A 117,055-nucleotide genomic window follows, 5' to 3' on the forward strand; every position below is an offset into this window, starting at 1 on the left:
AAACTTAAGATTCTGTGTGTAATCCTTGGGTGACAAATTTCCCATTTAAATGGACATTTGTCTTCCTAATTCTATGATACATGGAACAATCTTCCTATAGGTAAAATTCAACAGCATTATATATCTCTATTTCTATCTCTATATCCATGTGTATATATATATATATATATATATATATATATATATATATATATGTTTATGGGATAGTTGGAATCAATGAAGGTTAATAGACTATCAAACTATGAGCAACCATCAAAATCAACACTAAAGCCTTGGAAGAGATGAGATCAGTATCAGTATCTGTAGGGCAGGTTGACCTCACAGTTCAGGCCTGGAGGAGCAAGGATCCCAGCAGAGATGCTTGTCTGCATCCTTTGACCCAAACAGCGTGTTCAGTGGGCAGAGTCTCTTTCTCTGCCAGGCTGGAGTTTTTTAAAAATCTATTTTACTCATATAGCCAAGGGAAAAGGAATAAGACATTGAACTTGTGCTTTTTAAATTTCACTGTCTTAAAGGTACAGACTATTACAATCCATATGAAACATGATATTTCTCTTGGTGTCTCTAAGTGCCATACTCCACAACATACCTTCTGCGGAATCAGATATATCCCTGAAGGTGCAGCCTTTAACCCTGCAAGGGCTTCACTGGTGGCTCAGCAGTAAAGAATCCGTCTGCAATTTAGGAGACCTGGATTTGATCCCTGGGTTGGGAAGATCCCCTGGAGAAGGGAATGGCAACCCACTCAAGTATTCTTGCCTGGAGAATTCCATGGACAGAGAGCCTGGTGGGCTACAGCCCATGGTGTCGCAAAGAGTCGGACACAACTGAGCGACTTTCGCTTCACTTGAGTAGTAACTTAAAGGACAGTTGCTGGTCGAGTGCACCCCCAATATGGGGCACACATCCCAGCGCCAATAAGAGCCAGGTAAGAAATATAAGCGTGTGAGACTAGCTCACTCAAGTCCACAAAGAAATGTTGTCTCCCAAATGTCTTGACCTTCCCAGACTACCTTTAGTCTCCCCACTTTAGAATGAGACATTCTAGAGTGAGTTTGAATAAACTCTGGGAGTTGGTGATGGACAGGGAGGCCTGATGTGCTGCAGTCCATGGGGTCATAAAGAGTTGGACACGGCTGAGTGACTGAACTGAACTGAACTGAGAATGAGACAGGAGTGCAAATTATTATACTCTTCTTTAATCTAGCCTAAGGAAAGCAATTCCAGCGGAGCTGTTTCAAATCCTGAAAGATGATGCTGTGAAAGTGCTGCACTCAATATGCCAGCAAATTTGGAAAACTCAGCAGTGGCCATAGGACTGGAAAAAGTCAGTTTTCATTACAATCCCAAAGAAAGGCAATGCCAAAGAATGCTCAAACTACTGTGCAATTGCATTCATCTCACGCGCTAGTAAAGTAATGCTCAAAATTCTCCAAGCCAGGCTTCAGCAATACGTGAACCGTGGATGCCCTGATGTCCAAGCTGGTTTTAGAAAAGGCAGAGGAACCAGAAATCAAATTGCCAACATCCGCTGGATCATCGAAAAAGCAAGAGAGTTCCAGAAAAACATCTATTTCTGCTTTAGTGACTATGCCAAAGCCTTTGACTGTGTGGATCACAATAAACTGGAAAATTCTGAAAGAGATGGGAATACCAGACCACCTGACCTGCCTCTTGAGATACCTCTATGCAGGTCAGGAAGCAACAGTTAGAACTGGACATGGAAAAACAGACTGGTTCCAAATAGGAAAAGGAGTACGTGAAGGCTGTATATTGTCACCCTGCTTATTTAACTTCTATGCAGAGTACATCATGAGAAACGCTGGACTGGAAGAAACACAAGCTGGAATCAAGATTGCTGGGAGAAATATCAATAACCTCAGATATGCAGATGACACCACCCTCATGGCAGAAAGTGAAGAAGAACTAAAAAGCCTCTTGATGAAAGTAAAACAGGAGAGTGAAAAAGTTGGCTTAAAGCTCAGCATTCAGAAAACGAAGATCGTGGCATCTGGTCCCATCACTTCATGGGAAATAGATGGGGAAACAGTGGAAACAGTGTCAGACTTTATTTTGGGGGGCTCCAAAATCACTGCAAATGATGACTGCAGCCATGAAATTAAAAGACGCTTACTCCTTGGAAGAAAAGTTATGACCAACCTAGATAGCATATTCAAAAGCAGAGACATTACTTTGCCGACTAAGGCCCATCTAGTCAAGGCTATGGTTTTTCCAGTAGCCATGAATGGATGTGAGAGTTGGACTGTGAAGAAGGCTGAGCGCCAAAGAATTGATGGGTTTGAACTGTGGTGTTTGAGAAGACTCTTGAGAGTCCCTTGGACTGCAAGGAGATCCAACCAGTCCATTCTGAAGGAGATCAACCATGGGATTTCTTTGGGAGGAATGATGTTAAAGCTGAAACTCCAGTACTTTGGCCACCTCATGTGAAGAGTTGACTCATTGGAAAAGACTCTGATGCTGGGAGGGATTGGGGGCAGGACGAGGAGAAGGGGACGACCCAGGATGAGATGGCTGGATGGCATCATGGACTCGATTGACGTGAGCCTGAGTGAACTCTGGGAGTTGGTGATGAACAGGGAGGCCTGGTGTGCTGCGATTCATGGGGTCACAAAGAGTCGGACACGACTGAGCGACTGAATGGAACTGAAGGAAAGCACCAGCACCAGTGTGACAACAAATGGCACCTGGCCCAGCCTCTCTGGAGCAGAAGAGTCTCGGCACTCCTGACCTACGTGACCAGGGCAGCCCCTGCTGAGCTTCTGCTGAATGGTTTTCTAAGCTGAACCATCTGACTCAAATTCCATGCTCACTGAAAAGCTGATGAGATGAGGTGGGTTGTTATAGACGATGACTGGGGAAGGTGGGGTAGGCGCTGGAATAGAGGTTCAAATCCTTAGGCACCTGGAGTGGGAAGGATCGGAAAGGACTGGGGATGGTGTTAATATTTGCAGGTGGGCAGTCAAAGTTCATGAGCCCTGGGTGGGGTCCACAGAAAGGAGAGAATACTCACATGGATGAGGTGGGATCAAAATCAGCAGGGGTTGTGGGGGCATACCAAAGTGGGGTTGGAAGTGGTCCAACTAAGGGGAGGAGTGTTTTAGCACAGATATTATTTAGAATTATCATGCACGATGATAAAAAAAAAGCGGATGGCTTTTAATTTTGTTATACTTTTAAAATTCTCCACAGACAATGGCATCTATTGTCTGCTTAGGACAGGTGCCTCCCATTGCTCCCTTTCCCCACCCCAGCCCCACCCCACACTCACTACTGAGAAATAAAGACATTAGATTCAGAGATTTGCCACCACGGACAATGCATTATTATTATTATTATTATTATTATTATTATTATTATTATTTTTACGAAGCATCTCTTCAAGGACTGTGGGAAACAGGTGGGATGGCAGCCAATCCTTGACCTCCTGTTAGACTCCAAGATTTTGTTGTTAAATAGTGAAATGGAAGGCCTCTTTTGTTTCACTTCCAATGCCAAGATGCTCAAGATTTATCTTTGTTTATATCCCACCTCCCGAAATATACAAGCAATGCTATTAAGGAAAACCACTGGGCCAGCACTAGCAACAAAGCTTCTCTCTGTTCCTCCTAAGGAGAATCTTACTGATCACCAGTGTGTGTGTATGTGTGTGTGTGCACGCGTTAGTCACTCAGGTGTGTCTGACTCTTTGTGACCCCGTGGACTGTAGCCTGCCAGGCTCCTCTGTACGGGGAATTATCCAGGCAAGAATACTGGAGTGAGTTGCCATTTCCTTTTCCAGGGGATCTTCCTGACCCAGGGATTGAACCCAGATATCCTGCATTGCATGCAGAATTTTTATCATCTGAGCCACCAGGGAAGTCCAAAGGTACTGCCCTATTTCACAAGAAGCCAAGAATCTGGGCTCAGAGAAGCCTCCCTGACTTTGTCTCATAGGCAGAGACTTCCTGACAAAGGGGGACGCTCAGGTGTTTCTCCTGGAGTCTGTTCTTCACTCAGAGACACACACTGTGGAGAATCTGGAAAGCTGAATTTCCTTCTCTGTTGTACATCTCTCTGATGCTCATCAGTGAGGTGGCTACTGTATAATCCTCCCTTCTTCTCTCCAGGCACTGCTACAAATCCCTGCAGAAAATACTAGCTACAATAGCAGTGATGATGAGGGTGATGATGACAAACACGACCTGGAGCATGTGATGAGGAAAGAGGGAGAAAGCAGGGGGCAAAGGATTCTCTCTAGCAGACCTGATCACTGCTGGTAAGATGGGACTCTGGTTTCAGACCCAACATCACTTAAACATTCATCAGGCAGCAGGTAGGGGAAAGTGGTACTTCAGAAGTACATAGGAAAAAGGCTGCCAGAAATTTGGAATGAAATTCAGCAAGACATGCGTCAGCTTCTCCTTAAAGAAGGGCTTAAAGGAACCAAAACAAAGTAGTAGAAATTGGAAGCAGTCAAAACTGGAAGTCATGTTTTAACTGAATGTGGTTTTGTAGAAATGTACATTTCTTGTAGCTACCTCTTTGGATGTTTTAAGAAGCAGAATTTAAGCTTTAAAAAACAGAAACAGCCAATAAACAGATGGAAACAGTACTGCCTTCAGGAAAATGCAAATCAAAACTTCAATGAGATACCATTCCGTACCTACTAGAATGGCTCAAATAGATGATAACAAGTGTTAGGGAGAACATGGAAAAAATGGAACCCTCTGACATGGCTAGTGGGGGCATAAAATGAGGCAGCCACTTTGGAAAACATTCTGGCAGTTCCTCAGAAGTTTAAATGTGAGTCACCATATGATCCAAAAATCCCACTGCTCTGTATATACCCAAGAGAAACAAAAGCATATATACATGAAAATTTGCACATGAATGTTCACAGCAATATTATTATAATATCTGCAAAGTAAAAATAATTCAAATTTCCATCACCTGATGAACAGATGAACAAAATGTGTCCATATAATGGAATATTCTTTGGTCATAAAAAGAAATAAAATTCTGATATATGCCACAATATTGATGAACCTTCAAAACATTATGCCAGGTGAAAGTATTATTTTTTAAAAAACCACATATTATATTACTCCATTTATATGAACTGTCCAGAATGGGCACGTATATAGATTCAGAAAGTAGTCTAGTGGTTGCCTGGGGCTGGTTGGGGGAATAGGGAGGGTCTGCTCTAAAATTGTGGTGATGTTTGCGCAACTCTATGAATATAGTAAAAAAAAAATCACTGATCACTGAATTTTACACTTTAGATGGGTGAATTGTGTGGTATATAAATCATATCTCAATAAAGCTGTTAAACAACCAAATCAGTGAAATGAAGAACAAACGTGAGAAACTGTCTCAGAATGTAGAGGACAGTAACAGAAGTGACAAAATGAAAGACAAAGAGGCAACAAAGAGCTAGCAGGCAGCTAACTGGAATTTCTGGAGATCCAAAGGCCAGGGGAACGAGTCACAAGTGAAGGTATAAGATAATCTCCCCCTTGAGCGATCTCCAGATTGCTCAGACACATAGATACCTAGGCATAGCTGAACCCTACAAATGGGCAATATGCATATTAAAAAGTAACTTCAGTTTCACTGTTAATAAAAACATTGTTTGTTTAATTGGCAATGATTAAAAAAAAAAACATGCCAGCTGTTAGCAAGGCCCTGATGAAACTGGAGTCCTCCTATAGCACTGATGTGAACATGAACTGGTAGAGCCTTTTGGAGGACAGTGTGAAAACACGTCAAGATAACTACTCAAGTTTTTTTGTCAAGGGATGTTAGCATTTATCAAACAACATGCATTCTAATGTTTTAAAAATTAAAACTATACATAAATATATATACAGACACTTCCCAGGTAGTGCCAGTGGTTAAGAACCCGCCTGCCAATGCAGGAGACGCGAGAGATGCAGATTTGATCCCTGGGTCAGGAAGATCCCCTGGAGGAGGGCATGGCAACCCGCCCCAGTATTCTTGCCTGGAGAATCCCATGGACAGTGGAGCCTGTTTGGCTACAGTCCATGGGGTCGCAAAGAGTCAGACACGACTAAAGCAACTTAGCACACAAACACATACGCAGGATGTACCGTACAGCCTGGTGACTGTAACTAATGTTACATATTTGAAAGCTGCTAAGAGTAGACCTTAGGCATTCTCACCACACACACACACACACACACACACACACACACAGAGTAGGGATGTAACTATGTGAGATGATGGGTGTGTAAATAACCTTAATCTTAGTAATCACACAGGTAGAATGTATATGAATATCAAATCCTCACATTGTACACTTTCAGTGTACAAATATAAGTAATTATATTTGTCAATTATTCCCTAATAAAGATAAAAATACATATACACATCCACATCCACAGAGAAGACAGAGAATGAGAAGCATTTTCATTACATCTTAAACACTGACAGTGACTTTTATTGTCTTTATACTTATTTAAATATATGGAATTTAGAAAGACAGCAATGACGATCCTATATACAAGGCAGCAAAAGAGACACAGATGTAAAGAACAGACTTTTGGATGATGTGGGAGAAGGCGAGAGTGGGACGATATAAGAAAATAGCATTGAAACATGTATATTACCATATGTAAAATAAATGACCAACAGAGCCAGTACTCTGGGACAACCCAGAGGGGTGGGGTGGGGAGGGAGGTGGCGGGGGTGGTTCAGGATGGGGGGTTTGGGAGCACCCATGGCTGATTCATGTCAATGCATGGCAAAACCCACCACAATATTGTAACGTAGTTATCCTCCAATTACTGCTGGGCATACACACCGAGGAAACCAGAATTGAAAGAGACACATGTACCCCAATGTTCATCGCAGCACTGTTTATAATAGCCAGGACATGGAAACAACCTAGATGTCCATCAGCAGATGAATGGATAAGAAAGCTGTGGTACATATACACAATGGAGTATTACTCAGCCGTTAAAAAGAATTCATTTGAATCAGTTCTGATGAGATGGATGAAACTGGAGCCAATTATACAGAGTGAAGTAAGCCAGAAAGAAAAACACCAATACAGTATACTAACACATATATATGGAATTTAGGAAGATGGCAATGACGACCCTGTATGCAAGACAGGAAAAAGGACACAGATGTGTATAATGGACTTTTGGACTCAGAGGGAGAGGGAGAGGGTGGGATGATTTGGGAGAATGGCATTCTAACATGTATACTATCATGTAAGAACTGAATCACCAGTCTATGTCTGACGCAGGGTGCAGCATGCTTGGGGCTGGTGCATGGGGATGACCCAGAAAGATGTTGTGGGGAGGGAGGTGGGAGGGGGGTTCATGTTTGGGAACGCATGTAAGAATTAAAGATTTTAAAATTAAAAAAAAAAAACTTGCATAGACATCTCTAATGGTAAAAATAACAATAAAAGAAATGTTTAAAAACTCCACTGTTGACTCTCACCTCAGAGTAGAGTCCAACCCCTCAGCCAGTGCCTGAGGCCCTGCCCCTTTGGCCCTTTTTCCCTTCCTCCAGCCTTACCCCGCAGCCATACACCGCTCCGGGTACTTCCCTAAATGGGTTTCCTGTTGTAGCAGCTCTCTGCTCTTTCATCAGCCAGAACATCTTCCTCTCGCGCCCCGACTCTGCTCCTTGTCTGCTGGTCTCTCCTGGGTCACCTCTCCTGGGAAGCCACCCTGGCCACCCAAGCAGAGCTCACATTTCCGGCTCTCACCCTACCCTATGTGTGCACTATTTTTATGCCTCCAATGACATTGCTGTGATGTTTACACTTCTCTCTCCTGAGTCATTTGAGGATTAGGTAGGTTGTTAATCATCCTGTTTACTCAGCATTCATCCAGCACAGTCCTGGATAAATGTTTATGGAGTGAAGTGGGGAACGAATGAATGTGAGCTCTGGACTCTCACACCAGCGGAACATCTGCCCTTAGCACCTAGTAGCTCCAACCTGCCCCGGACTGACAGAGCCCACCGTCTTCTCCCTGGGGTATCTCGCCTTCCTCATTAGCAACCCTCACTCTTTCTGTCCACCCCTCATCTCTGTGACTGGAGCCTCCATCTCTGCAGGGACAGGGGTCAGGACCATGGGCATCTTTTTTCTCCCATAGGAACTCGTCGGGTGCCATCAATCTTACCACCTGGCTGGCTCTTACCTTGTTTTCCCTCCTGCCGTCCTTCACTGTCACTCTCCCTTGGATGTCTGTCCCAGCCTCCCCATCCTTATCCCAATAGAAAGCTCCCCAGTGACTTCTATTTCCTCCAGTGTAAAGTCAAACCTCTTTCCAGGGATCCAGCCCTGATCCAGCCCTGGTCTCTCTCCCCAGCTTCACCTCTCCTCCATCCCTCCTCTTTTATCCTTTTTAGGAGCAACCTGATGAGTTCTTTCTTGCTTCTGTGCCTCTTGCATGCTGTTTGTTTCATCTAGAAAATATTTAAACCCTTTTGCTTCCCTAACTCATTCATGAAGCCTTAAAAGACACTTCCTCCAGGAAGCCTTCCCTAACTCCCTAAGGCCCACTTAGGCCCCTCCAAGGTAAAGTCTCATGCTTCCCAAACTTTCAATTCAACATACCCCTTCTTGTGTCATATTTAATTGTTTACCTAATTGTTCTCTCTCAACAGACTGTAAGTTGAATATGAAACAAGAATGGCTTGTTTAACATTCTGAACATGAACATTCCTCCAATATCCAGTAAAAAATTAAGTCCTGGGACTTCCCTGATGGTTCAGTGGTTAAGACTTCACCTTCCAGTGCAGGGGCGCGAGTTTGATCCCTTGTCAGCAGCAGCAGCATACCCCAAAAAACAAACATAAAACAGAAGCAATATTATAGCAAATTCAATAAAGATTTTAAAAATGAACCACAACCTGGATGTCTATCAGCAGATGAATGGATATGTATGCATAATGGAATATTACTCAGGTATAAAAAGGAATGCATTTGAACCAGGTCTAATGAGATGGATGAAACTGGAGCCTATTATTTAGAGTGAAATAAGTCAGAAAGAGAAAGACAAATACTGTATATTAATTCATACGTAAATTAAGTTCTCAATAGCTGGTTAGCGTTCAATAAGCAAATACATGAATGAATGTTTGCTTTTCTTTTTGCTGTTGCAGATGCTGATTCAATCTTTGGAACCAGACAAGACATCTAGTTCTTCATTTTCTGGAGCCCAGGAATCGGGGAGCACCACTGCAGTGGTGCTGCCCTCTACCCTGGCAGCGGAAGGCCCCAGAGCAGGCTCCTGGAGGCCAGGCAGTTGTGCTGGGCCTTTCCGGGGTGCTTTTCTGCTGGCTGCCTTTCTAAGTATTCACAAACAACTTCCCCATCAGTCACGAGTTTTTCCAAGACTTATAGGAACGTACCCTGAAGAGTAAGGGAAGTTCTCTGCATGTTTTTACATGCTACCTTTAAGATATTTTCAGAGTCCTTGAGTTTAAGGTCTCAGGACTGAAACTTTGGGTGATATCAAGTTCCCTGTCGAGATGCTGCTGGGCTGAGCTCAGGATGGCTATCTGCCTGTGCGCCCTCCCCATGCCCCCTGCAAGTGAGGACAGAAAAAGAATGTTGTTTGGGTTGGGCAGGCAGTCATGCAGAGTGGGGGCTGTGAAATGTGCAGTTGGCTGAGTCAAGTTCAGAGGAATCCAGCACCCCTGGGGTGGTTGGGAGGTGGAAGGTGGCTGAATGAGCCGGGTTGGTGGGATGGATTGGAGTACTGATCAGTTCCTTTTAGTCTCTCCTCCCTTCTTCCCCCTCCCCATCAGGGCTGTGAGTATTTCCTGTCTCACTGACTTTGGACTTGGTCATGTGATATGTGTTGGCCACTGGAATGTGAATAGATATGATAAGAACAGAAGCTTTAAATATGCTCCTGTGGTTCTTCCCTCTTACAGTCTTTTCACTCACAAGAAGGATATGCCTCAGGTCACCCTTGCTCCTTCAGCCTGATTCCCCAAACATACATTTTGGAACAGTTTTGTTTGAGATGGTTATTCATTATATGAGCAGAGATGTGTATGACTGGGGGGTTCAGGGAGCAATTTGGGCTGGAAATCTACACTGGCGGGGTCAGCAGATACATAGCATGCAAGCCTTGAAATGAGCTCACTGAGGTGTGGGTATAGACGGAAAAAAAAGTTCACTGAGTGCGTCCTGGTTTCTTGCAATGTTTAGAATTCAGAGAGATGAGATGGAGTCAGCAAGGATATGGAGATAGGACAGAAAGACAGGCAAACAACCATGCCAGCAAGGAGTCCTGGGGACCAAGTGGAGAGTGGGCCTGGAGCTGGAGAAACTAATCAAATGTGTCCGAAGTGAAATGACAGGCGGAACTGACCAGTGGGTTCAGTGACAGTGATGTCATCAGTGTCCTTGATAAGAATATATTTGGGGGAGTCATGGGATCAAAAGATCAACGAAAGAGATTCAGAAGAGAATAATGACAGATATTTGCAAATACACACAATTCTTATGTAAACTTTGCTCAGAAATGAAGGAGAGAAATAGGACCATAACCAAAGGGGGAAGAAGCGTCAAGAGAGATTGTTTAAAACTACAGGATGAAAAAGAATAAGTTTGAATGCTGGTAGGAACGATCCAAGAGAGAAGAAATGGATGATGCGGCAAAGATGGAAGAGCGGTGACGCAACTCATCCTTTGTAGCCAGGAGAAGGTTGGGTGTGTGAGCCGTCCTGCGTGGAGGTGGGGCCTACAGTGGTGGGAGCTTACAGGCATTCTCCTCCATTGCATCAACTTTCTCAGTGAAACAGGAAGCCAGGTCACCAACAGAGTGAGCACGTGGGAGGCCGAGAAGAAAGTACGGCAGAGTCTTCTAGGAGAGTGGAAGAAGGAATGAACCAAAGGTTTGCAGCTAGTATGCTGGCCAGTAGCAACTCTTGTGAGCCTTCTTACCCATTGCTTTACTAGCCCCTTTACCTTATGGCCTCATTAGTCTTATTACCTACTATCCTTATTAAGCCTCGTGACAGCCCTGTGAAGTAGGTCCTATTGTTCACCTCGTTTACAGATAAGACTATTGAAGTACAGAGTAGTCAAGAAACTTGTCCAAACGCATACAGCTAGAAAGTGGTTGGGCCAGGATTCAAACACAAGCAGTCGGGCTCTGGGCCCAGGTACTTAATCATTAAGTTAGTCCAGCCCAGTTGAACATATGAAAGCTTGTTATGGAACTGAGCTAAATGGAATAAGGATTGAAATATGTTTGTGGTGCACCCACTGTGTGTACTAGGTGCCTTCACAGCTCTGTGCAGTCATGGTTATTATCAACCCATTTTACTGCTAAGGATACTGAGGCCCAGAGAGATTCAGTTGCTTATTAAAAGCTATAGCGCTAAAAAGTGGAAAAACTGAGTTTTGAACCCTTATCAGTCTGATTCCCAAACCCAGAGCCTGTACACAAGGTCAAAGAACCGTTGTAACACCTAAGTGGGTCTACTTAGCTAACGTTGACTTAAATACATCAGAATCCTCCTGACATCAGGTTGAGATGACTTGGAACCTTTACCCAGAGCAGGTGGAGAATTTACTATGTGGGCCTTATAGCAGGAAGAACTCAAAGAGGGTGCCTTTGGGGGAGTGCTGATTGTCTTACTGATCATTTTTGGAAGTGCAGTCTGTTCAGTGAGAAAGGAGGCTTAGAGGTATATGGCCAGAGTCTTCGAATTTTAATCAAACCTATAAGGTTTATAGCCCAACAGCACTTACTCTACTTATATAAGCACTTCTAAAACCTATTCTCTGAAGAAAGAGCTTCAGAGCTCAATGTATCATCTACACTGAACAGCCACCCACTTCCTCAAATGCAAGGAAGCAGACAGTTAAAAAAAAAAAAAAGCCAAGAGGCAGCCGTTGTTTATCACGACCTCGCCTCAGTGAGGCCTGAGATTCTTTTGAACAGGAGCTTTGCTTCCCATGACGCAGAGCGAAGTGTCAACTGGGATATTTCTGGTAATACTGAAAGCCAGAGAAGCAGGGTGTACACTTCACAAGACACCAGCCCCCCGAGGGACCGTGGGAGGGCTTGGGTGCCACCCCCCGTGACAGATGGATGGACCTTTCATCTGAGAAAGGAGAAGATACTTGGGCAGATCAACCTCAAACCCAAGATTGCTTGTGAAGCAATCGTAAAGGGGAAAACACACACACACATACACACACACACACACAAGCTTGAGAGGCAAGAAGACCAAAAAGCCAAGAAGGGCGCGAATTGTGGCAGACTCCCCGCTTCAGCAGCGACTCACCCAGACCAGAAGCAAAATGTCCCTGAAGTTGCCGAGAAACTGGGATTTCAACCTGCGAGGGGAGGCTGGCAAAATAGGTATGGTCAACGTCTTTTTGCTGCTTTTGTGGTTCTTACACTTGAGTTCCCACCATTTGCATGTTGGTCTGCAGGGAGCATAGTCTGCTTAAAAATGGATCTCTGGGCAAAGCTGGGTGTGGGGTGAAATTTGCATTCAGATTGATATATTGGCTCAAAGTCCCCAAGCACCAGGGAAAGGCTTCTTCTTTTTTTTTTTTTTTTTTGGTTTGTTTGGAGGTGGTGGGAATGGAGCTTCTTGGCATGTGGGATCTGGGGTACTTGGCGTGGACTAAGGCTACCGATCTCACAAAACATGGTGAGTTTTTCTCTGTTTATCTTGGAAGGATAATTTCCCTCCTGTTTGGACACATCCATGTATGGGTGGATTTTGACAGAGTCTTGGAAGTGCTTGATCTGTTCTGTTTTGTGAGCCCACTGGGTCGCCAGACTTTCGTGGACTTGGGCTGAAATGGTGTTACTTGTAGTAAAAAGTAAACAGTGTGGACAAAACAGGAACATACAGGCATTTCAAGGTAAAGACACTTTTAATTAAAAAGGACAGAATGGAAGGGAAATCTAGATGAGTTGAAATAGATGCATTCTAGATAAATTAAAGTAAGGGACTCTGGTATGCTTTCTGAGATACTCTGGCCTTTAATTCTGGCCTCTTCTCATTAACAATATTGGTGATATATTGATTTTTTAAAATAAATTGTTATTGAAATACAGGTGATTTATAATGTTGTGTTAGTTTCAAGTGTACAGCAAAATGATTTGGGGGTGTGTATGTGTGTATGCGTGTATTTTTTTTATATCATCTTCCACTATAGGTTATGATAAGGTATTGAGTATACATTTATATCATTTTTTTAGATTCCACATATAACCAATATCATACGATATCTGTCTTCCTTTGGCTTACTTTACTTAGTATGATTATCTCTAGGTCTACCATGTGATCCTTTGATTTTAATCTGTTCCATAATTGTTATCATCAGTTTCTTTATATGGGTTTGTTCTACAATTAAATTGATCATAGTAATTCACCATAGAGCAATTGGGTTGGAAATGATTCCCTGTGTTTTACCCCTATACATGTATAGTGAGATAACGTCCTTGCTACTAGGCATAGACAAGTGTTAAGGTGTTTCTAATGACTTAGGAATGTTCAGTTTGAAACAGGTCTAACTTGAACTTCTAATGATGGTTAATGTGCTACTAAAACAAAGGGTTTGTTGCAAAAAGTAACATATCTGAGTGTTAATGTTACAGGTCTAAGAAAAGATTTGAAAAAAAAACTGAGAGTAATCAGAGAAGCCATTTATCTCGGTAACCAGAGAGGATGAGTGGTCTCTAATCAAGCTGGGAACTATTGCAGGTTGGTTCAGAGAATAAGGAGAGATTTTATATAATCAGAGATTTTTCTCCTAACTACTGTTGATAGCAAGGTACTTGGCTAATGCTCATGCTATTGTATGTCATAAAAATTTGCTTTTAGAAGTAAAATTTCTATAGTTCTGTTCCTTTGAAAGTGTCTTGCTTTTATTTGTGTGGGGTCATTCTACCCTCTCCTCATCTGTGTTTCAGTCTTATTCTCCTTCTGTTTAAAAAATGAGAAATGAGACAATTAATGGTTAAATGATTAATTGATTAAATAATTAAGGGTTTTTTTCAGCATATAGGACATTACCACATTACAGTGCAGGTCTACATACTCTTAGACTTGGGATTAGGTTGCGTAGATTTCATGTGATATCAACCAATGTTTTTTAAACCATGGTCCAGTTAGCCTGTGTCAGAAGTCACCACAAGTGTTAGGTAAAAATACAGATTCCTGAGCATCATCCTGACTTATAAAATCAGAATCTTTGAAGGGATACCCAAGCATCTGCAATTTAATAAGCCCCCAGCCCTCCATCTCACCTCATCAAAAAATCCTGCTGTAGAGGCTGTGGTGTAAGTCAGTGGACTTGGGAAATTGCCATTCATCTTATACAGCATGGTGCTTGGTCCCAGTGGGCACACAGCAAATATTTGTCGACTGAATGAATGATTTAGTATAAGCAGATGATATTGTTTAGTACTATTTAATGAAAATATCAGGCTTCCCTGGTGGATCAGTGGTAAAGAATCCACCTGCCAAATAAGAGATGAGGGTTCAATCCCTGGGTCAGGAAGATCACCTGGAGCAGAAAATGGCAACCCACTCCAGTATCCTTGCCTGGGAAATCCCATAGACAGAGGAACCTGGTGGGTTATAGTCCATGGGGTTGCAAAAAAGTTGGAAATGACTTAGCAACTAAACAACAGTAATAACGAAAAAATCATAATCACAAGATGAAATGCAGAGGAGCCCTTGTCATTATCTATGCCATTTACAAGTTTGTCATCCCAAGGATTGGACTGCAGCCAGAATACTTTTCATGAATATCACATTGGTGAGAATTCAAATCACAAACTGAGCCCTCCGAGGGAGGAGAGTCACTGACTCAGCCACGGGACCTCCGGTTCCCTCTCCAGCATCCTGGGTCCAGGTGTGACTGTAGGAACTGGCTTAAGAATAACCAATGAAGCTCATATCTATTAAGACATGAGCTGAGAGTCATGTCTGGGTGTCAGTGACCTGTAGTTTCTCCAGCCTGGGCTAGTCAGGAGTAGATCAGTTTCTCAAGCTGAACACTACAAATTTTGGGGCTGGTTGACTGTTGTGATGGGGGTTATCCTCTGCATTATAGCAATGGTCCTCAACCTTTTTGGCACCAGGAACTGGTTACATGGGAGAGAGTTTTCCATGGGCTGAGTTGGGGATGGCTTTGGGATGGCTCAAGTGGGTTACATATATTGTCCCCTTTATTTCTATTATTATTACACTGTGATAATGCAGTAATGTGAGCAGTGGGGAGTGGCTATAAACACAGATGAAGCTTCACTCACTCGCTCACCTCCTGATGTGTGACTGGGTTCTTAACCGACTGGTTAAGCCTGGGGGTTGGGGACTGGTATGCTGTCCAGTATGATGACCAATACTGGTCCATGGCCTGGGGTTTGGGGACCCCTGCATTCTAGGATGTTAGTAGCATCCTCGGCCTCTATCCAGTAGATGGTGGTAGCACTTCCCTACCACCACTAGTGTGACAACCATACATATCCCCAGACATTACTAGATGTCTTGGGAAGAGACAGCTCTCCTAGTTGAAAATCACTGAAGCAGATTATCATCAAGAAGGTGTGGTTATCAGGCCCCTTGGATCTGGAATTCAACTACCACCTCATGATTCATTGTCAAGGCACTTTCAAGAGGCTCTTAGTAAGTTATAACTTTGGGGATGGACAGTACCCTAGAAGGATACCAGGTTCAGCACTTGTTTAGGGAAATAGCAAGACACTGATGTGGCCCAGGAAAGGGCCCAGTATCTTTTTGCTGAGTGGCACTTCCAGTTCCCCTAAATCTTATCTTGAGAGTGCTGAGCTGAGGCTTGAATGAAAGTGAAAATTTCCAATGTGAGGGGCAACTCTGTACTTCCATCTCAGAGACTGAGGAGACCCCAGTGAATGGGAGGTGGATGAAAGACCACACCATGGGTCTGGATGTACGGGAGAACCTGACCCAGGCCACCCTGAATCTGATCTATTGGTCTTGGGAGCGAACAGGGGTTTGAGGTAAGGGAAATGCTGAGCCAATGACTTGACTTGAGACGGAGCCAAGAGCACATTTCTTCCTTTGATCCTTTGTCATCTTCAGTTTTAGTCCAACACTTAAAATTGAGACAGCTTTCCGTTGCTTTCTTGCAGTGTTTTATCTTATTCTTTGCAAATATGTTCTATCACTTATTTGTCTTTCTAACAGAATTGTAAGCCCTGAAGGGTGGTTTTAGAATGCAGTGTCCTTTCTTGCACTCTGTCCAAGGGTCTGGCACATCCAACGGATGGAATGTAGGTGCTCTATTGAGAAGGTATTGACCATCGAGGGAAAGCCCCTTCTGCCCTGCGGCTGGAAAGTGCTTAGTTAAAGATGGCTGGGTGAATTTCAGGACTACACTGTATCCATCCAGTTGCAGGCACATCTTACTTTTTTCTCAGGTACCCTAAGCCGAACTAGGGGAGAATGGGCCTTAGAGAGTATATGACTCTGAGATACATTTTTTAAAAGAAGTGACTATGGAGGGCTACTGTTTTCAACTTTCTTTTGTGTGTGGACATATAGTTTTAAAATTTTTATTGGAATATAGTTGCTTTACAATGCTGTGTTACCTTCTATTGTACACCAAAGTGAATGAGCTATACTTTTAAAACAAATTTATTTTTATTTATCTTTTGACTGTGGTAGTATGTGGGATCTTAGTTCCTTCACCTAGGGATCAAAACTGAAGCCCCTTCAGTGGAGAATCTTAACCACTGGGCTGAGAGGAAAGTCGACTCAACTTTTTTTTCTTGCTGAAATTTAATGTTGAGAAAAACTTATTCAGAAACAAAAAGTCATTGTTTTACTCTCCCAAGTAGTAAAGTGAATAATGACAGTAGAGGAGGGTTTTTTCCCCACTTGATAAATCATTATTTTTCTGATATGGAATCTAGTTTTGTCCTTTATAAAATTAGCATAAGGAGAATAAAAATATTTGTTACTTAAGGCCCTGGAACTAGATCAATTTCCAGTGTAAGTTATTATTCTTGTTTAAAGAAGTTAGATTTGAAAGTATAGTTTTAGATAGATAGATGCATAGATAGATAGATTGACAGAGAGAACTGAATATATAAATAAGTCCAAGAATCCATAAAAATGCTTTAAAAAATGAACAAGCAACATGAATAGGCATTTTCCAGAATAGGAATAATGATTCCAATAAATACATAGAAATATGGTTAATCACAGTAATTAGGAAATGTAAATTAAAAGTACAGTGATATACCTAATCTCACCCACCAAAATGGTTAAAATTAAAAAGTCTGACAATACCAAGTATTGTTGAGGACGTGGAGCAATAGGAACTCTCAGACACTAATAACAACTTTCGAAAACAATTTGACATCCCTGGTGGCTCAGAGGTTAAAGCGTCTGCCTCCAATGCGGGAGACCCGGGTTCAGGCCCTGGGTTGGGAAGATCCCTTGGAGAAGGAAATGGCAACCCACCCCAGTATTCTTGTTTGGAGAATCCCATAGACTGAGGAACCTGGTGGGCTGCAGTCCATGGGGTCACAAAGAGTTGGACACGATTGAGTGACTTTACTTACTTTTTACTTACTTACTTAGTGAAACTGATGATATACAAACTCTATGAAGTAGTCATTTCCCTCTGGAGAGTGCCCCCTGGAGAAAATATTGTGTGTATGAACAAGAAGAGAGGTATAGCTGTTCCATAGTGGTATTTCTTGAAATAACAAGGGACAGGAAACAACCAAAGTGCCCATCAATAAAAGAAAAGAAAAATAAACTTTGGTATCTTTATAAAATGAAAATAAATTTATAATAATTTTATAAAATGTAATACTATCCAAGAGCAAAAAACGAATTGTGATGTATTTCAATGAGACTGAATGGCAAAAACTGAATATTAGACAGAAAAAGGAAGTCACAAAATCAGAATGGGGATTCATTTATAAGAAACTTAAAAATTATGTACATCTATGTATGTATATGGCAAAACTATAAGGGAAACAGAGAAACCAAGTAACATAAAGCTCTGGGTGGTTGTTACTTCCGGAGGGAAAAGAGCAGGAAATGCATCTGGAAACTCCAAAGGTACCTAGATGGCTCACTGGTAAAGATCCTGCCTGCTAGTGCAGGAGATGTGAGTTAGATCCCTGGGTGAGAAGAATCCCTGGAGTAGGAAATGGCAACCCCTCCCACTATTCCTGCCTGGGTGATCCCATGGACAGAGGAGCCGGTGTGGAGTCAGACATACTTAGCGACTCAGCAACAACAAAGGCACCTAACTAATCTTAATCGGTAGGCACTCAAGATGGCATTTTATTAATGTGTATAAAATGAACAAAGAAAGAGAGGTGTAAATAAACCCTTGAAAATCTGGAAGGAGGTATACAATTTGTTTATACAGTTGACCCTTGAACAAGGTGGGGGTTAGGGGCACAGGGCCCTCCCTCCCCATTCTGGGCAGTCAGAAATCTGGGTACTGTTATCTCTGCCTCCAGAACAAAGGAATTGATAAATGACTCACCCAAGGAGGCAGGATATTGAAACCAGAAAAGAATCTCCAATTGGACACAAATTTTTTGCTACACTTAGTTAATTTAAAGATCTACAAAGTGAAAACACAGAAACTATATTTATCAAAAAAAAATCACCTATAATTGGACATGCCAAGTTCAAACCCATGTTGTTCAAGGGTCAACCATAGTAGCTAATTATGGGGGAAGGATTTATGGGTGAGGTATATCCACACATATATGTATTACTACGTTATAGGTATTTGCCAGAGTTTCTATAGTGAACAGATATTATTAATAACAACATCATTAAGACTGTGTGGGTGCTCAGTTGTATCTGACTCTTTGCAACCCCATGGAATGCGGGCCTTCAAGCCCCTCTGTCCGTGGGATTTCTCAGTCAGGAATATTAGAGTAGGTTGCCGTTTCTTCCTCCAAGGGATCTTTTCCACCCAGGGATCGAACCCATGTCTCCTGGTGCTCCTGAATTAGCAGGCGGATTCGTAACCACTGAACCACCCAAAACAAATTCCAGTGCTTGGCCAGGCGGGTTGACATGAGGTCTGGCAGGTGGCACAGGCTCTCTGGTGATTTAGAGCCAGCTGCAAAGCCCTCCTCCAGCTGCAGAGGTTGCAACCAGCCAGGACTTACTTATACATGGCCATCTGCAGACTTCCTGGGCCTCTAGCCCTGGGATACAGGGTTTTCTCGGAGCTACATGGTCCCTCTGTGACCAGGCCAGCCTGGTTGAGCTCCCCAGGTTGGAACAACCAAGATCATGTAGCCTGTGGTGACTGGTCTATGTTTGTGGCATTCGGCTCTGGTGAAGGCTTTCTTTATAATTCACTGCCAAACTTCCAAAGTGCTCATCCAGACCAGCCTGGGGTCTGGCCCAAATGTATGGGACTATATGCTGTGGCTGCCTTTGCACACTTCAAGCAGCTCCTGGCCCCTGAGGCATAAGGGGCCGCCCCACAGGCAGGCCTAGTCCAAAGGAGTGTTGATTCCTCAACCCATGACACAAAGGTACTCCTCTCAGGACCCACCCCTGTCTCTGTTCCTTCTTCCAGTAAAAATGTCTCTTCCTATGTAGTCACTGACTTACCTTTAGATACAAATTAATTTTCATGCCTCTTGCTGCTGAGGTCGAGAGACTCCTGACCACTTGGGGAACGGGGGCTGACGTCATCCTAAACAGCAGCAGAGCGAAGACCAACTTGAGTAATGATGGGAAGTAAAAATCTTGTTTTCTGCTCACTTATGGATAAAGTCCTCCTGGCAGACACTAGGCAAGGCTGACTTAGATTCTGACTTGGCTTCTGCATTTTTGTTAGATTGGAGCCAAGTGCCCTTGGATTGGCAGAGGTGAGCTCAGTTGCTCTTGATACATGAAATTCCAAAAATGTGTCTAGCGTGAGACGTGCCTAAACATACATCTAGGCATGGTATATGCAGACGTTAAGTACCTTCCAGGCATGGTCAAGCTGTTGTCTTTGGCTCTCTGTTTATAAAGCATTGGCAGAGAGCATCCTACGGGAGAGCTAGGGAAACTCTGCCCCTTCCCTTCAAAGCTAGAGCGTGGTCCTTTGAGAAAAGGACACTCATTATACGGCAGTTAGAAAGATCCTGTGACTGATTAAGAAGACTAAGTTGGTGATAATGGTCCCACCATACACAAGACAGCTTGAAAGAAAAAAAAGTGTAATCTCTCATGAGGCAGCTCTGTTGTTGATTAACTGGATATGAGAAGGGAGTGTATAAGCAGCTTTTATGAAGCCCCAGCTGTGGCCACAGTAACTGACACCAAAGGGCACTCATAGAGACTCAGGGAAATACCAAAGGGAAAACCAGCGTGGGGGCACAGGCCAGTGGGAGGGATTCTAGCAAGAGTGTGGTATGTAAATTTTGTATAATCCCCAGACAGGAACTGAGATGCAGAAGTTACAAAGAGAGAAGATTTACATTTACATTTCTTGATACTTTACTCATCACCATTATTCTCCTTGAAAACTTGATTTTTCCTTGGAAAATGTTCTAAAAAATCAAAATCATTTTGCAAAAAAATGATGCCCGTATGTCTGGCAAACAAATATGAAGGCAGTCAGTCCTGCTCTCTGCTTTTGCAAGGCTTACAGGCTAGTGGGGCATAGACAATCAATCACAGGACATCAAGACAAGCCCTGTGATGAGAACAGGCATGGGAGCCATAGGAGGGCGCCTAGGAATCTGCATTCTGGCCTTGCCACCTCTCTCCCCATCACTGCCATCCCTTTTCTTTAATATATAGATGCATATGTTCTTCAGTGAGTCCCAGACTTGCCATCCTTCTCACACTGATGTTCCTGTACATGGTCTCTGTTCTTTCAGAGAAGAAAAAAGCTCGATAACTTTGTGTAGCTCCTCCCTGTGGACGGATTACTCCTGCCCACTTGTCTCTTGCAGCACCTGCTTCCCCAGGCAGACACGGACACACTCTAGACCCCCAGTCACATCTTCTGCAGTTCCTGCACCTTCTCATCTGTGTGGAAGCCTGTCTCCTCGGGGCTCCCTTAACCACCACCCGATTCCTGCTCATGCTTTAGCCCTCCCTTGATCTCATTTGACAGACTGACATGTTTCCTCCTTTCTGTAAAGACAGTTGTGAAACTGACTGTGTGTCTTTTTTGTCTTGGTTGCCAGGAAGCTCAGAGCTAAATCGAAACTCTATCATGCTTTAGTCATAGTGTGAACGTCTTGTCCCCTGGGAGTGCCTGAGCCTGCAAATCACTGGAAGGAGAATATAGCAATCCTTTCCCAGCCCATTTAAACAGAGACCCTCACCGCTCTAGAAACTGTAGACTTCCTTTGTGGTGAACTCAGTAAAGGCTCCTGAACATTCAAGATATGATTCAAACCTATTAACTGATCGTTTGGGTTTTAAACAAAGACATTTCTCCTTAATCAGTAATGTGCAACACCAGTGCTCTAGGCCCTCCCTGGAGAGAATTGACTTGGATTGTCTGTAAAAAGTAGCATTGACTGAAGCGTGTCTAAGGGATGAATTGCCCATTGGTTTTTCTTGATAGGAGTGTAGGAGAACAAGAGGGTGTATGTGGAACTGAAGACAGGGCATGAGCTTGGGATGCCTTTTCTGACTTGCAGAAACACTCACTTCATTATTAAACAGAATTAATAATACATATGTTGAGAGGAAGAAATTTCATCCATATAACACAGTAGATGTTTAGCAAACACCTGTTTCCTTTCTTTATAGATAATCTCATTTCTAACCTCAGATCAAATGAGAAGCTGTACTAGGGCTGCCTTCCCTTGGCACCTTCGGTGAGAGGAGCTCACCGAGCTGTGCTTTACTGGCACACCATCGGTTTCGATCACCACCGCAGGTAATGAGTTCTTGAAATCTGCTCCTGATTATTCTGTAACAAGGAGAATAAGAAATGAACAAGGCAGGTAACTCTTAGATGTAATTCTAGGTGAGAAAATTCGCTGAGAATTCAGTGCTTGTACTTTGTCTCCTTTGAGGGATTGACATTCTTCCTCCTTTCTGTTAAGACAGTTGTGAAACTGACTGTATTTCTCTTTTTATCTTGGCTGCCACAAAGCTCAGAGTTAAATTGAAGCTCCATCACAACTTTCACCCATGCAGCTAGCATGCATATTTTCCTTTGTCTTTGATATGAATTTATGTGTTCATGGCAAATGAGTTTTCTATTTGAATACGAAAAACCCATGAAGTCTTTTCTTTTAAGGAGAGAGTGTAAGTATATGCAATCTATCAATATATACCTCCTCAGATATCCTGGGAGCAGATTTCCTACTTATTAGTGGCAACTGGGTATTGTAATTTTTCTAAAACCAGTGTTCAGAGAATATTGGTGCTGAGAATCAATTCTTTTAGTTCATAAATGAAAGCACATTTCTATGATCACTCATATTTTTTCACTACTTATATCAAATCATGGTGTTCAGTACACTAAGACCAAACACTTTAATTTCATTCATTCTTGTAACATTTATTTGCTCACCTTTACATTATAGACCCTTTTAAGGAGCATCCTCAATATCATGCCTAGTGATAGCTGGTTCACTTCCTCCCTGTGCTACTCAGTTCAGTTCAGTCGCTCAGTGGTGTCCAACTCTTTGCGACCCCATGAACTGCAGCACGCCAGGCCTCCCTGTCCATCACCAACTCCCGGAGTCCACCTAAACCCATGTCCATTGTGTCAGTGATGCCATCCAACCGTCTCACACACTGTCCTCCCCTTCTCCTCCTGCCCTCAATCTTTCCCATCATCAAGGTCTTTTCAAATGAGTCAGCTCTCTGCATTAGGTGCTCAAAGTATTGGAGTTTCAGCTTCAACATCAGTTCTTCCAATGAACACCCAGGACTGATCTCCTTTAGGATGGACTGGTTGGATCTCCTTTCAGTCCAAGGGACTCTCAAGAGTCTTCTCCAACACCACAGTTCAAAAGCATCAATTCTTCAGCGCTCAGCCTTCTTTATAGTCCAACTCTCACATCCATACATGGCCACTGGAAAAACCATAGCCTTGACAAGACAGACCTTTTGTTGACAAAGTAATGTCTATGCTTTTTAATATGCTGTCTAGATTGGTCATAACTTTCCTTCCAAAGAGCAAGCGTCTTTTCATTTCATGGCTGCAATCACCATCTACAGTGATTTTGGAGCCCAGAAAAATAAAGTCTGACACTGTTATCCCATCTATTTGCCATGAAGTGATGGGACCAGATGCCATGATCTTCATTTTCTGAATGTTGAGCTTTAAGCCAACTTTTTCACTCTCCACTTCCACTTTCATCAAGAGGTTCTTTAGTTCCTCTTCACTTTCTGCCATTAGGGTGGTGTCATCTGTGTATCAGAGGTCATTGGTATTTCTCCCAGCAATCTTGATTCCAGCTTGTGCTTCTTCCAGCCCAGCATTTCTCATGATGTACTCTGCATATAAGTTAAATAAACAGGGTGACAATATACAGCCTTTACGTACTCCTTTTCCTATTTGGAGTTGTTCCATGTCCAGTTCTAACTGTTGCTTCCTGACCTGTATACAGGTTTCTCAAGAGGCAGGTCAGGTGGTCTGGTATTCCCATCTCTTTCAGAATTTTCCACAGTTCATTGTGATCCACACAGTCAAAGGCTTTGGCATAGTCAATAAAGCAGAAATTGATGTTTTTTTCTGGAACTCTCTTGCTTTTTTGATGATCCAGCGGATGTTGGCAATTTGATCTCTGGTTCCTCTGCCTTTTCTAAAACCAGCTTGAACATCTGGAAGTTCACAGTTCACATATTGCTGAAGCCTGGCTTGGAGAATTTTGAGCATTACTTTACTAGTGTGTGAGATGAGTGCAATTGTGCAGTAGTTTGAGCATTCTTTGGCATTACCTTTCTTTGGGATTGTAATGAAATCTGACCTTCTCCAGTCCTGTGGCCACTGCTGAGTTCTCCAAATTTGCTGGCATATTGAGTGCAGCACTTTCACAGCATCATCTTTTAGGATTTGAAATAGCTCCACTGGAATTCCATCACCTCCACTAGCTTTGTTCGTAGTGATCCACCCCCAAAATGTGTACACACAGATCTTGTTTCCAGATGGGGCTGGTGATACTCTACTGCTGAAACTCTGGCCTATGACTTCTGAACCATCTGTCTGTTTCCTTGTTGGTTTGGGGGTTTCAAAGTGAAAGAGGAAGTGGTACAGTATTATGTGTCTGATGCTTATATAAAAGATTTTTTTTAATATTTACAAGTAATTTTATAAAGTTTACCAAATAAATTTATAACAAACTCTGGACTAGCTACAGTGGCATGAGCCAACTAACATGGCAGTTAGAAAGTTACCTCGGAGTCAGACTGCCTAAATTTGAATACCACTGTCACTTGTTGCTAGTCGTGTGACTTTGGTTCTCACTTTCTTTATCTGTCAAGTGGGCATAGTCACAGTGCTAACCCATATGACTATTGCAACGATTAAAGGAGATGATCTGGGTAAAAATCCTTAGCTTAACAGCAGACAGTGACATGTGTCTCATAAATATCACTTATCATCATCACCATCAAGGGCATTACTACAGTCTAGGTATTCCACTACAACGCCTTTTAGCAGAGTCGTTGGTGAAGGCCACAGCCAGCAATGCTAGAGTCCACGCTGGTTTGTCTTGGTCCATTTTAGTTCTTCTCTATTTTCTTTAGACAAATGGTCTTTGCAACATCTGCTGACCCACTTTCCTGCCCAGTGTTGGTCACCTGGCATGTCTTGTTTCTGACTCCCTTACCTCCAGGCTTTCAATCTGCAATCCTTTTTTAAGACATACAAATTTTATCCAATATGTTTATGTAACGTTGTCATCTTTCCTCTTCTTGCTTTTCTCTCTCTCTCTCCTTTTTTACTGACATTTCTTTCCCAAGTTGGTAAAGAACCTGGGTTGTGATTTTCCTGTAAGGATAAGGAGGAGCTTCTGGTAAGTTGCCTGTAGGATGCCTGCTGTCGAAAGTTCAGTCTCCATGCGGTCGTGATGGGGCCATTCCTCACGCTTCTCTTAACTCTGGGTGGGAAAAGACTGAGTGACTCTGGGTGGTACACCACTTGGAAGAGCTCCTATTGTATTATTGAGAAGCTGTTTCCTCCAGGGCTGCAGGCATCTCCCACATCACACGTCTCTGGCCTCTGATGTGAGCTTGCATCTTGTTTGTTTGGGCCTCACTCGGGTCAATGTTTAATGTCTGTGATCACTTACACGTGAGTTACAGCAGCAGCAGACTAGATTTTCCAGTTCTGTAAGAATCCTGCACATGGCCATCTATTCATTTCCACATCATTATTTTTAGATACAAGTGAAGAAAGAGCAGGACCTTCTAAATGAGATTTCTGTCTTTCTCGGCCTCAATTCTGCTGTTGCAACTGAAGGGTTCTTGTGAGTGTATTCTCCCCTCCCTGTCCTTCTGCATTTTGCTCTGGGCATTTGGTCATTTAGATACAGGAAACCCACTTTGCTGGTAGATGAGGAATCCCACCAGGCATACAACCCAGAGTTATTGGGACCACAGGTACAGGGCACTGTTATCACTGTCAGTCCATTCTTAGCCAGGGCTCTTTGTGCTCTGTCCTGAGACCAGCTTGGGCGCCCCTTGTCTCTGTGTGAGCCATCCTGAGTTCTCCCACTCAGCTAGGGTGACCAGCTGTCCTGACTGGCCTGGAACTCAAGGGGTCCTTGAAATATGAGACACTCAGTATAGAAACCAGAAAAGTCACCCTAGTCACATGCTCTAAGTTTGAGATGTTTTCACAGAAAATTGTCATTATTCTAATAGTCTCTCTATTCATTGAACTGGATTTCCAATGAGGTTGTACAGTTTAAGGTAAAAATAAAGAGAAAGAAACATCTTTAAACCTTGACTTTTTCTTTTTTGGTACTTATGATCAAAAGTCCTTCCAGATTCTTCCTTCAGGCTACCTGAATCTGCCATGCTAACTTCCTCTGTTTTCATGAAATTTTAAATTTCTTGCTCATACTTTCTCTTGAAGAATTAAAAACCACACCTGTCAGTCATGGCAAGGAACGTCTTCCCAGAATGACACAAAAATCCCCCCTTTGTGGAATCTATATCTGGCCCCTGGGTTTGCCATTATACTTTCTGGGTTTTCTTTCAATTCTACCCCTTCTTCCCCACCACTATGACCACCACCCATCTCCCTCTGGAAGCCTTCGTGAAATTGCCCAAGTAAGATTAATCCCCCCTTCTTGTGTGAAACTGTTCCATTTTGCTTCTCTTTTGACGAACACATTTATCAGACACCTACACTGTGCTAGGCTCGGAATGTAAGAAGATAAGAAACACTATGATCCTCACTTTAAGGAAGTCAGGCTCATTGGAGAGACAGGAAAGCAGGGCTCTCCCATCAGAGAGAATCAGAAAGTCATAAATGACGTAAGTGTGATTGTAACATTTAAAAAGCTGACGCAGGGTTTGTTCTGTAACTAAAGTTTCCTAGCCCCAAATGAACCACAGCCCCTAAGTATCTACAAGGGGCAAGTTTTCACTTGTTAATTATAATACGCGCGCGCCCCGCCTCCGCCCCGCAAAAGCCTCCAACTCCAGATGGCTATTTTGACTAAGTGCCAGTAGAGGGCGCCCACAGACAACATAGCTACATTTCCAACAAACTCGGTTTGTTTCCCTGGTTTCTCTCTAGAAAGCCCTGGATTTAACCAGGCTGTGATCATCATAAAGTTGTCCCCATATCTCATTCCTCTGTGGCCTGAAATACCCAGCATTATAACAAAGGCCACCTTTGTATCTTTAGAGATACAAAGTGAGTTCCAGATAATACCTGTTTCTTGAAAGGAATTGCTTGTAGTCCTAAATAAACCATGTCATTCTTTATCACTGTACCCTCTCTGAAGTCTCACTTGCAGGCTTCCCATGTGGAAATGTGATGTGACCACCACATCTTACCTGCCCGGGCCACGCACTCCAGCAATTCCTCCCATTCCATTGGTTCTACCACTTTTCCGCCATCAATCATCCATTATATTCTCTGTAACACAGAAGATTCGGGGATTGCAGAGCTGTTAATCAAACACCCTCAACTCCTCTGCCCTTCCATCTTGCCTTGATAACCACCTGGTAAAACCCTTCCCTATGTTTAAACTCAACAACTGACTTTCTTGGTGCCTGGGGCATCTAATCATTGGTAGGGGAAATCAGGCCACTGAGCTGCCTGGATTTACTTAAAATTTGTGATCGATCATGTTAGGTGGATGTTCAGCCAAGCCAAGAAAGCCTGCTATGCCTACCTATTAAATTTCCTTTCCTGTTTGCGAAAACATTTTTTTCTTTTCTGAATGCTTTAACACCTACTTCCACAGTCACACTCACTTTTACACTTCTTAGAGAAAAGTGTGTGCAACTGATTGAGAACCACCTTGTTTTCCTACCACCAAGTGCTTCTGTCTACCCACATCTACCCCCATCTTCCCCTCAAGAACTTCCCTTTAGATCTGGACATGGGACCCCCATTTGGAGACTTGGATCTTATAGGGTCCTTCTCAGGTCTGGCTCTGTGTTCCTCCTCATAAGACACGGCATCTTCCCACCTGTAGCCTGGGCCCTGCATGCTATCGAGAGCACTTGGGAATGTGAGATTCCTACAAGGATGGCCAGAGCTGTCTTCCTGGGTCCCCCTCAGTGGCTGTTCTGCAGATGGTTGTTGGCAAGGAGGCCCAGAATAGAGCTTGGATGTCTGGGCTGGTGGGTCCACATGCGTGTATGTGAAGCCCCGCACTCTGCTAAATGGAGCTGGGATTGAGAGGAGAAGGGGTGTGGGCTATACGATGTGGGGCCTCTATCTGTATTCTTGCCACACTTTCTCCAAGGTTGGTGGTGGAAACCTGGCCACTTGTCATCTACAGCCAGCCAAGGTAATCACTGGGGACCCCACTCCACTAAGAATGTCCTTGTCAGCATCACTGGTTGTTGGTATCTTGGCCAAGGGTGCATGGCTGTCCTTGTTTCATTCTACTACCCTGCAGCATTAACTGAGTTGGCCATTTCCGCCTTGAAATAATCTCCAGGCTGGCTAGATGCCACACTCGGGGCCTTCCTTACTGCATTAGCCACTCTTTCTGAGTCTTCTTTAATGGAGTCTCCTTCTCCACCAGACACTTAGCTTTGAGATGTTCAAGGCAGAACTGGCTCCATCATTTTAAGGGTCTGGTGCTGAGTGAAAATGTGGAGCCCCTCATTCCCAGTTATGAAGAATTTCAAGATGCTGTACTTGGAGAGTAGTTCAAGTAGGCGCTGATGCAGGTGCTGAGATGTGGGGCCCCGTGCGACCTCGCAGGTTGTGTGTCTGTGAGGCCAGCCCAGGCCTCAAGGACTCACTTCCCTCATCTTCTTCTGTTTATCCATCCTCACTTGTTGGGTGCTCTCATCCCTTCCCATGGCTTTAAATTCCATCTACCCTTTTCTATGTTCACCCTAGTCTTAGACTGCTCACCATCTCCACTTGGATCCCTCTCGGGCTTCGCTCTCCCAGTACGTCCAACACAGACTCCAGAATTCTCTCTCTTCCCATTCCTCCCCACCCTGTTTACCAGGTCTCAATAAAAGACCCCACTTTTCACCAGGTTGCTCAAGCTTCCACCTACAGTCATCTTCCACACATCTTTTTCTCTCCCACCCTGCATCTAACCCATCAGAAAAAATTTTTTTGATTCATTATTGATTTGGGTTCCCCATCTGATTTTTTAAAAATTATTTCTGATACTGTAAACACCATCATTTCTGGCCAAGTCTTCTGCATTTGTTTGCTAACTTCCTGTCTCCCATCCTGTCCTGTACAATTTACACTCTGCACTGTGGCCAGTCTCAATAGTTGTGTTTTTTTTTTTTCTTTTTTCCCCCTTCAATTATTTGCTTTAATATAATGAAGTTGTTATCTAGATGATTTTTTACAACATCAGTCTTGATTTCTCAGAACATTGAATAACTGCCCCCTCAATAGAATTTAAAAGCAGAAATCAACTTGTGGAATGCTTTCTCCAGTATATTTAGAATGAGATTCAAACCAATGAGACCTGCCTATGGAATCTGATCCCACCCATTTTCTCCAACCCACCTGCTGCTTCTCTGCTTCTCTCACATTGCCCTTCAGCCACACTCACTTTCTCGTTCCTTAAACACTTGGAGTTCAAGGTCACCTAGAGGTCTGTCTTGCCACCGTCTCTCTGACATGCCCTTCCCCAGCTCTTACCATGACCTTTTGTCCATTTGACTTCAGTTCAAATAGCCTCTCTCTGAAGATGTCTTTCCTGCCCACAGTATCTAGTATAATAACATCCCCCTACTCCAGTCTCTCTTTATCTCATTACTTTATTTTATTTTCTTTACAGCACTTTAGTACCAGAAATGATATTTATTTGATTTCATTTTATGATCTCCAATTCCTACTCGACTATAAGCGCCTTGAAGGAAGGGCTTTGTCTATTTCCCTCACTTTTAGGGCATTGCTGCCAACAACAGAGCCTGGAATCTAAACAGGTGACCTTGGAGATTTTTGTGGTATATCTGGGGACTGTCCTGTGGCCTGCTAACTTTTCTCCACCCCAGTGAAATTCATGAGTAAAAATAAGATCAATGCATGTTTTTTCTGCTTCCCTTACTAATGTGGAGTAATGGTTTGATTCAGAGAGACGATTCTGAATTTCTTTAAGAGAAGGAAGTAGAACTTTTGGTTTCTGAAGCTATTTTGGAAGAACATGCAGGTGACTGAGCGTCAGCTGTTCTCAAGAGAGGTCAGGACCAAGTCACAGGGTTTAAGCTGCTGAATAGGGTGACAAACTGTGTCCTGGACTGCCTTGGGTAAGTCCACAACCCTCCCAAATTTGTATGAAAAATTTTATGTGCAGATTCTCAAAGGAGTCTATACAAAGGCTAAAATCACTATTTCATGTTTCCAAGCACCAAAAAAAAAAAAAAAAAAAACCCTCAGTAAGGAACCTGGTGATAATTAAACACAATGCAGTGGGCACATGGGTCCGTCCTCTGCCTTGTCCAAGGGTGTTTTCTGGGTGTCGTGTGTAGAGAGTGAAAGGAGAGAAGACTGAGTGGTGGGAAAAGGCCACACGGTTCCCTAGTTCACAGCCTTTCCTGGCCCCACAGCGTTCCTGGCCTGGGGCAATTTGAGGGTGACGACTAACTAGGAAGTTCCTAGAACTGCTTCTTGTTGCTGACCTGCAGGTCCTGGCATCCTGGACCGCATCCCGGTCATGGATGTGTAAGCTGAAGTGGACTGTGGCCACCAGAGGGCAGCACACCCAGCTGCAGCTGGAGCGGATGTGTTGGCCCAGCCAGACCTCTGGAGCACCCTTGGGCAGCTGAGCTGGTTCAAGGCCACCCTGCCATTTCATTAGCTTCAAAATAACGTGGTCTTGTGCTGCAGATGACTGATTTTGGCCCCCACTTGCTATGTTGGGGAGGGGGCTGACTGTACTTTCTGTACACTCACTTGGTCCTTAAACCATAAAGCTCAGGTGGAAAATTACCCTTCATATCCTGATAGCTCTAAGAGAGTAAAACTTGGGACTGACATAAGCAAGCAAAACTTATAAATGTTTGTGGTCAATTATGCAAACAGGGGAACATAAGTTATGGTTCCATTTGTTGTATAGTAGCATAAAAAATGCAAACTGTTCTTCAAGGGCGAAAAAAGAAAGCTTATGAATTCCATTTCAAGGAGAAACCTATTGCTTCTACTTCCAAGGGACTTGAGAAGCACGGTCATTTATCTAATGGTAGGCTTCTAGTGGGTAGGTGTCCTTGTCATCACTTTACAGATACGATCAATAACGTCTTGGGGGATATATTCCCAGCTCCCCCTCTTGGCTTCTAGCCCATCTCCATGGGTGGCCACAGGCTCAGCCTTTGCAGGTCTGCCCTTGGACAGAGCTGACTCAAGCTGCATCTAGCTTGTTCTCTCTCAGCCTGAGGTTCACAGACAATGAGCATTTGCAATAAGACCCTGCAAACTGTAGGGCGCTGAGAGAAAGGTCCTTCAACTCTTAAGAGCTCAAAACTTGCAAAATGTATCTTAATTTCTAATCATCCTGAGCCATGGTCTTTTTCCCCAAATTGCCTTAGTTTTTTAAAATAATTTTCCATCCTAAAAAAACTTTTGCGCACATGCACAAACATACATTATGTATATACATGTGTCTATATCAGGGTTTGTCAACTTCAGCACTGGCCCATTTTGGTCTGGACATATGTTTCCTGGGAGGGCTGCCCTGAACACTGTTGGGTATTTACCAGCATCCCTGGACTTCTCCACCTCATGGCAATAGCAACCCTCCAAGTTGTGACAAACAAAATATCTCTGGACATTGCCAACTATCCCCCGGGGTAAAAACATCCCCCATTAAGAACGATTGATTGATCTAGCTATTGGTTCATGTATGTGTGTTTGTGTGTATATACGTATGTATGTACATATGTGTCTATCTATCCATCTATTATCTATCTATATTAACCAGCTTGATTCAGAGTCTGTTTTTTGCAGCCAAAAAAAAAAAAAAGTCTGGTAAGACAATGATAAAACATGAATCAATTCTGTAAACTGCTCAAATAAGAGCACAGTAAGTTAGCAGCAAAACCAGGCCTGGAAAATCAGGCCTCAGAAACATTACCCAGTGGGACTTCTGCTGCTTGCCACCAGAGAACTCCTTTTAGGGGTCTCTCACCCCCCAGCTTGCCTATCATTGTGCTCTCCCTTGTACTACAACATGGTAACACTGGAATGAAGAAATGTTGAGGTGAGGAAACAGCATGGCTGTGTTGCCTTGTTAGCCTGGGACACCAAAATTAGTCATCTGGATGAGGATCATGGTTAGACTTTCTTCCTTGGATGTAGGTTTGGTGCTGGGGATGGCGGGCCATGAGGTGGACCAGGCTTTGCAGGGCTACCGTCCACCCTTCCTGTGATCCTGCTCCCTTACTCTCTGGGGAGATTTGGCTTAATATTTTGGTCCTCCTGACATTCCCTTGTTTTTTGAGGTCACTCACCTCACCCAAGTCACTGTGGGATGGTAGGAGTCACTTTTTTTCCATTCAGAACTTATATTAGCTATGGAAACTTTTGAAGGTCAGGAGGAAGTGAGAATGTCAGGTGGTTCTGTGTAACAAAGATACAACAAATGAGAGTGGATGAAAGAATTATTTTGAAATTCACATCTAGTGAAACATATTTACTTTGGTCTGCAGTTGTATGCATTTTGAAAAGTGCCTAGAGTCATATGATAACCATCACAGTCAAGATATAGACAGGTCCAGCACCATCTCTTTTTAATCAACCCTTCGTGGCCAACCCTGGGCAGCCCCTCATCTGTCCTCTGTCCTTATAGTTTTTCTTTGTCCTAAATGCTGTATAAATGCAATTGTTTAGGATGTAGCCTGTCTGGAGTCCAATCTGTTTTGCACAGCAGAATGTATTTGAGGTCCATCCATGTTCCTACTTCTATCAAGAGTTGCGTCCTTTTCATTGCTGAGTATTATTCCATCGTATAGATGTAGCCACTTGTCAATTCAAAGACACTGGGATTGCTTCCAATTTTTGGAGGTTATGAATCACCTGCTATAAATATGGTGCTTACAGGTTTGGTGTAAATATAATGTCTCCTTTCTCTTGGGTAAATTTTGAGTAGTGGGACTGCTGGGTCATATTGTAAGTGTGTGTTTAGCTTTGTAAGAAACCACCAAATTGTTTCCCAAAGTAGCTGAACCATTGTGTACTCCCACCAGCCAGGTTTTAAAGTCCCAGTTGCTTCTCATCATTACCAGTCCATACTGTTTGTTTTGAAATTTTATTTCAGTCATTCTAATATGATTGTGAAGGTACCTCTTGTGGTTTTCCTTTGTTTTCCTAATGGTTGATGATGTTTGGCATCTTTTCATTTAGCGAATTATCTGTTCGGTGTTTTATCCATTTAAAAAAATTGGTTTGTTTGTTTACTTATAGTTGAGTTTTAAGAATTCTTTATGTATTCTGGGTACAATAGCTTTGTCAGATATATGATTAGCAAACATTCCCCCCCCCCGCCCCCAATCTGTGGCTTGCTTTTCATTCCCTTAGTGCCTTTCAAAGAGCTAAAGGTTTTAATTTTGATGAAAGTCACCATCAATTTTTTCTCTTCTAGACTGTGCTTTTGGTGGCAGGAGTAGTTTCCGCTAACTCTGACCCAGGATACTCCACGGATATCAAATATGTTTTGTAAATGTTATAGACTCTGAGTCTCTCATTCAGCTCCTGCCTGCAATGGTTTGCAAACATTTTCTTTCACGTTTCCTCTCCAGCACTGCCCACGTGAACACACCCACACACTTGAGCATTACAAGCACAGATTTCCTGTGTCACTCTGAAAGCTCAGCCCTCCCTTTCCAGGCCTCCTCCCAATGATCACAGAAGTCACATTTTCCAAAGTATTTTTTATCATGCAGAGGAAAGTGTTGGAGATCGGAATGGTCAGTGCTGTTTTTAATGGCCAAACAGTCCAGAACATCATTGTGAAGCCTCTTTCTCAAAATTATGCAAGTAAAAATGGCATTCTGGAATCTTGTCCCTGCAAATATATCCATCCCTTGTGTAACAAAGCTCACACTTTGTGTCAATGGGATTTAATGTTCAAGTGAATTAATCAGCTATGTTTGCTTGTATTTTGAAATATCTTTCCATATATTCAAAGGAACAGATGATTTGGGGGGCTATTTTTAAGTCTGGGTACAGCTTCTGTCGCTATCTTAGGTGAGATTTGAAGTCCTCCCATTTCACAGCTGATACAAACTAAGGAAATGACAGAAAAGTGAAAAAGAGAGGGGAAGGGTGGAGTTAAGGAGTTGCAGGAGGAAAAAGTGTGATCCATTCTTGAGCACATGAATAAATCTTTTCTTCCATGTTTATAATTCCACATTAAGATGCTTGCTACTTCTTTTCTGATTGAACTCCATGGAAGTTCATTATAAAACATGTCAGTTATTTTATCTTTATTTAGTGCATACCTTGAGTTGAATGAAATCATTCCCTTTCAACAAAACCTTATGCACACATAAGTGATTTTTTACGTTTTATGCTGTAAGATGGGCCAGACCAGAGGGACTTGGAACTGGGGACAAATCTTGCATGTCATAGTACCAATCACCAAGTCACCCATGTGTGGTTCCCTGTCTTCTGCTTCCTGTTTATCCATCTGGGCTTCCTGTTTCTTCAGCTTGTGCACCTACAACTTCAAGGCTTAGTGTGTCTCCCAGTAGCCATTGGCTAAAAGCAAACAAATGGATAATGGAGGAAGAAAGAAAAGTGATGCTTTTCTAGATCTTCTATGGACAAGAGATGTAGTGCAGAGGCTGGGAGGACAATCAAGGTTGGGCGGGGCAGGGAACGGTCAGCCACAGAGAGTGATCAAGGGAAAGGTCTGCGTCTGCCTGTCAAAGAAGCCCACACTTCACACAGATGCTTTCAGAAAAAATCCTAACATTTTTGTGAGGACCTTGAGCGATAATAGGGAAACCCCCTTGAGCATTTTTTTTCAGACAGCTGATAACGTTTGACAGCTTTGAAGAGGAAACAACTGTAGGATGTCAGCAGCAGAGTCACATGGGAAATTCTGTCTTCTGCGAAGCCTCACTCAGATACTGCGATGCATAGCCTGAAATGGATAGAAATGGTGGTAAAGAATATTATTTCACAAAAAAGTAAAATCTCAGTGATTTCCCACTTCATTAGCTCTATGTGAGACCTTGACATTAATTTTTTTTTCTATTGGATTATGTTTTGTGGACTTTAGAGTAATTTCTTCTGTTGATCCTCAAAAAAAATGTTTAATGGAACTGTAAACTGTCACCGCAATGGAAATGTTCACACATTCCACAGCCCTCGATTATACGACCCGGGAAAAGTGTCAGAAATTTTCTGCTGTGTCATCCTCTGTTTCTTTGGAACTCTCAGCTTCATCACTTTTCCTTACACAGCTAAACACCAAACATTTGGCCCTGCTCCTAAGAACTTCTTTCTTGAAGTTTTCTTAAAGATGCTTTCAATTTTCAATAGTTGAATTTTAGGCAATGTAGAGTATCCTTTCAGCTTCCTGTTTCTGGTTTGAGATAGCCCTTTATTACCACCTAAGAATGTATTCTATTCTTGATAATTAATTTTGTAATATCAATTGATATTGTTAATTTATCAAATATAAATTCAAAATATTAAAAAAATGGCTTTTCAATTCTTTATTGCTGTAATAAACCATTGTATAATTTTCTTAATAATGAAATATTTGCATTCCTGGAGTATTCGAGACACTTGGGCTACCTAAGTGGGAAAACAGGCAAATCACTTAATTTGTGGAGTTTAATGATCTATTTTAAATGGTGAAGTGAAAGTCACTCAGTTGTGTCTGACTCTTTGCAACCCCATGGACTATACAGTCCATGGAATTCTCCAAGCCTTTATAAATGAGTTAAAAAATGGAATTATAAAATGGAGTGGAGCTACCCACTCCAGTATTCTTGGGCTTCCCTTGTGTCTCAGCTGGTAAAGAAACTGCCTGCAATGCGGGAGACCTGGGTTCGATCCCTGGGTTGGGAAGATCCCCTGGAGAAAGGAAAGGCTACCCACTCCAGTATGCTGGCCTGGAGAATTCCATGGACTCTATAGTCCATGGGGTCACAAAGAGTCGGACACGACCGAGAGACTTTCACTATAACATGAGTTAGGAATTGTTCCTTGTACAGTAATTAACCACAACTCAGTTTTAGAACAATTCCATCTTTCCAGAAAGTTCCCTCTTGACCATGCACATTCAGTCTCCACTTTTACTCTCAGCTCCAGGCAGCTGCTCATCTGCTTTCTGTCTCTACAATGTTGCCTTTTCTGGATATTTCTTACATGGATTTGCAGCATGCTATCTTTTGCATTCAGCATCTTTCACTTAGCATAAGGCTCTTGAGGGTCACCATGTAGCAACATGTATCAGTTCTTCATTCCTTTTTATTTGTGGGGCAGTGATGCATTGCACAGCCATGGCTTTGTTTTCATCCATCCAGCCGCTGATGGATTATGGATCATTTCCAGTTTGATCATTATGAATAATATTACTGGAAACACTTGAATTCAAGGAATCTGTGGACATGCGCTTTCACTTCTCGTGAGTAGATTCCTAGAAGTGGAATTGCTGGGAAGCATGGTAAAGCTTACCTGTAACTTTTAAAGAAGCATTAAGTTTACGTTCAGCTTTATTTATGTGCAATATTTTTTTCCCTCTTTGGGGCTGCCCCAGGTTAGCTGAAAAATTTCCCCTGCTCTCACTGTTCAGTGGCCCAGGTTAGGCATCTGCAAGACAGGACCTCCCTTGCTTTTCTGGCAGGACTGGTGTAAGCTGGAGATGGCATAGCCTGCCCAGCCAGGCCTCCGTGCTCTGGGGCTCTCCCTCTGCTCCCCTCTCCAGTGCTGCTGTTCCGCTAGAGGAGGCGGGCAGATTCTTTGGGGAACCATCCCCATCTCGTGGACAACTGCTCCTCCACAGACACTGAACTGTGGGTTGGTCAACTCTTCTCTCAGTTTAGTCCTGCTTAGGCTCCAGGTCACAGAACTCCTTCTCACCACCGGTAGCTGACACTGTTCCTTCTTCAGTTTCACTTTCATTTCACATGTCCCCTTATTACTGAAGTCATTCTTTGGTCGTTTCAATGGAAATTTGGAAATGGGGCTGTTATACCATGGGGTCAAATCATCCAGAATTCCAGGGGATCCTTCCTTCCTGGGATCCCTCAGTTGCCTCTTCTTTTTCCCCGAGCCCTGCCCTTCTTAGCCCCAAAGAACTTGTTCAGGTTCTATGGTTTCTGTGATGTCTTGGCTGACGGCTCCAAACTATACTGATCTCCCTTCCTCCCTGAGTGCTTTCTCTCTTATTTTCTTTCCTAAATAATGAGACTGCTCTGCTCTCCTTTTCTCTAATTCTGTACTCTGTGTTCATATTGTATTAGTAGAAACTGCTTGGATACAGAGAGTAGAAGAATTTGGGGGCTTAGCAAGACTGCTGCTCAACCACTTCATTTAAAATACGTAGAAACCAAGATGTGCAGAAATTATTCTTTAATGACAGTGTTTGTGTGAGTGTGTGTGTGCGCGTGTCCAGCTGCTCAGTTGTCCCATTCTTTGAGGCCCCCTGGACTGTATCCCACTAGGCTCCTCTGCCCATGGAAATTTCCAGGCAAGAATATTGGAGAAGTTTGCCATTCTTCCTCCAGGGGATCTTCCCAACCCAGGGACTGAACCCACGTCTCTTCTGCCTGCATTGGCAGGCAGATTCTTTATTACTAGCACTACTAGCGTAGCTGGGAAGCCTGCTTAATAAGGATAATAATAAGCAAAATGTCCTATCCCTCCTGTATAGGGCATTTATATACTGTATCCTGCTGGCAAATAACACCATCAGGCAGGGAAGGGGAGTTTGCCCAAGATAACATACTAGTGTCTGAAATGCTTTATTTGAAAACTTTTGGAATTTACTTTGGTTTAGATTATGGAAATTTTTCTAACATTGGGACAGATTCCCCTCATTCAGTTCTTTGTTTTTGCAACACATGGCCAATCTTGTTTATGAATAATAATGAATTATTCTAATGTTTCAGTCACTTCTTTCTTGACTCACACACAGTAAGCTTTAAAATTTTTAAATTGGGAGGTAGCCTGTAGATCACTGAAGAAAAAGCCAGTGAAGAGATTTTACAAATAACTCTTGTTTTCTTTATGAAAAAATGACAGCAGGTAGAAGATATAAAAATTACCCATAATTCCACCTACCAGGAAAATAACCCATAACCCTACATCAGTCTGGTGTGAGTATTGTATTATGTTTTTCTGTGCTATACGACACACATATTTATGAACTTCCTGCACTGTAATGTGTATGTGTGTGTATTTAACAAAATGAAGTCATATACTATTTTGGAGTAAGTAGATTTTAACCTAGCTATCAATATATAAATTCAATGTTTCCATGTCATTATAACCCAAGGAAGCATCAACTTTAATGCATAGCATTTTATTTTATGGGACACCATACTTCCTTTAACCAATTCCATGTTGTTGAACATTTAATATTTACATTTTTTAACAATAATGCTGCAGTGAGTATCTTTACTAACATTATTGTCTCCTTAACTAAATTAGTAGAAGGCTTCTTGGTCAAAAGGCATGGGTATATCTGCAGATGTTGATATGGAAAGCAAGGTTTAAAGTTGGAGAGATGCATCCAGAAAACGTCCATCTATTATGGGTCTATAATATCTGGGAGCTAAGGTATCACCCCAGAATTAATTGATCATGCAGCCTGTTTAACTGTCAGTCCTTGAGGAATAGTTACAGTGGCTTTTGTCTTCGTGCTTCCTCAGTTCAGTTCAGTACAGTCGCTCAATTGTGTCCGACTCTTTGTGACCCCATGAATTGCAGCACGTCAGGCCTCCCTGTCCATCACCAACTCCTGGAGTTCACTCAGACTCACGTCCATCGAGTCAGTGATGCCATCCAGCCAACTCATCCTCTGTCGTCCCCTTCTCCTCCTGCCCCCAATCCCTCCCAGCATCAGAGTCTTTTCCAATGAGTCAACTCTTCGCATGAGGTGGCCAAAGTACTGGAGTTTCAGCTTTAGCATCATTCCTTCCAAAGAAATCCCAGGGCTGATCTCCTTTAGAATGGACTGGTTGGATCTCTTTGCAGTCCAAGGGACTCTCAAGAGTCTTCTCCAACACCACAGTGCAAAAGCATCAATTCTGCAGTGCTCAGCTTTCTTCACAGTCCAACTCTCACATCCATCCATGACCACTGGAAAAACCATAACCTTAACTAGATGGAACTTTGTTGGCAAAGTAATGTCTGCTTTTGAATATGCTTTCTAGGTTGGTCATAACTTTTCTTCCAAGGAGTAAGCGTCTTTTAATTTCATGGCTGCAATCACCATCTGCAGTGATTTTGGAGCCCGCAAAATTAAGTCTGACACTGTTTCCACTCTTTCCCCATCTATTTCCCATGAAGTGATGGGACTAGATGCCATGATCTTTGTTTTCTGAATGTTAAGCTTTAAGCCAACTTTGTCACTCTCCTCTTTCACTTTCATCAAGAGGCTTTTTAGTTCCTCTTCACTTTCTGCCATAACGGTGGTGTCATCTGCATTATCTGAGGTGATTGTTATTCCTCCCGGCAATCTTGATTCCAGCTTGTGCTTCTTCCAGCCCAGCATTTCTCATTATGTACTCTGCATATAAGTTAAATAAGCAGGGTGACAATATACAGCCTTGATGTGCTTCCTACCCTGTATTATTACTGGGACTTCTCAGAGAAATCTTTGTTAGCCTTCTATTGAAATTAGCACTGTAACTAGAGCGTGCCAAATCATCTGGTTTGATTAACATCACCAGATTATTTCTTTTTCCATATTCATTTTTCTTAATCAATTACATAAATGCATTGCTAGAGATTTTGATATGCAGTCTTGACTGGGTTGGCAAATTGTTAGACATGTTGCATCTGAAAAGCAGAATTACAGCACAAAGTAATTGGCTGAAAAATGTTTAATAGGCCAATCAGAAAAATTTAGAGTTGAAAAAAATTGTTTTTAATTTAGAGTTGGAAAAGCATTCAAGTTGCTTTATTCTCATCCTTTTATTTTACAAAGGAGGAAATGAAGACTCAGAAAGGCCCAGAGAATTACACAGCTGGTTTGTGTCTGAGCTGGAACTTGAGCTTCAGTCTCTTGACGCCCAATGAGATGGCCTTTCACTGCTCTAGGCTGACTGCCTGCCGGCTTGTCCGCTGCAGGCTGGGGTCACCATCATCAAGTGTAATGAGTTACCAGGTTTCAGTAGCCTATGGACTAGCACTTCCTCCAATTTTTGTCATTGTAAACGCTGATGATCAGTCACTCCATTCTTTCCATTGATCTTGAACTAGGCATCTGACGTCCCAGACGTTACTTCCGGCCAGTAGGAACTGTAAAGCAAGACGAAGACTCTTTGCCTGCCTTGCAACAGCTGTTTCTAAAGCTCCTTCTGTGACCCTGGGGAATTATGTGTGTGTGTATGTACATGTACACACGCAGACCATCACCACCACTAACAGTTTGAGTAAAAGCCGACTTTACAGGAAATATTATCCTAAATTGAAAGCGTCAGGGGTTCCTGGGTTCTTCCCCTTCATTAACTGATAAAGCGACAGAGCTGGGAAACGGAGGGGCAGGCTCCGTCCGGAGGGGAATGCGTACGTGTGTGGCGGAACATCTGTCTAACATCATTCTGTGACGCTCAGAGGAACAACCAACAGGTCTGGAAATGCAGGCCTGGGAAAACCAACAAGTTGAAGTTCAGAGCAACAGCTGATGTGTGAAAAAAAATAATAAGCTTAAAAGAATTTATTGTTAAAGACTAGTGAACCTGGAAGGAGTCTTTTTTAAAAATTATACATACATTTCAAATACTAAAATAGAGAATAAGAATAATGACCCCCACCATGTATATCCATTACTGAAATTCAGAATTATCAAGATTTTATCACATTTGCTCTATTACTTTCTTTCTTTTTCTTTTTCTTTCTTTTTTTTTTTTTTTTTTTGCTGAGATATTTTAAAGCCAATCCCAGACACTGTGTAACTTTATTCCCCTTACTTAAGTACACACCACTGAAAATATGGACACTTAATTTCCTAACCATATGCCTGATTACATCTAAGAAACTAATTAATAATATCCTTTGTCCTCCATCCATAATCTAATTGCCTCCATTTTTAACAGAATCTTTTTATCAGATTGTACAGTATGAGAAGAGCCAACTCATTGGAGAAGACCCTGATGCTGGGAAAGATTAAGGGCAGGAGAAGGGGGTGACAGAGGATGAGATGGTTGGATGGTATCACCGACTCAATGGACATGAATTTGAGCAAACTCTGGGAGATTGTGAAGGATAGGGAAGCCTAGTGTGCTGCAATCCATAGGGATCTTGAAGAGTTGGACACGACTTAGCAGCTGAACAACAACAGTAAGAGAAACATCCCACTTTAAGAACCGTTCATTGTTAACATTCTTCATAGAACTGTAATGTTAAAAATCACTATTCCCAAGGACCATAGAGGGCCCCTAGAAAGAGACTGGAGTGATATCTGTAGGCTAGTTAATGGCTTGTAGCATCATCAGGGCCTAGTGTTTGATTATTGGGGCCAGCCCTAGGGCATGGCCCTGGCTGGGTTACTGGAGCCACAGAATTTATTTGGGCTTATAAAATGCAAATAGTTCAAGCATTCTAATGCACTACTTATTTATGAATGCCAGTGACTAAGCAAAACCCCTTGCTTAGAACACATGACTGACTTCGACAGTGGAAGGGTCAATACTAAAGAGCACATCTGACTGTGCTAATGTCCTACCGGTCTTAATGATCAGAGTGCTTCCTTCTGTTCATGTCTGGGGAGCCAGGTAGCTTAGATACAGTGAAGGGGCCCCAGTGTGTACTCCAGGGTGCGTGTGCCACTCTGTTGCCAAATCTCCTCTTCACCATGAGCTGAGGAAGAGGCAGCCTTGAGCAGTGTTTATTCGGAAGCACTCACAATTCTGTGCGCTTCTTGTTTTTATGCTTGGCTTCCTGTTATGCAAAGATCGGCGGAGGGGGCCGGTGAAGTGTTGCAACGGATGGAGACACACACCCACAAGAGGCAACAGCTCTGTGCATTCCCAAGAGACACACAAGTTCCAAAATGTGAACACCAGAGGGGTGGCCCTGGAGAGGCAGCCTAGGTCGGGTGAATTCAAAGTGTAGACCTTGAAAGCCTGACGACACTTGCTCTCTTCTTCGTAATCTATGCAGACCACATTCTTACTTATTCCTACAAAAGACGTAGCTGTGTGTGCTACGTCCCTTTGCAAGACAGAGTTTGCTTTCTTAGATTGAAAGACTCACTTGTCAAACAATGAGTGTCTCTGAGCTATAGAACCCGAGAGCATTAAACCCTCAGTTCCTGGGTCTGGAGGCAGGTATTCAAAGAACAGCTTTAGGTATTTCTTTGAATTCTGTCTTATGAATTTGTCTCAAGGCCAGTGTCCTGTAGGCGCACGTGACCTCATCCTGGGTGCACAGAGCTGTCCTCAGTCTTACATCTCATTACCTTTTGCAGGGGTGGGGGTGTAGCAAAGATTTTTCAAGCCAAAGTTAAAAATGAAACTGAGAATTTATGACAAAATTCCAGGAGAGTAATCACAGGATAAATGGATTCTAAAGTCTAAATGCCAGTTTTTGAAAGTGGAAAGATTTTGTAAAGCTCCTCACCTCCCTAAATAATGGGTGTTTCAAAACAGAGGTCAGTTTGCCTTGGAGAAGGAAAAGAGAAGAGCGGGAGAAAAAGTGGACCTGGAGGTTCTGAAGTTAGAAGACGTCATTTTTTTTCTAGGAAAGCTGTCTTCCCACAGTCTGTTAACTGGATAGCTGAGGGTCTGCATATGTGGTGGGGTGGATAGTGTGTGGGTGGGTGTGTGAGTGCGGATGGATGTGTGAGTTTAGGTGTGAGTGTGGGGAGTATATGTGTGTGGGTAGGTGTAAGTGTGTGTGTGTGTGCATGCGCGAGTGTGTGTGGCTAAGTATGAGTGTGGAAGGGGTGGGTGTGAGTGTGTGGGTGTGTGTATGTGCGCAAATGTGTGTGGCTATGTATGAGTGTGTAGGGGGTGACTGTGAGTGTGTGGGGGTGTGAAGGGGGGAGTGAGTGTGTGTGGGTGTGTATGAGTGTGTGGGGGTGTGTGCAGGGTGTATGGAGGGTCTAGGCAATGGCCTAATGACCCCTAGTGACCATCTCCAGGGAGGCAGCCATGGGGGGCTACTGTTCCCCGTGGCTCCCAGGGCTGCCCCTCAGCCACGTGGGGGATCCGCCGTGAGCTGCCCTGTGGGCTGAGTGCTGGGCCCCCTGGGGTTGGTTCCAAGTTCCTACCTCCCAGGTCTCAGCCCCACTGGGCTCTGCCAAGGTCTCCTCTAAGGAGCTTTGCAGAGAGCCAGTAAGGCGCGGCAGGACTGCCTAACATGTCCATTTTCCCATCAGGGTGTCAGCACCGCCCTGGTGCTGGGTGGCAGCTTCGGTGCTGCTGTTCCCCATCGCTCTTTTACCAAGGGCTGCTGAGCCCTGCAGAGCTTACGCTGGACAGAAAAAGTAGCGCAGAGTGATTTACACATAACATTGCAGCAAGATGGGTGGAGGCCGAGGCAGGTGTCTCCCACGATGGGCGGGGAACGGTCTCCTCTTCACTTCCCTCTGTCTAGCTCTGTGAATTTTTGCACACGATTCCCAGTCCCGGAGTCTCTCTTTGCCACTAGAATATGTGCCTCTCTGTGGGCTCTTAGGTGGTGCTAGTGGTAGAGAACCCGCCTGTCAATGCTGGAGACTTAAGAGATGCAGGGTCAATCCCTGGGTCAGGAAGATCCCCTGGAGAAGGAAAGGGCAACCCACTCCGGTATTCTTGCCTGGGAAATCCCATGGACAGAGGAGCCTGGCGGGCTACAGTCCATGGGATCATGAAGCGTCAGACATGACTGAAACAACTTCACGCACAGCACATGTGCCTCTATGGACTGTGTGCCTAGGTATGGATTTTGGGCTTTGAAATTAGATTTCTTGCTGTGTACCTTGGCCAGTCACTTCACTTCTCTGAGCTCCAGTTCCTGGTCTGTAAAATATAGAGCTTTCTATGAAGACACAGGGTGAGCATTCAAGCACACTGGACTTGACCCTGATGGTGTGCTTGCATGGTGGCTGGCACAGCTAAGACCTCACTAACACAGCACTGTTTGTGTGGATCTTTCATATCAGGGATTCCATCTTCCCTGGCTGCTCTGACTGCGTGGGCACAAGTGAACATATCTAGAAATCCCTTGGTTGCAAATATATACAATGTCTGGTGGTGACTCACATTTCTCACTAAAATATTTATTTTATTCACTTAAGAAATATTAACTGAGAACCTTTAGTTGACCAAATGCTTTTCTAGGAGGTGTGGTTAGACTGGTGAAAAAAAAATTTATAAAAATCCCTGTTCCTGGGAATCTACTTTCTCACACCTGAACTTTTGTCTTTTCACACTTTGTGATTTGTGATCGATAACGAATCCCCTTTTTTATACAAGAGGAATATGAGAGGGCTCTGGTCCACCAATAAGTAGGTCAGAGTGAAGTCAACTATAGACATCAGGGTGCAGTAGAATGTTTTTTTATGTGCCAGGCTGCACAGCAAATGTTTGAAGCCCCATAAGTCTTGAGTTAACTAATTTAGAGGGTTCCCTCTATATTTTAAACTCTGTACATTACTTAGCACCATGCTCTGCACATAGGAAATGCCTTTTCTGGTTGGTTAATTTAAAGGATATAAGTTTCTTTGTTAAAGAGAACATATCCTATGAATCTTTTGCCTGTGTGCAGGCTTAGTAGCTCAGTCCTGTCTGACTCATTGAGACTCTTTCAACTGTAGCCCGCCAGACTCCTCTGTCCATGAGATTTTTTTTCAGGCAAGAATCCTGGAATGGGTTGCTATTTCCTCCCCTGGGGATCTTCTGGACCCAAGAATCAAACCCTCACTTCCTGTGTCTCCTGCATTGTAGGTGGGTTCTTTACCTGCTGAGCCTTATTCAACATTATTTTCTCTCCTTCTAACACACACACATTTTCTTCCTCTCTCTTTGTTACTTCCAATTAGCTTTTCTGAGCAAGACACAGTGAGGGTGCTCCTTCATGATACCAGATGAATAAGACATGGTCCTTATGAAGAACTGCTTCATAGCTCTAGCACCTGCAGACATGCAATAAAAAGCACAAAGATATTTATTCCTTACTACTGAGCCATAGTTCAGTTCAGTCACTCAGTCGTGTCCACTCTTTGCAACCCCATGAATCGCAGCATGCCAGGACTCCCTGTCCATCTCCAACTCCCGGAGTTCACTCAGACTCACGCCCATCGAGTCAGTGACACCATCCATCCATCTCATCCTCTGTCGTCCCCTTCTCCTCCTGACCCCAATCCCTCCCAGCATCGGAGTCCTTTCCAATGAGTCAACTCTTTGTATGAGGTGGCCAAAGTATTGGAGTTTCAGCTTTAGCATCAGTACTTCCAATGAACACCCAGGACTGATCTCCCTTAGAATGGGTTTGTTGGATCTCCTTGCAGTCCAAGGGACTCTCAAGAGTCTTTTCTAACACCACAGTTCAAAAGCATCAATTCTTCGGTGCTCAGCCTTCTTCGCAGTCCAACTCTCACATCCATACATGACCACAGGAAAAACCATAGTCTTGACTAGATGGACCTTAGTTGGCAAAGTGATGTCTCTGCTTTTGAATATACTATCTAGGTTGGTCATAACTTTTCTTCCAAGGAGTAAGCGTCTTTTAATTTCATGGCTGCAGTCACCATCTGCAGTGATTTTGGAGCCCCCCAAAAATAAAGTCTGACACTGTTTCCACTGTTTCCCCATCTATTTCCCATGAAGTGATGGGATCAGATGCCATGATCTTCATTTTCTGAATGTTGAGCTTTAAGTCAAATTTTTCGCTCTCCTCTTTCACTTTCATCAAGAGCCTTTTTATCTCCTCTTCACTTTCTGTCCTAAGGGTGGTGTCATCTGCATATCTGAGGTGATTATTATTTCTCCCGGCAATCTTGATTCCAGCTTGTGTTTCTTCCAGTCCAGCGTTCCTCATGATGTACTCTGCATAGAAGTTAAATAAGCAGGGTGATAATATACAGCCTTGACATACTCCTTTTCCTATTTGGAACCAGTCTGTTGTTCCATGTCCAGTTCTAACTGTTGCTTCCTAACCTGCATATAGGTTTCTCAAGAGGCAGGTCAGGTGGTCTGGTATTCCCATCTCTTTCAGAATTTTCCACAGTTTATTGTGATCCACACAGTCAAAGGCTTTGGCCTAGTCAATAAAGCAGAAATAGATGTTTTTCTGGAACTCTCTTGCTTTTTTGATGATCCAGCGGATGTTGGCAATTTGATCTCTGGTTCCTCTGCCTTTTCTAAAACCAGCTTGAACATCTGGAAGTTCACAGTTCATGTATTGCTGAAGCCTGGCTTGGAGAATTTTGAGCATAACTTTACTAGCTTGTGGTATGAGTGCAACTGTGTGGTAGTTTGAGCATTCTTTGCCATTGCCTTTCTTTGGGATTGGAATGAAAACTGACCTTTTCCAGTCCTGTGGCCACTGCTGAGTTTTCCCAATTTGCTGGCATATTGAGTGCAGCACTTTCACAACAGCATCTTTCAGGATGTGAAATAGCTCAACTGAAATTCCATCACCTCTACTACCTTTGTTTGTAGTGATGCTTTCTAAGGCCCACTTGACTTCACTTTCCTGGATGTCTGGCTCTAGGTGAGTGATCACACCATCGTGATTATCTTGGTCATGAAGATCTTTTTTGTACAGTTCTTCTGTGTATTCTTGCCACCTCTTCTTAATATCTTCTGCTTCTGTTAGGTCCATACCATTTCTGTCCTTTATCGAGCCCATCTTTGCATGAAATGTTCCCTTGTTATCTCTAATTTTCTTGAAGAGATCTCTAGTCTTTCCCATTCTGTTGTTTTCATCTATTTCTCTGCATTGATTGCTGAGGAAGGCTTTCTTATCTCTCCTTGCTATTCTTTGGAACTCTGCATTCAGATGCTTATGTCTTTCCTTTTCTCCTTTGCTTTATTTCTCTTCTTTTCACAACTCTTTGTAAGGCCTCCCCAGACAGCCATTTTACTTTTTTGCATTTATTTTCCATGGGGACGATCTTGATCCCTGTCTCCTGTACAATGTCACGAACCTCCATCCATAGTTCATCAGGCAGTCTATCTATCATATCTAGTCCCCTAAATCTATTTCTCACTTCCACTGTATAATCATAAGGGATTTGATTTAGGTCATACCTGAATGGTCTAGTGGTTTTCCCTACTTTCTTCAATTTAAGTCTGAATTTGGCAGAGAAGGGAATGGCAAACCACTTCAGTATTCTTGCCTTGAGAACCCCAAGAACAGTATGAAAAGGCAAAATGATAGGATACTGAAAGAGGAACTATCCAGGTCAGTAGGTGCCCAATATGCTATTGGAGATCAGTGGAGAAATAACTCCAGAAGGAATGAAGGGATGGAGCCAAAGCAAAAACAATACCCAGTTGTGGATGTGACTGGTGATAGAAGCAAGGTCCAATGCTGTAAAGAGCAGTATTGCATAGGAACCTGGAATGTTAGGTCCGTGAATCAAGGAAAATTGGAAGTGGTCAAACAGGGGATGGCAAGAGTGAACGTTGACATTCTAGGAATCAGTGAACTAAAATGGACTGCTAAGTCACTTCAGTCGTGTCCATCTCTGTGCGACCCCATAGATGGCAGCCCACCAGGCTCCGCCATCTCTGGGATTCTCCAAGCAAGAACACTGGAGTGGGTTGCCATTTCCTTCTCCAATGCATGAAAGTGAAGAGTGAAAGTGAAGTCACTGAGTCATGTCCAACTCTCAGCGACCCCATGGACTGCAGCTTACCAGGTTCCTCCGTCCATGGGATTTTCCAGGCAAGAGTACTGGAGTGGGGTGCCATTGCCTTCTCCAAAATGGACTAGAATGGGTGAATTTAACTCAGATGACCATTATATCTACTACTGCGGGCAGGAATCCCTTAGAAGAAATGGAGTAGCCATCAAGGTCAACAAAGAGTCCGAAATGCAGTACTTGTATGCAATCTCAAAAACAACAGAATGTTGTTCACTTCCAAGGCAAACCATTCAATATCACAGTGATCCAAGTCTATGTCCCAACCAGTAACACTGAAGAAGCTGAAGTTGAATGGTTCTATGAAGACCTACAAGACCTTTTAGAACTAACACCCCAAAAAGATGTCCTTTTCATTATAGGAGACTGGAATGCAAAAGTAGGAAGTCAAGAAACACCTGGAGTAACAGGCAAATTTGGCCTTGAAATACAGAATGAAGCAGGCAAAGGCTAGTAGAGTTTTGCCGAGAAAATGCACTGGTCATAGCAAACACCCTCTTCCAACAACACAAGAGAAGACTCTACACAGGGACATCACCAGATGGTCAACACTGAAATCAGATTGATTATATTCTTTGCAGCCAAAGATGGAGAAGCTCTATACAGTCAGCAAAAACAAGACCAGGAGCTGACTGTGGCTCAGATCATGAACTCCTTATTGCCAAATTCAGACTGAGCCATGAAAAGGAATGAAAATAATACAATTTGAAGCAACATGGCTGCAACTAGAGGTTATCATACTAAGTGAAGTAAGTCAGAAAAAGAAAGACAAATAACATATAATATCACTTATATGTGGGATCTAAAATATGGCATAAATGAAACCATCTACAAAATAGGAACAGACTCAGACAGAGAGAACACACTTCTGAATGCCAAGGGGATAGTGGGGGAAGGAGAGGGATGGACTGGGAGTTTGGGGTTAACAGATGCAAACTATTAAATAGGATGGATAAATGAGGTTCTACTGTATAGCACAGGGAACTATATCCAATATCCTGTTATAAACCATAAAGAAAAAGGAGAGAATTTGAAAAGGAATATGGACACATGAGTCCCTGGTGTCTCAGTTGGTAAAGAATCTGCCTGCAGTGCAGGAGACCGGGCTTAATCCCTGGGTCAGGAAGATCCCTTGGAGAAGGGAATGGCAACCCACTCCAGCATTCTTCCTGAAGAATTCCACGGACAGAGGAGCCTGGTGGTTACTGTCTATCGAGTCACAAAGAGTTGGACATGACTGAGTGACTAACACACACAGACATATATGTAATTGAGTCACTTTTTTGTGCAATGGTAATTAACACATTATAATTCAAGTAGGCTTCAATAAAAATATGAATTAAAAAATATATTTATTTCCAAGCCATGGGGCCTTTGCTCACCTATGCAGCCAAATATGCTTTTCTGAAAGTGAACACTGAAATCGGAAGCTCAAATACTTCTTTATAAAGGACCTCTTGCTTTTGAACAATACTTGTATCCTTGAGTGAGTGAGTGAATTCGCTCAGTTATGTCCGACTCTTTGCAACCCTATGGACTGTGGCCTATCAGGCTCCTCCATCCATGGGATTTTCCAGGCAAGAATACTGGATTGGGTTGCCAGTTCCTTCTCCAGAAAATCTTCCTGACCCAGGGATTGAACACAGGTCTCCCGCATTGTAGGCAGACGCTTTACCATCTGAGCCACCAGGGAAGTCCTGTACTTATATCCTTAAGGGTCCTCTAACAGAACACAGACGTTTGTGTAAGTGTGTGGTCGAAAGTTTTGACAGAAAGAGTGATCAGGGCTGAAACCTAGCCAGTGTTCCTCTCATGAAGCTGTTACCTGGCGAGTGGCTACACCCATCCCTCCAGGGGTACTATCTGCTCCTCCAGGACAGCTCCTGGCCCAGGGGTATGAGATGGGCCAATACTGGCCCTGGATCTTTGCTTAGCATGGAGTGACAGCCTCTCCTTTCACATCCCTTCCAGGCAGCAGCCCCTGCTCGATCGCTGAACTCCTGGGGAGAGTGGATTTTCTCGCTGTACTTTCTTCTTCCAGACTTACACCTAGTGCAAGCTCTCTGTAAAGAGAGGGAAAACAGTAACCTTTTCTGCCTTGTATCTAAGTTGATCTCCAGCGCCCTGATTTTAAAATGTTTCCCTCAATGCTAGTCTCCCCTGGGCTCAGACTTTTCTTTGATTTCTGAATATCTGTTACGTTACTTTCCAGATAGGAGATTCTCCTTTCACTTGTACCTCTTTTCCCCCAATAACCTCTTTCTGAACACACAGGCCTCACCTGTCAAAATCAGAATTCTGGGGAAGTCAAAAGCTCTCAGTTCAGTTCAGTCACTCAGTCGTGTCCAACTCATTGTGACCCCATGAACCGCAACACGCCAGGCCTCCCTGTCCATCACCAGCTCCCAGAGTCCACCCAAACCCATGTCCATTGAGTCGGTGATGCCATCCAACCATCTCATCCTCTGTCACCCCCTTCTTCTCCTGCCTTCAGCATCAGGGTCTTTTCCAATGAGTCAGCTCTTTGCATCAGGTGGCCAAAGTATTGGAGTTTCAGCTTCAACATCAGTCCCTCCAATGAACACCCAGGACTGATCTCCTTTAGGATGGACTGGTTGGATCTCCTTGCAGTCCAAGGGACTCTCAAGAGTCTTCTCCAATACCACAGTTCAAAAGCATCGATTCTTCACCACTCAGCTTTCTTTATAGTCCACCTCTCACATCCATACATGACCACTGGGAAAACCATAGCCTCGACTAGACGGACCTTTGTTGACAAAGTAATGTCTCTGCTTTTTAATATGCTGTCTAGGTTGGTCATAACTTTCCTTCCAAGGAGTAAGCATCTTTTAATTTCATGGCTGCAGTCACCAGCCCACTCTTATATTTCATCACACCCAGAACAGGACTTTCCTGCCCATTCCAACCCACCATGCTCTCTGCTTCTTTCCCTGCATCTACAAAAGTGCCTCTGAGGTCTATGAGCTATCTGGAGGCAGGGTTGTGTCTGGCTGATCTTAGATCCCAGATCCAGTCACTGTTTGCAGTCTGTGCCAAGTGCTTGGCCAATATGCATAGAATGAATGGATGGAGAAGGCCCCCTCACCGGAGCCACTCAAACCCCAAACCTCACACCCACCTCCTGTTCAGCCGAGTGTGGGGCTCCAGTGATCCACCTCACCACTGCCTCTCCTATGCTCTCTGTTCCACTGACATCATCCTAATTCTGACCTCTGGATTTTCACCCAGAATATTGTGCACTGTCCAGTTAGTTTTCTCCTTTTCCTTTCCTCCTTCCCTCTTCCTTCTTTCATCTCTTTCCTTTCATCACTTCTATCTTTTCTCTCATTTAATATGAAATCAAATCTATACTATGATAATAATGCTAACAATTATGACCTCCATTTAATGCCCGTGTTTTAAGAGGTAGACCCAAGCTGGCACCTGTCCTCTTAGAGTTCAAGTAGAGAGGGAAGACAGAATAAGAAAAGGACCAGAAGGCATGATAAGTGTTTTGAAGGACAGGTATTCCCAGCTAAGAGGGACCAGAGCCCAGGGCTTGATTCAGTCTGCCTGGGCTGAAAAGGCTTCTTGTGGGAGGTGTGGCCAGAAGTCTTAAAGGATGAAGAAGAACATTCCAAGAGGTCCAACTGGGGGTGGCTAAGGATGGGTGGGAGAATATTCCAGCAGAGAGACTAGAATATTGTCATGGATAATGTTCAGGATGGGTATGGAGGAAGGGCAGGAAACACAGTAGGAGAATCACAAAGGATTCTGAATCCCACAGTAGGTAGTTTAGCCTTCATCTTTTGGGATAAAGATGTTGGAGGGTCATTGAAGGCTTCTAGGTCAAAGAGTGACATGGTTAGACTTGTGTTTCAGAAGATCCGTGTCATAAACAATGTTATCAGTGGGTTAGAGGTGAGATTGGTGGGAGGGAGACAGGTCAGGCAACTATTGCAGAAACCCAGGGAGAGGATAAATGGGCCCCAAAAAATGGTGGGGGTAAAGAGGAGGAATCAGAGAGAAAGAAAGCTGTTGATTGTGAGGATGTAGGAATGGAGAAGCCTTCTGGATTGGCTGGTTGACTGGGAAGAGGTCAGTCACAACAAACCATAGAAAAGCAGGTTTGAATGTGTCTGTTGCACAACCCAAAGAATGGGTGAGAGATTGGGGAGGAAGTGGTAAGTTCAACTAGCAACACATGACCTTAAGATCTTCATGGTGGTACATGTGGGCAGTCGGGTAGATGAGTCTACAGCTCAGGAGAGGGTGTCTGGGGGGCGGCCATGTAAATTCTACCCCCTTTTCAAATTTATTTAAACAGAGTTCCCAGACTAATGCACTGCTCAGATCAACATATTGAGAAAATATCTTCAGAGATTTCTGGCTTTGACCGAACTATTCCCATCTCACTCACATGTTCGCAGCTTCTAAAATAGAATCTAAACGGATGCAGAGTTGAGAGAAGTTGGAAGAAACATCTGCGAAGTAGACCTTAGAAGATTTTGTGATTGATTATCTGGAGGGGGAGGGGTCAGAAGATGAGAAGATAAAGAAAGGAAGTGATAATGCCTCCCCAGCTGACTTCTCTGTTTAAACTTCCTCCTTTAATTTTTTCTCATTCCAATTTGGGGCAAAAAGCAGCTAACTTCTACTGCAGAAACTGCATCACTGAGAATATGGAACTTCTTCTGTGTCTTTTTTTCTGTGTCTCATCTCGCCCTCCCTCACCTGCAGACTAGAGTTCAACCTATTCAGTTCAATTAAATCACTTGTCTATTTTATCACAGACCTCTCTTGCTCAGGTAGGTGAGCTGGCTCCCTCTAATCTCTCAGATCAAGGCTGAACTTCTAACTCTGCCATCAGAAGCCACTTCTTCTCTGGACCCTCGTTTCATTTCTCTATTTGATGAAATGATACTCCCACCTTTATGGCCTGTTTCATATCATGCTTGAAGTGCCAACCAACAGAACTTTCTGTGATGATGGAAATATTCTATGTTGTCTATTACTAGCCATGAGCCTCAAGGGCTGTTGAGCACTTGAGATGTGGCTGGTGTGAACAAGGCACTGAATTTAATTTATTTTAATTCATTTTGATGTATGTAGCCAGTCATAACAAGTAGTTACTATATTATTGGTCAGTGGAGGTCTTGGGGCCTATTCGTTCTTTATCTATGAGAGTAAAGGTGGGTTTCCCACATCCCTAGAGTATTCTGTAAACTTTTAACAACTGCCTTCCAACTGCCCACCTTGCCTCACTGGCTACTCGCCACCCCTTCTCCAGCCCACATTCCAGCTCAGACTTCCTGCCTGAAGGGCTGGGAACATGCACTAGTATGTGATGACTGGCTTACAAGCAAAACTTATCACACTTATTATTTTCATTATGAGAAAAAGTCCCCATAAATAGTAACAGATTTCTTTGTTTACTTTATTCAGGAACAAGTCACACCCACCGAGAAGAGAGACTGTTCAAAGGGAAAAATCAGGAAATGTAGTTAAAACCAAGTCCTTCTTGGGGCCCATCAGGCTTTCTTCTCTGGTATTTGACTCATCTGAAGATAAGCGGGCTGGGTGAGGGGCCTTACTGAGGGCCGAGGTGGGAGACAGCTCTGATGTGGGACAGAAGGAGCCCCGGCTTCTTTACTGTCTCATCAGAAACTCTGCTATCTTCTCCCCAGTATTCGGGCCTGATTCTAGCAGTGCGAATTTGTCCTGAACCATCTGTACTCATGGCCCAGTGCTCCAACTCACATCACATTTGATGGACATATGGGTGAATGGGATCATTTCTGAAATATAACAGATGGTCAGCCAAGGCCTAGATCCCACATGTGCGGTCAAAGTGGTTGCTTACCTGTCACCAGGACATCAAGACCCCTCTTAACCGAGTCTGAGGATATGAGCTTCGTATATCTACTCTTCTTTGCCAGGCTATTCTATAATGCACGGGTGCTTCTAGGGGGAGGTGTGGAGCTTCGCGTGTTTGTTTCTGTTATTGCTGTTTTTGCCAGTCTTGTTGTTGTTCAGTTGCTCAGTTGTGTCCGACTGTTTGTGACCCCGTGGACTGTGGCACACCCGGTCTCCCTGTCCTTCACCATCTCCCGGACTTGGCTCAAACTCATGTCCATTGAGTTAATGATGCCATCCAATCATTTCATCCTCTGTCGCCCCCTTCTCCTGCCCTCACTGTTTCCCAGCATCAGGGTCTTTTCCTATGAATCGGTCCTTCGCATCAGGTGGCTGAAGTGTTGGAGCTTCAGCATTAGTTCTTTCAATGATTATTCAGGGTTGATTTTCTTCAGGATTGACTGGTTTGATCTCCTTGCAGTTCAAGGGATTCTCAAGAGTCTTCTCCAGCACCACAGTTTGAAAGCATCAGTTCTTTAGCACTCAGCCTTCTTTGTGGTCCAACTGGCACAGTTTTTGCCACTACAGAGCATGAAGAATTTCCCAGAGCTATCCCAGCATCTGAATTCTTCTTCCCTGAGTTGGTTCTCTTCACTCTCCAGTGTCTTTTGGGGTCCTGCTCTTCTTCAGTGCTTCTGGAGTCCTCTGGTTTCTCCTATCTCCTGGAGGAGTTCTAACAGTTTCTGTGGATCTCTCGCAGGGGCGGGGCATAGCCTGAGTCTGGGGAGACCGGAGTCTTCAGAACCACCACATGGCACCCACCTGATTCCCTCCTCTCCTGCACAGGCTGCCTTTAGTGGCATTACCCTAGAAGCCATATGAAGGTTTCTCACTAAGCACTTGCTAGGAGGGATGGCATCCCTCCCAAGTCTGGTGCTGCTTCAGCTGAATGATCACATAAATCCCATTGAGCTGGGCTACACAGAGGCTATTGAGGTGAGAGGAGATCCCTGTGCATGCGTCAGAATCCCTCACTCTTCAGTCTTCTTCCAAAATTCTGAATACAAACCCTTCTTCCCACTTCTGCCCTCTTTCTAGTACAAATATGAGTCTTTCCAAGTGACAGTCTCTGGCCTAGAGAGACACTTCAAATTCCCTCCTCCCCATGGTACTCCTACCCAGACCCTCCTCTGGTTCCCTCAGATCATTGAAACAGCCTTAGAGCAAGTGACCAGCCCCAGAGTGGCTATTCTTTGAGTTACAGATGGAAGACCTTGAAGACAGCAGTAAAGGGAAGAGCAAGATCTAAGATAAAATCCTTAACTGGAATGGCCAGGACACATGGATATAAAGCAAATGTGTTGCTAGCATGCTGCTGAATTGTCATCAGAATGTCAAGTTACTTTTTACTACAGTGGGGTATCTGCACTGTTATGATGTCTGTGCAAAGGAGGTTGAATTAAGTATGTCTTGTATCATGGTGTACAACATAGGCTGATCTCTCCAGTCCCTGGTGAGAGGTAAGGGTTGATGCTGCAAGCTGCATCTTGGGAATGACAGTATGTGACAGGAACGCAGAACCTTTGTGGGGTCAAGAAAGCCCAGTTAGGAAAGAGTCCATCTCAGACAGCAATACAGGATGAAATATATAAATAGGGTGATAACTCTGGATCCAGTTAGAGTCAGTAGAAGAAAGACTCTGTAATGCTGTATACAATTCTGGTATTTGAAAGCATGTCGTGAACAGAAATACAGGGCAAAAAACCAACAGGGAATCAAAAGCCAGGAGAGAAGTTGTTACTTCAATGCATTGAAGGTGGGAATGAAGGAAGAAGGAAGATTTGATGATGGAGCAACATTTTGAAACGAACAGGGAAGTTTAGGAGATCCTCAACAGTGATCTCCATCTTCAAAGTAGGAAGTAAAGTCCTCTGTTGATAAAAATAATGAGTGACATTTGTTCACCTTGGACGAGGGACTGTGCAAAGTGGTTTATATATATATATATATAAATTCATTTAATCTCCACAGCAATTCCATAGAATAGGGGCTATGATGATCTTAGTTTAACAAGTGAGGAAGCAGGCTCACAGAAGTTGCCTGATGTATCCAGGCTGAAAGATCCAAGAAAGGAAAAACCGGTCTTTAACCAGGTGAGATGAGATGGGCTGAGAGAGGAGTTGGCTTAGTTCAGCTACGTCATGAACGTTCTGGGGACTGACAAAAGCTGGATCAAGGGATTAAAAGATGGAGACTTCCTCCAGCAAGGAGGAGTCTGCAGACACAGGAAACTGACAGGTATGAAGTTCACTTAGCACAAGGCTGAGGAGACAGGGAGCTCCAACATGATTTTAAGGGCACTGTTGAACCAGCTGGGAAAGAAGGAAGGGAGAAACAGAGAAAGGACATGCTGACCCGCGGGGGAACCCCAGGTTGGCTGACCGACTACTGTGGAAAGGAGGGAAGGAGAGAGTTATCCTCAGTGGGAGTCACCGTGGAGACAAGCTGTGGTTGCCTGGACCTAATCTGATGACAGGCAGAGCTCTCTTGTGAAAGCAAAAGGAAGCTACACAGTGCAGTGGGTTGAAGGGTCTGGATTCAAATTCTGCTTCTGTGTCCTGTTGACAGACTCATGTTCCCTTAGAATGCTTGTATGCTGTCAGCCACACGGGAGGGGCAACCCAACTGAAAGGGTAATGGGAAGGTAGCCACAGGGAGGCCCTTGGTCCAGCAGAAAGGGCTGTGAACTTGCCCAGTGGGCAGGGGGACAGAAAGCACTTGACTACCCTGGGCAGAAGGATTTGGGAGGTGCCTGCATCCTGCATGGTGGCTGTAAGGTCAGGGGTGAGGGGCTTGCGGGGGCAGCCGGGGCAGGGCAGAACCAGACAGTGAGGTTGCAGAACACAGCAACTCCTTCTGTGGAAGAAGTCAGGCAGCTTCTGGGGACTCTGCAGCTGCGTGGGACTCACCCTGAACCCTGAGAGCAAGAGGCACTATTTTCTCCCCTCTCTTGTCAGATATTGACTCCCACGCAGGAAAAAGGAAGCACCTTTTGTCAGATGCTGCGGCCACTTCCTCTTCAGACGGCTCCAGCCAATCTCTGGCTTTGTAGAAGGAGGGAGCAGACTCCAGCTGCCGGACCTTGTGGGTGGAGAGCCCCAGGGCCGGCGCTGGTGGGAGTGGGCCCCTCGGCTGGTTCGCTGGGTCCCTGGGCATCCTCTCTGCAGCAGATCTGGAGCCCTGAGCCCGGCCAGGCTGGGGCCCAGTGCCTCCCTGGCCCTCCTTGCACACTGCTCACAGTCCAAGTCAGCCCGCCTGTCTGTCCCTCTCCACAGCTCGGTCAAGGAGCGTGATGACCGGAGAGCAGATGGCGGCCTTTCACCCTGCATCCACCCCCAACCCGCTGGAAAGGCCCATCAAGATGGGCTGGCTGAAGAAGCAGAGGTCCATCGTGAGAAACTGGCAGCAGAGGTACTTCGTGCTGAGGGCGCAGCAGCTCTGTTACTACAAGGACGAGGAGGACGTAAAGCCACAGGTACCAGCCAGGCTGTTTGCACCTTCTTCCTACAGCTGTTCCCTCCTGGGCGTGGGAGGCGGATAGAGCACCGGAGATTCGTATAAACTCTCAGGGGGCTTCTCACTAGGATAACATCCTGTCCATTCGAAAGCACTTCTCTGTCTTTCTCACCCTTGTCAAGATAATATAAACTGGGCTTCAGAGATGACAGGGTGATGATCCTCCACGGAGCCCCAAGATGATCACTGGGGCTCTTCCTAAACACAGCACTAAGTCAAGCCTGGCAGCTATGGTCTTCTCTTTTTAACTTTTTATTTTGTATTGGGGTATAGCCGATTAACAATGCTGTGATAGTTTCAGGTGAACAGTGAAAGAGACTCCGTGACAGCATGGTCTTGATGGGGATGCAGAGCACAAGGGCTCAGGGAGAGTGGATTTGGCTTCAGGAAAATTGATCTGAGGCTTTGATTTATTTGTCTGTTCAATCAGTATTTGTTGAGCATCTACTTTGCACCAGGCAGTGTTCTGGGGAATTGAAATAACCCCAGTGAGTAAAACAGATTAAAAAAAAAAAACAACACACAAAAAAACCCTGCCATGTGGAACTTAGAAGATGAGGTGGGGAAGACAGAAAATAAACATAATCATTAAGAAAAGCATGTGGTTTGATAGAAAATGACTATTTCTATGAGGAAAAAAATAGAGTGGGCTAGGGGGATCGGTCATTTGAGGGAGGTGGTACCATTTCAAGAAGGGTGGTCAGGATGATTTCATGAAGAGGGGGACATCTGAGCAAAGATTAAGGAGGAGTGGTAACTGGACAGGCAGATCTCTGGGGAAAGAGCACTCTGGGTGGCAGGGACAGGCAATGCAAAGGCCCTGAGGCCTGAGGCCTGAGGTAGCGTGTGTCTGATATGTGTGGGAAATAGCAAGGAGGGCAGAGTGGGGATGAAAGAGTTAGAGAATGAGGGTATCAGAGAGGATGAAGTCAGAGAGAAGGCAGGAGGTGGGGGTGCAAATTGCAAAGGACACGGTAGGCCTCTGTGAGGACTTGAGCCTTTATACTGAAGTAAATGGGAGGCCTAACAAGGTTTCCAGAAGAAAGGGGTCATTCTTGTTGTGTGTTGTGAAAAGATGGCTCTGGCTACCATGGTCCAAAATAGATCCAAGGACGTGGAGAGGCATAAGGGTGATTTAGATGAGAGGCTATAATGTTTAAAATCTCAATAGGAGTTGGGGGCTGCAGGAAAATGACCAGATTTCCTGATATACTTTGAAAGTACAGTAAATGGGACTTCCAGGTGGAGTGGATGGGGCTAGATAGGGCTTTGATCCTAAATCTTGGGCTTGGGTCTTTTCTTCCAGCCTCATGGCCATTGCGGTGAATGAGAGCAAATGGAGATGTTAGTAACAGCTGACAGGCCCCAGGTGTAAATTGTATGTCTCAAGGCAACCAGGAAGGCTGGACACCCTCTCCTAGAGCAATAGAGGTGAAAGAGTAGGCTTGGCTGGGAGGGGTTTACTAGGGAGAACAGACTCTAGAACCTTCTGGAGGCAGGAAAAAAATCCCCAAGAAGGGAGAAGATATTGAAAGTGGGTGACAGGGTATGTAAAGAAACGAGAAGGTTCTTTTGGAAGAGAACAGTTCTCTCTAAGGGCAGGCTTGAGGCTCTGTAACACATCGGCAATGTGTTGGCCCTCCACACTGCAGGTTTGTTCCTGCAGAGGCTGGAGAAGGGCTGGAGACCCCACCACTGACTGAGTTCTTGATCAGTGTCCTGTGTGTAGAAACCAGACTTTCTTCACTTGACAAACAGACCCCATCAGAGTCAAGCAATTACAGGCTAAGATGGAGTTCCTAGTGCATTAATAGTAAGGCAGGAAGTCTTCCCATCTGCAAAGAGTAAGGGAGATAGCAATGCGTTGGCCTTCTGAAATTAGCAGAAAGGGCAGCTCAGTGAGACTTACTTCACTGAGGTGTTGTGGGGGAGCTTATGTTTGGTTCTACTACCATCTGGCCGTGTAATTATTTAATTTTTCTAGACCCCTCTTTCTTCTTTTGTAAAATGAGACAGTTATCTGTCACAGGATTATATGAAGCACCTGTAAAAAGTTGTTTTGTAAAAGCAAAAATTGATGTCAGAGGGTAAAATCAATTATTGGTGGTCCTAACTTTTCTCCCTTACCTTGGGAGGAGGAAACTCAGAATCCTCTCAGGATTAAATTAGTAAAGCTGCTTCGAGGATGACAAGCGTGGCTTATTTTTTAGGAAACCTATTAATGTATCAAGCCAATAAGTCAAGATCAAGAAGTCAAATGAGAAAAATTACACAACCCCTAAAGAGATGGCCAAAAAGAGAATTTGATAAAATTCAAAACTCATTTCAGATATAAAAAGTTTTTTAAAAAGCTTTTAGTAATAAAATGATAGTTTCTTAGAATATTTTACATTATATGGGTATGAACATTTTGACTACAAAAGCCATATGGGAACATGGTAGGAAATTTGGAGGATGCAGAAAATCAGAAAGTAGAAAATAAAAATTATCCCATCAGGAAGAAATAGCTACCCAAATTCCCAATTTTTTGTTTTTTCTATGCATACACATTTAAAAATATCTATTCTAAATGTGAAATTAGTATAGTAATATTTTAATTAAAATTAACTCTATGTCATGAATATTGTCCCTTATTATTAAATATCCTTCTACAATGTAATTCTTAGTGGTGGCAAAATAATTTCTTGTGTGGACAGTCTATAATTTTTTAACCAATTTCATCCTAGAAATTAGTTGAGAATTTGGGCTGATGTTTCTATATTACTGTAACAAACAAGAATTAAGTGGACATCTTGTAGACTTTTCATATATCCATCATTATTTCATTAAGATAAAGAAAAATCTATACAAACTAAAGAACTTTTATTATACTATCATTTAACATTGTTTTGGGATCAATGCTGCTGCTGCTGCTAAGTCGCTTCAGTCGTGTCCGACTCTGTGCGACCCCATAGACAGCAGCCCACCAGGCTCCTCTGTCCATGGGATTTTCCAGGCAAAAGTACTGGAGTGGGGTGCCATTGCCTTCTCCATTGGGATCCATAGACATTGCAAATATCTTGAAGTGAAATGAAAGCTATCAAATAAATTCATGGGAAAAAATAAAGGTCTATTTCCACCCTATGTTTCACACCATTCATGATGCTGGATGGATTAAAGACTTACATGTGTAAACAATTCATAAAGATCCGAAAAGAAAGTGTAATTACCTGCATGATCTTTGAGAAGCAGATTTTTCTTAAGCACACTTTAATTTCTTAAGCTGATTTTAATTGTATAAATAGAAATTTCTCTATCTTAAAAACCAAAATAATAAGGTGAAAAGGCAAGGAACAAACAGGAAAAACTGTTCATATACATCTGGTAAATATTCTTCATATCTAAAGTACTCTCAAACTTATAAGAAACAGCAATAGGAAAATGAGCAAAGGACTTAAATGGACAATTTCCCAAAGAAATGTAATAGCCAAAAGGCATATGTAAAAATTTCTCTCTCAGTCGTAATTAAAGACATGTAATGGAAGTTAATGAGATATCACTCTCCTTTTATAAAACTGGCAAAGATTTTCTAGAAATTCCAATATTAGTGAAGACTAGGGAACAGGAATTGTCATGCACAATTGGTAAAAATGAGAATCTGTACAACCTTTGTGGAGAGTAATAAGCCTCTTTAAAAATGCAAATTATTTGACCCTGCATTCCTAACGTAGGGGTTTATAATAGTGACATAGAAAGAATATATAGCAAAAGGGGCTAAGTTATATCAGGGAACTTATATATATGTATACAATAGAATATAATTCAGCTGTTGATGCTGAAATTGATACTTTTTGAAAATGAAAGACATTGATAATTTAATTGCTTTGAAAAAAAGCACTTAACAGCAGAGGATGATTTATATGCTAATCCCATTTTTGAGGGAAAAAAGAATCATGAATCTGTAATTTATGGGAAAAGACTTGGAAAGAAATACACAGAGGTGTTAACTGAGTTATCTGAGTACTGGAGTTACACAAAACTTTAATTTTCTCTTTATCTATGACTAAAATATAAATTAGTTGTAAATTTAAAAAGAACACACATCCCTAAAAAGCTCAAAACACAACAATGCTGCAATCATCTTAGAGCAGTGATATGAAAAAGGCCCTCATGTATACTGATGATGAGTACGTGCAGCCTTTCTAGAAAGCAATTTGGCTAGATTTCTAAGAGCCAAAAATATATCCGGAATGACCCTGTCATTCTGGTTTTAAGAAGCTCTTCAAAAGAAATCAGATATGTGCAGTGCTATTTGTAATGAGAAACATTGGATGAAGTGTCTGACAAAGGAGAATGATTAAGTAAATTACAGAGCCCTGTGTAATGGACTCTTATTTATGCTCTTCCAGGGAGGGTTTGGGAGAAGGCAATCTGTACATTTTTTCCTCTTGAGTTCTCAGAAAGGTCTGTCCAGCTCTAACAGTATAATGCCCTGTAAGTCCATGACCTAGTTTTCTATAACTCATTCCAAAATTTCTTTGTCAAGGAAGTTGTTTAAAACAGAATCTCAGTGAATTGCTCTCAAGTCTCTGCTACAATGATGGTTTTAGACAATCCTGGTATAGCTGTCCCATTGCTTCATCTGCTTTCTCTGAAGTCAGAACAGATGGTTGTCTATCAGGGACAAGCTGGGAAGTATTTAACCTACAGCCTGCTGGTAGAGGAACTATTTTGGAGGAAGCACTTGCCAATTTCTGTGGTGTAAACACTCCCACCATGGCTGATTCAAGCTATCAGCATCCCTGAACTCAGAACTGAGAACGGAAGTACAGTAGCACAGTGTTAGACACTATTTCTACCACACAGATTGATTAAATGTAAATAACTATATGAAGAAAAATGATAGTAAAATATAGCAAAACATTAGGTAAATAGAAATTTTTTTTTATATTTATATGAGATGATGGATGTTCACCAGACTTATTACAGTGATCATTTCATGATGTTTGTGGGTCAAATCATTGTGCTGTGTATCTTGAACTTGGACAGTGTGGTATATCACTTGTGTCTCAGGAGAACTGCAAGAGAAAAAAAAGAAAAAGAGATTTGGAAAATGATGAATTCTGCATAGTACTATCTTTATTTTTAATACAAAATATTTCATTGAAAGTTCATATAATTTAACTTTTAGTAATGGCTATGAGCTATGGGAACAAAACAAAACACTTGTTTTTCAGACAGGAGGAAGCCCTGCCTAGTAGGAAGAAAAATAAAATGTCATTTCAGAGGTATCTGTCTCTCCTAAATACATCTCTAAACTATTATTTGATAAATTTAATCCAAATAGAGTACAAATAAAATGCAAAATGTGTAAGTACCATTTATTGAACAGTTACTCAGTGCTGGGATCTGTGTTAAAAGTCCTGCATGTACTATCCAGCAGCATAATCTCAGGGTCAATTTTTTCCTGGGGCCACTGATATTTAAAGATAATGAGGAGTGTGTAGGTGGTGGCTATTTTTAAATAATAAAATTAGAGAAGTATAAGCAGATATTTTTCATTTTCCTTCTTCCCCTGCCTCCCTCCTCCCCCTCCTTCTCCTCTTCCCCTTTCTCCCCTCCCCCTCCTCTTCCTCCTCTTGTTTTTTTTCCTACTCTGTTCCTCAGTCTTAGACATTTTCATTTCTAGACCCCTGAGGAACATTTTTTCTTTCGGGATTCTGAGCTGATATGAGAGCTGCTTAAGACTCTTTCTTTATAGCTTCTCTGTTGCCAATCCTTTCATCTGTGGTTTGTTCTAGAAATAAGACGTCCATGTTTACTCAACTGTGAATCAGATACACTACCTATTACAGTCAGTGAGATGTAAATTATGAGTGAGTGACGCGTGGACAAATTAGTTATGTCCTTTCCTGCAGTTACTTAGACTTTGAAAGTGTTGGTTTCCTCATCTGTGAAATGGGTGTGGCCACCCTGCCCTGCTTTTGATTTGGGGCTGTTCTGAGGTCTAAGGAGATACTGCGTGTGGCGGTGCACTGTCAGTGGTGAAGCAGTGTGTGTATGTGTGGTGGAGGTGACTTGTTTTTCTGATGACATTTTCATGTGTGAGATCACAAGTTCCACCCTCACTCTTCTACCCCACCCGCCCCCGTGAATCCATGATCCTCCTCCCCTGTCCCTTCAAGGGACATTATGCTGAAGGGTCTCAGCACCTCAGCTGTAATGGTCAAGAGCACAGGCTGTGAACACACTTCTGAGATGAATTTCTGCCACTTCCTAGCTCTGTGACATTGGGCAAATCACAGAACCATTCTGATCCCATTTCCTCACTTGTGAATTTGTGTAGCAATACTTTACTTGGAGAATTGATGAAAGGACTAAGTGAAAAATATGCAGCTGAAGTGCTTAGCAAAGGCACAGACTCCTGGAGTGTGCTGCTGCTAAGTACAGCAAAGGCACAGACTCCTGGAGTGTGCTGCTGCTAAGTGCTGTATCTCCTTAATGACCTCGCTTCAGTCCTCAGGGCCCCCTCTGGCGACCTGGCAGGTGGTAGGATCCCCCCAGCCTCAACATGGCCTCCACAGAGATCAGGTGTCTGGTTTGGCCATGAATTTGGGCTCTTGGAAAAGTAGGTAGAGACACAGGTTGTTGACAGCACCCTCTCAGCTCATTCTCTGGTCAAGACCTTGTCCTCTTTGTCTCCTCAGGCACCTCCCTGTGCTCACATAGCTGCCACTTAATTTGACCGAGGTCTGAACAGCTGAAGGGCCCCATTCAAAGCTGAGATGCTCGCTTTCATGTTCTTCTCCACCAGCCCAGCACTGTCCTGCCTGTCCTCCAACTTAAGTTTAGTTTGAAGCTGATGACATTTATGTTTCTCTTAAAGGCCTCACTTTCAATCTTTCAGGGCTGCATGTATCTACCTGGAAGTACAATCAAGGAGATCGCCACAAATCCAGAAGAAGCAGGGAAATTTGTCTTCGAAGTCATTCCAGGTAGGTGACAAAAAGTGGGAGAGATGTTCATTACATTCCCTGGTTACTTCTGATCCCAGAAGTCAAGGCTACATTCAGTGAGTCTGTCAACCAGCTAACCAACCAACCTAGTAAGAATGCATAATAGTTCTATATATAGTTAATGATCCTATACTAGTTCATTAATAACATGGAAACTAAGTGGATGTGCATCTGATTCAGCTCTGTAAGCATTTCATGGGCACCCGCTTGGAGCCAGGTATTCACTAGGCACTGGGACACTGATCTGAAAGTATATCACCCTCGCTAACTAAAAGGGAGCTTCCCTGGTGGTTCAGTGGTTTGTAAAGAATCTGCCTGCCAATGCAGGAGACACAGGATCGATTCCTGGATCAGGAAGATCCTCTGGAGAAGGAAATGGCAACCCACTCCAGTATTCTTGCCTGGGAAATCCCATGGATAGAGGAGCTTGGCAAGCTACAGTCCATGAGGTCACAAAAATGTTGAACTTGACTTGGCAACTAAGCAACAACATGAAAAGGACCTTAGCTTTGAAGATGAGTGGGACAATAAAATGAACAAAGTATAAATAGAACCATGAGAAACTGCCGTGTTGGTAGGTCAAAAATGGTCGATAATCAGCAGTCTCATATGGTGCGATGTGACCTAGTAAGAAATGATAGCTCCAGCTTCCTGAGTACTTATTACGTGTCGGGTGCTGTAATTCACCTATCACACAAGTTCACAGCATGCTGGAGATGCCTCTTTCTAATCAGGAGTTACCTTCCTGGAACGCAGGTAGGGAACAGGGGAATTTGTCTGTTCATCTCAAGGGGAGTTGATGTGTCCCTCTGAAGCTGCTTCTGCCCATCTCTTGCCCCACCAGGAACTCCAGGGCTGCTGGTCCAGCTCTGCAGCCATGTTTGGCTGCTGCCTTGGTGACACAGCAGGAGAGGCCCCAAGTGCCCTGAGTGCCCCTTCCCTTAATTCTCTTTTTAACCCTCGCACAAGTCAGTCGTATGCATAAGAAGCTTGAGGGGGAAGGCAGTGTAGCAGAGAGGGTGGACGTGCGCTATCTGGAGCCAGCCTGCCTGGGACCACGTCTGGCCCTGCCATTTGCTGCGTGTGTGATAGAGTAAAGTGAAAGTCGCTCAGTCGTGTCCAATTCTTTGTGACCTTACCAGGTCCGTGGAATTCTCCAGGCAAGAATACTGGAGTGGGTTGCCTTTCCCTTCTCCAGGGGATCTTCCTGATCCAGGGATCGAACCTGGGCCCTCCTGCAATGCAGGCAGATTCTTTACCATTTGAACCACCAGGGAAGCCCCTGCTATGCGTGTAATTGTGATCAGTTATTGAATCTAATTATTTAATTTCTCCTTGCCTCTGTTTCTTTACCTGTGAAATAGGGACAATGATGATATAGTGAGGATTAAGTAAACAAATATGTATGTCACACTTGGTATAGTGCCTGGTAACAGTGTCATGTCAGTGTTCGATGTTTTGGCAATAACTAGAGGAAATTGTAAAATTCAGAAATCAATCTCCAAACTGGCTATGACTGTTTATAGAAAACAAAGAAAAATAGGATTTTTTTTTTAAAGTTCAGCTCTTCCAAAGTGGCCACCTCATATGCCTTCCCTTGATTTTTATCTGAGGAGCTATCCATTTTTCTTCCTTCTGAAAGGAAGAGCCTACTTTTCCAATCTCTCCTTTCTGGGAGAACTCCACCCCTTTCCCACAGAATTTCTTCTCTTTCTAGGGCCCCTTTCCCAGCACAAATCATAAGACGCAGCCGCTTATGATAACTTGTGTCCCATAGCCTGACTTCTCAATATAGGGTGACCCTACTGAGAGTTCCAACTAGAAATTTACTGTGGGCTTTGCACCAAGAAGCCAGTGCCTTTGGAGCCTGCTGTGCTGGGGTGAAGATCTGTCCTCTCATCGTAACCTACACTTGCAGTTGTCTCCTGGGCTGCTGGGGCAGTTCTTGGGCAGATTCACACGTGTACGTAGGTGCACGCGCACACTCATCACATAAGGAAAAACAACACTTATAAAGCAACAGTAAGGTAGGGAGCCATTTTCCCAAACATGTTGTCATTCACCTAACCTGAAATGAGACAATGCTTTCTGTTACAATGTAGAGAATTTTCAGTTCCTTTTTTGGTCATCTTTTTGTATGAGATGATTCTCAGGGGCCAACCCTGGCATAAGAAATGGCCTTCCTAATCAGGGCCCCCTCTCTCTGATCACCAGTGTTAGCTGTACAAAACCCACAGAGAAGCGTTCCATTGTTGTTATGCTCTGCTTTTCTTTATCTGGAGCAGGCAAAGATTTGAGACAAGCTTCCCTTCCCTACTTAACTCAAGCAGAATAACAATCTCCCACCCAAAGGGGATCATCAGGCAGAGGGGGGCTATTCCTTCTGTGGAGCATGCAGGATTTAATTCTCATACTGCTTTCTGAGATGTGACACCACATTTCTTGAGCACCTGCTATGAGCCGCACATGTTGTAGGAACTGGGAACCCAGCAATGAATGAAACAGCCTCTAAGCAGCTTAGAATCAAGGCGGGGAGACTGACAACAAGCCAAATAAATGAGTACCTTGTATAGTTTTATGATGTGATCAGTACTATAAGAAGAAAGCAAAGTAAGAGAGGAAGTTCTGGTGAGGTAGGGATGGCAACTGTTGATTTATCATTTGAAGGAGAGCAGGCAGAATAGACATCATCGAGAAGGTGACCTTTGAGCCAAGATCTGAAGGAAGTGCAGGCATGAGCCAAGTGTGTACCTGGAGAAGAGCATTCCAGGGAAGGGAACAGCCGGTGCCAAGTCTCTGAGCCTATTTCTCATGTTCAAGAAACAGCAAAGAGGTCAGGGTGGTTACAGTGGAGTGCTGAGAGGGGAGAAGAGGAGACAGTTTGGTCAGGGGTGGGCCCAGGTTTCACAGGCACTGGTCGGTAACTGTGCAAAGTTTGATTTTTGTGCTGGAAGGATGGAAAGCCATTGGGAGTTTTGAGCAGAGAAGTAACATGGTCTGACTTTTGTTTTAAAACTCTTCTGAGTTGAGGCTAAAAAGGGGCAAAGACATAGCAGGAGCAGCAGAGAGGAGGTTATTGCAATTATACAATTGAGTGATAGAGACAATGAAGGGGTGGGAAATAAGCAATTTCTGGACACATTTTGAAGACAGAGAGTACTTCATTTGCTGACAGATTAAATGTAGCAAAGAGAAGTCAAGGTTGACTCCAAGGTTTTCACCCAAACAATAGGAAAGCTGGCTTTCCTGAGATTTGCGCATGTAGAAGATCAAGGCTTTAGCTTTGTATTTTTGTTTTAGTATTAAGTAGTTAACTCAGTTTTAATGACAAGGAAAACAATGTTCAGGATAATTTAGCTACTGCTTCCATAGAGGTAAGGATAGGATGTTAAGAGATTTAGAAAAAAGACTCCACACTAGATTTGGAATGGGAGGGGAGATGTGAAGGAAGGGTCCCTAGAGAAAATAACATTTGTGCTAGATTTTAAAGGATGGGCTTCTCTGATGGCTCAGATGGTAAAGAATCTGCTTGCAATGAGGGAGACCTGGAGTTTGATCGCTGGCTGGGGAAGATCCCCTGAAGAAGGTAATGGCTACCCACTCTAGTATTCTTACCTGGAGAATTCTGCGGACAGAGGAGCCTGGCGGGCTACAGTCCATGGGGTCACAAAGAGTCGGACACAACTGAGCAATTTAACTTTGACTTTAAAGGCTGGCTAGGGGTTCCTTAGGCAAGGGAAGAAAAGAAGGCAGGTTCCTCTCTAACAAGACTAACAGCCCAATAGGTGGCACATACTGAACCGACTGTTTAAGTCAGAGAAAGTATGTGTCTGAGGGCAGAGCTGCTGTTCTTGGGCTTTGTATTAATGTCAATCAGTTTCTCTCAAAGACAGCTCTTCCTAGCACCTCAGTGTGTCTGAACACTTATTTGTTTGTAGGGCAACAAGAGCTTTCAAATTCCCTGTGGTTCTTGTCTCTCAAATCTGTCTTAATCTCACTCAGCCTCACTTTCCTTAGCCTTTGAGATAACCTACTTCTGAATCCATCTTGTCATCAGCTCTTCTGATCAGAAAGATCAGTCATAGAAGCTCTAGCTATTTAGAAACATCAAGAGCTGGGTATTTCTTAATTGTTGCCATGATGCAGCCAAATGAGGCTTTCAGGAATGAGTGTGAATTGAAAGGCATGTTCTCTCAGACTGGAGTGTAGGCATGATGGAAGACACCAGATGAATTTTGGCCAAGGTCAAATCTGAAGCACCCTGGGCTAATGGAGACTCTTGAGAGAAAGATCTGTAGCCTTGCCCTGAGTTTGGTGGTAACTTACTGGGTAACTTATAGGCTTCCCACGTGGTGCTAGTGGTAAAGAAGCTGCCTGCCAATGCAGGTGATAAAAGAGACACAGGTTTGATCCCTGGGTCGGGAAGATCCCCTAGAGTAGGAAATGTCAACCCACTCCAGTGTTCTTACCTGGAAAATCCCATGGGTGAGGAGCCTGGTGGGCTACAGTCCATAGCAAACAGTTGAACATGACTGAAGTGACTTAGCACTTACTGGGTACCAATGGGCAAGGCCCGTTGCACCTCTGGGCTTCATTTATCTGTGGAGCAGAAATGATAGTAGAGCCTTATTCTACTTCAAAGGGATATTGTGATTCCTTTGGGATTCCTTAGTTCTTCCCTGAGGGCTTTTTACTGCCCATTTTACTTCTGGGAACATCTGGTGTTCCTCAATAGCCAGTGCTTCCATGGACTGAGACCAGAAGAGCTGTTGGCGACACAATGATAAGATGGATTCAGAATCAGGTTTGTTGTCATTGTTGAGTCACTAAGTCATGTCTGATTCTTTGCGACTCCATGGACTATAGCATGCCAGGCTACAGAATCAGGTTTCTCCAAGCATAAAAAAAGTGAGACTGGGTAATTTTAAGGTGCGTTCAAGAGACTGGAAACAGAGGAACTTTGGAAGTATTCTGTTGCTATGAAAGAAAATACAGGTTTGGACCCAACGGGGCAGATATAATAGGTTCTTATTAAAAGTTTTTTTAAAACAGATGAACCTATTGCTGGGCAGGAATAGAGACACAGACATGGAGGAGGGACACGTGGACACAGTGGAGGAAGGGGAGGGTGGGATGAACTGGGAGAGTAACATTGAGATACAGACACTAACGTGTGTAAAATAGATAGCTGGTGGAAGGCTGCTGTATAACGTAAGGAGCTCAGCTCAGTGCTCTGTGGTGACCTAGAGGGGTAGGGTGGAGGGTGCGGGGGAGGGACGCTAACAAGGGAGGGGGTATATGTGTACATATAGCTGATCACTTTGCTGTACAGAAGAAAACTAACACAAAATTATAGAGCAATAATACTCAAATAGAAAATAATAAATGAAAAAGCAAATAAAATTGGGACTATGTTTTCTGACCTCTAAAAGAAATTGCACTCATTTGATGTACATTATTATGTAAATTACAGGTGTCCAATATAGTGATTCACAATTTTTAAAGGTTGTACTCCATATATAGTTATTAGAAAATATTGGCTATCTTCCCCATGTTATATAGTATATCCTTGTAGCTTATTTTATTTTATACCCAATAGTTTGTCCCATTTAATCCTCTACCCCTTATTGTCTCTCTCTACTTCCCACTCCCTGCTAGTGACCACTAGTTTGTTTTCTGTGAGTTTGCTTCTCTTCTTTTTTGTTATATCCACTAGTCTAGTGTATTTTTTTAGATGTTATCTATAAGCAATATCATACAATAATTATCTTTCTCTGTTTGACTTATTTCACTTTGCATAATGCCCTCCAAATTGATCCATGTTGCTGCAAATGACAAAATTTCATACTTTTTTCATGGCTGAGTAGTATCCCATTGTATGTATATACCACATTCTCTTTATCCGTTCTTCTGTTGATGGACATTTAGGTTGCTTCCATATCTTGGTAATTGTAAATAATGCTGCTATGAACATTGAAGTATTTGTATCTTTTCAAATTAGTGTTTTTGTTTTGTTTTTTGAGAAATACCCAGGAGTGGAATTGCTGGGTCATATGGCAGTAGAACAAACTCTTTTTGGAGGAAATGCCCTGATATTTTGAAAAGAATGGGTTGATATCCCCTAGAACAATTTGAAATTTAATAGTATCTTGTCGTTGCCCTTTTTTTCTTGTTGTTTTTAAGACCTATGCTTGACGGGTTCCCTCTCCTATGCCTCTCCTTCTCTCTCCCTACTTGTCTCTGTCACTTTCTCTCATTCTTTGTCTCGGTCTCCCGTCCCTACTCTGCCCCCTCGTCATTTCCTCTACCCTTTTGTCCACTTGACAATTCCAACCCAGGACATACTATAGACGTATGTCTGTAATATTGGGTTTAAAGTGAAAACAGTAAATAAAGTCCTAACAGACTTCATTTGTTTGTCAGCCATGTATCAAGAGCCACTGTTTGCAATGTCTCATGCGGGCAGGAGAGCAGTGATTCTGAACAAGAAGCACTGATTCACAAGAGAGAGACACCTGTGTGCTCACTGTCCCTCCCTCCTGAGTTGCTGTTTCCTTTCCCACAGCCACAGCTGAGGTCAGGGTAGCTGAAGAAAGTATCCATGACTGGCATGATAGACTGAAGTCTTCAAAACTAGTACGGGCTGAGCCTGTCTCCTCTAGTACTGACATTGCCTCTCACGCTTCCTCTTACTTTTGGTAGGAAATGGCTTCTGTCATTCAAGGGAGCAGATATCAGCCCAGATTAACTCAATTGCAAACCACTGAGTTCAGTGATTCATCTATAGAATTGGGAGTTTCAGCAAAACCAGCAAAGGTGCACAGATATTCAGTTCTGGGAATAAGTAGATGCTTTTGTGTTGTTTGACTGATTGTTTAATTGGACCAAAAAGCAATTCAGGCTTGACCTCCCCCTTGCTGCCCCTTGCTCTAGTTCCTGACAAATGTAAGACCTTCATTAGTGTTACTTCTTCCTCCAGCCTCATGTGACCAGAGTCGTACAGGACAGGATTCCTATGTCCTCATGGCCAGCTCCCAGGCGGAAATGGAGGAGTGGGTTAAATTCCTTAGGAGAGTCTCTGGCACGCCCTCTGGAGGTAAGGACCCCTGCAGGCTTTTCTGAACAGGTGTCTGTGACATCTCAGAGATGGGAAGGAAGTAGTTTCAGACATGATCTTTCCTGGAACAGTGTTCAAAGAAGACCACGAGGGGACAACTCTGAGGCTGTGCTCATTGCCAAGGCTCTAACTTCCCTCCCCCAGTGATATCAAAGCCAACTCTAGATTGGCTGGAAAGACCTTTGTTTGCACTCATCAACAAATGTATGTGATGCCCTGAAGTGGTCCTTTTCCTCTCTGGACACAGTGCTTTTGTCTGTAAAATGAATGGATTGGAGCAGCTGACCCCAGTCCCCAGCAGCACTAACCTTCAGCGGTACCAAGAGTCTGCTCAGTTATAGGGGCTTTGGAACCTAAAAGGGTTGATGGCAGGATCTATGCTAAACGCATAAGTAAGGCTGATCAGCACAAGAAAGGAAAGTTGCTATGGTAGTCAGACTGGGAAGAGGTTCTGAATTTGTGTCTAGTGTTATAGATATGCAGTGAATTCAGAACTGAACACTTTCCTGGCTTACAAGTATTTGAGTGTACAAGTTCAAGTTCAAGGTTACAAGCCTGAGTATTTGAGCTCTCTGAGAAACCTGATGCTGTGTCCACCAGGAGTCCTGCCTGTGAATAACTAATGTGAGAAAAATCTGAAATTAACAAAGAGGTGAATCCAGTATGTGATTTTTCATGTCATAAAAAATATGAAAGAACTGATGTGGACATGATCTCAAGGGACCACATAACACAAATGAGTGTAATCAACTTTTTTAAGAAGACACTCATTTTTGTCAGCTTCAGGATAACTGTGTAATACATGATTATTTATCAGTTATGCTGCCTGATTTATAAATCATTTGGGGGGGTGCTTTTACAGCTCAAATATTATATATTTTTTAATTGCCCAATTATTTCTTTCAAAAATGATAAGCATCTTAACAGCTTTGTGGACATTTGAAAAAATATAGGAAAATAACCACCCATAAGGCTACCAAAGATATTTTTATATTTTCCTTTCAGCCGGTGTTCATATATACACACTTCTTCCCCAGGATGATAAACAAAGGTTATATGCAATTCAGTATCTTTTGTTTTCTAGTTTAATTTTCCAAAATGGTTGTATAATCTTAATTGGAAAATTTTATGCAAATGATGTTAAACAAGAAACACTGGGCATCTGTAGTCGCTCCTTCAGGAAACCAAGGGCAGGAACTTCCAGGAGGACTCAAGGAGCTGAGACTGAGAACTGATCAGCATGAACTTATCCTGTTTGTTTCTGAGGGGCCATGCAGCTGTTCGTTCTGTTTTTCTCTGCCTGCTTGTCTGTTTTCATCTAGTTAACAGCCCTCTAGCACTCACGCCAGTCCCAAACACTGCTGAGCTAGCCCCAGCTTTCCTGTATTTCTCCCTTAACTACCAGTGGAGATTGAGCTCAACCTCTTGTTGATCAGTCACTAAGTCATGTTCAGCTCTTTGCGACCCCATGGACCTGCAGTACGCTAGGCTCATCTGTCCTCCAGTATTTCCCGGAGTTTGCTCAAATTCATGTTCATTGAGTCAGTGGTACTATCTAACCATCTCATCCTCTGTCGCCCCTTTCTCCTTTTGCCTTCAATCTTTCCCAGCATCAGGGTCCTTTCCAATGAATCGGCTCTTCACATCAGGTGGCCAAAATATTGGAGCTTCAGTTTCAGCAACAGTGCTTCCAATGAATGGGGTGGCAGCAGAGGCTGAGCTCATTCCGTTTCATGGATCACAGCTTTGTGGTGAAGGCACTTGCGTAACTCAATGAAGCTATGAGCCATGCCTTGCAGAGCCACCCGAGATGGATGGGTCATAGTGAAGAGTTCTGATAAAGTACAAGGAAATGGCAACCCATCCAGTGTTCTTCCCTGGAGAACCCTGTGAACAGTATGAGCTCAGCCTCTACCACTGCCCCATTCCAAACTCCTGGCTCAGTTGTGGTCAGGATCAGGGGCAGGGATGCTGTCCTATGACCTATAACCTGCATGGGGGGTTGAGAGGTGGGCTGTGAGAACAGAAGTGACTTGGATGGGACAGCCAAACTCAAGAGTGCCTGCCTCCTGCAAAGAGCTGCAACCTATTACCAAAAAAAAAAAAAAAAAAGAGTGTGATTTCATTAATCATTTCCCAATTCCTAAATGTGGCATTTTGGGGGGTGCTAATCAAGTAGAGATGAGATGTTTATTTATTAAATGTCTATTTGGTGATGCTCACCCTGGCTGGTCTTATCTGTGACCCTCCTTACTGCCCTGAATTGTGAGATGGTTGACCTTTTCTTTCTTTGATCCAGTGCTTTGACTAAACTGACAAGGGTAGTAGATGCCTTCTAAAATATGTATCTGTTCTGAGTCAGAATGCTGTGGCTGTGCTGTGACCAGCATCTGTGACCCTTTGGTGCTCTGCTCAGCCTTGTCAGGGTGAACTGCTGCTACAGTCATAACATGAACGGGGATTTCTTCCTCACCCCACCTGGAGGCCGCCGGCATCAGAAGCAAGTCAGGCATAAGTCCTGTAGGCAGAGGAAAGTCCAGGGGAGCAAAAATAAGAGCACGGCACTATTTATTTATTCAGAGAACAAGGTTTGGATTTGATGTGGCATCTCAGACCCTTAAAAGTTTTCTGTTGAACCAAACTTGGAGATCTTAGGATGAGAAGGCATTTGAAGACAGCAGAGTCCAGTCTGAGGCCATGGGACAAGTCAGACATTTGTCTTTCCTGTTTTTTAGTTAGGACAGTCCAGTCCTGAGGAAGTAAATGATTTTTTCCAAGGGGCCCAGGTATCAAGGGGCAGCAGCAAGGCCACTGTCCCTGTAGGGGGCCCTCTTTTGCCTTGTAAAAGGCCGCGGGTCTGGGTCTCCTGGATCCCCAGGGCGCATCCTTCAAACACCGGGAAGACACTGAGATCTGTTGCTGCTGTCTTTTTCCAGCTTTTCATGAAACTTTCTGTGGGTTTTTTTTACCCAGAACCTAATCACATCTCACCACCTTCACTACCGCCACCCTGGTTGAGATGCCAGACTGTCTTGTTCGAAGTGTGGCTTTGATCTCCACACTCTCTCCAGGCTTTCAGCCTCTCCATCTTATGGCCTGTTGAAAACGGAGCAGAAGAGCAAGCCTGTGAACTCTGTCATATCAAGATCCTGCTCTACTCATCACAGTCCAATAGCTTCCTTTCTCTGTCAGAAGAAAAGTCAGAAGCATTAGGATGAATCCGTACACAATCTGCCCCCATCCCTGTGACCTCTCTGACCTTGTTTTCTAGAACCCTCTCCAATGTTCATTTCACTCCAGCTTCACCAGCCTCCTTGCTCTTCCCCAAACACACTGGACACAGTCCTGTCTCAGGGCCCTGGGACTTACTGCTTTCTCTGTCCATAATCCTCCTTTCTCAGACAGCTGTGTGACTTGGTCCCTTGCTTTGCTCAGGTCCTTGCTCAAATATCACTTCAGCAAGCCCTGCCCCAATCGTCCCACTTAATATCAAGCCCTTTTCTCATCAAGTCATTCTCATGACAGTTCTGCAGAGCTGAGGCTTCTTCCTGCCCCAGTTCCTTTTCTAACTCCCGTGATGGGAGAGATAGTCCACGTGGTTCCCACGCAAACCTAACTTCTTCCCCATGGCTCTTTCTGCGTCGGAACTGATTCTGAACACGCCTATAACCGTGTCTGATTCTGGGATCAACTTCGGTGGATATGTGTTGTAGGGAGGGGAAGGGTTCCCCCACAAATTCAAGCAATTCTTCTACAGGAGCTAGGTGCTATACAATTGAACTCAATTTTGACACTATCTACAACGGTAAAGAGCCCACCTGCCGATGAAGGAGATGCAGGAGACATGGGTTCAATCCCTGGGTTGGGAAGATCCCCTGGAGGAGGAAGTGGCAACCCACTCCAGTATTCTTGCCTGGAGAACCCCATGGACAGAGGAGCCTGGTGGGCTGCAGTCCTTGGGGTGCAGAGTCAGCTAAGACTGAGTGACAGCACACACACATGCACCAAGAGATAGCTTCAGATTTCACAGACTAAGAGCTCAGTCCTACAAGACTGCTCCCAAGCCCACACTCACTTCATATGCGACAAGTCCGCATTGTACCATGTGCGTCTGACCGAACAGCTAGAGATTAGAAATTCCAACAACCCCTCCTTGGGCTCTAATAATTTTCTGGAGTGGCTCAGAGAACAGAGGAAACCAGTTTACTTACTAGATTACTGGTTTATTATAAAAGGACAAAACTCAGAAAGAGACAAGTAGAAGATATGTGTAGGAAAAGTGTGGGTAAGCCCTCTCCCCGCACCTCTCTATCAGTTTCTCCTTGTGTTCAGCAGCCTGACATCTTTCTGAATTCATTTTGTTTGTTTGTTTTTTTCTGGAGGCTTCATTACATAGGCAGGATTGATTAAATCCGTGGTCACTGGTGATTGAATTCAGTTGCCAGCCCCTCCCCTTCCAGGGAGGCTGAGAAGGCTGAGACTGAAAGTTCCAAACCAATAATCACATGGTTGGTTCCCCTAGCAACCAGCCCCCATCCTTAGCTAGGATCCAAAAATTACCTCTTTAACATAACAAAAGACACTTGATCACTCTTATCTCAGGAAATTCCAAGAGTTTTAGGAACTCTGTGCCAGGAAATGGGTGGAAGAGCAAATATATATTTCTTACTATAAATCATAATATTGCACCTTGGAAAGCAACATTTTGGTGCACCTTGGTATTCCAGCTTTTTCCTTCCTAGACAACCAGTTTATCTCTCTCCTCCTCCCCCCTCCCTTTTTTTAACTATGCTTTTCCTAAGGGTCTGTCTGGAAAGTTAGATTAATTTTTCCTGGAAGTTCTGGATGCAGTTCTGGAGTTTTCTAGAATTAAGGAGAACAAAAAGGGAAGTGATCACACCTTAACTTTAAATGACTCTTCCCCAGGCTCCCAGCTGCCTGTTTTCTTCAAACCGTCTCCTCCCTTTAGTAAGAAGGCTCTGCCTTCCCTGGATCCGGCCCACCCCCAGGAGGCTGTTAGCCACTTTGCAAATTGTTCCTCGGTGGGGACCTGCTTTGCCCTCTTCCTCTGGAGGCTGGCCTCTGAGGTTTTCCTGAGCCATTGCTGGGCACAGAAGCGCTGCTCTAGGTTGTGTGTCGTTTTGCTCCGCCCAACCAGGATATAAGACCCTGGGGGCCGGTCCCACGGTTTAAGAGTCTTTGTGTGTTTGCCAGCACTAGGCATGGAGCATATAAATATGAAATTGTTCTATTCCTTGGGTTCTTTTTCTCCCTCTCTTCTTACTGTGTCTGCAGCCTTCAGAGCAAAAGTTCACAACCCTCAGCCCAGTGTTGCCTAAGGGAGTGTGGTTTCTGTAATTCACTGTTACCCCATGTGCCCTGCTTCTTTTTCTCTAGCTAAACGGGATGTTACAAGGGATGGTCTCTGTTTCTTTCATTAATTATTTCCCCTCCTTTCCCCTGAGGCCTCAGCACTTGACAGATACTCAACAAATATTTATTTACTCAACAAATATTTCTTGAGCATGTGTCATGCGCCAAGCACTGTGCCAGCACTGGGTACAACAGTGAGAGAGAGAAAAAGGAGAGAAAAAAAGACAAAGTCTCTACTTTCATAGTCTAGTAAAAGACATAGAAAAGAAGTTAAAGCTCCAAGGTAACCCATAAAGTTTCAATTGCATAAAGTACCATGAAGAATAAAACTCATGATGCCATAGTGGGGGTGGGGGGGAACATCTTTATTAAGAAGTTCCGGAAACTATTGATGATTCAGCTTCTATCTGAAGGGCCAGAAAAGGCCAACTAGGCAAAGAAGGGGGAAGAGGCACAGTGTCTCAGAGGAACAGCATATACAAAGGTCCTGTGGCAGAAAGGAGAATGGGCTCTGGAGTGAGAGGAAGGTGTGAACAGTGGAGGTAGCCTGGTTAAAGCTGGGTCTTTATGCTAAGGTGATTTGGATGAGGGTAAGGAAGGTGGAGATGGAGAGAAGCAAGCAGGTTTGCATACTGTTTCCATGGTAACATTGCCCAGACATGGGAGTGAATTTGATACTTAAAGAGAATGTGGTATCAAAGATGAGCGCTCCATTTCTATGAGTGCATGGAGGGATGAACTTGGTTGGCAGCATCACACTGTCCAGGATCCTACCTGGCAGTCCTTCCCTGCCCTTTCCTGTCTTCCCCCTGACGCCAAGAGTCCATTTCAAGTCTCCTGGGCACGCCTAGCTGGCTTGCTGCACTCTTTGCTGAGTCTTCTCAGTGGGAGGGGGGGAAATCTTCTCATTTTACCCAGCAACCCACCTCCAAGATCCTTTTCTCTGAAGGCTCAACTGAGCCACGTGCAACTCATTTCCAGGGAAGGGTGGGCTGGCTTCATCAGCGCTAAGTGAAATCCTGTGTTCCTGCCAGAGGCTTTGATATATGGAGCGATGCTGGGAAGGGCTGTGTGTGGGCTTTCTTTCTTTTCTTTTTTTTTTTTTAACGCACCTCCCTGGTACTCCTTGAATGGCAGTTGACAATTAGCTGCTAAGTAAAAGGGGGCACTTATTTTTATTGCAGGGGCCTTGACAGCTTTATGTTCACTCTTTAAAAGCCAAGAGTCATGTGTGTTAAGGTGAGTGGGGAGGAGAAGATGTGTGGGAAGGAGGAAGGGAGGGCCGGGGCAGGTGCCGACAGATCCCATGGTTTCAGTGCTGGAGTCAGAACCTGAGCAGTGTTTACAAGCATGTGTTGATCTGGAAACAAGAGAGAATGGTTCCTGCAGCTTGTGGAGGAGGGAAGGTCTGAGGCTGGCCCTGCAGAAAGTACGATTCCTGGGCCCCCATCATGCCTCGTATCCCCAGGATGCCGCGGTGGGAGCTGGGCTGTGGCTTTCCTGCCCTGGCACTGCTCTTTTGCTGGAATTTCAGGAAGAAAACACCCAAGCTCCAAAAGAAAGGTATTTCTTTCCAATTTTGTGATTTGCTTCTTCCACAAAAAGACGCTTTGCCCAGTGTTCCCTTTCCCTCCTGTCTGAGAGGGGTATGCTCCTAGGACTGAGCCTCTGGGGACAGGAGAGGAGAGCAGGGAGAGAGAGGCAGAGAGGGGCCTCTCCGTGACCTGGGCTGGACCGGAGGCCGGGTGGGAGGGCTCTTGTCCTGGATCCAGGAGTGTTTGAGCAATGATGAAGGAGGAATGAGACTAAAAAGGAGGTGACAGCTAATCCTACTTGTGGTTAACAGAATCAATACAGTGTTCAGGGGTTTTCCAGCAAATCTGGGGTGGAAGCTAGAGAAGTAAGGAGTGAAGGATGGCTTGTGAGAGGACACAAGACAGTTTACCCCTTTCTCTGTTTCCTTGAGCTTTTTGGATGTCTGAAATTTTACCTGGACAATTTTATTCCACTGACTTTACAAAAGAAAGATTAAAGTATACTGGTTTTAGAATCCCAGGGTAAACATTAATATGACCTTGGACAGATTTGTAACCCAAGTCTCAGTTTTCTCATCTGTAAAATGGGACACTAATAGCTACTTTATTATTTTTAAGAGGACTAAATGAAAGAGCACATGAAAATTTTAAGGTAGTTTGTCATAAAATTAGCTTAATTAATTAAATGTATTAATAATTATATAGCATATTATAATTACTTAAATTTGTACCTGTTTAGATGGAAATGCTTTTGTTAATGGTAACGGGTCCAAAGTAATGAGCAATTCTGAGTGGACGAGTGGTTGGAGAGGGTAGAAAGGGCAGTTCCCTGAAGGGCTGAGTGCAAGCTACGAGGGCAGAGAAAAGGGAGCTGGGTTTCTCCTCTTAGTATCCATAGGGTAGGAAATGGTCTCTGAGTACTTTCTAACCCACTGTCTGTTGTCTTTCCCCTTCACTGATCCATCACTAGTTTCCCTAGACTTCTCAGTTCATCTATTCCCTTATAGCTAGGTATTTCTTATCTACTCAGGATCAAAGAATTCAGGATCTTTGAATTCTTTGTCCACCCAGGATCAAAGAATTCAGGATACTCTAGCAATCAGGATCCAGAATTCAGAGGTAGGTAGAACTCAGGATTGGGTCTTTGAAGTTCCAGGGATATTTTGGACTCTAAACTCATGACATGTGATGTGAGATGAAGAGTGGCAAACGCTGATGTAAACAAACTGAAGAAACAAGGTTGCCCTTTCTCTCATATTAGAAGGGATCTGTGGGGTCTTGGTGTCTCCAGAGCAGGCAGTGGTCATCTCTTGTTGGTAAGACTGGCTTGCACGGATTTCTAGGCTGGAGCTGGAAAGTTTGGAGTCTTCATCACATAGGTGATATTTAAAGTTGTGAGATTATAAAGTACATGTAAAGGCAGAAGGAAAAGCTTGAGACATTAACCTTTAGTGTACAGGGAGAAAGGAGGAGTCATCCAAGGGGGCTGAGAAATGAGGCTGGTGAAATAAATGGAGAACCGAAAGCCATGTGAGAAATTGTCTCAAGAAGGAAGGGATGATTTGCTGTGTCACGTGTTGCTGACGCAGCAGTTCAGAAAAAGACCGAGAATTTGATCACCAGACTTTAAAAATGCAGAGGCCATTGATTTCCTTTCCAATCAATCCTAAAGGAAATCAATCTTGAAGATTCATTGGAAGGACTGATGCTAGAGCTCCAATACTTTGGCCACTGATGGGAAGAGCCCGACTCACTGGAAAAGACCCTGATGGTGAGAAAGATTAAAGGCAAAAGGAGTAAGCGGCAGCAGAGGATAAGATGGCTACATAGCATCACTGACTCAATGGACATGAATCTGAGCAAACTCTGGCGCTGCTGCCAGTCCATGGGGTCACAAAGAGGCAGACATAGTGACTGAACAACAGTAACAAATTGATTTCCTTGACAAGTGCAAGTTTGGGGAAGTGCTGACCAGAGTGCATTTGGGAGAGAAGGGACAGGGAACAGGAGGAATGGGAGACAGCAGGTAACAGCTCTTTGAGGACTAGTCTGTCATGTGCCAGGCTCTGTGCCAGGAGATAAAAATAGATGGTGAGCCAGACAGGCTGTCTGCCTCTGAGGAACCCACAGTCCAGTGGAAGAGAAATACTTAAATAAATCATCATAAGACGACATGAGAAGTGATGGAGGTATACACAGGGAGTGCCGTGAGCACAATGTAGGGAATAACCAATTCCCTCTTAAAAGGCATTTGAGTTCAGGCTGCAGGAAAATCAGGTTTCCTGGTGGGGAGGAGGAAGGGCTTTCACGCCAGAGTTTTCAAGAGGAAGGCTGGTTTCCCTTCTATCATAATCTACAGTTACCAAAGAATCTGGGCTGCAGCAGATGCTCAGGCTATATTTGCCAAATGATTTTGTGAATTCCGGTGGAAGGAGTTTTCAAAAAAAAGAATTGCTGAAGCACCCATTACAACAATGTTTGCAGTACGAGTGAGGATTGAAAAGAGAGGCAGTTTAAAGTGAATTGAAAATGTCCTGATCTGTTAAGAAGGAAGGAAGGGGTGTTGCGCATCATTCTAATGTACAATAATTAGTACCTTGTGTTAATGGCTTTGTATTCTCAATGCCTAGGAAAGTGCCTGCTGCTTGAATGATTGACTGAATTGCTATTGCTTGTGAGAAAGTCTATAGGAGGAGCAGTGACTTGGGAGAGTTGGGAGTGGGATGAGAGTGAGATTGGAGAAGACAGTGGGAGAACTGCCGTCAGACATTGGGCTTACAGGAATAAAGGAGAGAGAGAAAGAAATGAGAGGCAGAGATGATATCTATAGAAAGAGATTGGACCAGATATGCAAATTTGTGTCAATTTATGGGTGCTATCCAAATGAATGGACTTGTATGAACTTTCCCAAGGATAACATCTAGAGGGAGGAGAAGTCTGAACTGGGATGCTAGGAAATGACACATTGAAGTGCAGGTGGAAGAAGGGCAAGTACAGGAACCTGCAGAGGAGCCTGCAGGGAGATGAGGCTAAAGTGAAGGTGGATGGTTTCATTGCCGTGTAGGGAGGAAGTCTTGAGGAAGGAAGGAGAATCAATACCATTGGTCTTCAGAGAAGACCAGCAGATTGTGGAATGAATGAAAGTCAGTTCAGTTTAGCCGCTCAGTTGTGTCTGACTCTTTGTGACCAAAGAGTCACATCACCAGCTCCTGGAGCCTACTCAAACTCATGTCCATCAAGTCAGTGATGCCATCCAACCATCTCATCCTCTGTTGTCCCCTTCTCCTCCTGCCTTCAATCTTTCCCAGTATCAGGGTCTTTTCTAGTAAGTCAGCTCTTATCAGGTGGCCAAAGGATTGGAGCTTCAGCTTCAGCATCAGTCCTTCCAATGAATATTCAAGATTGATTTCCTTTAGAATTGACTGGTTTGATCTCTGTGCAGTCCAAGGGACTCTCGAGAGTCTTCTCCAACACCACAGTTCAAAAGCATCAGTTTTTCAGCACTCAACTTTCTTTATGGTCCAAGTCTCACATCCATACATGACTACTGGAAAAACCATAGCTTTGACTATACGGACCTTTGTTGGCAAAGTAATGTCTCTTCTTTTTAATATGCTGTCTAGGTTTGTCAGACTTGGCTATTAGGAGGGCATGAGAAGATGCTGGTGAGGATACCAGATTGAAATAGATTGAGAGGTTACATGAATAACAAGGGAAACAATGAAGGCCATGAGTGTGGATGACTCTTTCCAGAAGCATACATGTTTCTCTGTAAGCATATTGGTGAAGAAAAGAAAGGAAGTATTTATTGATTGCAGGAGAGCTGGGGTGGGAAATGATTCTTTAATAAACTGGTAAAGACTTAGATGCAGATGCTCTTTCAATTTAAGATATCAAAGAAGAATGAAGTCCTAGAAAAGACAGAAAAGGAGGGTACCCCACTTTAAGAAACTTCATCTTAGACAAAAGCACAGGGTACTTTTCTTCCTCCAAGAGAGGACAGGCAGATGGACAGAGGAGGGAGGATAGGAAAGGCAGGGACTGGAGATCAGTTTCTTTCATGATGTCCTCTGTTTGGGGAGATAAGGACAAGAGGAGACAAGGTCACCTGCTAAGACAGAGGGGAGGGGATGGGTGGTGGGTTCAAGGGTGTGGTGAAGATTTGGACCCAAGGAGATGCTGGAGGGTAAAGGGATGTTGGGAAATGTGTGTTCTGGGGAGAATGACATTGAAAGTCCTGAGTGTGGACCATGGGAGGAAGAGACAATGAGCACAGGAACAAAGCTGAGAGACTCAGACGAGGAGGAAAGCTGGTGGAGAGGCTGTGCAGAGGTGTGTAAGAAGGAGCTTGATTTCAGATCATCTGCCTCAAGACCTCAGAAACAGAGCTTACATTTGACAGCTCTGACATCTTTGTGTTTGGGGTATCTTTCTCTACTGTGATCCAGTGGGCTCCTTGAGCCCAAATGTCAACTGCTCTGAAACACATCTGCTTTTCCGTCTAAGGTGCCCTCCCTAGAACTCTCAAAGGAAACTTTTTAAATGCCCCATTGTCTATGCATTCAGTTCAGTTCAGTCGCTCAGTCGTGTCCAACTCTTTGTGACCCCATGTATTGCAGCATCCCACCCCTCCCTGTCCATCACCATCTCCCGGAGTTCACTCAGACTCACGTCCATCGAGTCAGTGATGCCATCCAGCCATCTTATCCTCTGTCATCCCCTTCTCCTCCTGCCCCCAATCCCTCCCAGCATCAAAGACTTTTCCAATGAGTCAACTCTTCACATGAGGTGGCCAAAGTGCTGGAGTTTCAGCTTTAGCATCACTCCTTCCAAAGAAATCCCAGGGCCGATCTCCTTCAGAATGGATTGGTTGGATCTCCTTGCAGTTCAAGGGACTCTCAAAAGTCTTCTCCAACACCACAGTTCAAAAGCATCAATTCTTCAGCGCTCAGCGTTCTTTGCAGTCCAACTCTCACATCCATACATGACTACTGGAAAAACCATAGCCTTGACTGGATGGACCTTAGTGGGCAAAGTAATGTCTCTGCTTTTGAATATGCTACCTAGGTTGGTCATAACTTTTCTTCCAAGGAGTAAGCATCTTTTAAGTCAGATCAATTAATCATTTCCTTCCAATTTGGTGAAAATATCTATCTAGCTCCTTTCACAGACAATTAGAAACCTAATTCTATATATTTCCTGACACCCTCTAATTGTTTCTCATCATTTTGCATGGGTCCTTTCATTTTCATAACTTGGTAGTAGGCTAATTGAAAGTGAGAGTCACCTCCTACAGGCCCTTGTCTATAGAACCCATTCCACATGACCCGCTGCTGATACATGCAGGGCACTCAGTAGATGCCAGTGTGAGGCTGAAATCACTTCCTGAGGGCATCCCTATTAGGGTTTAAACTACAGAAATGCCCAAATTGTCATTAATCTTGGAAAGCACTTGCTTAAAGATGACAAAGCTCATTAAGTAATTCAGCAAAATTGTTTGACTGTCTGCCTTGTCCCCATGCTAAACATAAAGGTGAAATCAGGTTGAGTTTGATTGAGAGATTACATGAATGACAAGAAAAGAAGTAGAAGCTCTGAGTGCAGGTGACTCTCCTGGCCTCCTCCTGGCATTAGGGAGCCTACAGTCTTGCAGGGGGCACAGCACAGGTACGTGATAGTAACTCGGTGAGAAAAGGATTGGGATGGTACAGAAGGGACATGGGTGCACTGAGTGAGGATGGAGTGCCTCCGGCTGGGTCAGGGAAGTCTTGGCAGAGGTGATGGTATTTGAGTTGGGCCAAGGAAGACGTGGGCTTCCCTTCTGGCTCAAATGGTGAAGAATCTCCCTGCAATGCAGGATACTGGGGTTCAATCCCTGGGCCGGGAAGATCCCCTAGAGAAGGAAATGGCAACCCACTCTAGTATTCTTGCCTGGAGAATTCCATGGACGGAGCAGCCTGGCAGGCTACAGTCCATGGGGTCGCAGTGTCAGACACGACTGAGTGACTAACACTTTCACTTCAGGGAAGACATAGAATCTTAGTAGACAGGGAAGAGAGAGATGAGCGGACTGGGCAGCTAGAAGAAACCGTCCAAGGGTGTATAGTCTGGTGAGTACTGTGGGCTTTGAGATCATCAGAGTGAGGTGCCTTTGGGGGCATGGGAGGAAGTCAGGCCAGAAAGGTAGGTGGGGGCTGGCCCAGTTGGTGACCTAAGGGATGCTGGCCCTGGTTTTCAAATTTTACCCACAGAAATATTTAAGCAGACAGTCTCACTGGAATGCTGTAAGTAAAACAGAAAACAGCTCAGCAGGTCTGAGGTGATGAGGATCCCCTGGAGCTTTGAGGGGTAATTTGAAAAATGCCACTGTGGCAATTGGGGAAGAAGTGGATGACTATTAATAATGGAAGCATACTTGGGTGGACCAGTTGTTTATAAAGGTAACTAGCAGGAGGATTTTGAACAATTACAGGAAAGGAGACCACAGCAGAGGTAGGGAAGGGAGGTGTCCAGCTTGGCCTCGGGCAGTGGGGAGTAAGGAGGACCCCGATCACAGAGATATGGCTGCAGCTCTTACATGTGGGATCCACATTAATTAGAGACCAAATAACGGGGACCCACCAGAGAGAGAATCATGGGGAAAACAGAGGGACTTTGGGCACAGTGTCCTAGGGATTGGAGTAGTCAGTGTAGCAGAGCCCTAATGATGCCAGAGAGAAAACCAGGCAGGACAGAAATGAAACCATGACTGTCTTCTGACCTCCAGGACATGACGGGCATGGGGCCCTGGTGGGGAAATGGGTAGTCAGCCAGTGTCCTGATTCATAAACTAACCTTGTTCCACTGCTGGGGTGGGGAAATTATAGAGCCAGATGCTGGCAGGGCTGGGTGGAGCTGGTCCACACATGCTTCGCTGGAGGCAGTGTAATTCGGAAAAATATTTCTGGAAAGCAATTTGCCTACCATAGTCATTAAAATGTTCAAACGGCTTGACCTAGTAATTCCACATGTGAGAATTGGCCCTAAGGAAATAGTTCAAAAGGAGGAAAAACCAATGTTCATCCAATCCAAATGTTAATTAATCAATTAATTAGAAATTATACATTGAACTTGATACATTCCAGGAACTCTGCTAGGCGAGTGACTGTGTTCACTGTGGCAGTGTTAACAACAGTAGAACATAGTAAACAACATAAATTATTTAAAACGCTGCAATGGTTTAATACAGTACGAGACATCATATGGATGTTAGACTATTATGCTTTAATGCTAAATGGCACAAGCAGAATTCAGAATGGCCTACTTGCTCCTCTTGCATTTACTGCCTGGGTGTGAATTCTGACTTGTTCTGTGTCCTGGCACCTGACCTTGGCAAGTTCATTAGCGCCTCTAAGGCTCCATATCTTTAATAGTAACACAGGTATAACAATACTATCTCATGTAGTTGGCTCTCAAGATTAAGTGAGGAAAGGTGTTCAAACTTAGCGTAATTCCTAGCACAAAACAAGCAGTCATTAAAAGTGAGTTGCTCTTTTAAATACTATAAATGTAGACAAACAGACTGACCGACAGCCTCAAATGGACAGCCCCCACTTTATAGCCCCAGAAAATATGATGTGTGGTTTGTCTTGTATATTTTGTTCAGTATCATTGCAGAAAATCCTATCACTTTGACTGCTCAGTTCTGCCAAGGGAAATCGGAGTAACGGGCAGGCCCTGCTTTCTCTCTTCCCAGCTGTGTTTGGCCAGCGCTTGGATGAGACCGTGGCTTATGAGCAGAAGTTCGGCCCCCACCTGGTGCCCATCCTGGTGGAGAAGTGTGCCGAGTTCATCCTGGAGCATGGTCTGAATGAAGAGGGCATCTTCCGACTGCCTGGGCAGGACAACCTGGTGAAGCAGCTGAGAGATGCTTTTGACGCGGGGGAGCGGCCCTCCTTTGACAGGTATGCTGTGCTCACCTCATCGCCCCTGTGGCCTGCTTGGCTGAGAGGATCTTTGTCTACTAGTTGAGCTATGGGACTTGCATAGATGCTTCCCAAATCCCTGGCTTGCAACAGAAAAAGCCTTTTGTTCTGCTCATAACTCTAAATTTGGGAGCCTGGAGCATGGTTAGAGAAGCATGCTGACCGTTTATGTGAGAGAGGACATGAACTAGGACTAGGGCCTCGCAGGTCAGTCAAGAGGTGTGTAGGATATGGGGGGAGCGGAACGCGGACTAAGGGAGAAAGACAGGGCCTAGCTCAAGGCGCGTGATTTGAAGCAGATGAGGGATGGAGAATGGCAGAGCTGGCTGGGCAGACTTGGGGTGGTGGATTAGGTACTGTGTCAATATCCAAGGGTTCCGATGGTCTTCCTTGGCTTTCCAGAAATGGCCAGGGCCAGGACTTCTTGCTTATTTGCAGGATCACAGTCCTGTGCAACTCTGAACTTAATTCAGAACCCTTTGGGAGGGAGTACAGACTGACATCATGGCAGCCTGGTGTTTTCCCAATCTCGTCTATGGAGGTTGCCCAGCCCTGTTTGGGGCATTTCAGGTGCAGTGATGTTTCTTCCACCCTCCCCCCCCCCCCACCCCCACAACCACTGCATCTACACAGCTGAAGTTTTCTTCTCTGCCCTGCTCAACTCGCGCAGCCCCCACCCACACTGGATACTTTTGACCTGTTGTGCAATACTTGCTCAGTTGCCTGCACGCGCTTGTCCTGCTGGCAAGAAAGAGCCATTGTTCTTTCCAAATCAGCAGCCCATAAACCAAGGTTTAGTGAGCGGAGCCTGAACTCTCACCAGTCTCCAAAGATTGAAATCCCCCCAGGAGATTGTTTACGATGGAGGACTAGGGCTGATCCTGGGACAACCATGGACGGCTAAGTGTGGTACTGTGTCGCCCATCTCACCCTCCTCCCTCACCTCCCACTCCAGTCACCAATGATGCCCACTCTCCTTCAGAAGCATTGCTGAGACCCATCTCTTTCTCCCCATTCTCAGCCAATGTCTTGGTTTGGAGCATCATATGTCTGTCTCTGCTGTCCTTGACATCCAACAGGTTAATTTATCAAGGTGCTGTGTTTTAACAAGAAAGCAACAGGCGAAGATGTTACTGGAATGAGAGCAGGTTACGGGCATCAAATTTACAGAGCGTTCTGGGAGGACCATAAATCACATTTCACTATCAGGCACCTGTTCAATCAAGTGCACCACCTTCACACTGACTTTTCTTCTTATGTTTTTAGCTAGCTTTGCGTGGATCAAAAGATGCAGATGGCTTATTGCTAAAGCAATGAGAGTCAGCCAGGAGGACTGGAGGTGATTATGGGAGTTGCCAAACACCTGCCCGAGGCTTGAGCTCCTACATCTATAAAGTCAGCCTGGGTGGTTGGAGTTGAGTCTTTGATTCCTGTGAAATATTTGGGGCTGGAGGAAGGAGAGTTACACACACCTTGTCTGATTGCTCCACCCCCTAGGAATGAGGAATAGAATTTACACATTCAAAGAAAGAAGGGTCACCTGAGGCTCTTCAGAGCCGACTCTTGGGGCCACGTGACCCCTAGGGTACTTGTCTAGAGCCTCTACATTGGGCTTGTGTGCAGTTCCACCATCAGATCCCCCAAATTACCTCACTAGAAAGAAGGAAAACAAAGGTGCTCTTATTTGGTAGGTTCTACTGCAGATGTATCTGGTTCTCATTAAACATATAAATAAGAATTTGAAAATGTCTTTGTCTCGTTACTTCTGGGCTGGATACTGCCCATATATGATTCACTTCCCATACCTATATTTCTGTGAGAAAAGGACAAGTGTGCCACATTATAAGGTCAGTGTTACGATGCAAGGGTCAGCAGACCATCTGAGAGGCCTTGGCTAATCTCTGATGGGTCAGTCATTGAACTCAGAGGTCACTTGGCTCCTGACTTGTTTTTAGTCTTTGATTAAAAAAATATATATATGAGGACATTTCATTAGGTTGAAGAAAAAGCAAACTCAGGAAAAATCATGCTGGAAATTTAGACTATAACCATGATATTTGAGCCAGTTCTGTAACCATGGGGGCACAGACATTAAACCAAAAATTTAGAGACAAAACTGTATAGTTCTATTGTGTTAAGTGCCCCCCCAAAATGAAAAATAGACGGTATTTTTTTTCATCTATTTTTAGTTTCACTTTTTCATCATTTTTCATTTCAGCAGCGGGCTTTTGACATGATCTGCTGGATTTAGGGGGCTTCCCTGTTGGCTCAGACAGTAAAGAATCCACCTGCAATGCAGGAGACCTGGGTTCCATCCCTAGGTTTGGAAGATCCCCTGGGAGGAGGGGGACCTTGGCAACTCACTCCAGTATTCTTGCTCTCACCCCAAAATGGCACTTAATCTGAGATACAATAAACAAGCCTAAGGATTTAGCCAAGCGGAATTATCTTCCCCTGACAAAATGAACTGGAAAGCTTTCAGTGGATTGTAATATTCTATGATGATTTAGATGGCTAATTGTGTTTTTTGATGATAACTTTGAAGCATCAATCCTGTATCTGTGGTTACAGTCCCTTTCTCTTTTCTAATGTTGGCTATTACCCTCTCCTAATTGAGCTATCTATAAAGTTTGACTTTTTTGTTGTTGTGTTTATCTTCAAAAGTTTCTGGATCTTGATGTATTATCTATACTATTTTTCTCATTTCAAATTCTTTGTTTTCTGTATTTGTTCTGTGGGTGTGTTCTGAGTTTTGGGGGCTGTGCCACATGACGGACGATGCATTGGAGAATGGAGTCGTGGCAGCAGGAAGCCAAATAGGGGCTGGGGCAGAATCCTGGCAAAAGACGATGGCCTTCTGGAACAGGGCGGGGAAAGGAGGGGCAGGACTTAGAGGCACTCCAGGGGCACTTGCAGAGTAAGATTAGAGGATGTGGGGAAGGGGACGGGCTTCAATCAAACCAGAGATGCCCTTTGGGTGGACAGTGATTCAGGGGCCTTGGGACAAAGGAGATTTCTGGACTTGGGAGAATGCTGCTCTGCAAAGTGTCAGATGCTATTTTCTGGGGAACTTCTCCTGCGTTTTGATGAGAGGGCTTTGCCAAGGTATTTTTAGGCAGTGACTCAGCAGGGAAGTCTTTTCCAGAATCCCCACCTTCAAGTGACTAGTCCCCACCCCTGGTTTCCTGAGGGCAGCAGTGGAGCAGAGGCAGGGCTCTGTGCTTGCTGGAGTTCTGCTTTGGAGTTAGAGTTCACGGGCCGCAAAGGCTGGAGTCTTTTCAGAAGGCAGCCCCAACCACCAGCCGTCAAAACAAACCAAAGAGAAAACATTTACATGAAATGTCAAGACCGAGAGCTCCACAGTCAGGCCGTGATGTTCTGGTTTCTGAGGCCTCAAATGCCTGCCTTCACCTCCTCATGCACAAATCCACCCCTCCTGGCCCTCCTCCAACAGTGGCTCCCACCCAGCCCATCCACTTCTGTATCCCCCATTGCTGATGTCCAGGAAGCACTCAGATCAGCTGAACCTTTTACCACATCACAGCTTTTCAAAATACTACTGGGGCTGTCTCTTACAAACACCAGTTTTTCTTTTTCTTTCTTCTTTAATTGAAGCATAGTTGATTTACAGTGTTTCAAGTGCACAGCCAAGTGGTTCAGTTACACACGCATATATATCTATTCTTTTTCATAGTCTCTTCCATTATGGGTTATCACAAGATATGGACTGTCGTTCCCTGTGCTATGCAGTAGTCCTTGTTGTTTATTTATTTTATATGTAGTAGTGACTTCACTTTCAGGCATTGGAGGGAGAAGGAAATGGCAACCCACTCCAGTGTTCTTGCCTGGAGAATCCCAGGGATGGGGGAGCCTCATGGGCTGCTGTCTACGGGGTCGCACAGAGTCAGACACAACTGAAGTGACTTAGCAGCAGCAGCAGCAGTGTGTATATGTTAATCCCAGACTCCCAATTTATCCCAACTCTCCTTCTTCCTTTGGTAACCATGAGTTTGTTTTCTATGTCTATGAGTCTATTTCTGTTTTATAAGTAAGTCCATTTGTACCATCCACATATAAGTGATATCGTGTATTTGTCTTTCTCTATCTGACTTACTTTACTTAGTATAATCTCTAGATCCATCCATGTTGCTGCAAATTGCATTATAAGATTTTTTTTAAAGGCAGAGTAACATTCCATTGTGCATATATATAGCACATCTTCTTTATCCATTCATCTGTCAATGGACATTTAGACAGCTTCCATTTCTTGGCTATTATAAATAGTGCTGTTATGAACAGTGGGGTGCATGACCAGTTTTTCTTGTTATGAATGAAATAAGCATATGTTTTTTCACTATTGAGCTTCAAGTTTATGGTATATTCAGACTCATTTTCTCTTATAGAGCTGTGGGATAAATGCAATAGCTCCATAAACCCCAGAGATCAGTAGACTTTTCTTAAAGGGCCACAAATAAAATATTTAGGCTTTGTGGGTCAGACAGTACCTACTGCAGCTACTTAACTCTGTTCTTATAGCATGAAATCAGCTGAAGACAATACAAAAATGAATGAGCATGGCTGAGCTCCTATAACACTTTATTTATGGATGCTGAATTTCAAATTTCATATGATTTTTCACTTGCCATGAAATATTCTTCATTTGACACCCCCCCCCAACCATTTAAAAACGTAAAGCCCATTCTTAGCTCACAGGATATACATATAAGGGCAATGGGCCAGATATGGCTTCTGGGCCATGGTTTACCCAGTCTTGCCTCCATCCTCCTTGTTGATAATGTGCTGCCTGGCCCATGCCCTAATTCCTCATCATTCTTCAAATCTTGTCTGAAGCGTCTCCCAGGACTCCCCAGTTCTATGTGGGATATCCCTTTTCTACATTTCGATGCAGTCCCAGGTCCTGAACTTGCCTTGTCTTTGCACTAACCACACAGTATTATAATGACTTGGTAACATTTGAGTCTGTACAGCTTTGTTACTCCATGAAGACAGGGGTCTTGTGTGTTTCAGGTATTTCAGGGTTCACTGCTGAAATCCCTATATCTGACCTAGTATCTTGAACCTAGTAGGTTCTCTCAACACTTGCTGTTGAGAGCAAGTGTTGAATAAATGATCATGTAAATATATGAATGAACCCCAGAACTATGCTAAGCTCTCTGAGGGATTAAAGAGAGCAATGGGCCAGAGCTATAAATGAGTTATCACATGAAAAACTATAAACTACATAGAAAATGCTAAATTGTAGTATACTAAGTGACTTAGCCGAAGAATTGATGCTTTTGAACTGTGGTGTTGGAGAAGACTCTTGAGAGTCCCTTGGACTGCAAAGAGATCCAACCAGTCCATTCTGAAGGAGATCAGCCCTGGGATTTCTTTGGAAGGAATGATGCTGAAGCTGAAACTCCAGTACTTTGGCCACCTCATGTGAAGAGTTGACTCATTGGAAAAGACTCTGATGCTGGGAGAGATTGGGAGCAGGAGGAGAAGGGGACGACAGAGGATGAGATGGCTGGATGGCATCACTGACTTGATGGACATGAGTCTGAGTGAACTCTGGGAGTTGGTGATGGACAGGGAGGCCTGGCGTGCTGCAATTCATGGGGTCACAAAGAGTTGGACACGACTGAGCGACTGAACTGAACTGAACTGAAGTGACTTAGAGAAAGAAGAAAGCAATGAAGGTTATACAGTTTAACAGGTTTAATGGAAAAGTAGACCTTCAACTTATCTTTGAGACACTTAGATAGAAGAGATAAAGGAAATGGTGTCGGGGATTGTTATTCCAGAAGGGGGAGTAGCAAAAATATTTTAGTCAAATGTGTCTTTATTAAACTCTGCTGCTGATGTTGCTAAGTCTACTCCTTTGCAAAATTTCCTTTTGGGGATCTGGGATTTTATTCAGTGGATCGCCAGCAGGGAGGTGAGGAGAATTCTGGAACTTTACTTTCAAAAAGCATTGCTTATTTTCTTCCAGAGATACAGATGTCCACACGGTGGCCTCCCTGCTGAAGCTCTACCTCCGAGACCTCCCAGAGCCCGTGGTTCCCTGGAGCCAGTACGATGGGTTCCTGCTCTGTGGGCAGCTCATGAATTCAGATGAGGCAAAGGTTTGTATGTCATTAGAGTAAGTTGTCCTACTTTGGAAGAAGGTAATGGTTACTGAACACTAGTCTGGTAGGCAAGCAACAGTGGGTCAGGGTGGACCTTTTGGTGAGATACTTTGTTAAACTAGAACTTTCTCAACAGCAAAAAGTCAAATGAAACCAATCACGGTGACAGTCTTTATGGGATGTCACACTCCAACAAAGAATTGGACTATCATCAAATACCCTCAAGTCACCTTAAAGCCAGTAAGAGAAGGAGAATGCTTCTGAGAAGGTTTCAAGCAATATGGCCTTGCTGAAACCTGCTGGAACAGAAAGACAAACTGACCAACCTAGAGGGCAGATGCAGGGCCTGAGTGTTCTAGCTTTGTGATACCATGCATGACAGGCGTGGGTATATGAAGAACATATGCCAGGGAGAGGAAGGACAGGAACTTTCCTTGGCTCATTTCAGCCACAGCTGCCTGCAGGGCCTACAGTTCCTGTCTGCAACATCACAAAGCTCTTCACCAGCAGGAGTTTTGATCCTGAGGTAAATTGTTTCCTTAAAGGCCTTAGAGTCAACAGTTAACCACATTAGAATCATGTTAAACAAACTAACCAACCAGCAAATAAACCAGTAAAACCCTACTGACAATGATAAAACCTTCATGGTTTTTAATCAAGATTTGCAAAACTAAATGGTCCATGAATGCGTTTGTATTACACAGCTATTAAAGGGGTCTAACTCCCCACATTGGGCGCGGGGGGAGATTTGTGTTTAGCACTACTAAGGTAAGAGCTCTCTCTGGCAAAATGGTGCACAGAAAAACTTGCAATAAATTTAACTTTGATTCTGCCATTTATTAATAGCAAATGATGTATCTTCTGTAAGACTCAGTTTATGTTCTTAGACCAAGAGAACTTTCTGCAATGATTGAACTGTTACATAGCTGCACTGTCCAGTGTAGTAACTGCTCATTGTATGTGGCCACTAGGTGCTTGAAATGTGGCTAGTGCAACTAAGGAACGACATTTCTAATTTTATTATATTTTATAATAGTCACATGTGGCAAGTTGCTGTTGTGTTAGACAGTACAAACTTAGATTTCATAACAGGATCATTTTGAGAACCAAGGGATATGTGTCACAAGTGAGTCACATTTTTAAATTATTGATTTGGGACTTCCCTGGTGGTCCAGGGGTTAAGACTTCACTTTCCAATGCAGGGGATGTGGGTTCCAAACCTGGTTAGGGAGCTGATTCCACATGCCTTGCAGCCAGAATCAACCAAAACATAAAACAGAAGCGACAATGTAACAAATTCAATAAATACTTTAATAATGATCTACATTAAAAAAAAATCTTTAGAAAATAGTGATGGCAACCCCTGCAGGTACTATGAGTGAAAAGAGGAAAGAAAGTTTGTAGTCTTTCTTCATGGCGCATGCGCTCCTTGTGTGACTCTCTCTGACGTTCAGTGTCATCATGGAGCTCTAACCTTCAGACCTCTCACCTGCCCTCCAGGTTGGTCATCCTGGCCTTGTGTCCCAGTGTGTTCCAGGAAAACCATATTGCTTGAAATCCCAGTTCTCAGAAGCATCCTCCTTCTCAATACATTCGAAGTTGCTTGGGGGGCATTTGGTTCTGGTCCAGTTCTTTATTGGAGTGTTACATCTCTAGCATTTACGAAACAAACAATTATTGTGAGTATGGTTATCACTTAGTTCTTGCCTTAGAGTAGCTCCGAGTTGGGGAGGAGAGCATAATTGCAGATGAATAAAGAAATACACTGTGCAAAAAGCAATGAGCATCTCCATGCTGTTTTTGCAGCTTCCTGTGGACTCATAGTTATTTCAAAATGAAACATTTTTTCAAAAAACATAGAAAATTATGGAGACAGACAGGATTAACTGCCAAAGTGTTGCTCCTGCAGAGATAAACCCCAATTATGTTCCAGGGTCCCATTGCTGGCAAGCGAGCAGCCTCATTCACTGGTGTTGAAATCTCTTCCCAGGCCCAGCAGGAGTTGATAAAACAGCTCTCTCTTCTTCCCCGAGACAACTATAGCCTCCTGAGCTACATCTGCAGGTAAGGGGCCCCTGGAATCAGTTCCATAATTTTCAGCCACACCAGAAAGAAGCCCCCATTTAGAGGAGGAAAGAGTATCTCTGTGAACTCGAGAGATTTTGTTTCAGACCTTTGGAAGATCAACTCTATTCACATACCACTGAGGTAGTTTCCTGTGACCCCAAGATAATTTAAAGGATCCCCTGAAAATCTGATCAACATAAAAAGGAAACATACATCCTCCTTCAAACCTAATCCAGGGCTGCCCAGAATCCTGGGACAGGCATTAGAACCCAGAATCCTTATAATTTTTCTAGAATTATCTCCCATCTTCCTGACTCTGGATCATAACTTAGCACCCAGAGGCATTCATTCCAGACCATCTTTCTTAGTTCCCTTTCTGAGGACCTGCTGTGTGCTCACTTTGTGGCAACACATGGTATGTGGATTGACCCAGATCGGGCTGAGTTAGGAACCTGGATCTCCATCTCAGACAGAGCTGAATTTCTCTTTATTTTTTAAAAATATTTTCTATTGTTTCCCAATTATAAAAGAGATAGATGCTTGGCTTGGAAACCAGCAAAATACAAAGTACTGTATATAAACAAAAACTACCCCAAGTCCACTCACCCAGCAAAAATCACTATGAACATTTGAGTGTGTTTCCTTCTGAATGTTGTCTCTGTGCTAGATCTTCACATCTATCAATATAAATAATAAGGAAACAATTTTTATACCAAATTAGAAATATGTATATATGTTAATAATATATATATTTGTAACCTGCTTCTTTTGGTTAAACATTATAGTTTGAGACTTTTCCTATGTCGCAAAATAGGGTTATATATGACTCCGTAATATTCCATAAAGTTTCCTCATTTGGACACCACACCCTTCTCTGAGAATTTCTCCATATTGGGAATTTTATATTGTTTCAGCCTATTCCTTTAAAAGTGTTTTTTAGAGATAGTATTTAGAAATCCCTTTGCTGATCTTTTCAGGGGGTTTTTTTGTGTGTGTGTTGTTTTTTTTTTTTTTTAATAATGAGTCTGAGAGCTTCATGCCTCAACTGGGTAGAATTATAGTGAAAATTCATTGTTAGTTTTTGAGCACCTGCTGAAAATTTGAGATGCTCAGTGGTGTACTCTGAGGATGAGAGCAAGGAGGGATCATGAGTTCCCATTTATGAAATCTCACGATAACATTTTCTTCTCTGGACTCAGCTGGGATGTACAGAGAGCCTGGGAGATAAGCCTGTAAAGTGAAGACTAGTCATGGTCTGCACCCATTTTAGTCGTTCTCATCTCCTCTTAGCTCCTTGCACTGGGCCCTGCTTCATGCCAAAGTAATTTCCTATCCACCCTTGGCCCCTACACCACCCTCAGCAGCTGGGCTGCTTGTTTCTCGTCTTCCTTGATCTTGACTCTTTCGAGACAAAGCCGAATTCCTGTAGTCAAAGCAGACTGGTCCCATTCCTGAGACCAGGAGGAGAGTTGAGACATACCTCTGTGATCTTGTTGGTACCTGGAAGTACTTCCTTGTGGCAACTTCTTGTCTCCCACTCTGGGATATCCTGGCTGCCCGCAGGTTCCTCCATGAAATCCAGCTGAACTGTGGAGTTAACAAAATGAGCGTGGACAATCTGGCTACTGTGATTGGTGTGAATCTCATCAGGTCGAAGGTTGAGGACCCTGCTGTGATCATGAGAGGTACCGCTGGTCCCATGGTGATGGCAGGGGCAGAGGAAGTAATAACAGTGACATCACTACCAAATTGCTCTGCAATTTGCTGAGCATTTTCTGTAGATTATCTTATCTGAGTTGTAAAATAACCCTGTGAAATCAGCAGGCAGTTTATTTTCTGGGTCACAACAGAGCAGAGAGGTTAGAGATTTATCAGTCATCACACAGTATGGTAGGCTAGCACAAAAACATTTAGCTGGTGTTTCTTAGTCTTTTAGTATTTTTAAACATTCATGAAATTAAAAGATGCTTACTCCTTGGAAGAAAAGTTATGACCAACCTAGATAGCATATTCAAAAGCAGAGACATTACTTTGCCGACTAAGGTCCATCTAGTCAAGGCTATGGTTTTTCCTGTGGTCATGTATGGATGTGAGAGTTGGACTGTGAAGAAGGCTGAGCGCCGAAGAATTGATGCTTTTGAACTGTGGTGTTGGAGAAGGCTCTTGAGAGTCCCTTGGACTACAAGGAGATCCAACCAGTCCATTCTGGAGGAGATCAGTCCTGGGATTTCTTTGGAAGAAATGATGCTAAAGCTGAAACTCCAGTACTTTGGCCACCTTATGCGAAGAGTTGGCTCATTGGAAAAGACTCTGATGCTGGGAGGGATTGGGGGCAGGAGGACTTTTAAGGGGACGACAGAGGATGAGTTGGCTGGATGGCATCACTGACTCAATGGACGTGAGTCTGAGTGAACTCTGGGAGTTGGTGATGGACAGGGAGGCCTGGCGTGCTGTGATTCATGGGATCACAAAGAGTTGGACATGACTGAGCAACTGAACTGAACTTAACTGAACTGAACCAGAGAGTGCAAACAAATGTAATTTTATAAGACACCTCAGAAAGAGGCTACTTGTAAAGCTGTGTTGAAAAGACTTCTGAGGCTGTGTCTTAGTTCAGTAAAGAGTCCTGACACAGAGTATTGATGTCTGCCATGATTTTGGGGAGACAGTATGCTTGGCACACATTAGGTATATGTGCAGTAAGAAATCAGATGTCATATTGAGGACCACATTAGGAGAAAAAGATGTCTTCATTTTCTTTCTTGTTGTATTCCCTATTTCCTAATCAAAGACGATGCAGAGGACTATAGGCTGAAAACAACCCTTTTTCACCCTGGTCCCATATACTTCTGTCTCATCCTTTTCAGGATCCCCTATCCCAGGCAATTAAGAAGGGTCCTGTGAAGAATAACTGAAGTCCTTGGGGGCCATGTGGTTTTAGAGTCAAGTTTAGCAACATCTCATGGGTGGAGACCCTTGAGGACTGCCTGCCCCCTGCCCATGGTCTTGCACTACAAATCTCTTTCTTCTTTCTTTCAGGGACTCCTCAAATCCAAAGAGTGATGACTATGATGATCAGAGACCATGAAGTCCTTTTCCCCAAGTCCAAGGATGCACCTTTATCCCCCCCTGCCCCCCAAAATGACCCCAAGAAACCTCCAGTTGCACGAAGCTCTGTGGGCTGGGATGCCACTGAGGACCCTCCAATTTCTAGGACAGACAGTGTAAGTAACATGGTAAGGTGTAGAAAACCTTCCTCTTTCCATCCAACTCTTCCTTCAGTCCAGGTCATTCCATGTAAGAGCTGCTCTGGGCTGGCAATCTGGGGAGTCCTGGGAGATGCTGTGGCAGTGGGCGCAGCTGGTGTAGACTCATTTGAATGCATCTTGAAAGCCTGGCCTCTTTCAAAGTCTAGTTTTTGTTGGTATCCTGGAGATGGATTAGTGACGTGTGTGCCCACCCCCCAGTGACTGAGCAATGGGAGTCCTCACTGAAGCCCGCATTAAAAAGGAAACTCTTTCAAATGCAGTCCAGGGAAGTTTGATAGGGAAATTAATGTATACCACAGTGTAAGCGTTTCAGTGAGAGTTGTTGAAAATTCCGGGTGAAAGTCCAGAGAGAACTGGTTTCCTGCTAAGCCATGAAACGTGATTTCTTTCTCAGAGTATGTGATGTGTTTGTGTATTATTTCCCTTTCCCTGATAAGCTGTCTCAGCAATGTCAACCCCCTCCTCTGTACTGAAGGATTGCAGCTCACGTTCACAATGTCAAAAAACTCTGCAGACTCTGAAATTTAGACTAAGGCCAACAATTTACAAAGCTCAACTATTTTCACATCTTTAGAGCAACAAATATTTTTTAAAAGAACATGTGAACTTTACGTAGCAGCTTGATTCTTGATGTGTGACCAAGTCATGGATCTAAAATTCCCAGTCGACGAGGTGCTGTGCGTTGCCTACAGTACTGTTAATCCTGTGGATGATGAAGAAAGTATTGCAAAAAAAGGTGGTGGTGGTTGTGATTTTTCTTGGGTGATGCCTGTCTGGATACAGTGCATCTTACTAATACTCTAAAATCAAATTAATATTTAGAAATGTTCCTACTTCATGTAGTGAAATCATCCTGGACATCCTTGAGAGTGGCCATTTTGCTCATTTGACAGGTTTCTGTATTTAGTGTAACACTAAAGAGAGGCACTGTGCTGGAGACCTTAAATAGATCACGTCCGGAGTCGTCACCCTTCCTCTGTAGGGCAGAATTTATCTTACACATCTTAGAGCTGAGGTGCTGAGTCTCAGGGAGGTCGACCAGCTAGCCCAAGGTGATGGTACTAGAATGGCAGGAGAGTGGGACTTAGACCCAGTTTGCATCTCAGGGCCCAGGCCCTTCTGATTCCAGGTGGGGTTGCTGACGCAGGTGATAAGCTGGAAGCCTCGAATGACAGCTTGAGCCCCGACTTTCTGATTTTACACTTAGGGCTCAGTCTTTTTCTCTTTCTTCTTAATTTAATCTAAACATATATATCCATGATACAAAAATGTCAAAACAAAAGAAAAAGATATGTTTAGAACTTCAGCTCCCTCTGCTCTCTCCACCCACCTCATTCTTCCCTGCCTTTATCAGTTCCTTTTTTGTCCTCCCAACGTTCCTTTATGAAAACTTAAGTAAATATGAATGTAAACTGTTAGTTACTTCCCTTTTTATACAAGGTATAACATACTCATTCTCTCCCTTCATACACACACACACACACACACACACACACACACACACACAGAGGCATACACACATGCTACTCTGTATCTTGAATTTTTCTGTTTAATGGCATACCCTGGAGACATTTTCATGTCAATACATAGACAGCAACTTCATAAACTGTGTTTTTGGCAGATGTATGATGGTAAAGAATCTGCCTGCAATGCAGAAGACCCAGGTTTGATCCCTGGGTCAAGAAGATCCCCTAGAGAAGGGCATGGCAACCCACTCCAATATTCTTGCCTGGAGAATTCCATGGGCAGAGGAGCCTGGCAGACCACAGTCCATGTGGTCACAGAGTCGGACATGACTGAGTGACTAACACACATGGTATTCCATTCTGTGCATGTACCATGATCTACTCAGCCAACCCCTATAGATGAGCAAGTTACTTTTATTCCTTTATGCTACAAACAAGGATGCCACAAATAATCTTGACCATGCTTTATTTCATGCTCAGACAGATATATTTCTGAGATAAATTCCTCGAAGTGGGATTGATGAGTCAGAGAGTAAATAGATTTATAATATGTAATTTTGATTAAAATTGTTAAATAGTGGTTGTCCTCTTTTGTACTTCCACCAGTGATGCATGAAATAATCTATTTCCCTACACTTTTCCCAGCAGAGTATTTTAGCTTTCAGGGAGTGGGGGTTCCCATCTGATAGGAAAGAACTGATATTTCATTAATTTTAATTTTGAAGTTTTCCTGTTGTAAGAGAATCCAAACATTGTTTTCTTATGTGTAAGGACCAGTTGTATTTTCCTACATAAGCCATCTGACCTTGTTCTTTGCCTATGTCTCTATTGATTATTGGTCTTCTTCTTCTCAAATTTTATGAACTTTATGTATTAGGAAAAATAGCCTATTGTCTGTGATAGGCATTGCAAATATTTTTTTTTAGTTTGTTAATTCTTTTTTGATTTGGGATATAGTGATTTCTGTGGCTTACTTTTAATTTGGGAAATCATGGAAACCCATGTAGATTGAATTTATCAAACTTTTCTTTTATGGCTTCTGGATTTGGGTCATGGAAAAGCCTCCCCATTCTAAGGTTATTTTAAAAGATCTTATTTTAGGACTCTTTCCCACAAGCAATTGATTTTAGTCAGCATTTCACTTCTAGAGCATGAGTTCCTTCAAGTATTTATGCAATATTCTTCTGAAAAAAATGCCAGGCAGAAAATCAACTAATGTGACAAATTAAGAGATGGTCTTCTTACCTAAACAGACATTTCTCCAAAGAAGACATATAGATGGCTAAGAAACACATGGAAAGATGCTCAACATTGCTCATTATTAGAGAAATGCCAATCAGAACTACAATGAGGTATCATTTTATACCAGTCAGAATGGTCATCATCAAAAATGATGACCATTTACAAACAATAAATGCTAGAGAGTGGGGAGAAAAGGGAACCCTCTTACACTGTTCATGGGAAGGCAAATTGATACAGCCACTATGAAGAACAATCTGGAGATTCCTTAATAAACTAGGAATAAAACTACCATACAACCCAGCAATCCCACTACTGGACATATATCCTGAGGAAAACATAACTGAAAAATACACATGTACTCCAATGCTCATTGCAGTACTATTTATAATAGCTAGGACATGGAAGCAACCTGGATGTCCATCGACAGATGAATGGGTAAAGAAGTTGTGGTACATATACACAACAGAATATTACTCAGCTGTAAAAAGGAATGCATTTCAGTCAGTTCTAATGAGCTGGATGAACCTAGAGCTTATTTTGCAGAGTGAAGCAAGTCATAAAGGTAAATATCATATATTAACATGTATATATGGAATCTGGAAAGATAGTATTGACAGTCGTATATGCAGGACAGCAAAAGAGACACAGTCATAAAGAACAGACTTTTGGACACAGTGAGGGAAGGAGAGGGGGGATGATTTGAGAGAATAGCATTGAAACATACACATTGCCATATGTAAAATACATAGCCACTGGGAGTCTAATGTAAGATGCAGGGAACTCAAAGTCAGTGCTCTCTGACAATTTAGAGGGGTGGGATGGGGTGGACGATGGAATGGGGGTTCAAGAAGGAAGGGACATATGTATACCTATGGCCAATTCATGCTGATGTGTGGCAAAGACCATCACAATGGTTAAGTAGTTATCCTCTAATCTAAAATACAATAATAAAGAAAATACCAAGGACATAAAAGAGATGGTCTTCTGAAGTTTCATAGATGCACCTTCTTTCAAGTTACTCATCCTTATCCTGAGAACATGACACTTGTGTAAAAACCCATGTAACATCCGTGGCCTTTTTTTTTTTAGGCCAGTGACTCAGATGCAACCAGCCCCACTGGACAACAGCCGAACGACGGGTGTCTAGAAGACAAAACATCCAGGGACAAGCCAGGAGATTGGAAGCTGCAATCACGAAAAAGGACTCAGACACTCCCAAACCGGAAATGCTTCTTGACCTCTGCTTTGCAAGGTGCCAACAGCTGCAAAGCAGAGATCTTTAAAAATGAATTCTGGTCATCTTCTTCGGAGGCGAAGGCTGGGGATGGGCACAGGAGAACAATGTCTCAAGGCATGCCACAGTTTTTCGACTCCCAGCGGACTTCTACCTATGATAACGTCCCCACCCAGCCTGGGTCCCCTGGGGATGAAGCCAGTACACTCTCACCCCAGGCCTGTGACTCCAAGAGAGATGCTCTTGCCAGCCTAAACTCTGAAACTGGGCCTGGGAAAAAAATCTCTGGTGAGGAGGAACTTGAATCTTTGCAGAGGATGGTCCAGGAGCTGCAAAAGGAAATAGAAACACAGAAGCAAATGTATGAGGAACAGATTAAAAAGTAAGTCATTCCCAGAGGGGCTTGGGCAGCCACTTGTTTCCATATTAAAAGCAAATAGGGATTTTTCTCTGCCAAAGGAGTGACATCATGAAACTTCAATTATAGACAACAGTTTCTATAGTAAGTAGTTTGGCCTAATGAAGAACAAGGACAAAGGGTTTGAGGAGATGACCAAATTAGTGAAAACGCTAAACTTTAGATTAAAGTCATGGAAAAGTAAGTATGTAGCTTAAGTAGCTTAACCAGCTATTTCCAAAAAGTGATTCTTTAAGCATCAACATGCCTTAATACGAGCTTCCCAGGTGGAGTAGTGGTAAAGAATGTGCCTGCCAATGCAGGAAACACATGGGAGGCAGATTCGATCCCTGAGTTGGAAAGAATCCCTGGAGGAGGAAATGGCAACCCACTCCGGTATTCTTGCCTGGAAAATTCTATGGACGCAGGAGTCTAGGGGACTGTAGTCCATGGGATCACAAAGAATCTCATGCATTTGCCTTAAAACATTAAGAGAAATTTCAAAACTTTTTTGTATTAATGTCATTCACCAACTCTACAAATATTTATTAAGGTGGCCACTTGTCCTAAAGGGGACAAAGTTCTCTGAATCCAAAATTGGGTGGGGGGTGGGGGCTCCCCACTCCTCCGTGGGAGAGGAAAGAGGACTCAGTCTATGATACTTGCTCTAATCTTCATGCTTCAGACATCCCTTCTCATATAATCCCTTCAGTAATCAGGCGAAATAGGTAAAGCCCTCATTTTACAGAAGAAATAAGAGTTTGGGAAGTATAAAAAGGTTCTTAAAGGTTGCACAGCTAATCATTGATGGGGCTGGGATTTGAACCTGGGTCAGCCACCTTCCCAAGCCCACTCAGATTCTACGTCTCCACCACTGGAATCAGTGGCCAAGATCTAGCAGTGTCTCGTGAGGTTGCCCTCTAAACAGGGATGTGGAGAACTCTGAGAAGAAAACTAGATTTGTGATGAGTAGGATTCCAGAAAGTAAAAGTGTTAGTCAGTCGCTCGTGTCTGACTCTTCGCAACCCCATGGACTGTAATCCACCAGACTCCTCTGTCCATGGGATTTCCTAGACAAGAACACTGGAGTGGGTTGCCATTTCCTCCTGCCAAGTATCTTCCCAAGTCAGGGATCAAACCTGGCTCTCCCACGTTGCAGGTAGATTCTTTACTGTCTGTGCCACTAGGGAAGATGGGAAAGAATCTTCCTGCAATGTGGATTCCAGAGGAATGTCTAATTTGGCTTTAAGAAGAAATGGGCAGAGGTAGGCAATGCTCTGGTGAGAGGCCATTACGTGTAGCATCGACTAGGCCCTTGAAGTTAGAAGCCAGTGAAAGTGTTAGTTGCTCAGTTGTGTTCAACTCTTTGCGACCCCATGGACAGTAGCCTGCCAGGCTTCTCTGTCCATGGAATTCACCAGACAAGAATACTGGAGTAGGTTGCCATTCCCTTCTTCAGGGGATCTTCCCAACCCAGGGAGCAAACCGGGGTCTTCTGCACAGGCTGGAGATGGGTCTCCTGCATTGCAGGCAGATTCCTTACCATCTGAGCCACCAGCAGAGTCCAGGGATGGGCTCAAACAGGAGCTCAAGTCTCCATTTAAGAATGTTTCTGCTGTTGGGTAGCATGGAGGCATTATCTCACAGAATGAAACTCTGAAGGAACTTTTCTAATCACATTCTCCTCACAGGCCTGAAATTCCCTACTGTGGTTTTAAAATGTCATATGTATGCTCATTTTCAAGGGTTAATTTGGCACAGCCTGAAGGGGGACAGACAGGCACCTGGGATGAGACTAAGATTTGGGGCAATAACAGTGAAAATCCTGGAAATTCAGGAATCCAGCAGATCTTGCACTTTGAGTGGGATTCAGAAGTGTGGGTGGGGCTGGCAAGACCATTGCTCTCTAAGAGCAGCTCCCTGGATTCTCCAAATCTCGGTCTCCAGGAGCCTTCATTAGAGAAGGCTCTGGTGCATGGTCTGCGTGGAGCAGGATGAGAAGGCACACGTGTGTACACAGGGGCTGGTGATCCGTACACACAGAATCTGGGTGAGATTCAGCTGTTAATCAACACTTCCACAGAGCAGGACAGATGTAAGGCCCTAGTGGGCTGAAAATATTAGAAGTGGTATCTTCATTCAAAAACTTTATAGTGTGGTAGAAGATACAAAACACAAAACGACATGAAAAACACAAGATGTCACAGGGTGGATGATAAATGACGGAAGAGGAGCAGGAACACACTCTGGGAGTTCAGGTTTACTGGGAAGTCCTCCTGTCCGGGGTGGGACACACTAGGAGGCACAGGCTGGAGATGGGTCTTGTGATGTGGAAGGTGAAATGGACAGGGTGGCGGTGGGCAAGACCAGAGGGAGAGTCTAGAGGTCATGCCTTGTCATCCCATTCTTTTCTTCCCTTCTTTGCAGCCTTGAGAAGGAAAATTATGACGTGTGGGCTAAGGTGGTGAGGCTCAATGAAGAACTGGAGAATGAGAAGAAGAAGTCAGCAGCCTTGGAAATCAGCCTCCGCAACGTGGAACGCTCCCGGGAGGATGTGGAGAAGAGAAACAAGGCCTTGGAAGAGGAGGTCAAGGAGTTTGTCAAATCGATGAAGGAACCCAAGATCGATGCTTGAGGATCCCAGGAACCACAGAGACCGCCTGCAGAGACCCAGCATTGCTGCCTTTCTTGCTGCTAACCAATAGCCAGGAAGCAACATCACTCCCTAAGAGGGTAGACAACATTAGGAGGGGAAAAACATCACATTTCCCAATAAATAGATCAGTGCAGTTTGCAGGAAGATAAGAGTGAGTGGGGACTTGTGTGGACAGCTCTGAGCCCCTGGGGCTGTATTAGAAAGGATTGCATTATTCCACGGTGGTTTCAGCTGAGTGAAACGGCACCTTCCACAACCGGATGGCTGTGTCCAGTGGAGATTGACGCAGGCCACAGGCAACAGGCTGCCCTTGACACAGGCTGGACTGAAGTGTTAGCTGTGTTTCCGCTGTGGAACAACTTGCTTGGTCAGATATCTGACTGGGATGTCTCTGAGACACAGGGGCCAAAAATAATATTCAGCTTTTGAGTTCTCTGCCTTGGGGGTGGGGAACTGTGTTTTGAAGGGCTGCACCTGCTGAAGCTGGGACCCCATTCTGCCACCCCCACCATGAGGCATTCTCTCCATGGCTGGAAACTCAAAATTAGTGTTAGGCAAAGACAAACCAAGCAATAAACTGTATTTATGAAAGCAAAACCCATTAGAAAATTATATTCAAATAAAGAAAGAAAAAGCAACAGGGCTGTTGGTAATCCATGCAGCACCTTTATGAGAGTACATGACTCCCTTCGTGGGGGTAGAGACACCCCTCTCAAGGCACATGGTGAGCAGTACATGGGCTGTGTTCCAATTCCACTTGCATTTCAGGGGCTGTAATTGCATAGGGCACGCCCATGATGATACAACTCTTTTTAGACTCTGGTTGTGAGTTTAGATAGTAACAGTCATATAATAATATTTTTTCTGTTTCACCAAAATGCATATGATTTTATTCTTTAAATGATCCCGAGGCACTAGAGAAAAGCTGAGAGTTGACTTTTCCTTCTATATTAAGCCAACCCGGCAGAGGCCCCTAGTGAGGCCCCAGGCCTTCCTAGGAAGCATGGTGGGGTCTTTGATGGTTTTTGTGATCGTTCTGGTTGAGTAGTCTCTAAGCTTTTTTGATCATGTACCCCATCAATAGAAAATATTTGAGCATACCTTCCTCAACATGAAAAAAATTGAGTATTAGTCGCTCAATTGTGTCCTATTTTTGCAACCCCATGGACTGTAGCCTGCCAAGCTCCTCTGGCCATGGAATTCTCCAGGCAAGAATGCTGGAGTGGATTGCCATTCCCTTCTCCAGGGGATCTTCCCAACCCAGGGGTCAAACCCGGGTCTCCTGCATTGCAGACTAATTCTTTACCATCTGAGCAGCCAGGGAAGTCCATCCTTCTCAACATAAGTATGTTTATCTATTTATAAATGATATATACATCTACTATATTAATATATCATGTATATCACAAAGCATACACAGGAAGAAAGTGAATAACGATGAGATAAAAACAAACCTAAGTAAATATTCTCAAATGTGCTTTCAGCTCTAGAAGAAGCCCCTAGCCCAATTTCCCAGCGGGTGTTACCTGTACTCATATTACAGATTTCATCCATTACTCCCATAAATATGCTTGAACTCTGGAAGACACATGGCTGAATTAGTAGTTTGGAATCTCTGGTTACCACAGTGAGAGTTCAGCCTTCCCCAGCATCTGTGTCTCCTCATTACTTCTTTTTCTCCCTTCATTTTCTCCCCTTTCTTCCTCTTTTCTATATTTTCCCCACTCTGGTCATCATATCCCTCACAGAGTGAAAGGCCTGAGCAGGAGCTGTTTCCCAGTCTTACTACCCAGGCCCTGCTCCTCCCACCTCCAGCATCCTGAGGACCAGACGTATGGAGGATAAGGATGGCATGTAGAGCTCCTAGTAGAGGCCTGCTTATAGCCCATTGAGGGCAGGGAGACTGATTGGGGACATTATTAAGCAAAGCAGTTAAATATTTGATTTCCTGGGATTTGTTTTTCAATGACAGAGTAGCAAATGTAGAAACACTTCCTGAATACTTGATGTCCACTGATGAGTGTCTGTAGTTCTGCCAGCACGTGTACCATGTTCTCCCATGGGTTCCTGACATGGACCCTTTGGATGCTAATACAGACTTGAGTGTGGAAGTATCTGGCTTCATAGTTCCAAAGGAACACTTGTCTGCAGGTACAGAGAGGAAGCCCTGAAGCCTGTTTGTTTGGGGGTCCACATTATAGGAACTTGCTGGCCCACATTTGAGTCCCAAGCGCCTCCTGGTCAGATCATGTCTCTCATTCCATGCCTTTTGCCAGAATCACAAGATCACAGAGCGACTGGTCCAGCTTCGGAAGCCAGTGTCTCAGTACCTTTTCACAATCGAGGGTATCTGGCTTGCTAAAGCTGCCCCTACCTGCTCTGGTGCCACTCTCCACATAAAGAGAACACAGAGAAGAGTTTCTCCAGGACCTCGGGCCCTCGAGTCCAAGGAAGGGCCAGGGGAAAAGATCTGGGGTCTGAGTGTCATCAAAGCCCCAAAAGACCACCTACAAGATGCATAGCAGTGTAGCTCCAGCTCACCTGGATCTGGGAGCCAGTTTCTGGAAGCCAGACCCAGACTGATCTATGTCACCTCTGTCGGGCCCTGGAGCTCCCAGTGTTACTTCCAAAGCCCTGCAATGGGCAGGGTCTAAGGAATCTGCCTTTTCCCTGCCTCTACCCCCTTTACCGTCCCTTCTCTTCTACCTGCACAGGTGCTGAGAACTTCAAAAAGTCTGCAATATGCGCTTTCAAACCCCCTGCCCTCTTCCCACCAACATTCTTCACTTCCTCACTGCCTTGAGCATGGCATGTTTGCTCCTATGTGTGAAGCAGACCTGGTGGTCTTCCATCTGTTTGTGCATAGGGCAGGAGACTTTGTATTAGGAAATTGCCTGGGGTAAGTCCTGTCTTCATCTAACAAAATTCCACAGATGGGGTGGCATTTATTTGTCACACTTCTGAAGGCTGAGATCAAGGTCAGATGAGGTCCTTTTCTGGGCTGAAGGCTTCCGGTTGTGTGCATACATGGAAGAAGCTCCGTGGAGAGCTCCATGGGGGCTCTTTTGTAAGACATTAAGCCCATTCTCAAGGGCTCCAACCTTACGACTTACTCCTATAGGCCACATCTCCTATTACCATCATCGTTAGGGCTGAGGATTTCTACATGTGAATTTTGGGTGGAAGGGAAGCAAACATTCAGACCAGAGCCATTCTTTACCAATGAATCTTGGTCAGTCTGAGCCTTGAGAGATGGAATGTGACATCACAATACTGAACCTACTGCAGAGGATGCAAGCAATAATCGTTTTTGTTGTTGTTTTGACCAATTCTTTCGGTCCTGCTCAGATGCCCATCCTCTCGGGAAACATGGAGCAGAGGACTCCCAAGCAGCCTGAGGCTCTCAAGAAGGGGAGGGCCAGGAGCCGCATGGCACAGGAGTGGATGGCTGGCTCCAGGTTCAGGACAGGAGGATGCATATGCGCTGACATCATGTAAACTTCCACATTCCACTACTTCCTCTGCAGATAGCATCCGGCCGTGTGCTACCGGGGAGCAGAGAGATCACTCAGAGGCTACTCCTGCAATTCACGTGGGCTGCCTTCATAAGAATTGCAGGAAAGCTTTCATCCTGCTGAGAAGGCTGGGTAAAAGGAGGCCCCGGAGATGGAGATTCAGCTGTTGCTCAAGGCTGGCCTTTGGTCAGCCACAGAGAGAGCTGCTGAGTGACTTCAGACAAGGAATGAGTGCAGAATACCAACAGGGAGGCCAGCCTCTCTTTCCTCTGCTGCCTGGAAGCTGTTTTATAGTCCTAGAATAACAGCACTGGAAGACACCCTTGAACTTGTCTAATCTAACCTGTTCACTTAGTGGATAGTGAAACTGAAGCCCAGAGACAAGTAAATTGTCAGAGTTCACATAGTGATGAGGAAGAGGTTTAAAGGGCTCCTCTGTTCCACTGTTCAGTGGTGTTTGTGATTCTTAGCTTCTGTCCAAGGGTTCTGCCCCCAGACCAACACCATGCTGTGAAACCCAATGAACGTCTGTCACTTCAATGCTTCCAAAATATACAGCTGGGCTTAGCTCTTGGTCACAACCAAGACCCACCTAATATGATAACATTTTCCACCTTCTCTGCATTACCAAAGCTGTCCTAAGACAGTGGTTCTCAGACTTAGCCTCACAATAGAATCTCCTTAATCTGAGCATCAGATCCTACTCCATATCAACTGAATCAGAATATTAGGAGTGGAGCCTAAGAGTTAAAAAACAAACAAACAACAAAAAAAAACTTCCCAATTACTCCTAATACAGACAGGATTGTTAAACATGAGTCTAAAACTGCTAAGTATGGCTCAAGTTATGATTAATGATAATATTAAGTCTACCTGCTTTCTCTCCCATTTTCAATCAACACAACTATACACTCTGTCCTCCCTACACGTTGGTTTATCATGGGTTCATTCATATAAGGTAAGAGATGCCTACAAGATAGAAGATGGATTTATGATATGAATCCATTTTTCAGATGGGAAAAACTGAGCCTGAAGATGTTACCAAGCAACTTTAATATAGCAGTAGCTTAGTCATGAATAAATCCAAAGATTCTGAGACTTCCTTAATATATGGGGATACACTCAACTTACTTTAAATGTTCACATAAGCAAAGAAGGTAAGCCCTTGAGAGCCTGATTTAAAGAGTCTTGAGAATGTATGTTAGCAGCTCAGTCACGTCTGACTCTTTGTGACCCCAGATACAGAAACCTTCTAAGCTTCTCTATCCATGGGATTCTCCAGGCAAGAATACTGGAGTGTATTGCCATTCCCTTCTCCAGAGGATCTTTCCAACCCAGGGACTGAACCCAGGTCCCCTGCATTGCAGGCAGATTCTTTACCATTTGAGCTACAGGGAAGTCCCAGTCTTGAAAATGACTCTGATTCAAACCATCTCTCTTTCATACTCAAGGCAGATAGCGAGATCTCTACCAGGAGCCTTTGGGATATTAACCATGAGTGTGACAGTCCTAGGGGACACCCGTGAAATTTCCATTAATCATTAATACCATCTCTATACCATGTAGTTATCTGATTCCTAGCAGACAGCTGTGTGATTAGGATGGGAACCTGGCTGGCTAAATTGTGCTATGGGTGGAGGTGTGGATGGAGTGTGGGATGTACCACAGAATAGTGCAGATGAGGGCCCTGGTCACCTGAAAGTGCAGGTTATACAATCTGAGATGGGTGAAGAGCTGTTTCGTGGTTTAGCTGCTCAGTCATGTCTGACTCTTTGCCACTTCATGGATTGCAGCATGCCAGGCTTCCCAGTCCTTCCCTATCTCCCAGAGTTTGCTGAAACTCATGCCCATTGAATCAATAATACCATCCAGCCATCTCATCCTCTGTCGTCCCCTTCTCCTCCTGCCTTCATTCTTTCCCAGCATCAGGGTCTTTTCTAATGAGTCGCCTCTTTGCATCATGTGGCCAAAGTATTGGAGCTTCAGCTTCAGCACCAGTCCTTTCAATGAGTATTCAGGTTTGATTTCCCTTAGGATTGACTGGTTTGATCTTGCAGCCCAAGGGACTCTCAAGAGTCTTCTCCAGCACCGCAGCTCAAAAGCATCAATTCTTCAGTGCTCAGCCTTCTTTATGATCCAACTCTCACATCCATAGTTGACTACTGGATGAGGAGGCAGGGACTTACAAGGGACAGGGGATTCAAGCAGCAGGATAGAAAGCTCATTTGCCCTCAAACAAACCTGATAACAGATCAAAGTTGGCACTTTGACTTCCTTTTCTGCTCTCTCCTCCCATTTACTAATGGCTGTCCTCCCTGCCTGCAAGGCCAGTCACATTCCAACATCATTCTGGATCCTTGATCAGTGTCGTCATCAACATCGTAACAGTCACTACCATCGATAAACAACAAATACCATACATGCTCTGGAAGGCACTGTGCCAAGCATTTTGTACATGTCGTCTTTAAATCTTACATCAACTCTTCTCTTTTTTTGTTGTTTTTTTTTTTGAAGAGAAAGGAAGAGTGGCTTTATTACTTTGCCCAGGCAAAGGGGGAACACAATAGGCTTGTGCCTCAAGAACTGTGCCTTAAACCAACACTTGGATTAAGTGCTACTATACCAGTTTCACAGAGGACAAAACTGAGGTTTCAGTGTAGCAGAGCTAGGAACTGACCCAAGTCTGTCAAGTTTGCCTAGTGCTAGAGTGGATCACTAGCACTTCAGAGAAATTAAAAATTTCTAAAATTCGTAAAATTTAGAAATTAAAAATTCTAAACTACAATTCAGAGAAACATTTCACTCCCTAGATCATAGGTTTATTATGAAAGAATACAACTCAGGGACAGCCAGATGGAAGAGATGTGCAGGGTGAAGTAGATGGGAAGGGGCACAGAGCTTCCTTGATCTTCCGGCATCTCCATGTGTTCACCAACACAGAAACTTACCAAACTTCATCATTTGGGCCTTTAGGAAGCCCTCATTCTATAACAACAATTGGTTAAATCACTGACCAAATTGGTGCTTCAAATTGGTGATTGAACTCTCCAGCCCCTCTTCCCCCACCCTCTGGGTAAATGATAAGACCGAAGTTACAGGCCACTGAACTGGCCCTGAAAGTGAGTTAGTCACTCAGTTGTGTCCGACTCTCTGTGACCCCCATGGACTGTAGCACACCAGGCTCCTGTGTCCAAGGAATTCTCCAGGCCAGAATACTGGAGTGGGTTGCCATTCCCTTCTCCAGGGCACCTTCCAAACCCAGGGATCAAACCCAGGTCTCCTGCATTGCAGGCAGACTTTTTACCAACTGAGCCACTAGGGAAGCCTAGTGGTTGCAATCTGTCTTCTATTCCTGGCATTCTTATTCAAATTGTTATTTTAATTTTTAATTTAAAGTGTAGTTTAGCTCATATAGTTTAAATGCATGTGTGAAATTAAAAGTAATAATGATTATAATGGTAATAATCACTAACCTTTATTGTGTGCTGAATATTGCCAGTCAGACTGTTCTAAGTGCTTTTTTTTGGTATTATCTGAGTTAATCCTAACAAAATCCCCAGAACTAGATAGCACTAAACCGTTTTTACAGCAAAGGAATTTGCTGCTGCTTTTGCTCCTGCCTTTCATGGTGACTCTGCAAACTGTCTCACGTCCAGAGGAGAACATTTTTCTGACAGCTCCTGGGGTTGGAGATGGAGTTGGGAGCACATGAGGGCAATATTCAGTAATTGGGTGAGTTGTTCATCCAACAAATTGACTTTGGGCAAATTAGTCTGTTTCACATGCTAATAGCCAAGCTTGGCCAACTGGAAACAGAGACTTACTGGAAACCCCTGTAAAGCATCAGGGAAGTTCACACCTGATAGGAAAATATTAGACAAGGCAGGCAGAGGTTGCTTCCTGGCCCACTGAACTGAAGATCAGGACCGAGGGCGTGGTGAGATGGGGCAAGGGTTGCAGACCCTGTAGAGAGGATCAGAAGGCAGGCAAATTCACCATGTGGAACTCCGGGGGTGGGGGATGGTGAATGCACCCTGCCTCCAGGCTGTGTGAGCAGTTGTACAGCTGAGGGGGCAAACACAGATCCTTCACTCTGCTGTCTGCAGCCTGATCTGTCCCCTAACCCTCCATCCTGACTTCTCACCCCATGGAAGGGGGGCCTTCCTCTATGCAGAGCCACACTCAGTTTGCTAAGCCCAGCAACTGCAGGGCTCTGCCAGCCCACGGTGGGCACAATTTTCAGCTGACACCGAAGAGCCACACAGGCTGCTTATGACTCTCAAGCAGAGGTCTTGGTGAAGCAGAAATGGCCACCTAGCTGTTGAGAATGATGAAGTTTGGGTCTTATTACAAGCACTTTGTAAATACTTGGTGAATACTCAGAGACAGAGGGGAAAAGAAGATTCTTACACCTCAAGAGATTTGCCAAAACGTCCACCTTAAAATAGCTCTTTGTTAGTAACTGAGGCAACTGTTATTACTTCCCTTGATGAAAAGCTCTCTTATAGATTAAAAAAAAAGTATCAAAAGGACTTAAGAATGAATAGAGTTGCCACATGATCCAGCAATCCCACTCCTTGGCATCTATCCAGACAAAACTATAATTTGCAAAGATACATTCACTCCTAGATTCATAGCAGTGCTGTTCACAATAGCCAAGACATGGAAGCAACCTAAATGTCTACACTTCAACAATAAAAGAATATAAAAAGATTTAGGAATGGAGAGATCCAGTAGGTTGCAAATTTAGCAAGAGACGCCCAGGCTTCGATTCTAAAATTACCTCCTCTCTCTAGTCTAGGTGATGCGTGGTACTAGTTAAGTGTAAACAAGCGTATTACCTTGGGAGAATTGTTCCTAGTTTGAAATTATTTAGTCTCTTTAGAGGCAACCTACACAGCTAATAATGCCATCTGACCACTCTGCCTCTTAAAGCTTTGCCTGCTACTAGGACAAGCCCAACTGCCTGCACTTGGTATAGGGGCCACTTAGGCCATGGCTGGGCCAGAGCCCCTTTGTAGTTCTGAGCCGCATCCTCCCTTCATGCATGTGTACACCTGTAGTCCCCATGTTACCCCGGGAGCTGCCATGTGCTCGGCCCGCCTGCCTTGGCTGTCTTCCCCTGGAGGGCAGAATGAATGCCAAGACAAGGCTGCCGCAGGAACCTGCACTCCACTGCTTTAAGGTATCGCCTAGCCCTCATCGTCATGCCATTCATCTGACTGGCAGTGCAAGCGTCTCCCGAGTCACCTGTGAGACATCACTTCGCTCACCCATGAACAGGGGCGGTGGGGAGATCTATCTCACTCAAAGCTCACAATGGCCCTTAGGACCAAATAGGACGATGTTGTGAAAGGGCTAAGCAAACATGAGATACTGACCTGAGGATTAGGACTCCACCCTTCACAACCCCAGAATAGGAATTGTGCTGAAAGCAGGCTCTATGCCCTGCTTGCCTGCTGGCACTCTGGTTCCCCAAGCAGGAGCAGGACACAGATCCTTCCTGGCCCCTCTGACTGCCTAGGCTGAGGATGAGGGTCCTTGCTGGGATGGAGGGCACCAGGGCCTCCTGATGCAGCCCAAGAAAATGGGCTGTTAGTACACAAGTCACTATGAGCAGTTTCACGTCTTTGACCCAATGTGCACACGAGGAGCCTCCAATGCAGGCAGGTGCTCACACAGCTCACAGAGACCCTACGGACCTAGTTTCTCCATTTTGCCTTCTAGGAACTGTGTTCACACCAGAGCACCTGGTGTGGAGGAAACACCTGGAAGAGAAACAGGAGTCAGGCTGTGCCTTCAGCCAAAGCCTCGGCAGTGGGACAGAGCAATGAAGAGACTCTGGTGGACGCTGAAGCTTTCTGCTTGCCCCCCACACCGCTAAGAAAGCAGTCTATCTATGAAAAGTACTCCTCCACCAAACGTATTTTAATTGCCTTTTGAAAGCCAGCTTAAGGTGGTGAACAGTGAATTACATTTACAGTTGGTGTGGATTCCAGAGTGAGAATTAACCTGAATTTGAATCCCTGAGACCTGCTGTGCTCAGTCATTATAGTCCTGTCCTACCGTTTGTGACCCTATAGACTATAACTCACCAGGCTCCTCTGTCAATGGGTTTCTCCGAGCAAGAATACTGGAGTGGGTTGCCATGCTCTTCTCCAGGGGATCTTCCTAACCCAAGGATCGAACCCGCAACTCCTGTGTCTCCTGCATTGCAGGCAGATTCTTTACCTGCTGAGCCACCTTGGAAGCCCTGAATTTGAATCCCAGTTCTACTCTATTCAATCGTATCATTTTGAATTCTCCATCACCAATAAAATCTTCAGAAAAACTCCCACCCTCGGTGTATTAGTTTTCTTGAGCTGCCATAAACAACAGAAATTTATTACCTAACAGTTCTGAAAGCTGGACGTCCAAGATCAAGGTGTGGGAAGGGTTGGGCTCTTCTGGGCCTCTCTCCTTGGCTTGTGGATGGTCACCTTCTGCCTGTGTGGTCACGTGGTCTTTCCTCTGTGCACATCTGTCTTAATCTCTTCTCATGGCACGTCAGTCATGGTGGATTAGAGCCCATCCTAGTGATCCCATTTTACCTTAATTACCCCCTTAATTACAAAATTGCACCATCTCTCCAATTACAGGTCACATTCCGAGATACTGGGGGTCAGGGCTTCAGCATGTAAATTTTAGAGGGGACACGATTCAACCCATCACACTCGGTCACACGACATTTCATCATTTATGTCTCCAATGAAGAGGGATCTCCCCACTTTTCAGAATTTTTTCTGCACATCAATAAAGACTTTAATATCTTCACAACTAGAAACTAGGGGCTATGGTTTTATTTAGTTTTAAATTTTCTATCACAGGAGATGAATAAGATCAGAACTCTAAAGTCTTGCTGACCCATGGATGTCGTGAGAAGGACATTGGAGAGGGGTCAGGAAACCCGATTTCTATTTATAATATACAGCATTTTAATCAGATTATTTATTAAACTATTAATAATAATAATAGGAAGGTGTGATAGGCACTATCTCACTTGAGCCCAGGAACCCTGAATGCCCCAGCCTGCACTCACTCAGTCATTACTGTGGTGGGTTTGTGGGGATATGTTGACAATTGCGTGCTCTTTATTACTATGAAGGTTTTGCCCCAAACTTCAGTTTAATCCCTTGGTGACCTGAGCTGGACCTCACAGCAGCACCATGGTACCTGGGCTAGAAGTGAGTTTGCAGCCTGATTTCCAGAAGGACTGGGCAGCCTCTCCACCCCTAGATGCTAGGCCCCCAAGCCTCCCATAATGACACTGAGAAAAGATGGCCCTGAAGAGAAGCAAAGGAGACCACTCTCCTTAACCCCTGTGGAGAGCTTTTCTAAACCTCTCATTCCAGACTCCCCAGGAGCTCTTCCAACCTCCCAGCTGGCAGGAGGCAGAGATAAACTAATCATGTGTGTGTGTGTGCACGCAAAACTCACATCTCCTGATTCTGAACAGTCCTTAGAAAAAGAAAGTAGTGGAGGTCAGCGGAGGTGATGGCAGGATTGAGGTGACCTTACACTTCCCTCCTAGTAGCTGAGGCTTTGGCGGCAACTATAAGGAGACATTCACGAAGGCCTGGAGGCATCCATTGTTCCCCGTAGGTCATAGAAAATTGCTAGCATTTGGAAAAAATGTACCTATTAAGGTGAAGATGATGTTTTTGAATACCTCTTGATGACCACTGGCTCAGCTGTTAAACCCAGTGTGAATGAAGGAAGAATCCAATGAAAAGTTGAGAAACCCTCAATGGAAAAGTTGAGAAGCATTGGTGACCCAGTCCTGCCACCAGTGGGAGCTCTAGGTTCATGCCTCCATCAGCCCCCAGATGGGCTAGAATACGGGGTAAGGATATGCTGGTGGGGCCTTGAACTAGGGGACCACAGACTGTATTCCAAATTTCCCCTGTAGCGTTATCTTCTGAGACTTATTACTCCACACAGCTAGCTGGGCAAGAGAGGTTCCACCTCTTCAGATCCTTATACATTGTGAGTTTAAAAAACACAGACCTAGAGATGAGGGCTAAGGGACCGAAGGCACTGAGACCCAGAAGGCCAGATAGTCTGCTTCCAGGATGTAAGCTTCAACTTGCCCAAGAACTGGACAAAAGTCATTCATTCCAAAAGGCCCAGGCATTCACCCTGGTCCAACCTCTAGAATTTATAGGGAAAAAAAAAAAAAAAGAAAAAACAACCTTATTGTACTAAAGTAGTCTTTCTTGGACTCACTGCAGTGTCTTGCCTGCAGAATCCCAGGGACAGGGGAGCCTGGTGGGCTGCTGTCTATGGGGTCGCGCAGAGTCGGACACGACTGAAGTGACTTAGCAGCAGTCTTTCTTGGAGAGCTCCTTCTGAACATGGTCACCGAGAACCAGAGGTAACAAGAAGTTGCTGAGGTTGGCATAAACATCTTCAAACCCACCTCAATGAATCTAACATGGATTCATTAAGACTAACACTGTTATTTTTAATGCCTCAGTTTGGAACCTACAAGTTTTCTCCTCCCTTCAAGTCATTGTTTGAGGAAGGATGGTGCTAAGCATGATTGTGGATTTGCAGCTGCCAAAGGAAACACCTGCTGAGAACCAGATGTGGGTAGATTCTTCCCCCATACCTGAGAACAAGGTCCTGCTGGCAACGCGCTGGTTTTACTTCACTGTACTTATTGTAGTTTGTAGTGATACATTTCAGGTAAGATTATTTGATTAATATTGATTTCATCTGCCAACCTATAGACGCACAGGGCACAGACTGTGTCTATCTGGTTCATGCGTGAGCCTCAGTGATCAATGCATTTCCTGGCCCACAACCCCTGCTCTATTAAGACCTAGAATAATGCCCCAGGGGTGCTTCCAGTAATTCCAAAAGGAGCTGTTTTAAAAAAGAGAATACGCGTTGGCTCAAAGCTCTGAGGAACCAGTACTTGTACAGCAGTATTTAGTCCTCATCACCAGAGACTATCCCATCGAAAAAGTCTTTTGAGGGGCTTCCCTGGTGATTCAGTG

General features: G+C 43.9%; 1 protein-coding gene across 3 annotated transcripts; it reads left to right on the forward strand.

Annotated features, from left to right (window-relative positions):
* On the forward strand, positions 11,932-105,137 carry ARHGAP25 (Rho GTPase activating protein 25). 3 transcript variants are annotated; one of them, XM_005686825.3, is made up of 11 exons: positions 11,932-12,374; positions 56,816-57,015; positions 63,943-64,030; positions 71,031-71,147; positions 85,812-86,019; positions 92,033-92,165; positions 94,159-94,232; positions 95,799-95,920; positions 97,275-97,459; positions 101,302-101,828; positions 104,271-105,127. In XM_005686825.3, the coding sequence occupies exons 1-11, from the start codon at positions 12,314-12,316 to the stop codon at positions 104,476-104,478; spliced, it is 1,923 nt and encodes a 640-aa protein (XP_005686882.1). In that variant the 5' UTR covers positions 11,932-12,313; the 3' UTR covers positions 104,479-105,127. The 3 variants fall into 3 exon arrangements, with proteins under 3 accessions (XP_005686882.1, XP_013823305.1, XP_005686883.1); XM_013967851.2 differs by lacking the exon at positions 71,031-71,147 and having other exon boundaries at positions 11,933-12,374; positions 104,271-105,137; XM_005686826.3 differs by lacking the exons at positions 11,932-12,374; positions 56,816-57,015; positions 63,943-64,030; positions 71,031-71,147 and adding an exon at positions 77,833-78,104 and having other exon boundaries at positions 104,271-105,137.

The sequence above is a fragment of the Capra hircus genome, chromosome 11 (genome assembly GCF_001704415.2).
Source record: "Capra hircus breed San Clemente chromosome 11, ASM170441v1, whole genome shotgun sequence".
Taxonomy (NCBI): Eukaryota; Metazoa; Chordata; class Mammalia; order Artiodactyla; family Bovidae; genus Capra; species Capra hircus.

Coding starts and splice junctions, on each gene's coding strand:
- ARHGAP25 (XM_005686825.3), top strand. CDS start 12,314: ATGTCCCTGAAGTTGCCGAGAAACTGGGATTTCAACCTGCGAGGGGAG. Junction 12,375..56,815: donor AGGGGAGGCTGGCAAAATAG/GTATGGTCAACG, acceptor CCCTCTCCACAG/CTCGGTCAAGGAGCGTGATG. Junction 92,166..94,158: donor TGAATTCAGATGAGGCAAAG/GTTTGTATGTCA, acceptor ATCTCTTCCCAG/GCCCAGCAGGAGTTGATAAA.